The sequence below is a fragment of the Thalassophryne amazonica genome, chromosome 7 (assembly GCF_902500255.1).
Source record: "Thalassophryne amazonica chromosome 7, fThaAma1.1, whole genome shotgun sequence".
NCBI classification, from domain to species: domain Eukaryota; kingdom Metazoa; phylum Chordata; class Actinopteri; order Batrachoidiformes; family Batrachoididae; genus Thalassophryne; species Thalassophryne amazonica.
In genome coordinates, this window is record NC_047109.1 from 78,778,784 (window position 1) to 78,905,042 (window position 126,259).

Sequence of the window (126,259 nt, forward strand, 5' to 3'; positions counted from 1 at the left end):
GTCCAGCAGATTCCCCTCTGATCCCGTGTCTATCAGTGCTGGGGCGTGAAGGGTTAACTCCTCACAAAGGATTGTTACTGGGATTCGTGCCGATCTGCGGGGTCTTTCCGCGTGTGTGTTATGGCCCACCCTTAGCCCAGATTCTAAGGACGGGCGTTGTAGTTTGACCGTTCAGGGCAGTCCCTCTGCATGTGCTCACAAGAGCCGCAGACAAAACACTCCCCGCGGGCCAGTCTCCTTTGTCTGTCACTTAATTCAACTTTGGCCCTGCTTGTGTCCATAGCCTCCTCAGCAGGGGGAGCTGTAGCCCCACGGGGCCCTCTGGCAGTGAAGCGTGGGGACAACGTCTTATCGGAACCGGAAGGGGGAGGGACGGCTCGTACCCGGTCACGCCCCCCGGCCTGCTCCCGACGATGCTCAGTCAAACGGTTGTCTAGGCGTATAACCAAATCGACAAGCCCGTCAAAATCCCGCGGTTCCTCCTTCGCCAGTAGGTGCTCCTTGAGGACCGGTGACAGTCCATTTACGAAGGCGGCGCGGAGCGCAACGTTATTCCAGCTGGACCTCGCTGCCGCGATGCGGAAGTCGACTGCATACTCGGCTGCGCTACGGCGCCCCTGTCTTATCGACAGCAGCACGTTCGAAGCAGTCTCGCCTCTGTTAGGATGATCAAACACTTGTTTGAACTCCCGTACAAACCCAGCATAAGACGTTAGGAGCCGTGAGTTCTGCTCCCAAAGCGCCGTAGCCCATGCGCGTGCCTCTCCTCGAAGCAGATTGATAACATAAGCTACCCGGCTAGCATCTGATGCGTACATGACAGGGCGCTGTGAAAAGACGAGCGAACACTGCATGAGGAAGTCCGCGCACGTCTCGACACAGCCCCCGTACGGCTCCGGAGGGCTTATGTAAGCTTCAGGGGATGGTGGGGGGGTTTGTTGAACGACCAGTGGTACGTCTGATTCAGGCCCAGGACCAGCCAGAGGAGGAGCTGCAGCAGCGCCCTGATCGTGCGCTTCCACCCTGGCGGCGAGAGCCTCCACTCTCCGATTAAGGAGGACATTCTGCTCGGTCACTAAATCCAACCGAGCCGTGAAGGCGGTTAAGATCTGCTGCAGCTCACCCAACACGCCTCCTGCTGACGCCTGCGCTCCTGGCTCTGCCATTGGCCGTTCACGCTCGAGCTGACGCCCCTCGGAATCCATGACGATTGGCCGAGAAATCCTGTTGGGAAGGTGTCGTAGCACGGACCCACAACAGGGGGCGCAAATGAACGGACAATGAGTAAGCCAAAAGGTAACAATTTACTGTTGTGACAATACACAACTAAACGTACAGAAATTACAAAGTCAATGAACACCAGGTGACGTGTGGGCAGGCTCGAAGATAGAAGACCCCGACGAGAGAGAGACCGCGTCCCACACGGCCTCCACCACCAACGGTCTGAAGAACACCGGAGCCGCCAAGTCCCGAATCCCCAGGTGACCTCTGTCTTCGGCTGTCGACCCTGGTACTGCTGGCAGAAAGCAGAGAAAAGATGAATGAGTGTAAATCCTTACACTCAGCGGTCTATAGTCTGTACACAGTTAGGAGGAGAACCTCCACCTCCGAATCACACACTCGTGCAGCTCCTAGTGTGACCACTTATCTGTAGCGCGGTTGTCGTCGTCACGCTCCACGCCACTTCCCAGATAAGGGTGAACACCACAGGATACCGGCTGCAACAGAAGTTCAGAATCCTACACAACGTGTTAATCAGCAGAGAGATTACCTCACGGTAGTCGATTTCTCGGCGAGGAGGTGGAGTCACGATCCGGCTTTTAAGATGGTGATGATGATGATGAACGAGTGACAGCTGGTGCAGGGGATGAATGACAGCTGTCACTTCTTCAGGGTCCGGCGCCCTCTCGTGCTTGGAGCCCGCACTCCAAGCAGGGCGCCCTCTGGTGGTGGTGGGCCAGCAGTACCTCCTCTTCAGCGGCCCACATAACACTTTGTTTTGAATTTGAACTGTACAGTATCTTTCTTTAGGTATTTGTAAGAAATACATAAAATTGTTTATATTTCTGTATGTTTCCTAATGATTCCTTTAAAATTAATTTTAAAAACATTATACAGAGAAAGCAGAAAGTTCGACCACATTACACCCATTTTAGCATTCCTTCACTGGCTTCCTGTCCCAGTGAGATCAGATTTTAAGGTTCTGCTACTAACCTATAAAATTATTCATGGGCTGGCACCTCCCTACCTAGCTGACCTAATTAAACCTTACGTACCGGCCCGGGCTTTACGTTCTCAGTGTGCAAGACTACTTTGTGTCTACTTGTGTGGGCAGCCCGAAGAGGAGGTACTGCTGGCCCAACACCTGACGTCGGGCTTCAGGCACCAGAGGGCGCAGTTGCCACACAGGAGCACCAGGGGGCCGGAGCTGACAGCTGTCAGAAATCATCCCATCATCACCTCATCCATAAAAGCCTGGGAGAGACATCACACCTCTGCCGAGTTAGCAGCTTACCCGACAGGTAAACTACTCAGCCGTTTTGTGCCGTACGCACGTGTTTTTGCAGCAGAGCTTTCTGCAGTCGTAAACCTTTTTGTACACTTGCAGCTTGTAGCCGAGTTTGTGGAAGTTGTAGGAGTTGGCGTCTCCACTCCTCACCTCTGACTTGATAAGTGTTACATAAGGCACTGCACGTACTCTGAGTTCCTGTGTTTGGAGGTGGAAGTTTTTCCCTCAGGAAGGAACTGTACTCTTTTGCTGACTGTTTGCTGGGTGTACACACACCCACCGTAACCTGTTTGTTTTCTCTGCCAGCAGTACCGGATCTGACAGCTGGAAGCAGTGGCCACCTGGGGACTCAGGACTTGGCAGCTCCAGTGTATTGCAGGTCTCCATTGGCGGTGGAACCTTGTGGGTCCCGGCTCTTCTCTGGATAGGCGTCTCCTACCCTCGGGCCTGCCCACACGTCACCTTTTTGTGGAACTTGGATTGACAGACTAAAGCAGTATTTTTGACCTGTAGTGCACATTTGCAGTATTAAATTGTATTTATTGGCATCTCCATTGTCCGTTCATTTACGCCCCCTGGTGTGGGTCCGTGTCTTACACTTTCCCCAACATAAGGTGAATAAGAAGTCTGCGGGTCACAGAGCTTTCTCTTATCGTGCCCCTGTTCTGTGGAATGATCTCCCTGCGTCAATAAAACAGTCAGATTCTGTGGAGATTTTCAAGTCCAGACTTAAGACGCACTTATTTTCCCTTTCATATGGCTAGCATACTGGTACAGTTTTGTTTTACGCTTTTTACTCTTTTAATTAATTTATTAGTAATTGGAGCAGGCCGCGGCCTCAGCTTTACCTAAATTCTGGGTCTTTTAGTGAAGTTTAGGGCTAGTGGCCGGCGATCACCTTAGTATTTCTCTGTTTTTCTTGTTGTTTAATGCTGGCAAATTATACAGTATTTTTTGTCTTTCTGATGCCTGATTCTGTTTTTATCTCTAAGGTGCAGCTCCATCCAGAGATGGGAGTTGTGTTTGTGTTGGCGATCCTCCTGTCCTGTGCGACAATAGCATTTCTTGTATATTCGTCCGTGAATTGATCTGTGAATTGTTCTGTAATTTATGTTTGTAGCATGGCCCAAGCAGAGGGTCACCCCTTTGAGTCTGGTCTGCTTGAGGTTTCTTCCTCAGAGGGAGTTTTTCCTTACCACTGTTGCTCTGGGGGTTGGTAAGGTTAGACCTTACCTGTGTGAAGCGCTTTGAGGCAACTCTGTTGCGATTTGGCACTATATAAATGAAAATAAATTGAAATTGAGATTATACAAAAACCCACACATGCACAATAAGTGATCATAATTAACACTGTGGTGCAAATGTTTTACTGTAGGTTGGCCAGAGTTTTGATTAATAGTGGGGTTGTTAGATGTGACCCACAATTGGAGTCAGGGGGTGTAGATAATGACTGAATTAGGAACCTTTTATATTTGGCAAAAATCAAAATTGAGTTTGTCTTTTTTTTTTCTAATCAACGTAAGCAACAAGCCTCAACTGAACATCACATGTTCCGTTGGCTGCCTTTGATCACTCACCAACAAATTAATTGTAAAAATCTGATTAAATGCATCCCAGTTTTCTTGCAAACAGCCGAAATAAAATGTGCAGTTTTATAATCTACAAGAAATTATGTATTTTTAAAGATAAAAGGAAGTCACATGTTTTACTTATTTCAATTTATTTGAAACATATTAGCTATTTGATATGTTTTGGGGACACTAAAGCCTAAATGACTTTGTGCATTGGCAGACATGATCACAAAAACTTTCAGGCACAGCCTGCTCTATACAAAACAAAATAAATAAATAAAACACACTTCTCCATCTTGTGTTACTCTTGACAGTCTCTTCTCGACCCTGCCAAGGCTGAAGAGGAAATGTGCCAGCGTGCACGTGCTCAGCCTTGCTCTCTGCTACGCTGCACTCAATCAATGTGCCAACTGAGGGCTGGGAGTCAATGGCAGCGGCGTGAGGAGAGTGTGCCGCTGACACACTCGGCCACAGTGTTCCTCTGCTAATGACGAGAGAGACTGCAATCAAGACACAAGAGCAGAAACATTGACTTTATTAAGGCCCTGAAGAAGTTATCGCATACAAAACGTTACTGCACAAAAACAATGTAGAATGTATTTATTCTGATATTTCAACAATCAGATGTTTTGTATTTATACAACAGTTCCTCTAAATTTTAGAGATACGGCAGAGAGCAGGAGAGGTGATGGTCTACTGGTTAGGGGAGGTGATGGTCTAGTGGTTAAGGTGTTGGGCTTGAGTCCAGAAGATCATGGGTTCAAATCCCCGCCTGACTGGAAAATTACTAAGGGCCCTTGGGCAAGGCCTTTAATCCCCTATTGCTCCCGGTGTGTAGTGAGCGCCGTGTATGGCAGCACCCTGACATCGGGGTGAATGTGAGGCATAATTGTAAAGCGCTTTGAGCATCTGATGCAGATGGAAAAGTGCTATATAACTGCAGTCCAATTACCATTTAGAGCAGATTTCCTGGGATTGGAGAATGGCAGGGTCATCTGCTGATTTCACAGCTGTTCCTCCACGCATGACCCCGTCCCACCTGACGGAGGGGCAGGAAGAAGGGATGGCACAGAGCAGAGGAAAGAAGGATGCGTTTGGAGGGCTCATACTCCAGCATCCACTCCAACAGATCAAAGAACTGATGGTGTTCTGTTCCATGTGACAGCAGGTAATTCTGCAGAACGCAAACACGTCATGAGATAAACAGCAGTAAACATCTCTCTTCTAGTTCTAGTAAACCCCTATGTTTGCTCACCCTTAATGGTTTGCAGTTGGCTTTAACGTAGCGCCCGGCCTTGGAACACTCGTTCCAGTCCAAATGCCCATGACAGAAATATTTGTGCTTTCTGACAAGAAAAGTTTTTTTTTTTTTTTAAATATCAGATACAGAATGTTTGTCTGTGATGTGTCTGACACAGTGTAGACAGAGTTAGTTACCCGCTCCGGGGGATCATCTTCAGGGGAATTGGTCCTTGTATTTTCTCCATCATTGCAAGATGCTCCTTATTGTCATGAGTCTGAGAAAGCACAGAAAGAAAAGTGAAACCCACGCGGCCACGCCAAAACTCGCCACTTTATCTTGCTTTCAGCACACATAAAATTATAGTCACACATTTGACCTGATAGAGTGTGAAACCTTTGTAGTATTCAAACAGGATGCAGCCGATACTCCAGACGTCACAAGGCCGACTCCAACCCAACTCTGCAGGAGGATGAAGGTAGGTCAAAAATTAACAAAAACCCCTTTCACACCACAACTGCTGTAAATAGAAACTAACTGACCAAGAGTTACTCCAAAAAAAAGAAGCTCTACTGTGCTTACAACAAGTTCTTTGATCAGTGGGCTCTTACATGTTTTATAACATCAATCAAAGTGAAAAAAATTTGGCTTTTTGTTACAAAATATAAAGAAAAATCTCAAAGTAAAAACAAATCTCTACAACATGATATAAATCAAAGTAGCTCAAAAGCAGGATCAGGATCAGAGGAAATGGGATCACATTTCAAATATCAAAGCTAAAAAGCAGGACTCGGTACAGAATAAGCAGGATAAAAGAAGAAATCTCAAAGATCAGTGCTCAAAGACCAGATCTGGTTCAAATGAATCACAATCAATGTCAAACCCCAAAGATCAATTATCAAGGCGAGATCAGGTTCAAATGCATCAGGGTCAAAGAGCAAACCTCAAAGACTGATGTTCCAAAAAATCAGGATTAAACCTCAGGGATCAAAGTCAGGATCTGGTTAAAATGAATCAGGATCAAATATCAAACTTCAAAGATCATAGATCAAAGCCAGGACCTGCTCTTTAATTTGGATTCACGCCTAAATGTAATCAGCACTTCCTTAAGCCAAGGCAGACAACTCCATCAGATCTCTTTGACATTTTTTATGTTTTTCGATAGCCTTTTGTCAAACAACCAACATGAAAACATAACCTCTTGATGGATAAAATAAGAGGAAACAACTGCCTAATGTGGCAGCACCACTTTACAGGCGGTAATTAGTATATCTCTGTTGAAAACCATCAGTCACATTAAGTCCATGTCTTAAGAGGTATGCTGCTGACAACAGAAATCAATTATTCCTAATTAAAGTGCAAATTTAAGCACACAACCTTCAAAAAAATCTAATCAGTTAATCTGCACAATCAATTTTCCACTGTCAAACTAACATTGCAGCAAGAGCATATGTTCCCATTCAAAATAGTGTTCAGTTCTATCACAGTGTTAAAACAGAACTCAGAGACTCTTTCAATCAAGGCTCTATTTTTTAGCTGTTTTTGGGTTCATCTTTTTGTTCAGGACAAAAGTGATTTTAATAGGTCCAGTGTTGATATTACTGTCATGGGCTAAATACGCAGTGGAATCAAATCAAATCAATTTTATTTATATAGCACCAAATCACAACAAGCAGTTGCCCCAAGGCGCTTTATATTGTAAGGCAAAGCCATACAATAATTACAGAAAAACCCCAACGGTCAAAACGACCCCCTGTGAGCAAGCACTTGGCGACAGTGGGAAGGAAAAACTCCCTTTTAACAGGAAGAAACCTCCAGCAGAACCAGGCTCAGGGAGGGGCAGTTTTCTGCTGGGACTGGTTGGGGCTGAGGGAGAGAACCAGGAAAAAGACATGCTGTGGAGGGGAGCAGAGATCAATCACTAATGATTAAATGCAGAGTGGTGCATACAGAGCAAAAAGAGAAAGAAACACTCAGTGCATCATGGGAACCCCCCAGCAGTCTAAGTCTATAGCAGCATAACTAAGGGATGGTTCAGGGTCACCCAAGATGTGCCAAGATGTTGTTGGGAAAGTGTAGTGACACGGACCCACAACAGGGGGCGTAAATGAACGGACAATGGAAGGAGTCAAATTATAACACTTTACTGTTGTGAATGTCACAACCAAACACAGCAGATTCAGAATGTGCAACAGTCAATTAACAAAGGTGTCGTGTGGACAGGCTCGACGATAGGAGACGCCCGTCTGGAAACGAACCGGAACCACACGATTTCCACCGCCACCTGAACCCGAGGAATACTGGAGCCGCCAAGTCCCGGAGTGCCCAGGTGGCCACCTTCCCGGCGTGTCGGATCTGGTACTGCTGGCAGAAAGCAAAAGACAGTCAAAGGGTGGGTGTGTGAACACCCAGTAACAATGGTGGGAATGCCACCTCCACCTCTCACTAAACACGTTGCAGCGGTCTCAGATGAAAAGGAGCGCCGTCTTGCACAGCCTCCGCAAAAACGACCGGTTCTCCTGCAAACACAATAACAGATTTATAAATCACAAAAGGCTGAGAGTATTACCTCCAGATGAAGATGATATCTCGGCAGTTTGGTGGAGGTGTCTTCCTGCTTTTATACCAGATGTGATGATTAGTGACAGCTGTCACCACGGCTTGTTCCTGAGGCGGCAGCGCCCTCTCGTGCCTGAAGCCTGCACTTCAGGCAGGGCGCCTTCTGGTGGTGGGCCAGCAGTACCTCCTCTTCAGCGGCCCACACAACAGGACCCCCCCCCTCAACGGGCGCCTCCTGGCGTCCGACCAGGCTTGTCCGGGTGGCGACGATAGAAATCGGCCAGGAGGGCCGGGTCCAGGATGAAGCTCCTCTTCACCCAGGAGCGTTCTTTGGGTCCATACCCCTCCCAGTCCACCAAATACTGGAAACCCCGGCCCATTCGACGGACGTCCAAGAGCCGGCGAACTGTCCAAGCCGGCTCCCCGTCGATAAGACGGGCAGGAGGCAGCACTGGACTGGGTGCACAGAGGGGCGAGGTGTGATGCGGTTTTATCCTGGAGACATGAAAGACCGGATGGATCCGCAGTGAGGCCGGGAGTTGGAGCCTCACTGCGGTAGGACTGAGGACCTTGAGGATGGGGAAGGGTCCAATGAATCGGTCTTTCAACTTGGGGGACTCGACCTGGAGATGGAATGTCCTTGGTGGAGAAGCCACACCTCCTGCCCGGGCTGGTATGTGGGGCGGGGACCGTCGACGGTCTGCATGGGCTTTAGCCCTCGTCCGGGCCCCAACCAAGGCCGATACGGGGCGGTGCGCCACACCCGACGGCAATCTCCGCAGGTGGGCCTGGACCGAGGGCACACCGACCTCTCCCTCCACCAAAGGAAACAAAGGGGGTTGGTACCCCAGACACACCTCGAATGGGGAGAGGCCGGTGGCAGAGGACACCTGGCTGTTATGAGCGTACTCGATCCAGGCCAGATGTTCACTCCAAGCTGTCGGGTGTGCGGAGGTCGTGCACCTGAGGGCCTGCTCCAACTCCTGGTTGGCCCGTTCGACCTGTCCGTTAGTCTGAGGGTGATATCCAGACGAGAGACTTACAGTGGCCCCCAGTTCCCGGCAGAAACTTCTCCACACCTGCGAGGAGAACTGGGGACCGCGATCCGAAACGATGTCTGATGGTATCCCATGCAGCCGGACAACATGGTGGACGAGGAGATCCGCCGTCTCCTGGGCCGACGGGAGCTTCGGGAGGGCCACGAAGTGGGCCGCCTTGGAGAAACGGTCCACTATCCTGAGTATGGTGGTGTGTCCCCGGGACGGCGGGAGGCCCGTGACAAAATCCAGACCGATGTGGGACTAGGGGCGGTGAGGCACAGGAAGTGGCTGTAGAAGTCCCTGTGCCTTCTGGTGGTCAGCCTTGCCCCTGGCGCAGGTGGTGCAGGCCTGGATGTAAGCCCGGACATCAGTCTCCAGGGACGCCCACCAGAAGCGCTGCCGGACTACTGCCATGGTCCTACGCACCCCTGGGTGGCAGGAGAGCTTGGACCCATGACAGAAGTCCAGAACGGCAGCTCTGGCTTCTGGTGGGACGTATAGTCTGTTCTTCGGCCCTATTCCGGGATCCGGGATCCGTGCCAGGGCCTCCCGGACGGTCTTCTCCACGTCCCAGGTCAGAACAGCCACGATAGTGGACTCCGGGAGAATGGGTTCCGGTGGATCCGACAGCTCGGTCTTGACTTCCTGTTCATGCACCCGGGACAGGGCATCCGATCTGGTTTTTTGGTCCCGGGGCGGTAGGTGATCCGGAAGTCAAAACGGCCAAAAACAGTGACCAGCGGGCTTGCCTGGGGTTCAGCTCGCTTGGCGGTCCTGATATACTCCAGGTTCCGGTGGTCAGTGAAAACCGTGAAAGGCACTGACGCTCCCTCCAGCAGGTGTCTCCACTCCTCAAGAGCCTCTTTCACCGCAAGGAGCTCTCGATTGCCCACGTCATAGTTCCGCTCTGCTGGGGTCAACCTGCGGGAAAATAGGCACACGGGTGAAGAACCTTATCGGTTTCTCCGCTCTGGGATAGCACGGCTCCTATCCCTGAGTCAGAGGTGTCCACTTCAACCACAAACTGGCGACCAGGATCGGGCTGCACCAAGACCGGTGCAGTCGAGAACCGGCGTTTCAACTCCCTAAACGCGGCTTCGCACCGATCCGACCAGGTGAAGGGGACCTTTGGTGAGGTCAGGGCCGTCAGGGGGCTAAACTACCTGACTATACCCCTTATGAACCTCCTGTAGAAATTTGCGAAGCCGAGGAACTGTTGCAGCTTCCTACGACTTGTAGGTTGGGGCCAGTCTCTCACCGCTGCGACCTTGGCCGGATCCGGGCGACGGAGTTGGAGGAGATGATAAACCCCAGGAAGGACAAAGAAGTGCGGTGAAACTCACACTTCTCGCCCTTCACAAACAACCGGTTCTCCAACAACCGCTGCAGGACCTGACGTACATGGGTCTCAGGGTCCGGAGAAAAGATGAGTATATCATCCAGATATACGAAGACGAATCGGTGCAGGAAGTCCCGCAAGACGTCATTAACCAAAGTTTGGAACGTCGCGGAGGCGTTAGTGAGGCCGACCGGCATGACCAGGTACTCAAAATGACCTAACGGGGTGTTAAATGCCGTCTTCCATTCGTCTCCCTTCCGGATCCGAACTAGGTGGTATGCGTTCCTAAGATCCAACTTTGTGAAGATTTGGCTCCATGCAGGGGGTGAACACCGAATCCAACAAAGGCAACGGGTATCGGTTTGCGAACCGTGATCTCGTTCAGCCCCAGATAATCAATGCATGGACGAAGACCCACCATCTTTTTTTCCCACAAAAAAGAAACCTGCTCCCATCGGAGAGGTGGAGTTACGGATCAGCCGGCAGCTAAGGAGTCCCGGATGTAGGTCTCCATTGATTCGCGCTCAGGTCGGGAGAGGTTGTACAGCCTGCTGGACGGGAACTCCACGCCTGGCAACAAATCGATGGCACAATCATATGGACGGTGCGGGGGAAGAGTGAGTGCCCGATCCTTGCTAAAAACGTCAGCAAGATCGTGGTACTCAACTGGCACCGCCGACAGATTGGGGGGAACTTGGACCTGCTCCTTAGCCTGGGAACCGGGAGGAACCGAGGATCCCAAACACATCCGATGGTAGGTTTCGCTCCACTGTACCACCACCCCGGACGGCCAATCAATCCGGGGATTGTGTTTCATCATCCAGGGGAACCCCAGAATCACACGGGAGGTAGAAGGAGTCACAAAAAACTCAATCTCCTCCCTATGATTCCCTGATACTACCAGAGTTACTGGTGGTGTCTTGTGTGTGATTAAAGGGAGTAGGGTGCCATCTAGTGCTCGCACCTGCAATGGTGTACGTAGCGCCACCAGAGGGAGCCCTACCTCCCTGGCCCATCTGCTGTCTAACAGATTCCCTTCTGACCCTGTGTCTACCAGTGCTGGGGCCTTGAAGGGTTAATCCCCACTAAGGATTGTAACTGGGAGTCGTGCGGGCAATATGTGTGTGTCCCACGTGAATTTTTTGGCCCACCCTAAGCCCAGTCTCTAGGGGGCGGGCGTTGGGTGTTTAACCGTTCGGGGCAATCGCTCAATTGATGCTCCATTGAGCCACAACCAAACACGCCTGCGTGGAAACCTCCTCTGTCTATTAGGTGGTCTAATGTGGCCCTGCTCGTGTCCATAGCTTCGTCAGCAGGGGGAGCTGTCGCCCCACGGGATGTAGAGGCCAGGGAGCGTGGGAAGGGCGGACCTTTCTCGGACCCGGAAGGAAGAGGGACGGCGCGCGCCCGGCCACGTCCTTCGTCTCGTTCTCGACGGCGTTCCTCCAACCGATTGTCTAACCGTATAATGAGATCAATAAGCCCATCTAATTCCCGGGGTTCATCCTTGGCCACGTGCTCCTTTAGGACTGACGACAGTCCGTTTACAAAGGCGGCGCGGAGCGCAGCGTTATTCCAGCCGGACCTCGCAGCCGCGATGCGGAAGTCGACTGCATAAGCGGCTGCGCTCCGGCGTCCCTGTCTCATCGACAGCAGCACAGTGAAGCGGTCTCTCCCCTGTTAGGGTGATCAAACACAGTTCTGAACTCCCTCACAAACCCAGTGTATGTGTGAAGGAGCCTGTGAATTTTGCTCCCAAAGCGCCGTAGCCCAAGCGCGTGCCTCTCCCCCGAAGCAGAGTGATCACATAAGCTATTTTGATTGCGTCTGACGCGTACATGACGGGACGTTGTGCGAAGGACGAGCGAACACTGCATAAGAAAGTCCGCGCACGTCTCCACAAAACCTCCGTACAGCTCAGGAGGCTTATGTATGCTTCAGGGGATGTGTGGGAGGGGTTGTTGTTGAACCACCACTGGAACATTAATATCTAGCACAGGATTGACAGGAGGAGGAACGCAGCAGCGCCCCTGAGCGCTTGCCGCCACTTGCGCGAGAGAGCCTCCACCCTGCGGTTCAGGAGGATGTTTTGCTCGGCTATTTGATCCATTCGAGCCGTAAAGCGGTGAGAATATGCTGTAGCTCCCAATCACGCCTCCTGCAGATGCCTGCGCTCCCTGCTCTCCCATTGGTTGTTCAACAGCCTGGTGACGCCCCTCAGAGTCCATGACGCTGGCCGAGATATCCTGTTGGGAAAGTGTAGTGACACGGACCCACAACAGGGGGCGTAAATGAACGGACAATGGAAGGAGTCAAATTATAACACTTTACTGTTGTGAATGTCACAACCAAACACAGCAGATTCAGAATGTGCAACAGTCAATTAATAAAGGTGTCGTGTGGCAGGCTCGACGATAGGAGACGCCCGTCTGGAAACGAACCGGAACCACCACGATTTCCACCGCCACCTGAACCCGAGGAATACTGGAGCCGCCAAGTCCCGGAGTCCCCAGGTGGCCACCTTCCCGGCGTGTCTGATCTGGTACTGCTGGCAGAAAGCAAAAGACAGTCAAAGGGTGGGTGTGTGAACACCCAGTAACAATGGTGGGAATGCCACCTCCACCTCTCACTAAACACGTTGCAGCGGTCTCAGATGAAAAGGAGCGCCGTCTTGCACAGCCTCCGCAAAAACGACCGGTTCTCCTGCAAACACTCACAATAATAGATTTATAAATCACAAAGGCTGAGAGTATTACCTCCAGATGAAGATGATATCTCGGCAGTTTGGTGGAGGTGTCTTCCTGCTTTTATACCAGATGTGATGATTAGTGACAGCTGTCACGGATGATGAGTGACCAGCTGTCACCACGGCTTGTTCCTGAGGCGGGCAGCGCCCTCTCGTGCCTGAAGCCCGCACTTCAGGCAGGGCGCCTTCTGGTGGTGGGCCAGCAGTACCTCCTCTTTCAGCGGCCCACACAACAGATGTGGCATGCCGTCAGCTCCCCCACAACATTTGGTGTGTGTGTGGTGTGTTGTGTGTGTGTGTGTGTGTGTGTGTGTGTGTGTGTGTGTGTGTGTGTGTGTGGTGTGTGTGTGTGTGTGTGTGTGTGTGTGTGGCGCACTCCCCCCCAACAAGTGCATGCGTGTGGGTTTTTTTTTTAAAACCAGGGTTATTTAACCGCAGAGTTCTGTATTGCTTCCCCTTTATGTATTATTTTGTAAGAGTGTTCCATGATGCCTACACAAAATGGCTGATGCACATCCAAATGTCCTTGTAACTATCTGATTTTTAACGTAACTGCCTTTCAAAATAGCTGACGCACAAAATGTCCTTGTATTTGATAAAACTATCAGATCCTTATACAGTAGTTTAATTGATAAAACCATCTGATCTTTTTATATATGTTTAATTGATAAAACCAAAGGATTCGTGTCTATTTGGAAAAAGAATCAGCATGATGGATCACTGTTTTATTGCGTGACACTACATACATAAACACACACTATAAGATTTTTACATAACAACCATGAACGCACTGTGAACAGACACCACCCATTTTCACCACTGCAGCCAGTTCACATAGACACTGACTCAAGCCAGGTTAAGGACCGCCCATATGGGGGTGGCTTAGGCTGAAGTAATAAAAGTTAGAGAACAAAGGAAGTCTGGGTTCTTTGTTCCTGGTGTTTGTATGCGACCGGTTCAAGATCCCAACACTGAGATAACTCTGTATTGGTGTAACAACTATTTACAATCCAACATCTAATCTTAGAAGTCCGTTTCCTGTCCAATTCTTTTTGGAGGTCTAACCATGATAAAAGAACGTAACATTTTATATCAACCCAGTGATATTCACTAATTATACAGCTGTTTTTTAATTCATTTTCCTCCAAATCAGCAGCACGATGTGGTGCAGCTTGTCCCATGGAACACAATGCGAGCAGCTGCAGCAGCGTGAGCTGCTGTTCCTGTTCAACAGACACCATCGTGTGCACAAACCGTCGCGCCGGTGATCGTACATGGCTGCCCGTCAGTGTGATGTTTTATGGTGCACAAATTCGAAGTGTTTCGTGCTGTTTCACCGTATTTGTCCAAACATCATCCAAACTCACACTATGTGTGAAGGGGCCTTAAATATAATATATATATATATATATATATATATATATATATATATATATATATATATATATATATATATATATATATATATATATATATATATATATATATATATATACACGAGGTCTGTTAGAAAAGTATCTGACCTTTTTATTTTTTTCAAAAACCATATGGATTTGAATCACGTGTGATTGCATCAGCCAAGCTTGAACCTTCGTACGCATGCGTGAGTTTTTTCACGCCTGTCGGTTGCGTCATTCGCCTGTGAGCAGGCTTTGTGTGAGCAGTGGTCCACCCCTCTCGTTGTTTTTTTATTGCGAATAAATGTCTGGACGATTTGGAGCTTTGCTGCATCAATTTTTTTCCAGAAACTGTGAGAGACCTCCAGCTGGACACCGTTTGGAAAATTAATATGGCTTTCAGGGACAATTTTATGGGGATTACACAGATTAAGGAGTGATCCAGACAGTTTAAAGACCGCCCACAACTGCTGAGAGAGCGCACGGCTCCACCGTGACGCGCGGAACTCCGCTCCTCTTTCCATGACAAAAACTCCTGTAACAGTGGAATGTGCCGTTCATTTCTAAACTGGACGCTGTCTTGATCTGGTATGTCGTCTGACTAGCACAGGAATTGTGAAAAGACGTGGACATCAGCACTTTTTCGGCACATTGAGACAGACGTGCGTAGGAGTTCCGTGCGTCGCGGTGGAGCTGCATGGTTCAAAGCAACGCCGTGATAAAGCCTCACAGGACATGTTGGGGCATGTCCAGCTCATGCTCAATTTCTCAGATAATCACACGACTGAAAAGCAACCGACAGCCGTCTGAAATCCGCCTGAAAGCCGTCCTGTGAGACCAACACGGAGGTGGTTTTGTGCCGCATCATGAACGGCTTCGTGGCGCGTCCCTCCACTTTTCTTTCCATGAAAAAAACTCCTGTAACAGTGGAATGTGCTGAAAAAGTGCTGATGTCCACTCCTTCTGCCTTTTTGTGAAAGTCAGACGACGTCCCGGATCAACAAAGCCTTCACGTTGGAAATTATCTGGTTGTTTCAGCGGGGTTTGAGCTTGTTGATCGGCGCTCAGAGTACGGCGCGCTCTCAGCAGTTGTGGGCGGTCTTTAAACCGTCTGGATCACTCCTTAATCTGTGTAATCCCCTTAAAATCGTCCCTGAAAGCCATATTAATTTTCCGAATGGTGTCCACCTGGAGGTCTCTCACAGTTTCTGGAAAAAAATTGATGCAGCAAAACTCCAAATCGTTCAGACATTTATTCGCAACGAGAGGGGTGGACCACTGCTCATACAAAGCCTGCTCACAGGCGAATGACGCAATCGACAGGCGTGAAAAAACTCACGCATGCGCACGAAGGTTCAAGCTTGGCTGATGCAATCACACGTGATTCAAATCCATATGGTTTTTGAAAAAAATAAAAAGGTCAGATACTTTTCTAACAGACCTCATATATATATATATATATATATATATATATATATATATATATATATATATATATATATATATATATATATATATATATATATATATATATATATATATGTCATGAGAAGTGGATTGTCAATGATGGGCTCATTCCTGTTGTAATCAGAAGGACAAGCCCGTCATAGACAATGGAGTGCATTGACAGTTTGCAAATGCTCAGTTTGCATGACATGAAAGCATCAATGAAGAGCAACAAATCAACAGCAAAATGAATTATATATAAAAAAAAAAAAAAGAAACTCCCTTGATCTTGATGTAGTTGCTGAACTATAAAAAGCGTTCAGACAAGACAATGTCACTGAACCTGTCTTACCCAGGATGACCTCTGGAGCACGATAGTGACGTGTAGACACGAGGGCAGAGTGATGTTCGTGGTCAAAGGTGGCACTGCCAAAGTCAGCAAGGCGCACTGTGGTATCATTAACTCGCTTCTCATTGCACTTCTAAGGAAGGAGAAGCAGACGTTGAAAAGCCTTTTCAATGCATTATTTAATAACTGTATTCAATAGTAATAACAATAATATTAATATACTAGTACTATAAAATAAATAATAGCATCAGTTATAATATTGATGTTTTGAAAAACAGATACATTCATTCATTTTCTGTACATTTATTCTAATTAAGGGTCACTGGGGGACTGAAGCCTATCTATCAGTCACTGGGTCAAAGGCGGCGAACACCCTCGACAGGCCGCCACTCCATCACAGGGCCACGTGTAGACAAACATATTCACACACTCATCTATGGTCACTTAAGAGGGGAACCCACAGAAACACAGGGAGAACATGCAAACTCCAGAAAGAAGGGACCAGGTCAATAACAAACCTGGGACCTCTTTGCTGTGACGCAACAGTGCAAACCACTAAACCACTGTGTTGTTTTTGGGCAGCACGGTCATCATAAATTTTCTATACCCACTTACTCCATTTAAAGGTTCATAGGAGTATTGGAGTCTATCCCAGCAGACATAGAGCATAAGGCGGCGTACACCTTGGACAAGACACCACCCTGTTGCAGGACCGCATAATAGACAAACAAACACATACACGTACACCTACGGTCAGTTTAGAAACACCAATCCACATAACCTTTGGAAGTGGGATGAAGTCAGAGCAGCCGGAGAAAACCCACTCTAACATGGTGAGAACATGCAAATTTCACACAGAAAGGCCCAGATGGGAAGTGAACTCATGACATACTTGCTGTGAGGCAACAGTGCTAACCACTTATCCACCGTGCTGTCAAACACACATACTTTTATTCAATGTCAATAAATGTAGAATGATATAACCTCACTGAAAATCTGACAAAAAGTTGTTGAAATGCAAATAACTCTTGATTTTACAGATGGTTTTAGACAGAACAAATGTTTTAAACTACTACTTGAGTGTATGCGTGTGTGTGTGTGTTATTTTACATTTATAGACATTGACATTTCTTTGTACATCATTTGACGATGGCATTTAGAGCTCTTCGTGTGCACGTGGGTGTGTCTTTACTACACGTGTGTATGTTTGCAGACTTATAAATAATTTCACAAATATCATTATTCCTCTGTGAGCTTGGATGGACTGAGTCCAGCTCTGGATCTAGTTGTTTCTAACCTTGTCAGCGTTGTATACGAGGGAGTAGTCTGAGTTGACAAACAGGATGTTCTCAGGCTTCAGGTCGGTGTGAGTCAGCTTGTTGTCATGGAGAACTGCATTTGAGATGAAGGAAAAGAGGAGAGCAGTGAGCCAATGCCCTCCACTGGCTGGTTTTTGCATTTGTTCAACACATAGAAAAAAAATATAAAAATCAAGTTTAATCTGTTGCACAAAATTTCAGTGCGTATCTTGTTTAATATAAAATATTAACATCAAATAATACAACATACATGTTTTGGATGAATATGAACAAATTATGCAGTAATGTGAAACAAGAAAAAAAAATTAAAATTAAGATTTTCCTGTTTGAGGAGCCACCTTCCACTCACATGGAACCGAATCAGGGCTCTCAAATACAAGCTGGGGGCCACTTGAATAAAAAAAAAGTGAACATTTATTGTAATGCTACCTCCAACTGTATTACTTCTTCTTGATGATGTGACAAGTACTGCATAGCTGTCCCATTAAACTCTACAAACACCACTAACAATTATAGTAAGTGGGGTTTGGGAGCATGCACCACACTACAGAACTGATAAGGGTTATGACTGGCAACCACACAGACAGACAGCGGGTCCATTCCACCTAACCATCCACGTGCTGCCACCTGGTGATACGTTGGTGTCCATTTGTTATCCAGTCACATCTTTGTGCTGGATCATGCACCGGAAAAACTCCACATAGCCAAAGTGTTGGAGGTGACATTCTCTCATGATGCACAGGGAACTCTGTGTCTCCACTGTGACATGTTGCCATGTGGCACCCTTCCCTGAGCATGATCAAGCATGCAGGTGCCTCAGTGCTGATGACGTAACAACTGGGAAAGGTCAAATGGTTGCTAACGTTTCACCTGGCTGTGGGAGACAGATGGCTACTGGGACAGATGGGAATGGACCGGCTGTTTGCTTGGATTGTTATCAACCAGGACCCACGCTGGTTCCACAGTGTGGTGATTACGGGGGGCACCATCACATGTTACCACATCTGACCCAAGCAGCTAATAATTCGAAATTAGCGCATCACAAAACATTGCACCGACGGGCAGGCTTGCACGAAACCAGTGCGAGAGTTCGTGTACGCGCTGGTGTGTTCCAGGCAGCAACACAAAATGCCAGCTGCGGCACATTGTGCTGCTTATGTGGAGGAACTATAAAAAACCAGCCAGTACCTGTGGGACCACATCACGCGAGCAATACAAATATGATCTGTCTGTTTCTCTCTAAATGACCCATGGTCACAGATATACAGTCGTGAAATGACATGAATGAGAAGCAGTTCGCTCGTCTCATTCATGTCCACATCTGCAGGCGCGTCTCCAACTGGCTGCATGCATGTCTTGTGGACGACGTGCCGCAGGGCACCGTCATGTGGAACAGAGCTCACATGGGTGACGTGACAGTGAGATCACCTGCTATGTGTTCTGATCTGATGGTCCATTTCAACCTGGGAGCAGCCTTTCCATGTGAGCACTCGCTCACTGCAGCACGTCGCCACAGTGATATATGTTTTTATTTATGTCCACTTGATAACAGCAAACAGACACACGCACGTCACAGTGGGCAGTTGTTTGTCCATGTCTGTCCAAATGTAGCCATTCGCTCCCCTCGGGACGTGAACTCATGATCTCCGGCATGGGAGTCGGACTCTCTAACCAGAAGGCTAAAACTCAGGGCTCTGGCCTTGTGACCAGAGAATCCTTTTGAGCTGTTGGGAGTGAGGTTTACTAACTACATCTGCACCGCGACACCTGCTGGCCTCCGTTACACAAACACAGTACGTGGTGTCCTGCTGGAATGTCCAGATCCACAGATTTCCACAGCCGCTTCAGTGGGAGGACACACCTCCTGTCATCTCAGCACACACACCAAAGTCACACTCGTGTGGGACTTAGACAAATTTCTCTGCGAGTACAAAAGTGATTGTCTGCAGTCTGTTGTCATGCCAAGAGTCCAACTGTCCACACATTTTCTAAGTGCCATGCAAGCTGTGTTAGATGTTCATGCGTGTCACCTGGAATTTGGCCGGTACCTGCCGCGAGAGGGTGTGATGGGTTTGCACAGCGCACACTTTGTCTTTCAGGCACTTGTGTGTGTAAATAGTTGTAGCAACAGGTGTACGAGGTGTTGGAGGCAGGGACGACATTACATGGTTTGCACACAATTCCTGCATCATGCACACTAAGTGTGCACTTCATTCAAACTTCACACTATGTGTGAAGGGGCCCTTAAAACTGTTTGCTGTTCGGTCAGAGGAGAAGTGATGAATATTCTTCGTCTTCTTCTTGTATTTGACATTGATCCAGATGTATGAGAACGCACATGGATGTAGTTAGTGCGACGGACTCACAGCTGACGGCGTGGCAGATTTGATGGGCCATGTGTCGGACTTGGTTAATGGGATACGGCAGGAAGTTGTTTGCTTTCAGGAAGTCAAAGGTGCTGAGTGACAGCAGCTCAAATGAAATGCAAATGTGACCGCTGCAGTTGAACCAGTCCAGCATCTGCACACACAGACTGGTGACAGAGACATCCGGTAATTAGATCGGGACAAAACCAACTTGGTGACAAGAACTCTAAATAACAAACTTCTCACTGCTCGTTGTGCGGGTCTTTCTCACTGATCCTCTCCAGCACACTGATTTCCAGTCTGGCTGCTTCTCTGTACTTCTCCAAGTTCTTTATGATCTTCACGGCTATTTGAACCCCACCTCTGTCAGTTAAAATGTGCAGTGTTTAAAAATAATAAACATTACATGTTCCATATTAGGCCATCACTCATTAATTAATTACCTGCCGTGATCCAAACACTGGACCACTTTCCCAAAAGTTCCTTCACCTAAAGTGCTGACAATCTCATCTAGAAGACAAGCAGAAAAGAATTACTGGAGCTCTTATAACAACAAAGAGAAAGATTAAAAGTTTCACACGGGGGCAAAAACTGTTATCTATCCACCTGGGGGTGCAAATTTATTTATTTTTTTTGTAATTTAAGTTTTTATTGATTTAAACATTTACCAAAACAAATATGAACAAACAGAAACAAACATAAGTAGAAACAAAGGCTGGTGCACCCACCTCCCCCTCCCTTCCCATTCAGGGTAACCACACAATACAGGTTACAGAAAGACAAAAAACAAATATCTGCAATGAACTGGAGAGAGAGAGAGAGAAAAAAACTTCAAAAGCACGTATCACAAAGGTCTTATATACCACTTTTAAGAGTGTCCTAAAAGCTATTCCATTCAATGTCTCTGTCCCCTTTCAAGTTGCTGAGCATGGCCTCATAAGAGGCTGTGTCCGCCATTGATTTAACACAGTCTTTTATCTCAGGGCGCACAGTGGTCTTCCAGTGTCTTAAGACAATTCTAGATGCTGTCACAAGACCGACCATAACAACTGAAAGAACTCCTTTGGAAACATTTGGCATTTGAGATCTATCTCCCAATAAACACAATTCTGGGGTGTGAGGGACTTCTGATCCAGACCAGTCACTTAGAACTTTCAAGACTGTAGTCTGAAAAGGTGAAACCAACGAACATCCCCAAAGGCAGTGTAAGTATGTCCCTAGGTTAACTTTACATTTCCAACACAAATTGCCCAACATTAGTTTCATTCTGTGCAGTCTGGTAGGAGTATGATAATATCTATGCAACACCTTGTATTGTATAAATTTACTTCTGGCCTCCTTCACATATTTACCACTACCTGATAAGATGTCTAACCATTTTTCATTTGCGTATTCTATTTTTAAATCCTGCTACCAAACAAGTTTAATATTTGATGATTCACCACTTAAACTATAATTAGTATATAATATATAATTAATAAAACCGAGAGGCAGTGTGGCAATCACGTGGCATTTTAATATAACCTAAAATATCATTCTCAACAGTATGTTTAAGTTTAGAGGTCACACAGTGTCTCATTTGTAAATATTTCCAGAAGTTTGCTCTGCCTTCCAGTTTAAATGTACGAGTTAAATCCTCATAGGACTTAAATTGTCCATCTTTATACAAATCTTCAATAATGCATATACCACGTGAATGCCACTGCCTCCAAAACACAGGTGTTTTACCAATACATATAGCAGGGTTGTTCCAGAGAGACGCATACTTCTGAATAAGATGTGAAAGCTTTAACATTTTATGAGCCTTTGACCAAACCTCGCAAGAGTGAATAAGAACCGGGTTAGTTGTATCAATCTTTTGAGACAATTTGTGTTTTGGATCAAATGGTGAACAGATATCGATTTCAATGTTTAACCAATCTTGTTAATTCTCAGTCCCCTCCTAATATTTAACTAATTTAGTCATTTCAAATGACAAGCAGTAAAGTTTTAAATCTGGAAGTCCCAGCCCGCCTTTCTCTCTAGGAGCATATAATATATCTAGTTTTATTCTTGCTCTTTTACCTCCCCACAAGAACTGTGTAATCAATTTTTCATACCTTTAAAAAGTATCCAATGGGATTGTAATGGGTAACATCATAACCACATAATTAAACTGAGGGGCTGTAATCATTTTAATAATATTAATCTTGCTCCACAATGTCAGTTTCAATGTTCCCACTTTTCAAAATTTGTTTTAATTTTTGACAACACTGAGTTGAAATTTAGTAAGGGTAATTCCTCCAAATCTTGACATAATGTAATCCCCAAATATTTCATGCCTTTTGGTTTCCACTTAAATTTGAATTTTTCCACCATATGTGAATAACAAAGACCCACCAGGGGTGCTAATTTATTAAAGGATGCTACCAGTCCAAGAATTAAAAATTAATATGAAAACACTAAATTTGTATTTTTTAAGATGCTAACTTACACCCTAATAGTGTGTTTTGCATATAAGCAGCAGCAGCCTTAATGGCCATTATGACCAAAGAGGTCACAAGCAAGAAGACCTCCAGTCTTGGATCTACCCCTATATGTCAATACACTGAAAAAAGAAAATACTTAAACCAACTTAATTGAATTGTGTCAATTAAGTGTCTGATTTATCAATCAGACACTTGGGGCCTCATATACAAAGGCTGCATATGCACAAAAACGTAGTACGAGGTCTGTCCAAAAAGTAACGGACCTTTTTTTATTTTTTTCAAAAACTATGGATTTGAATCACATGTGATTGCATGAGCCAAGCTTGAACCTTTGTGCGTATGCGTGAGTTTTTCCACGCCTGTCGGTTGCGTCATTCGCCTGTGGGCAGGCTTTGAGTGAGCACTGGTCCACCCCTCCTGTCGGATTTCTTTTGTCTGAGAACTTGCTGAGAGACTGCCGCTTTGCTCCATGAAATTTTTTCAGAAACTGTTAGAGACAGGCAGTTTGAAACCATTCGATAGATTCAGTTGGATATCGGTGAAGATTCTGTCGGCGTCACGCGGATTATGGACTGTTAAAACCTTTTTAAAGACGGCCCACAGCAGTGGAGGGCGCGCGGCACACCAAGCGGCCATCGACAGGCTGGATCGACCAGATCATTTCTAAACTGAATGCTGTGTTGATCCGGGACATCATGTGACTACCACAGAAATGACAAGAGAGCTGGACATAGCACTTTGCGGCACATTCCACTGTTACAGGAGATTTTGTAATGAAAGACGTGCGGAGGATTTCGCGCGTCGGCACGAAGCAGCTCAAGACGCGCAGCAAAAAAACACCTCCGTCTTGGAAGTCTCACAGGACATGTTGTAGCATGTCCAGCTGTTCCACAATTTCTCAGATAATCACTCGACTGAAAGCCATCGAAAGCCGTCTGAATCTTCTGCATGGTTTCCAACACGGAGGTGTTTTTTTTTTGCTGCGCATCCTGAGCTGCTTCGTGCCGACGCGCGAAATCTTCCGCACGTCTTTCATTACAAAATCTCCTGTAATAGTGGAATGTGCCACAAAAGTGCTATGTCCAGCTCTGTTGCCATTTCTGTGGTAGTCACATGATGTCCTGGATCAACACAGCATTCAGTTTAGAAATGATCTGATCGATCCAGCCTGTTGAATGGCCGCTCGGCGCGCCGCACACCCTCCGCCGCTGTGGGCTGTCTTTAAAAAGGTTTTAACAGTCCATAATCCGCGTGACGCCGACAGAATCTTCACCGATATCCAACTGAATCTATCAAATGGTTTCCAACTGCCTGTCTGTAACAGTTTCTGAAAAAAATTTCATGGAGCAAAGCGGCAGTCTCTCAGCAAGTTCTCAGACAAAAGAAATCCGACGGGAGGGGTGGACCAGTGCTCACTCAAAGCCTGCCCACAGGCGAATGACGCAACCGACAGGCGTGGAAAAACTCACACATGCGCACGAAGGTTCAAGCTTGGCTGATGCAATCACACGTGATTCAAATCCATATAGTTTTTGAAAAAATAAAAAGGTACGATACTTTTTGGACAGACCTCGTATACATCCGTCTCCACGCAAACATTCAGATGTATCAAAAGTGAAATGACTGTGGAAATGTGCAGTACCTTGCGCCAAGTTTGTGGCTGGCATACGCACTTTTCTACAGCTATTGTTCCTCTGGTGACATGTAAAGGTGATTTTGAGAAACTGTTAATAGTGTGAAAACAAGAAGTCATCAGAGTGATATGCACACCAGAGACACACTTAGGAACAATTAACACACCCACGTGTTTGCAATTATATGGGTGGATATAAAAGCATGCACAAAGTGATGAAGAAAATGACATTAGCAATGGCTGTGTTAGCACTGTTAGAGGACCTTGCAAATGGTACAATCAAACATGAGCAAGTATTCAGGGAACGGGAGGATTTAGTCACAACTGACGATAATTGGGTCATAAACCGATTTCGTTTACCAAGGCCACTGTTACTGGAGTTGTGTGCAGAACTGGGGTGGCCCTAGAACACAATATAATGAGGAGCCAGGCGGTTGTCTGTGCCCCACAGGTGCTGACCATGCTTGGCCAATCAGGCAGGAATATGCCAGTCAACACTGAGCCAAGCCATGCCAGCTGTGTGGAATGCAATCATCTGAATGTCATCCTGGTACATCACATTCCAACATTAAAGCACAATTTGCAGTGAGAGCCGGTTTCCCTAACATAATCGGAGCTATTAACTGCGCACATATTGCTATAAAGGCGCCATCACATCATGATGAATTTGTTTTTGTTAATAGGAAACATTTTCATTCCAATGTTCAAATCATATGTGATAAGCAAATGCATTGCCTTGGGTTGGGAACAGGTTACGGGTTGGCATGGTGTGTGATGGGTGGCTGCTTGGTGAGTAAATAGTTCATTTGTGTAATTGTTCCGAATGAAAACCAGCGCGGGCACATTTGGGCATGTGCGAATTCAAATATGTTTTTGTTATTATTATTAATGTTTTTTCTTTCTTGATAGTGAAACTAGAGCCTTCTTAACAGCCCCCTAATTGTCTCTGTGTTCAGTATTTGTCAATAAACGTGTAAGTAAAGTTGTGAATGTCACACACTATCAGCCGCAGTGTACCTCATATTTATAACTTCACTCTGTGTGTGTGCTGCTCTGAGCACAGTGTTTATGACCTCACACACACACACACACACACACACACACACACACATGCTTCCACTAACTTTTTCCATTTCATGTTTATTCCATTTGACAGTGGACCAAATAAACTATCCCTGTATGTCTCCACTTTATTTACATCATCTGTAGCTCACACTCTGTGTAATTTCTTTTCTGTGTTCATGTTGACTGATCTGACGGAGAGGGAAATCCCAGCTCCCAGGATCTGTTTAAATTAATTTGCATATTTAAATGGGGGTGTGGAAAGGGAGGAGTTTGGTACATCTACATGTGCACTCAATTCCACATTCAGTGGGATGTACAAACGGAATGTGCTTGGATCCATGCATACGCACACTTTGAGACAGCTGGATATTTTTGTGCGTACAAGTTTCTGGGTTTTAACAAACACCATGTTTTAATAGGAAATTCATGCAAGTCTTTGTACATGAGACCACTGGATACTATGATTACTAACGAAGCTTCACAAATAACTTTATCAAACTGTCTGTCTTTATTTTCTTTTACATGTGAATTGTCAACCTTGCCAAAAATAGAAGGTTCACTGATCCTTATCTGATCAGAAATCAATATTTCTGAGCTGAATATGCAGCTTTTGTGAAGTTTCTTATGGAAATATTGCAGACCCACTGAGTGACTCCATTAATCCTATTTAAATTCAGTTACACCATCCTGTCCACTCCTTGTCAAGCTCCCCATGTTCTTGAATTGGATACTTGTCAACCTTCTGAAGACTACCATCATCCCGTCTCAGGTCATCATTTCCTGCCACACTTTTCCCTTCCAGTGAGGTTTCCATGTGCATGCTTTGATACAGTGCACTGTGAATAGCCAGTCCTTTCAGCAATGACCTTCTGTTGCTTCACCCTCCTTGTAGAAGGTGTCAGTGTCTTCTGGATAACTTTCAAGTCAGCAGTCTTCCCCATGGTTGTGGTTGTGCATACTGAACCAAAATGAGAGATTGACGGTATTTACGCTGCATAAAAGTGAGTTTCTCAAACGTGAAATTAAATATTCTAATATTTTGAAATAGTTTTTCTGTTTTTTAGCTGTAGACTGTAATTATTAAAAGTAACATTTTAAAGTAAAATTTAAAAACGCTTGAAACCTTTTACTTTACACAAAAGTAAATAGAAATATCTGACACAAAGTAAACATTTTGCTAATATCATCAGGGGATGTTCAAATTGGACAACTGAGTCACAAGATATCATGAAAATAAATTCCTAATAACAGCTACATTTTGAAAAATGGCTGGAACTTTTACCAAAGTGGCTGAAAGTAGTTTCTAATATTGTTGCCTGCCAGTGACGTCTGATGCTTGTGTGACACTCTGAATGATTTCTGCGGTTAATCTTCAAAATCATTTTTATAGGGTGTGTTGACATGTCTACATAAATGATGCTCACATCTGTCCTCCAGGATGTCTCCACTTTTGTAGATCAGGTGACCGTTCTCGGTGTCCCTCCTGCCGCTGCGTGGAGCTTCACCACTGCTCTGCTGGAATCAAACATGTGGAGCAACAGAAGACAACTCAGGACAGAGATGATCTGCCTCCGTCGCCTCCGACTCTGACTGAAGGATGAGCTGCTGCTCAGAACATTGGACCGCTGTGTCTTCTAGGACAAAGGTTACAGCTGGACTCAACCAAGCAGAGCACTTACGCATTAAAAATTACATGCACACTGAAGTGTTTCCCGAGTGAAGAGCATTAAGTGTGTCTTTCAGCTGTCTTATTAAAACCGTGATAGAGGAATACTGAATTCCATAATGTGAGCTTTTACATTAAGGTTAATCCTAAAATCCTGAACCTCGGCTAAATGAGGTTAATAAGAAAATGTCAAGTGAGTTCTGGCCTCCGTGAAGGAGCAGAGGCTCTATTTCCATCCATGTTCTAAGGCTGTTATTAATATCAGAAGCCAGCTGTGCTGAGACGACATCGCAGGACTGGGGGTCGCCAAAAACAGTCAGCACTGAGGTACAGCAACCACTAACTCACCTAAATACACGCTCCCCATACAGGAGGACCGCAAATAAAAATACTGAATTCTACATGAAAGTCGAGCTGAACGTCAGCCGCTTAAAGTGTAAATTATTTCAGCTTAAGGGTTAACGGTGGGAGACGCAAACAAAAGCATAGGAAGTGGAGATACTCACAGAGAAGCAGAGGCAGATGGAGTCCAGAAAAAACTTGCACAGAGAATACAGCTTTCCTTTTCCCATTATGCAAAATGGCAAAGCTACTGAGACTAAGGACAAACGCGAAACTTGAGGATGGGAACAGAAGAGGATGGAGGAAGGTAAGTGTAAGGTGAAAGAGAGGAGGAAGAGCAAGAGCGGCTTAAAACATGACAATTAGAACGGGAGGATACCCCCCAACCAAGGGGGAAAAAATAACCTGAAACCACCAGCGAATACGGGACGTGTCAACTAGGCTGTCTGACCGCCAGCGTCGGAGAGGGAAAAATACTCAACGACCAGATACCAAAGACTGGAAGGACACGGCTGAAGTAAAGGACAGAAACAGAAAGTGAGAGACACAAATGACACAGAAAGACAGTCAGGAGTGAGACGGGTTCTAATAATAAACTTTGATCTGGAGACGAGAACCAAGATGTGGCCATAACAGTGGGGGAGGAGGGTGGCAGAGATCCTGTTTCACTCCACTTTCTCGTGCTCCTCTTAAGCCCTGCAAAAAAAAGCTGTCCTGCTCCACAGACGTGCTGCAAATCCTCGTGAAAGCACAGAGCACACGTTCTTTCACACAAACAACTCATGGAATTTATTCATTTAATGCTTCACTGAACACAGACTGAGACATTTCTGACACTAACTTCAAATGAGGTCTTAAAATGTATGAAAATGCAACACTCGAAAACTGTTAAAATATTAAACGGAAATGTTACAACAGTGATGCAGCTTGCTGACAAAAACAAAGGGGTACAAACACGTGTTTAGAAATGTAATACCATAGAAACAGCAGGTAAATTCTTTTAAAAAATTATTTCAAACACATCAACTGAATTATTTGCTTTAGGCATCAGTTCTTTTGGATCAGTTATGGATCGTACATTAAAATGGGGCACAGAGGGCTTGGAACCAGGAACTTTTGCATTCTGGAGGTCACCATGCATTAGCATGTTAAGATACAAAAATAACAAATTTCATGAAATGACGACTTTATAAAATGTGAAATCTGGGAATTCATTCTGTGTAGAAATTGTCACAAAGTTGACAGAATCAATATCAGAAACACCAACGGGAAAAAAAACAAGTATTCTGTGTGTTGTGGAGGTCTGTTTACACATCACAAAGTCAGCTGTATCTCATCGATGCGAGGACCCGGTAAGATCATGATGTCCCCATAAGGCTCTTCTTGCTCCGCCTGCAACTTCCCGGCTGATAATAATGCTACACATAAAAACAAAGAGGTGTAAAACAAATCCCCATGTGTATGAACACGCAACGTGATTAAAATCAGTTGAACTTTAAAACAAATAATTGGATTCTATGTGAAAAAGTAGGCTTGCAATAAACTGGCATCCCGTCCAGGGTGTACCCCGCCTCTCACCCAGGGTGTACCCCGCCTCTCACCCTATACCATAACCCTTGATTGGAATAAGTGGGTATAGAGAATGAATGAATGGAAGAATAAAAAAATGTAACTTCTTACCCAAAAGCCTGTGAAAAATGTTGCTGACAGTTCTGCGGTTGGCCTCCGGTGGCAGAAGAGAGTGGAAGAGCACAGGTGGCTCTTCAGACTCTGGTAAATCTGCTATCATCCTAAATAAACACATATTGTTATTGTCCTGTGTCTCGACAAAGAACAATCCTCAAAAATAATCAACTGCTCTGCTCCGTAGCTGCTGTGGCATTCAGGAGTTACCCCCAAAACTCCACTGCTTCTCTCTGAGGTTCTTCCTCCAGCTCCTCTGGTATGTCCTTCAGTATGGACGCAGATCTGGATACGGCCGACCTGCCAACAAACACATATGTGTTACCTCAAACGTAGCAGATCCGTGCTCCGTGTTTTTGCTTGTCACCCACCTTTCTGTGTCTGGGGTGGACCTGATGGGGGAAATTTCTCGAGACACTTCTCTTTGGTCAGAGGCCTCGAGTGGCAGGGAGCCCATTTCTGGACCTACAAACACACACAGTCTTGAATTTGGTGTCCAATTCAAGATTATAAGACCAATAGACAAATCCATATCACATCTGCACTAAGTCACCATAAGTTAGAATAAAAACAACATTCAATTGTGATTCTGAGCTTTTATTAAAGAGGGATACCGACATGGGTCCTATTTTTAGTTGTTTTGGGATTCAACTTTCCACTCTGGGGGAAAAAAATATGACAATCAGTGCAGTGGTGAATTAAAATGCTAACACCACCACGGGCTAAACAGCTGTACAAAGTAAAGCTATAGGGCAAACTAAATGTCTCATAGGAAATCACTTCTTGTCACTACTGAAGAGGCAAAAGTCATTACAAGTGTAGCAAGGAGAGAATCCCCGTGTTTGTTCATTGTCTATACCCGCTTACTGGAATTAAGGGTCACGTGGGTGCTGGAGCCTATCCAGCAGTCATAGGGCGATACCAGATAGACAGGATGCCAGTCTGTTGCAGGGCCACATAGAGACAAACACATTCACACTCACACCCACAGCTACGCTCAATTTAAAGTTAGCAATCCACCTAATCTACATGTCTTTGGAAGTGGAAGGAACCCGGAGCACCTGGAGGGAACCCGCGTGAGCACGGGGAGAACATGCAAACAACATGCAAACTCCACACAGAAAGCACCAGGCAGGAAGTGATCCCAGGACCTTCTTGCTGTGAAGCAGCAGTGCTAACCATTAAGCCACTGTGCCACCCATTCCCATGTTTACCTCAGTACATGTAAAGGAACTTTTTTAAATGACTGCTTATACAAACTTACCCAAGAGTTCTTCAGGCTTATATTTATTATTTTGTAGATTTTTTTTTAAGTTTACAAACTTTGGCTTCTGCATCATACAGGAATGAATGGATGCTGTTCTAATACTGCTTGTACAAATACGCTGAGACGAAGCAAGTTGTGATCCACAGTTTGTGGTGACCAAAACCTAAACGACTCAGAACATTGAACACAAAGGTTTGAAAAATATCAGATTGTAAAACAAATTCACATTCTAACAAAGTTCTTCAAATTTCAGAAAATTTGGCCACATTCATGTTAATACATACTTCAGCTTGACCCCTGACCTTATCCACTTTAACACTCGTTGAAACAAAATGACTGTATTTTCCGAAGTATAAGTCACACTGGAGTATAAGTCACGGGACCTCCCAAATGAGTAAAAAAAATACACGACTTATACTCTGAAAATTTGAGTAACAGCTACCTGCTTTAAATCTATACCTCCAAAAATCTGTCACTGACTTGGGATCATCATTTCCTTTTCGTGTTATTTATATCCTGGACAAAAGCATGAGGAACTTCACACAATAATTACCTGGAATATCAAACAGCTCCGCCTCTGTCATCTCCCTTGCAACCTGTTTTCACACACAAACAGTCATTCCTTCACCTTGCAGCATTTGTCTCACCTTCTGTGTCTGCACACAAATGAATGAACTCCAGTCCAAACCTCCTTGAAGCTGAGCTCCGGCCTCTCATCCTCTCTCGGAGCTGTCTCAAGCTCTCGTTCCTTCTCGGAGTCAGTGGATTCGAGCCCTCTCTCTCCGACCTGCAGGTCGGAGCCAGAGAGAGGTGTGATGACAGCAGCTTGTCTCCATAGAAACAGAACATCCTGAGGCAAGGCTGCAGGGGAGGGGAAAAAAAGTTTTTATGATTTATTTTTTGAAAAGGTCACTAAAAGTCACATCCACCACAATACAATGTAGGAAAAAAGTCAAATGATGTGTATGACAATAAATCAAGACAACTTTTAAACATTATTACCAACTTAAATAAAATAACTGATTCTGTGCATTCGCGTTTTACATTTGCTGGTAATCTGCTGGATGGTTGTATACCAAAAACCAAATTTGGTTTGCAGTAAAATAGTAAAAAAAAAAAAAAAGTAACTGAACATATTTATGGATGATTCTTTTTTGTACCATTCACTATAGGCCCTAAAGATGGGTATAAGTGAAAACCCCATGTAGATCAACATTTTCTGAAATCTGGCAACACCAACGATAACACCTTTTAAGTCACTTAAATCAAAGTTCTATACTATTCTGGTGCTTGGGTTGACTTCAGCAGGTCCTTTTGATCATGGTATTGAGGTACTGAGGTTCTGAGGTATTGAGTTTCTGATACAGTACAATCAGCTGATTGGATTACTAAAATGAGCCATTGAATAGGTGTATCTAACAAAGTGGTTGTGAGTGTGTAATCCAACAAGGACCACAAATTTATTCTTGTTGTTTTCAAGATCTAACAAAACATCCATTTTCTGTCTCTTTGCTCAGAAGAAAAAAATTGAGCAGTATGTCTTGAACAATACTATGCAGCTCAGTTATGAATGATTAAACCGATGTTTTGAATGGATTTTTAGAGTGTATTGTATATTTTATACACGTGTCACTAACAGCCACAGGGTTTGTTGAGTAAATCAGAAACAGGGACAATCCTGTGAGACAGAGAAGGAAGAAGCAGGCGTCTGGTCTCAATCAGAGGGTTGCTGATCTGTTGCTGCAGTATGTCCTCCGAAATCTGTGTCTCTGGGTCAAAGAAGATCAGCTGTTTCTTTCTCTTCCTCCTCGTCTCCTCAGGAAGAGATGGGTCCTGTGTGTGGAAGGAGCAAAAAGAGCAAAAAATAGCTACACTTTTTCTCTGCGACTTCTCTTTTTGTTTTCCTAACCCAAAATTCAAAAAAATTGGGACAGTATAGAAAATGCTAATTTGAAAAACCCACAGTGATTGTTACATTTATTTTGACTTCTGTTTCATTGCAGATAGCACAAACCCAAGATATTTCATGTTTTGCATGGTCAACATCATTTAATTTGTTAATATAAATCCATTCCTGGATTTCAGGTTTACAAAACATTCCACAAATTACCACGGGGGCATTTTAGGGACTGTCAGACCATAACATCTGAATGTCACGTCACCCACGTGAGCTCTGTTCCACATGACGCGGTGTCTGTCCTGCGGCGTGCTGTCCACAGGACACGCGTGTAGGGCCAGACATGCACACGGGGCGGGCTGGACACACCAGGCCAGTAGATGTGGACATGATAAGAGTGCACTGCATCATTCATGTCATTACATGACTGTACGTCTGTGTCCATGGGTCATCTACAGAGGAACAGACGGTTCATACTTGTATTGTCCGCTCGATAAGAGGGATTAAATAAATTGCGGGGTTTTTTATGGTGTGTTTTTTTTATACGTTTATCTCCTTGTTGATTTCAGGCATTTTATGGACCTTTTATAGGACAGTGATGATAGTCCAGTGGTAAAGTTTCTGGCTGGCAATCAGAGCTATTGTAAATTGCAAGTTCGAATCCCACAGGTGGCATGTATTTTTTATTTTTTGCCACAGCAGCTGCGCAATGTCATTCCACACACTCCAGCTGCTCGCACTGTGTTCCCATTGTGATGGTTTCCTGCACGCTCTTGCACAAAACCGTCACAGCGGGATCGTTCATGCCTGCCCAACCACATATTCCTCCAGACGTCAGCTCCATGTTTTGTGGTTTACTCATACGAGCTGTTTCACCATGATTCACCCTGATTCATACTTATTTGTACTATCTGTGAAGGGGCCCTTATATGTGTTTGAAGGAAGGGTGGGACAAAATAAATGTAAGAATTAAATGTAAGAATCATTGTGTTGTTTTTGTTTGTTTGTTTGTATGTTTTATTGCATTTTCCATATTGTCCCAGCTTTTTCTGATTTGGGTTTGTAAAAGTATTTTAACAACCTCTAGCTCTCTTCTGGGAGCTTCATGTTCCTCTGCAGATGGAGGAGAGGGCAAGACAGGAGCAGAGACAGGTGTCAGCTGGTCAGCGGGGAGCTCAGCTGTCTTTGAGGGCATACCTGGTTCCTCCTGAGGCAGCAGTATGGCTTCTTCCCCGGACAGTGTGGGCTGTATCCTGGTGCAAAGAAGAAAAACACAGAGTGACCGTGTGGATCTCCGTGCAGCCGTGATCTCATGCCCACGTGTCTTTGGAGTATTTACTCAAGAGTGGATCCTGTTAGCTCTTTTGTCGTCTTTATTTCTGCATCTTCCTCTCTTTCTATCTCCCTCTCTTGCTCTTCTGCCATCACTATCTCCAGTTCTTCTGTTAGAAAAAATAAAATCTTTAAAACCCTTTTTTTGTCATTTGTCTTTGACTGAAAAAAACAAAACAAAAAACAAAACAAAATAATCTTTTCTGTGCCTATAACCTTCTGGAAAATGACCAGGTTCCGCCAACAGAACGTCAATGATATCTTGAGGTTGATCATCGAGCTCCATCCCTTCAAACTAACATCAGGAAGACAAAACAGGAGAAAGACAGGTGACTAAAAGGTGAGAAACATAAAGTGTGCGTTTGCACAGCTTTTGACAGCCGTACCTCAGCGGAGGGGATAGTAACAGGCTCTTTGTCTTGAAGTGTGATGGTTTCAGGAGAGGCGGTAATAGCTGAAGTTAAAAAGAAATAAAACAGTTGAGGCTCCTAAAAAGGCTTCAGAAGCCACAAAGAAGCAGAGGGAGACAAATTTAAGGCCATCACAACACAAAGTGCATCTAAAAGTGAGACAAAATGCCTGATCCCACAGCTGTTTGACATCTCCCAATAATACAGTTCACTAGATAATCTACATTTTTACTCTTTGCAGCCTGCTGTCCATATGTTTGAAGCCTCCAGTGTGCACAGCTGGTGGTGTCCACATGACCTCTTCCTAAGAATCAACTAACTGACCAGCCATATATTATGTAGCATACATAGAACATACAGCTGTGTTCAAAATAATAGCACTGTGTTTAAAAAAGTGAGTAAAACTCAAAATCCTTACAACACTCTAAGAAATGAAACATACGCTCTTAGGCATAAAATGTTGAATTTAATTGATAACGTTAAGGTAACTTTTTCCACTTAACATTGTCAATTAAGTGCAAAACAATATTGTAGTTGAAATTAATTAAAACAAATGAAACATTATTACTTAAATCCCAATATTGTTTTGCACTTAATTGACAAAGTTATGTGGAAGAAGTTACCTTAACTTTATCAAATAAATTCTACAGTACATTTTATTTCTTAGAGTGAATAGCTTTTATTTCCATACACACAAATGTATTGGGAACACTGCACATTCTATTCCAAATCAAAGCATGAGGAAAAATGTATCATATTTGTTATTACTTTACAGAAAGTTAAGAAAAAGGAATATTAGGTGTTGTGTGGGCTGCTGAAGAGGAGGTACTGCTGGCCCACCACCACCAGAGGGCACCCTGCCTGGAGTGCGGGCTCCAGGCACCAGAGGGCGCTGCCGCCTCACAGGAGCAGCCGGGGTGACAGCTGACACTCATCACCTGTGACAGCTGTCACCACTCATCTGATCTGCATCGGTATATCAGCAAGACGTCATCTCCACCTCTTTGCCGAGATATCGTTCTACCTGAAAGGTAATATCCTCAGCCTGACTGCTTGATAGAAAGCCTTTTTGTTGTGATTTTTGTGAGTGATAACAGACTTTTTCTCCAACGAGAGGTGGAGGTAGCTTCCCTGCCGTGCAGATTGCTGGGTGCAGACGCACCCACGTTTAATTGTGTGTTTGTTCCTCGCCAGCAGTACCAGGTCCGACACGCGGAGGCAGTGGCCACCTGGGAGTTCGGGACTTGGCGGCTCCAGTATTCCCGGGGTCTGCTGGCGGAGGAAATCGTGTGGTTCCGGTTCTGCTTTGGACAGGCGTCTCCTATCTTCGAGCCTGCCCACACGACACCTTGTAATTTGACCTTTGATCTATTGTGGAATCTGTTGTGTTTGTTGTGCACGTTCGCAACAGTAAAGTGTTGTTATTTGACCTATTCTATTGTCCGTTCATTTGCGCCCCCTGTTGTGGGTCCGTGTACTTACACTTTCCCAACAATTAGGCTGTTCATATTATTATTGTTATTATTATTATTGTTATTATATGTTGTTTTATGAATAATAAAATATATAACAGCTGAGTGAATCCTTGTCATTTGATTGGTGCTTTGTATGTCACGTGACATGGATTATTCATTCCATTTACTGTGCAAATTTGGTTCCATACGTTTTGTACCATTGCATGCTGGTAAAAGCTGGTGAAAGCTCAGCTTTGCCTTGTTGAATTGAACAGTCCATCTTTCACCTCATGAAATATCCGTACCATTGAACTCATAAAAATTCATTCTTTGTATATATTACATAAGTTAAATAAGTATAAGTATCTTTGTATATTATTAAATAACATTAAATAAGTTACATGGCATGCACAAACCGTGGACATATGCCAGCAATGCAGTCAGGAGGCTTCAGATGTATGGAGAGCAAACAATGTCCCATGGTATGCTCAGGATGTGCATTCATGCCAGCCACACTGTCAGAAGGCTTCAAATGTACAGATGACAATGTGGCATGGCATGCATAGAACATACATCATATGACATGCACAGAAAGGATGGAGACATAAGCAACACATTCAGGAGGCTTCCAATTTGCAGACAGAGAAGCCAGCCAAGCAGTCAGTGGGGCTTCAAACATATTAACAGAAAAATACATTACACGGACGAGGTTTCAAAAATACTGATGACGAAAGACTTTACACAAAATACACATAAGGCACATGGATGCTGCCCATGTATGCAGTTAGGAAGCTTCAAAGATAACAAAATTCCACTATCATAGTCTGAATATATTTTTATTTACACGCCCTGTTGCAAGGCAACAACTCATTTTAATTTCTGCAGGGGTGCTGCAGATCACACCTGTCAAGAAATCACTGCATTATTCTGTGGGAATTGCATGCCAAAAGTGATTTTATCAGTTAAATAGCATCAATAAGGTGTCATTAAGGGGAAAAAAAATGGGTGGCAATTTTACTTTTGCAATTTTGTGTTTTTATGCCAGAATATATGGTAACGTCTTCAACATCAGAAATGAAACTATGTTTCTTGCGATATACAATCATACCTGAAGACATATCTGCAGGAAACGCCTGATAAATGACAGATGGTTTTCCCATAGAAGTTTATACCTGTATGTGGAATTTTCTGTAAATAATTCAAAAACTTGAGATTTCAAAAACTTGAGATTTTATTTACTAAAACTGGAGGGCTTGAATCCAGTGTTCATGGCCGCTTCAGTCCCTCTCAGCTTCTGAGGCATGGTATTCATCAGAATGGTTTCAAATACATTTCTGGTTGGCATATGATTGATGTGGGTAAACTGTTAGTTCTAAATGTTATGTTAAATGTCCTATCTTTAGTCATTTAATTTCTCTTTGGAGGATTTTAGTCATGAAATGTAAACAATATATTGTAATCAGTCCATATCTTAGCTGATGAAGTTTGTTCATATCATCTTTTACCCCAAGACATGTATTGGTACATAAATTTGAAAACTTGGCACTTTGGGCTGGTATGGTAATATGTAAAGTGGGAAACATTTATCTTTTTCAGCTACATGTACATTAATCTTAGGGTGAGGAACAATCGGGGTGCTTGGTGGGATCAGGTTGGGTAAAAGGTGGGAATGGATAAAATTATTAGAACACAAATAAAAAATCAGGTATTTATCAAGTTTTGGGTTATTTGCTTTACATTTGACCATGTTCAGGTATTAATTGCATGGATATTTTCACAGCTTTGGACCCTGGAAGGTAAGGATGTTGCTAACCCAATGGTGCTGATGACTTAAATGCAGGTTTTTCTTGTTTCAGAAAAAGTCCACCTGACACTAAATGGGTTGAAGCCGAATCATTTTGTATTGTACCTTGGTGAGACAACAAGCCAGTGACAATGGACAAAACACAGACTTGTATCATTTGTGACAAGGGAGATCAGAAGGCACAGTCTGTAGTGAAGAACCCGTCATCAGATTAAGTTACCAACCTTAAGGATTTTGCTGTGCTTTGTTTCACAAAGTGTGCACCACTTGCTGAAAAACTTTCAAATATTACATCCTCTGAACTGGCACAAGTGCAGGACCACAAAGAATGTTAGAAAGTTACAGTCCATAAAGGTATACTGCAGAGAGCTGAGAAAGGGTTCAGTGAACCATTGTCAAGTGACTCACAAGTTTGTCCAGCAAAAAATGCTCATCCATCCAAGATGTTAACTGACAGAGGAAAGTTTTTCCACACAACTGACATAAAAGAAAGGCGCCATGCCATTGGACTGGAGAAGACAAAGGCTTTGATTGAGCTGCATAATTTTACTGGTACTGACTGTGGGGGAAAGTTCTTCAACATATAAAAAAAAAACAAAAAAAAAAAACATGGATCATCAAGTTTTTGCAGCTTCCTCAATGCAGTGAAGTCATCAGAACATTTCAGATGTTTGGATGTACAGATACTTTTAGTGAGGTATTTGCTTGTATTGAGGGTTTTGTTTGTCGGGCCTATGCCAAGAGAAGGCCATGTGTCACACTTTCTGAACTCCAATGGGAATGTTTCAAGGTTAAGAATTTGGAAGGGCAAAAACGTCTTCTAACACTAGGCACTCTCAAACCACAGATACAGCGTGTCAACTTCATGTCCAAGAGAGATAAAAGCTATGGAGAACGAAAGCCGAACAATTTGATCCCAGAGGGCCATGGATGGAAGATTAATGAGGATGGGAACTTTGTTCCAGTACAGTGTTTTGAAAACCCAGCTCCATGCGCTGTACTGGAGCTCGTAAAATGTGGACGTGAGGGTTCATGCAAAGAAAAGGTGAACTTTTCATGCCAGAAGAATAACCCACCATGTACAGCACTGTGCAAATGTCAAGACGGTGACAACTTTGGAAACTACTGTGTGTGCCATGACGATAATGTTTGAAAATTTACCTCACTTAATTGGCAATTTCAGTGTGAGAATTTATAAATATTTTGGTGAATAAAATTGAAATGATACAAGTTATCAACTTGATATTTGCTGACCCTCTCAAAGGTAGTGGGAGCTAAGGGTCTTGTGAAATTTCATCATTTTTCAGTGAATAATTTTCATGCCAGAAATCAATAATAAAACCAAAAAGATGGCATCCCTATTGGGGCAACCAAAACAAAAAAAAAAAAAAAAAAAAAAAAAATACTTGAAAGTAAAATTGCCATCCACACTTTTCTGAATATTTGTACACAATATATATTTATATTTGCAAACTTTTTTTTAATGCTTTCACTTTTGATACTCTGTGTGCTTCTTGCCCTGTGTGCTGCTATACAATGCAGTTGGAACCCCCTGTTTCCCTGAGGGAGTCTTCCCAAGGCATCAATAAAGTTCTACTGACCACATTACACCCATTTTGGCATCTCTTCACTGGCTTCCTGTCCCAGTAACATCCGATTTTAAGGTTCTGCTACTAGCCTATAAAACTGTTCACGGACTGGCACCTCCCTACCTACCTGACCTAATTAAAAACTATGTACCGGCCCGGATCTTTGTTCTCAGGGTGCAGGGCTACTTTGTGTCCCTAGGGTGAATAAAAAGTCTGAGGGTCACAGAGCTTTCTCTTATCATGCCCCTGTTATTTTCCCTTTCGTATGGCTAGCATACTGGGGAGCAGGGATGGTGGCCAAGTGGTTAATGCGCTTGGTTTCAGTTCAGAAGGCTCCGGGTTCAAACCCCACCCCTGCCACATTTCTCCATGTAATGTGGAGTTGCGTCAGGAAGGGCATCCAGCGTAAAACCTGTGCCAATTCAACATGCAGATCCACCTTGGATTTGCTCTGGCAACCCCAAGTGCAAACAAGGGAGCAACCGAAGGGACTTACTATGGCTAGCATACTGGCATAGTATGTTTCTATGCTTTTTACTCTTTTAATTCATTTTATTAGGAAACAGAGTGTGCACCGGCAACATTTCCTGTACGTTCATTTTGTGAATTGTTTTGTAATTTGTGTCTGTAGCATGGCCCAAGCAGAGGGTCACCTCTATGAGTCTGGTCTTCTTGAGGTTTCTTCCTCAGAGGGAGCTTTTCCTTACCACTGTTGCTTGGTAAGGTTAAACCTTACTTGTGTGAAGCGCCTTGTTGTGATTTGGTCCTATATAAATGAAAATAAATTGAAATTGAATTCTATCTAATCTAATCTAAAAGAACTCTTTAAAAAAAAAATCACTTCACAGATTTCCCACAGCACCCAACATTAGTCACATGGGAAACCTGACTAGCTGCTCTTCTACATCCTGAAGACGTATAAGACTGGCCCCCTTTTTAAACATATCAGGTTTAGAAAATTCCAAGCAGGAATAAATGAACTCAAACACCGACAATGCTGTGTTACGTTATGTTACCACTTTTTGGAGTAGCCACAGGACTGATCAGTTCTGGTTGTTCAGGAGACTCTTCCCTCAGATATGCCTGCTCCATATCCAAAAAACAACAGTTACAGCACCTTTTTCACATCACTGTAACAATTTCTGCACTTCTAAATTCCTGTATTGTCATTGCTCACGTGGTTATTTATTTCGATACCTGTATCAGTACAGTTGGACTGGGCATGGCTTCCTGCATGCGCATCACTCCGAATAACGGGTCCGGGGCCCCCTCTGTTTCTTCTGAGAGCAACAGATGGTCTGGGAAAAGAAGAGGTTGCCTGGGAGAAGAAATATCAAGGAACATATGTTGTTGTCTTCTCATATGTGACAAATCTATATATAGGTTATAGACAAATATAGACAAATCTGTGAATATTGAGAATGTGGGTTCACCTAACGTGTTCATCCATGTCAATTTTCTTCAAGGTTCTCTGCTTCATCAGCTGGCCCACGATGGACTGAAGATCCTCTGTAAGGTCACAGGGTCAGGGTCTTCAGCAGACAGACCTCTCTGAAGATTATATTTCCTCCAGTGTGTTTAAAATGTCTTACCCAGCAGAATAGCACACTGACGGTGGTATACCACAATAACGCCATACTGGAGCTGAGAGGAGAGGTACAGGGAGAACCGAGGCCGCGGCAGGTCCGGCCGAGGAGGAGGGACACGTTCCAGCACGTAGTTCATGATGTCATCACTGTGTAGTTTTTTATAGTTGGTATCATTAATTAACCAGAGCGCACATTAGAGTCAAAATGTGTACAAGTAAGTTATTACCAGGTGTTTTTAACGTTGACTTTTAGAAAGTCTCGCCGAGTAACTCTGATCCCTTTTGTAGCAACCAGCCTACAAAAGGAAGCACAGACAACATTAAACGTTCTTTATTCAACACAGATGAAAAATGTCAAACATTTCATCAAAGAATCTCAACAGGGCTGCAGATATCAATAATTGAGGAAGTGATGGTCTAGAGACAGGGTTCTCCCCAGACTATGGAATAACGGTGCCGCGCAGTTATAGTGTCATCTAGCACCGCTATACCTTGGGGTCTTCGCGTAATGTTTCAGCACGAGACTTGGTGGGAATCTGACAAACCCATTTTTGTGGGGTAATTTCACCTCAACAACTTAAAGCTCTTTATTTTATCCTGTTTACATCCAAACGAGGCAAACAATGACAAAACACAAACGTTACACAAAGTCCGATAATCAGAGGACGATCTCTGCTTTTTTTTTTTTTTTTTTTTGACTGCAGTCAGCAGTCCATCCAGGCAGGAGGGCACGCCGGCAGTGAGCCGCCAGGGAGGCTGTGGTCAGTGTACAGGATCGATCAGATCAGAGGCTGACGCTGCAGCACCTGTGACAGTGAACAGGGAGGCTTTGGTGAAGAAAGCGGCAGAATGCAAATCTAAGTTCTTCAGGTACAGAGGCATACTTTCATTCTTTAAGAGTTTGGTGCTGGATAGCAGCGTGCATTATTTCCATTCTTCTGTTTGAAAGGACACGTCGCACTGAAATCATAATGTTTCCGAGTGTTTCAGACAGCGTTTCTTTGAGGAAAACTAAAAGATTTTCATTTTTATCTTAGGACTTCAGGACACAAGGTTAAATAGGACCCTGAGTGGAAGCGATGTGTGCCGCTTCAGGTGATAGTTGCCAACATCACCGCTATAGTAAAAATTCCCAGGGAGAACCCTGAGAGAGGTGGGCATGTAATCAGAAGGCCCTCAGTTCAATTCCCTGTTTGCCAAGAAATTACAAAGGTTTCTTGACAAACATCCTTAATCCCAGAGTTCCTCATGGTGTGCAATGAAGAATCTTCCATGGCAGCACACTGACCTCAGTGTGTGTGTGTGTGTGTGTGTGTGTGTGTGTGTGTGTGTGTGTGTGTGTGTGTGTGTGTGTGTGTGTGTGTGTGTGTGTGTGTGTGTGTGTGAATGAGTGAATGTGAGGCATCATTATAAAGTGCTTTGTGGTTCTGCATCAGATGGGAAACCACTATAAAAATGTATTCCATCTACCATTACATTTGTTAGCATTTAATGTGTATTTTCTCAAGGTTTTATTTGTTGAGTGTTGCACAGTCGAACGTGGCATCTTCAGGATTACTTTGTGTTGCCTCAACAACAGATCAAATCCCAAAGACGTTGTGATTTATTGATTTTAATTATGTAATTTTTACTTTTTCAAAGCTCTGCTGCTTGACTTGATTTGACTTGACTTGCAAATCCTCATCAACCTATATTCAATTGAATACACCACAAAGACAAGACATTTAATGTTCAAACTGATAAACTTTATTGTTTTTGTGCAAATATTTGCTCATTTTGAAATGGATGCCTGCAACACGTTTCAAAAAAGCTGGGACAGTGGTATGTTTACCACTGTGTTACATCACTTTTCCTTCTAACAGCGTGGCTTCATAGTAAAAGAGTGCGGGTACTAGACTGGCCTGCCTGCCACGGAGACCCCGGACTGTTGAACAACTGAAGTCGTACATCAAGAAAGAATGGGAAAGAATTCCACCTACAAAGCTTCAGCAATTAGTGTCCTCAGTTCCCAAACGCTTATTGAGTGTTGTTAGAAGGAAAGGTGATGTAACACAGTGGTAAACATACCACTGTCCCAGCTTTTTTGAAACGTGTTGCAGGCATCCATTTCAAAATGAGCAAATATTTGCACAAAAACAATAAAATTTATCAATTTGAACATTAAATATGTTGTCTTTGTGGTGTATTAAATTGAATATAGGTTGAAGAGGATTAGTAAATCATTGTATTCTGTTTTCATTTACATTTTACACAACGTCCCAACTTCATTGGAATTGGGGTTGTAAATAAATAAATAAATAAATAAGCATGCCCTAATAAATAAAATATTTTTTTCAGAACCAAGATAAACTTATTACAATTATAAATGATTTATGTACATTCTGGCAAAAAAAAAGAAAAAAAAAAAAGAAAATCAAATTAAATATTACTTTAATATGCATTTCATATGAAAGGTACTGTATTCCCCCTCTAACCCCCTCCACAAACACCACAATTTTTTTTTTAACAAATCGAAGATTCTTTAAAATATTACACCATATAAATGATTCTGATTGTTGTGTGTGGGTGTGTGGTTTGGTGAAATAGCGCCTCCAGTGGCAATTCAACATCACTAAGTACAGATGTGTGCCAAAATTGATATGGGATTGTCTTTTAAAGTAATTTTAGAGTCGACCCGTTCAGCCTTGGGGCTCACAGATAACGTGAGAAAAAGAGAAAGTTATTTTCTCGGTATTTCTCTCTGCTCTTTGATATTTTGGACTTCAAAGACTCCTTGTTTGGATGTTTTTTGTGTGTGATGCACCTGCGAGGTGCGGTTTTTTTTTTTTACACTTTTCTTCTTAGTAAAATTGTCAATCTGTTAAGTTTTAATGTACAGAAACTATAACACTGCGTTTAGTCTCTTACTAAAATGACCTGAACCGTGTGATTTTTTTTTTTTTTTTTTTAATTTGGTCAATAAATGACATAAATCCTCCTAAAGCTTCGCTGAGTGAGAGGTTTTCATCGTCGATTTAGGACACCAAATGAGGATTTCACAGATATACTGCAAAAAGGGCATGGGTAGCTTTTAGAGATAATTGAAGGCCAAATAAATAACGAAATCAGATGTTGTTTTTTTGTTTGTTTGTTTTTTCCTCATGTGGCCTCATCGTACTTAAACAGCTGAATCAGGTTTTACTCACCAGATTGTAGAAAAACATCCAGAATGACGCTTTAAAACTGTTGGGTAGTAAAACATCTTTAGCAACTCTGATTAAATAAGTAAAAAAGTAAAATATGGCATATTCAGTGAAAGCCAGAGGAGAATTTTAGTTTTTTTTATGTTTATTGTTTGAAACTTGCTGATAGGCGCCTTCAGTGTATAAAACAAAACATAACCAACTCCTAACTGGTTCTCAAAATACACCATTAAAATAATGTTTTTCTGACAAGTTTGAGCATTATGCATGATTATTATATGATTAAGAAAATCAACCATGTGATCATCTGTTGCTTTTGCAAGACCTACATTAAAATTAAAATTAAATCTGACGCATTCTTTTGTCTACACACTGTCAATACTGACGTCACATACCCACAATTCCGTGCGCAATACACACACGCCATATTGAAAAAGGTGGCAACAAATGGCATTAATGTTAGAGGTGGGCGATACCAGGAATTTTGGTATTGATCCGATACAAAGTAAATACAGGCCCAGTATTGCCGATATCGATACTGATACCGATACTTTTTCATATTTAAGCTTCATAGATCCAAAGGATCCAAAAGACCTAGGATAGAATTTCACCAAACATTGTATGTGACAACAAAATACTTTATTATCACAATCAACATTTTTGTTTAAAAAATATCAGTCAACACAACTTAAAACAAAATCTCCTGAGGTTGAGGGCTTACAAACCACAATACAAGGGTGCGCTGCTCCGTGTTGTGTGACAGCGCAGAGCTGCTCTTACAGAGTAGACTTTGATTAATCTGTGTGCGCAGCAGTCAGTGCGTGCAAGAGAGAAAAAAAGCTTGAGTATCGATTTTTTTTACACAAGGATCGTTCAATATCAATACCAGTGTTGGTATCAATATTATCAATATTAGGATTGATCCGCCCACCTCTAATTAATGTAAATAAATGTGGAATGAATGCATGGATATATGAAAAAAATATTGATGAACATCGTATTCCTGTAAATTTTGCTTGTCTGTGTGATTTCTTTTTTAAAAGCAGGTGTTATGTCTGTTGAGCTCAGTTACAAGCACACTGATTTGCGTATACTAGTTAATGCCAGTTTGTTACAAAGTTAATAGTTAAATAGTTTAACCTTGCAGTTACAATGCTGCATATTTATGTGCAGGTAATTCCACAATGACAACACAGGAGCTGCAGCACCAGCCTGCTCCTTACAATTACAAGGGGTGATTGAAAACTTTTGAGCCTGACCCAGAAAAAGTAGGGCATGGTTCTCCATCTTTTGAATTCTGAGAAACCAGCATTTCTCTTGAGAATGTGAAATCAGTGAGTTTTTAACCCAAGGCCAAAATACGGGCATCGGATATTGCGAAAACTTTCCTTCCTTCCTTCTGTCCATCTGTCTGACTGAGCTCAGCATAAGTTCAGTCCTATTACTGCCAGAGTCTTCAAATTCACAGGGATCATTCTTGGGACACAGACCTTGGACAAGTTTAAAGATGGCGAACCTTGACCTATTTTAAGAGGTCAAAAGGTCACATTCTTTCTAGACACTCTTTTCATTGATTAGATGCTCATATGCCCAAGAGTATTTTAGCATTGCATTATATTTATATCTGTGCTGCCATTTGGGGAGGAAGAACAGCTGATGACATATGGGGGGGAGATGGAATGTCTGATTGGTCAGTCTAGGTCATGTGATTGTGAAGCAACAGACTTTTGCTCTTGTTTATATATATGTACACAATCTCTCAAATATCTGTGTGATGATTGTCAAATATGCATTTTATATTTGAAGTTGGGGAAAAGTAAATAAAAACTTCAGGTGCCATGGGGATTTGAACTCACAATGTTCAACTTTGAAGTCTGATGCCTTATCACTCATGAATGGTCAACATGTGGACATAATCTTCACTGAGCTTATAAATTACATTATGAAGTCAAAAAATGAAGCAAGTGTGGGCTACATTATTTATGTAATCCCTGGGATATTGTCATGAAGATAGTAATGCTAATGTTTGTGGTCTGGTGTCTGTTTTAGGCAAACATAATCTACGCTGACATTATACACGTAGCTGCAGCCTGACAGCAGATGAGGTTACAATGCAAGTCTACAGTGTAAGTTTGCACCCTCAAAAAAAAAAAAAAAAAAAAAAGGTGATGTGCCACCACTAAATGGACTGCATTTATATAGTGCTTTTAAGATGCTCAAAAATGTACAAATATGCCTCATATTCACCCCGATGCAAGGCTGCTGCCATACAAGGTACTCACTACACACCGGAAGCAACTAGGGGATTAGGGACCTTATCCACGGGCCCTTAAGTGATTTTCCAGTCAGGCTGGGATTTGAACTGAGGGTCATCTGGACTCAAGCCCAACGCTTTAACCACTAGACCATCACCAAGTAGCCCAGCTGTTCAGACAGCAGTATTAGATATAAGCAGATATTCTTTAGAAATTGACCAAAAAGCTCATTTCAAGCTACATGTAACTTCAAAACCACACACTCACTGTACAAAATCCTTCCTCAGTGTTGCCTGAACTTGTGATCATGTTTTAGTATGTAATCGGAAAACTTTATTTCTCTTTACTTAGTACATGTGTATGCAGACATTAAGCACACCTGCACCTAATCCATCATCTGTGAACCATCCAGGAGGTGACAGGTATGGTTATTAGGACAGCACATGAACATTTTTTTTTTGATAGATCAGTTCATCAGATTACATTAGTGTGTCCTCATTAAATGCTTTTATCTTGGTTACTTGTAGTACTGGAGATGGACTCATCTATCTATTCACTTACTGCATTTTACAGTGTTTATTTAGTTTTGCACTTTGAATAAATCTGTAATAACAAAAGTGCTTTGTATAAAATAATTTACACCTTGTTGCACAAAAAGAAAGCCATACACAATGAAGATTTCACTGAAGAAAATGAAAATTTATTATCACATAAAGCTGAGGAAACTTCATGGACAAAGTGAAAGTTAACATGATACATATCAATACAAAATAAATGCAACAAAAGTATCAGTAATAACACACATAACTAAAACAAAAAGAAGCATTGAGTGTTGAGATTCAGATCACAGCAGTCGTCCTCGGCACTCGGTGGAGCCGCAGCAGCACAGCAGCACTTTGCCCTCCACGCTGCCCACCTCGTAGTTATAGTCCCACGTCAGCTCTGTGCCGGCCCGGATACGCCTTCACATAAAACACAGCAAAGTCAGTACACATCCAAACCATCATAACTCAGCACACTGATCGTTATCAGTCTGTCAGTGCTTTTACTTTACAAATCATAAAATGGTTTAAAATGCTCTAAATGTTGTCCTAAAGGCAACAACAACCTCCCACGAGGCTCCTGTGTATTCTGATAATAGTCATGGACCACATATTGGCTTTAACTTAAAGAACTCACTTGCTGGCAAAGAACGCCACCCAGGGGAAGCGCAAGTCATGTGTGTCCACAAACACATTCTGGACAAAGAGGTTGGGACTACAGCTGTGCTGTAAATCAAAGAGAGGACAGAGGACGAAAGAAAATGTAAACACACAGCAATGTTAAAACTGTCTGAACCATAACTAAGGGCCCCTTCACACAAAACACGATTGAAGCAGACTAGCGCATGAAGGAGGAATTGCATGCCATTCATGAAAAATAGGAGCCGCCTCAAATGCCTCGTACAGCTGTCGCTGCAACCATTCACGCACACAAGCGGCGATGTGTGGACTGCATCATTTCATTACTCCTTGGTGTACGTCTAGGCGGAGGCTAAAAATCCGCTCTTTATAACAGGAATTAATATTAGAAACTGTGGTGTTTTATTAATTTTTGCTCCGCTGCTGTGTGCGCAACTTTCCATGTGCTCGCACTGTGTTCGTGCGCGCGAACACAAGCGTGCATGATACCATTGCCGCAGTATCGCGCACGCCTGTCTACCCGTATGTCCCTCCCGACAGTAGATGGAATGTTTTGCAGTTCCCCATTTTGTTTTTGGTTCACAGATTTTCTTCCGGCTTCTGCGTCTTTTGTGTTATATGTGAAGGGGTCCTAACAATTCAATACACTGTTGAGCATTTGATGGCAAATATTAAAAGCAACTTATAGTGGAAATGAGTTATCTCCCCCTCCACACACACACACACACACACACACACACACACACACACACACACACACACACACACACACACACACACACACACACACACACACACACACACACACACACACACACACACACACACACACACACCGGTGCTGCTAAACAAGGGACACAAGTGCACACGAGGAGCAAACTGTGCCTTAAGAACATTTTGCTCAAGGGCACGTAAAGCTGCATTCAGATGTTGGCTGTATTCGGCAGACAGTAATCCAGATGTTTTTCATTTGTTCATTAATGCAGCTTTCTGTATTGATATAACATTACGCAAAATGCTGTTGTGTATGTCAATTCAAATTATTGTCCATCCCACTGACACGACTAGAAAATTGCAGTATCTCATGTCAACATCTACAGTCTGCTGGCGCGATCAACAGTGACTCTGCTGTAACAACTGATACACCAGTTTCTCTACCATCAACATGCGGCCGCAACATTAGTGAAGTTTCCTGGCTGACTGAGGACCTGACCCAAGGATCCTTTGCACACATCTGTGTGTGCATGCAGAAGCCCTGCTGAATTCTGCCCTTGTGCTGAAGAAGTACCCAAAGAGCTTGTATGTCTTTGACAGTTGAGTTCCTGAGTGTAAAACCAGAGCACCCTCCTCACTGAGCGGCAAACAGTTTGGTTTTGGATCCTACGGAGATTGACCAATGCAAGAACCTTTCAATCAACTTTCAGCACTACTTACATTGAGGTAACGTCCAAGATTGCCTTCAAGCTTAGCGTCGATGATGTAGCATGATTCTTCGCCATCGAAGAACAGACGGGTGCTTTTGCCATTGTTCTCTCCCCCTCCTCCAGGCTGTCCCTGCTGCCCTTTTCCTCCCTGCCCTCCCCCGCCTCGAGGTGCACCTGTTTTTACCATCATGCTGTGGCTGGGTTTGAGGGCAATACCGCGCGTTGATTTCACTGCTGTCTGCTTTTTAGTCACCACTGAAGCACAAGAACATCAACAACAAAAACAGAATAAAAGATGACAAGACAATTTTACATTCTACCCCCTCTCTCCTCTTCTTCTTACCCTGAGCGGCTTTCTCCCTCTCCTTGTTGTCTTCAGAACCCGAGCTAATGGTCTGAACATCATCACTGTCAGAAAGTGTCATCACGTCCTGTTTCTTTAATGGATCAGTCTTCACCTGACTAGAAGAAAGAGAATTACTCCCAACAACTTTCTGTAATATAAATTCCTTGCTGTGTTATAGAATCATAGGTAGATGGGGTCTATTTAAGCAAATTTAAAAAAATAATCCCAACACACCTCTTGCTGTCAACAGCATCCTGGAAATAAAAACAGAAGAGAGAATATCAATCACAATCTCCTCTTCTAACATGATTTGGAAAGAAAAAAAAAATACTACAAATGCAAGGTTATATTCTTACAGGAGACTGCCACACACACACACACACACACACACACACACACACACACACACACACACACACCACACACACACACACACACACACACACACACACACACACACACACACACACACACACACACACACACACACACACACACACAGATATATATTACAAGCTTGTGTTATATTCCCCAGAGTCACAAGAAATATACCAGCCAAAAGGAACAGTGTTGTTTGATTTTCTCTGTGCCGTCACCTTCTTCATTCCCTGGCTGGTAAGCCAAGAAGCCACTTTGCTTTTCCCCGTCTCCTCTGGCATAGATGGAGGTTTTTCATCATCAGCTGCTCTGGCTGGCTGATTCAATCCATCTTTACTGTCTTGACTCCCTGAGGCAGGTAAGAGAACGGTGTTTCAAAAGACAAATCTGACTGTTTAATTGGCAGCTGAGGAAGCACCAGGGCTCAGAAATTAAAATTGTGAAATCCTAGGAAAACGTGCAGGGGCTCCTGGGGGCCTCGGGCCCTGTGGGATCCCAGAAACCAAATAAATTTATTTATCTAATGATACATTTTCAGCATCTCCTGAACAAAAAAATCTCAAAATTAGTGCATATTTAAATGACCCTGTATTCAACCTTTCATTAGAACTGTCAATGATTATGTTGAAATAACAGAATATGACATGGAAGTAGGACCTGGAATGATTTTCCATTTAATTGTAAACCAAATAATGCATTAACTCTGAACAATTAAACTACATAAAATTCATGAAGACTGAAAAGACTGTTATAGCATTTAAAAAACCACAGCTAAAGCTTGGAGAATATTTTGAAAATCATGGTAAAATATCAACAACGTACTGTATAGTAAAAAGGCCACATATTCTTGTGTAAATTCATGTAAATCCACTCAAAGCCACAGTCTTTTTCCAACGAAAAAAGTCTACATTAATAAAAATTCACATTCTTGTGTAAATTCATGTAAATCCATTCAATGCCACAGTCTTTTTTCAATGAAAGAAAGTCTAGATTGATGAAAAAAGTCACGTTTTCTAAAATCCTGTTTGAACAGCACGTTTATTTTCTAGAGAGAAAAATTCTTACCGTGTTTACAGTTCACTTTTCCCGTTTCTTTCAGGTGTGTTGATGAAGCCAGCGACAATTCCACAAATTCTTGTCCTTATCAGACTTTTTCAAACAGTGTTTCTCGCCATCTTCTCTCTGTCCGATGTCGGTCTGTGACACAGACATGCTGCACAATTATTCTTTTAAAAACTTTAGAGCTCTAAAGGTTTGTGATGTCCACATGCTACACTTAGCTTAAGCTTCGCGCAGGAGCCACACAGCGTTGCTGCAGCAACAAACCACTCCCGCTTTACGACAACTGTCAGCCAGGCTCTGAGAGGGATTTTTCTCTTTGAAACTCTGCGGATCCGTAACTGTATCTGTAATATACAGATCAGTGTCCGCAGACTACCGCGAACTTATAAAACTTGCACAATGTTGTAAAAAAAAGAACACTTTGCGACAGACATTTTAAAAACTCAGTGACAATCACGATTACAGAGTAAAACACTAACACCTCCCCACTCCCCCATGATGAAATCCGTGGAATTTCGTGTATCCGCTGAGTTTTCGCAGCCCTAGCACATTGAAACACACTGAAAACATTTTCACTACACAGTCAATGCAGGTCCCTAAAACTCATGTACTCATGTTTGGAACTTCAGGACTCTCAGCAAATGCTCAGCTATAGTAGATGTTCACAGATCACATGTGTTCAGATCATTAAATACATGAGACAACAACTTGAGTGAGATGTCACATGGGATCTTTTTCTAAAATATTTTCATTGTCAGTTAACGGAGGATATATTCTTCTTTGGAAGATAAAAGCAACCTTATTTTTCCTTTTTCTTACAAGAGCAACATAGTGGTGTGAAAGAACATCCAGTCAAACTTTAAGGTGGATTTTATACACTTGATTGGAAAAGTCAAGAGGGCAAACAGAGTTAAGAAAAAAGTATAAAACATAAGCTACCACATACAAACAGCAATGTTAGAGAGTTAATCATATCATTCATCATGCACTTTGACACTCCCTCACAGCTCTTAAATGTCTCAACACGGGTCCCATGCCTTATCAGAGAGAGAGTAATGACCCACCTTATGTCAAAAGTGATTGATGGCACTGTCAGCCAATCAGAATCGATGACGTCACTATGTCCCGCCCCTAAGCCCATCCCCTAGTCCCGCCTCCAAGCCCCGCCCCCTATGACATCACAGCCAATCAGAATCGATTACGTCACTATGTCCCGCCCCTAAGCCCCCAGTCCCGCCTCCAAGCCCCGCCCCCTATGACATCACAGCCAATCAGAATCGACTACGTCACTAATCCCCGCTCCCCGTTATGACGTCACAGCCAATCAGAATTGATGACGTCAGTATGTCCCGCCTCCAAGCCCCGCCCCTTATGACGTCACAGCCAATCAGAATCGATTACGTCACTATGTCCTGCCCCTAAGCCCCCGCCCCGACTCCTCCCCTAGTCCCGCCCCTGGCTCCTCCCCTAGCCCCACCCCCAAGCTCCTCCCCTAACCCCGCCCCAAGCACCGCCTCCAATATTTATTGAATTACAAAGCTCTACATATTTTATATCATTCACTTGTTTTGCCATATCTGAATTACTGCGTGGAAGTTTGAGGCAACATTTACAAATCCTCACTTCGACCATTACCTTTATGATACCCTGTCAGTAATTCAATAAATATTTTTGCTTTGTTGAGGGTACTAGAAATATTTTTAGATATTTTAGCTTGAACATGTTTTATGTGAGGGACAATATTTAAACGCGTGCATACGCGATAAAACTTTAAAGGTATGATCGGGAGGCCACTCTCAACACATCCGGTCCGTTTTCAGGCAAAAAAAACATTAAAAAATTTTAGGATCAAAGATTAACACGAGCCGTGACAATTTTTAAACGCGTCCAAACGCGGTAAAACTTTAAAGGTATGATCGGGAGAGCGTTCTCAACACACCAGAAGCATTTTTTCACAAAAAACGCACATAAAAAATTCAAGGTCAAAGGTCAACGCTTCTTTCTGCGCTTAATAACGACGTTTTAAATTATCCAAACGCGGTAAAACTTTAAAGGTATGATCGGAAGACCGCTCTCACACATCCAACCCATTTTCAGGTGAAAAAAAAAAACAAAAAAAATTTAGGATCAAAGATTAACACTTCTTTCTGTACTTAATAACAATGTTTTAAAGCATGCAAAAGCGATAAAATTTTAAAAGGTATGATCAGGAGGTTGTCCTAAGACAGGGGTTACATTTTCACGTGAAAAAACATAAAAAAAAAAAAATTAGGATCAAAGGTTAACACAAGCTGTCACAGCATTTAAAAGTGTGCGAAGGTCCTTGTAGCTGGATACAGGAGGTATTGCCCCTTATCTTTTCACAAAATCAGAAACCAGATCATCGTTTGCGATAGTATTTTCGGTGTATAAAGACAGCACATCTTGGTACGACACCCCGGTGGCGCTGATATATATTTAATACACGCAGTGACCTTTATTTTATTTGTAAATATTCACAAAAAGGAGACATGGAAATAGAAATGGGAAAAAATATGAGTATGTACATATGTATGTACGGATATATTTAAATCTCTTTGGTGTTAAAGATATGTAGATGTTTTGTTCATGTGGTTTCTGACATGTCTGGAATAAGACGGGCTGAAGCTGGGAAAACTAATTCTCCTGTGAGTAGCGTTTTATTCTTTTAGTGCAACTATTAAAAGGTCCACTATTTCTGTATTATCCGTCATGACTTTGCTATCCATCCACTTTTGTTCATAATATGGGACCACTACACGCGCGGGGCTGGGGATATTTGCGTCTTAAAAGTGTGTGCGTGTGTGTATTTGGGGTGTTTAGCGCAAAAGGTCGCACCTCTTTTGACAAACCGGGCCAGCGTCACAGATCCCGTTTGAAGCAATATTTTTATGAGGTCCTGCTGTGTCCCTCGGTCCGAGGTGTCAGGCTAAATCCGGAGGCTGGTCCAGTTTTCCTGTCCCGCCTCCTGCTGCAGTGTTTTTCCTTCATTCCAACCGCTGACCGCTGACCGGAGCAGACATTCATTCTCTCGGGATGAAGTTTTCTTTCACGGCAAGTGAATTAAGTAATCTTTTGATAGAAATGCTTCTGTTTTTTTTTTTTTTTTAAAAGATCCTCGGCGGTAAAAACATTTTTTAAATGATGTTTTTTTGTTAGATATAGAGCCCCACGGTGAGAAAAGTTTATTCTGATGGAGCAGAAGAATTCGGCCTGACAAATTAACCCCAGAGGATCATTTAGACGACACGACGCACCAGGGACAGACTCTCCTTTATGACGTAAGAAAATCAACTCATAACTTTTTAAAGTGTAAATATTTCATTAATAAGTATGGTCTGTGTTACAGTTTGTGGATATTCTGTTAGGAGTTTATTTAACGCTGTTTAATCAAGTTTTTTTTCCCCCAGACACAGCAGCAGAGATATAAAACCCTCTGAAATCTCATTTATATTAAAAATACAGGTTAATAACGCGGAGCTGGTGTGTTATAACCGACGGAGGTCTGTCGAACCGTCAACAGGGCGCCGCGGGGACGGACTCGTGTTACACGGTAAGAAGAAAAAAATCACATCATGACGTTTTTTTTTAAAGTGTAGGCTAAATATTTAATAAGTCGCATCTTTTCTTTCAGTTTGTGGCGAGACGTGACCGTCGCTCCTGCAAGATGCCCGGAGGTTCGAGGATATTTTGGACTGGTATTAATGAATGTTTTTGAGAGAGAATAATTGCGATGCATAAAAAGTTTTTCTGGTTTAACGAGAAGAAGAATTCAGGCCGACAAATTAAGCCCAGAGGGTTATTAGACGACACGGGGAGCCGGAGAGAGAGAGAGTCGCCTTCATGAGGTAAGAAAAAAAGAAAAACAATGATTTAGTAATATGACTAAAGTTTTTAAAGGTCCATAAAGTAAGAAAAAACATATTGGATATATAATGTCAGATGTTTCCCCACTCAGCCAAAAATTTATGCAAACAGTCAGCATCAGCTCGAAAAGTATAAGTTTTTGTGGAGCTTTTCACAACCAAATAAGCGTTTAAAGCGTAAAACCCTCCGCCAGTTAGATTTCTCAATAAATGACCACCGACTGTTTCTATCAAAGATACGGCGTGTGAATTGTAAAAATTACAGCTTCTGTGTGTTTTCAGTGGAACTTAAATCTTTATCCATGTTAAAACGACTTGAGATTTATAATTATACGCTCTGAACAAATGCAAAGATTCTACATGACACACTTTCCTCTTGTCACACTGACAGCAGTGTGTCGGCTCCCAGGCTGTTAATGTTTTTTGACAGAATTGGTCGGAAATGTGCAACTTTCAAGTGCCTGGTGCAGCCTTTTACAAATCATAAAACAGCGGAGTAACAACAGTGAGTTTTAACATTAGAACTCTTACCCTCCTAATGTTGGTCAACTCGTGTATTTCAGATTCATTTTAATAAATGTTCACCTTTCTGTAGCAGTTGTTAGCTAAACTAGTTTCTTCATAATTACAAGCGGTTTTTAAAAACACGTTGTACAAATTTTACTGCGGATTATTCGCTGTTTAGGGTATTTCTACATGCCTTACACTGTAAAATATAATAAGTTGACTTTACTAAAAATGAAAATAATCAAAAAATGCAAACTTGCTCCCTTACAAAGTAATTTATGTTGTCTTGAAGCAGATTTGATTACCTTAATTATTGCGAGTGTGCAGTACTCAAATACACTTAAAATCTAGATTACAGTAACTTGTTTATTTTGCTGTACTGAAAAAATTAAATCTAGATTACAGAAACTTGTTTATTTTGCTGTACTGAAAAAATTTAATTACAGTAATGTATTTACTGTGAGCATCCAGCAAGTGACGGCTTAATTCTCAAAATAGTTTTGTTCATTCATTATATTCAGGTCAACTTAATTTTCTTGAAGCTACAGCTTGAAAACTGAGTCTGGTTAACTTAATTCGTTTGTATGTTTGCATGCATTTACAGTGTACAGAGAGAGTGCGGCTCAAACCAAAGTCAAATTCCATGTATTCTGTGGATACTTGGCCATTAAAAGCTGTTCTGATTCAGATTCTGATAAACCAGAAAATGCTGATGAACCCTGTTTTATTTGAAACTTCAAAGTTGTTGCTTCAGTTCTCCGTCATTCAGTTATGTGTGATTTTCAGGGAACACTTGACATAAAATGCTGACGGCTGATTTTCATATTAAAACAATAGATGTCTCCCTTTTGGAAAGTCTCCCAAGAAATCTGATCAGAGAATCTTGATGTCTTCAGGGTGTATTAAAAACTAACCAGGAGAAAGCTGCTTTCAAGAACAGTTTCATTTATTTTTTGACCCACTTCAGATGTTTCTTGGTCAGAATGAGGTGGTAAAGCAGGAACTTGCAGCGATACAAGTGAGCAAAGAAAATGTTTAGATTTAGGACTTAACATCCAAGCTGCTGGCATGTGAACGTTACCGTGAAGTGTTGAGATAAGGATTTGATGTTTGAATCCCAAAATGTGTAAAATATAATAAGTTGACTTTACAAAAAAAAATATGCGAACTTGTTGCCTTAGAAAAGTGGCACTGAGCAGACTTGAGTTTATTATACGCAGCTGGAGACATAATAATCATCTATCAGCTAATTTACGGCGACAGCCTGATGGTTACCCTTTAATAAACATGGACGTATGCTTTTTTCTTCATGTAAGTGGACCAAATTTGTGTTTAATAACCATGAACATATGCTTTTTTCTTCAGGTAACTGGAACAAGTACTTTTTTTCTTAATGTTTTCCTTCACGTATGCTGTGTTTAATAAACATGAACAATTGCTTTTTTCTGTGTGTGTGTGACTTTAATGAATGTAATAAAGCACATATTCTAAACCTTATACAGCCTGTGTTCTTTCCTATAATATTGTTGAAAAGGGTAAATTGTTTTTCAAACAAGGTTTTTTGTGAAAAACACTTACTGGTACCTTTTGCTCTAAAAATACCATCTGGCCTGACACCCAGCCACCCTGCCAGGAGTGACGGAGAAGAAACTTTGTTTTTTTCCGCCTTCATCACCTTGGGGCGGCATCTCCGATCAGCGGGTGTCCCACAGCCCCCTGATCGACTAGGTAATATCTTAAAAGAAACACCATTTGGCGTGAGTGAGACCAAAGTTTGTTGATTTTTCGGGTTCATCACCTCGGGGCAGCATCTCCGATCAGCGGGTGTCCCGCGCACCATGATCAATCGGCTGATATCTTAAAAGAAACACCATTTGGCGTGAGTGAGAAGGAGGTTTGTTTTTTCAGCCTTCAAACAAGCGTGACAAACGCTTCTCTACTATGTTATAAAAGACCATCCGGCCTGACACACACACACACACACACACGCACGCACGCACACACAGACACAGCTAGCGTCTGCAACAGGTATTACAGCCGTGGGGTCATGTTTCCGCGAGCGGCTCTATGCGTGGGTATTTGACCGTCTTGCTGCAAAGACTTACACCCGAGAGAGACGGCTATTTGTTTCCCTTCTTTAATTTACGAATTAAAAAAACAGAAAAGGAAACGCGATAATGTAAGAATTAAGAAATATTAATGGCGTATTAAAATATTTGTGTTTAATCATTAAATTGAAGAAAACCTCCCATAATTATGCATAAGATACGGTATTTTTTATTCCTTCTTTAATTGAGGCATTAAAAAACCATAAAAGGAGGCGCTTTAATTTAAGGATTAAAAATATTAAAGAGGTATTAGATAATAGACACTGATTTATGTTTAATTATTTCAGAATTAGTTAATTCTTTAATACATTAAAAAGATCTAGGTATTTTTAATCATTCTTTAATTCATGAAATAAAATGACATTAAAATATTAGACCCGGGTGGGAGGGGAGGTAGGGCTTGGAGGCGGTGCTTGGGGCGGGGTTAGGGGAGGAGCTTGGGGGTGGGGCTAGGGGAGGAGCCAGGGGCGGGACTAGGGGAGGAGCCGGGGGCGGGGGCTTAGGGGCAGGACATAGTGCCGTAATCGATTCTGATTGGCTGTGACATCATAAGGGGCGGGACTAGGGGGAGGGGCTTAGGGGCGGGACATAGTGACGTCATCGATTCTGATTGGCTGTGATGTCATAACGGGGGGCAGGGCTTAGTGACATAGTCGATTCTGATTGGCGGTGATGTCATAGGGGGCGGGGCTTGGGGGCGGGACTAGGGGGAGGGGCTTAGGGGTGTGACATAGTGACGTCATCGATTCTGATTGGCTGTGATGTCATAGGGGCGGGGCTTGGAGGCGGGACTAGGGGAGGGGCTTAGGGGGGCAGGACATAGTGACGTCATCGATTCTGATTGGCTGACAGGGCCATCAATCACTTTTGACATAAGGTGGGTCATTACTCTCTCTCTTATTAAACTATCTACTCCTTACTGCAACCTTGAATCTCACCACTAAAAACTGGAGTAAAAATTAAGCAGGGGTTCCGATGAGAGGAGGCTGAGGCATGTCCAGATTTAGTTCACAAGGATGCCCCCTTGATTTTTACATTAGTTACACAATGTTGAAACATTGGGATACATCTTGTTCACTTCCACTTTTGAATAGTGCCGACTATGTAGATCAGGTGGGATGTTATTTTTCCCGATCTCCCACATTCTATTCCTCCACATTCAAAATCAGCTTACACCACAGTAAAAATAAATGAGTGACCATTTTAGGTGAAAAACTACGCTGGGTGTTTGAGCAGGCCTTGGACTGAAGCTGGTGGCACTGTTGTTAATATGACTGTAAAATGCTTTGGATAAAATTGTTGCAAACGCATAAGTACTGCTATTTCTCACTACTACCACCAACTGTTTCAGAGAATACTGCAATTAAGGATACACTCATTATAAATGGCTTCTACAGTGCTGAAACCTGCGCACAATTCAGTGAGCCCTTGGTGAAATTTTTTACACACTGAAGAAGCAAGCGGCTCACCTTCTTTGTTGCCTTTGAGCTGGCCACGTGTGGTGTAACTCCTCCACACAGAACTGGAGCTGTAGTAATTTTCCTTCACAAACGTGTCATCTGAACTGTCGCTTTCATCTTCACTTTTGGAATCCCTGTCATCGTCATCGTTGCTGTCTCCTGATGAGTCTGGGCTTCGTGCTGTGGAGGAGAAAAATAACTGAGCGATGGTATGAAGAATGACAAAGTAGAACACGACCAGGGTCTTGAAAACAACTACACTAACTAACTGAACGGGTTTAACAAGAACCTTCTTGATTGCACTCACTTTTGGGCCTGACATTACCCTTTTTGGGCAGCCGTGAAGCACTGCCCGATGCCAAGGAAGAAGGCTGGATATTCATCCTGGACACATCAACGCCACTGCCTTCACTGTCTGAACAGTGAGCCTCACTCTCATAGCCCTCCTTGAAGTTCTCCACGCTTTCTATATGGTCCAGGTTAGCAAAGTACTCGTCACCCATTTCTAGACCTTCCTTGTCTGCAAAGTCATCTGTCAAGATCTTGCCTGGTAAAGTGACAGAATAACAGTGAAAACCTCAATCACCTGACAGTCACATTTTCATAAACAAACCCATTATAAATGCATACATACCTCAAGAATGATCTTTTTCTTGTTTTCATCAAAAATGAAACATAGCTGATGACTAGTGTGTACTTTTATTATTAGAGTTTCTTTTGTATAGTGCATTGATTCCTGAAGAAGCCCAGCTATTATTATTAGTATTAATAACAACAACAAACTTGATTTTTCCACTAGAGTATAAGTCACAGGACATCCCACCTTAAAAAAAAAAACTGTGACTTATTCTCCAGAAAATATGGTATATTTTCTGAGTAACTGTGTTTTACCATGCTTTGTCATACATGGAACAAAATCTACACATATTTTACAATATTTTCTACACAATTTGCACATATTTTAGTGTTTAAAAATAAATGTGTTGAAATTAGTTTTTGTAAGTGAAGCATTTTAGTTTGTAGTTTAACCTTAAATGAAATCACCAGTGTGTTCAGTTTTTCAGCAAAAGCTTACAAATTATTAAGCTTTCAAATTACAAAGATTATTTATTGTGATGCATATTCATGAAGGGATGAGTTAGCATGACCAGCAAAAATGAGACGTTCAATTATTGAAAAAAATTAATAAAAATGTCAAGTGTTTATTCAGATCAACTCTAAAATTGTAAACGTTTCTAAGATACATTCTTAATTGTTTATCAAGTAATTTTGCTAACAAAGCAACAAACACATAGGTGAAACATTTCCAATTTTATTTTATTTTAGGGGGGGGGGGTTGCTATGTCTTTTTTGTAATACTTTCCTAACTAGACTCTTTTAGGGGTGTTTCCGGTCATTCCAGCAATGACTCACTTGAGAAAGAAAAATAAGTGTAAAATCAACTTTATGCATCACAAAATGTCAAATCATGTTCACTGTTCTATTTCAAGTACAACTCAGAAAATTAGAATATTACAAGCGCATTGCCCATGGGCAGCACAGTGGCTTTAGCAGTGTTGCCTCACAGCAAGAAGATCATGGGCTCAATTCCCACTTGTGGCCTTTCTGCGTGGAGTTTGCATGGGTTCCCTCCGGGTGCTCCAGCTTCCCCCCACATCCAAAGACATGCAGATTAGGTTAATTGGAAATTTTGTAACTGTCCAGATCTCTGTTGTAAAAGAGATCTTTATCTCAAATCAAAGGCATATAAATAACCTGATTAAATAAAACAAAATAAGATCCACGGGCTCTAGATTGGGTAGTGTTTATAAAATAGGTAGGTGACATTTTACAAGGGTGGTAATAAATTGTGCAAAGTTTGTATAATGAGTTGCAATGGTGTGTGATTCCAGAATGATTTTAAAACCTAAGACCTCAACAGTTTTTAGAGGAAGAACTCAACCCTTTAATTTCCTGTTAATTATGTAACTAGTAATTGTTAATTTACTGTCTTAATGTATTATCAGAATAATTATTTTATTTTTTTACTCCTATTTAGTTATTTGATTTTTAAAATGGACCACAATGGAAATAACTGTTTTCACTTTCTTGTGTCACCCATGTATTTTTAACGTATTTACAACTGTATTACGTACGTACAATGAACTTACTAAATAAAATCATACACGCTTTTAATACACTAAAAAATAAACACTTTTGTTTTTGCAGCCATTTTTCATGAGCTGAACTTAAAGATTTAGAACTTTTTTTTATATACACAAAATACCTATTTCTCTCAAATATTGTTCACAAATCTGTCAAAATCTGTTAGTGAGCACTTCTGAGATATTCCATCACACCTCATACAACCCCTGGCAAAAATTATGGAATCACCGGCCTCGGAGGATGTTCATTCAGCTGTTTAATTTTGTAGAAAAAAAGCAGATCACAGACATGACACAAAATTAAAGTCATTTCAAATGGCAACTTTCTGGCTTTAAGAAACACTATAAGAAATCAAGAAAAAAAGATTGTGGCAGTCAGTAACGGTTACTTTTTTAGACCAAGCAGAGGAAAAAAATATGGAATCACCCTGTAAATTTTCATCCCCAAAACTAACACCTACATCATATCAGATCTGCTCGTTAGTCTGCATCTAAAAAGGAGTGAACACACCTTGGAGGGCTGTTGCACCAAGTGGACTGACATGAATCATGGCTCCAACATGAGAGATGTCAATTGAAATAAAGGAGAGGATTATCAAACTCTTAAAAGAGAGTAAATCATCACGCAATGTTGCAAAAGATGTTGGTTGTTCACAGTCAGCTGTGTCTAAACTCTGGACCAAATACAAACAACATGGGAAGGTTGTTAAAGGCAAACATACTGGTAGACCAAGGAAGACATCAAAGCGTCAAGACAGAAAACTTAAAGCAATATGTCTCAAAAATCGAAAAATGTACAACAAAACAAATGAGGAACGAATGGGAGGAAACTGGAGTCAACGTCTGTGACCGAAATGTAAGAAACTGCCTAAAGGAAATGGGATTTACATACAGAAAAGCTAAACAAAAGGCATCATTAACACCTAAACAGAAAAAAACAAGGTTACAATGGGCTAAGTAAAAGCAATTGTGGACTGTGGATGACTGGATGAAAGTCATATTCAGTGATGAATCTCGAATCTGCATTTGGCAAGGTGATGATGCTGGAACTTTTGTTTGGTGCCTTTCCAATGAGATTTATAAAGATGACTGCCTGGAACATGTAAATTTCCACAGTCATTGATGATATGGGGCTGCATGTCAGGTAAAGGCACTGGGGAGATGGCTGTAATTACATCATCAATAAATGCACAAGTTTATGTTGATATTTTGGACAATTGAAAGGATGTTTGGGGATGATGAAATCATTTTTCAAGATGATAATGCATCTTGCCATAGAGCAAAACTGCAAAAACATTCCTTGCAAAAAGACACATAGGGTCAATGTCATGGCATAGGGTCAATGTCAATGAGCAGATCTGATTTGATGCAGGTGTTAATTTGGGAGATGAAAATTTACAGGGTGATTCCATAATTTTTTCCTCAGAATTGAGTGAGTCCATATTTTTTTCCTCTGCTTGGTCTAAAAAAGTAACCGTTACTGACTGCCACAATCTTTTTTCTTGATTTCTTAGTGTTTCTTAAAGCCAGAAAGTTGCCATTTGAAATGACTTTAGTTTTGTGTCATGTCTGTGATCTGCTTTTTTTCTACAAAATTAAACAACTGAATGAACATCCTCCGAGGCCGGTGATTCCATAATTTTTGCCAGGGGTTGTAGGTGTGGCATATCAAGATGCTGATTAGACAGCATGATTACTGCACAGGTGTGCCTTAGGCTGGCCACAATAAAACACCATTCTGAAATGGGCAGTTTTGCTTTATTGGGGGCGGAGATCTGGAGGGGTCAGGAAACCAGTCAGTATCTGGTGTGACCACCATTTGCCTTACGTAGTGCAACACATCTTCCCATAGAGTTGATCAGCAGCCAGAAGCCATCGAATGTGAACATTTTGCCCACTCACGTCGGTTACAATGACAAACTGCAGTCATGTCGAGACCCCGATGAGGAGGATGAGCATGCAGATGAGCTCCCTGAGATGGTTTCTGACTGCTTGTGCAGAAATTATTTGGTTCTGAAAACCGATTGTTGCAGCAGCTGTCTGGGTGACTGGGCTGGTGTGGTTACACATGGTCTGCAGTTGTGAGGCCGGTTGGATGTAATGACAAATTCTCTGAAACACCTTTGGAGAAAGCTTATGGTAGAGAAATGAACATTCAAACCACGGGCAACAGCTCTGGTGGACATTCCTGCAGTCAGCATGCCAATTACACACTCCCTCATAAAACTGAACATTTCAGAGTGGCTTTTTAGTGTGGCCAACCAAAGGCACATCTGTCCAATAATCACGCTGTCTAATCAGCATCCTGATATGCCACACCTGTGAGGTGGGATGGATTATCTTAGCAAAGGAAAAATGCTCACAGACTTAGATTTGTGAACAATATTTGACAGAAATAGGTCTTGTGTGTATATAGAAAATGTTTTACATCTTTTGAGTTTAGCTAATGAAAAATGGGAGCAAAAACAAATGTGTTGTGTTTATATTTTTGTTCATATACACACACACACTCTTCCCACTTTCTAAAATAATTGAAAAAATGAACTTTTTCCACGATATTCTAATTTTAATTATTTTTTGAGATGTGGTAGGGTGGTGGTTAGTGCACTTTGTTTCAGTGCTGAGACAGAGAGATATACACACACAGCTGGTAAAAAAGTAGTGAACAAGTCAATTTTTTGCAGTAAAAATATTTCTAAAGGCGCCTGTAATGAATTTTTCACCATAGGTCAGTAACAACTCAAGGACATGCACAGACACCAAAACAAAAAAAGTACAGAAATTAAGTTATGTTTAATAAAATGGAATGACACAGGGGAAAAAGTATTGAACACGCTCACTGAAATTTAACACTTTGTACAAAAGCTTTTATTGAGGCAGGTGGTGCAGCCAAGTGGTTAATATGCTTGGTTTCAGTGTGGAAGGTTCCCGGCTCAAACCCCACCCCGCCACATTTCTCCATGTAATGTGGAGTTGCATCAGGAAGGGCATCCGACGTAAAACCTCTGTCAAATCCACATGCAGATCCACCTTGTGAAAACAAGGGAGGAGCCAAAGGGACTTACTATTCTAATTTTTTGAGATGCACTTTGTACATATGAGTAAAATTAAAAATAAATAAATAAAATAAAGCTCTAGTTAGTCATTTTTCCTTCAAAAAAAAAAAAAAAAAAAAAATTTTAAGTATTTGTACAGGACTGAAGATTTAGTGTGAAGGAGTTGTTACAGGACTCTGTTCCAGTTATTAAAACAACAATAAAAAAATATGACTAATTCACTTATTCATTTAATTCTTTATAGAATAGTGGTTAATTTTTTTCCCATCCCATGTCTCTTCCCTTTTCTCACCAGCATAGATGCAGACAAAAGAGCCTTTAGCCACGTCATCCAGACAGCGGATGCCCCAGCCTTTGTTCTGGGTTTTGAATAGCTGCAGTCGCACCTGCAATCCATGCTGCACTAGACGGTTGGTGCACATCTGATGAGAGCATTTGCACTTCTTATTACACTCGTAGATCCTGAAGGTGCATGTGAGAGAAAGAGAGGAAGAGAGATGCTTTCTGGGACATCAACTTAATTACTGTAGCTGTTAAATTTAACATTAAAGTTTTATGATTTAAGGAGAGCTCAGAGTCACTTTGTTTTACTATGGAGAACAACATAAGTTAGAAATGCTTTGGTCTGTCTCTACAGATTTACATGCACAAATTTCTGACCCTGTGGGGAGGCACTCCTCTAGTCTTTTATGCAAAAATCCTGCATTTGAGTTGATCTGGCCCCCAGGTGTGCAGCCTGTAGCCTGAAGGGTGAGCTGATGGCAACTGCATTTGGACCTGCAATCAAACCAAAAACCATTATGACAATGTAAACTTGGGAGAAATGTGTAAAACTGTGGCACAAGTGAGAATATCCCTAACTTGTCTCGGCAGCCATCAGTGCAATCACACCCAACAAGGAATTCTGCGCTGGTGTTGATGTATACCCCATCTTCAGGAATACGCTCCTTACCTTGAAGAGATGTAACAGAAACTGAATGATGTCAACTGAAAATGGAGAAATGGATACTTCCACCTCTCCATAATACTGGGTTTTATGTTTGACAGAATGAATGGCCATCTATATAAACCATGATCTAATTCCTTCCAGTATTTGCTTGAATTAACTGTAAACGATAATAAATTGAATGAAGTAAATCAAACCAATATGGAAAATACAAAAGCGACTCAGAGTAACAAGGTAAGACTTTTTCTTGTTGTGTTGAAATGTTCTTTCAGTTCAGCTACTGTGATTGCCATAACTGTTTGGAGAAAGACACTGTCTAACTGCATCAGATTTTTGGAGAATGTTGGTGAAGAGTGGGATTGGGATGCCAGTGAACATTTCAGCATGTACTGTTTTTACTCTGCTGAGATGGGTAACCTGGGCTTCAGTGAGTAAAAGCCTTACCACATATTTGTTCCATCCACCCACTAAACCAACTGATTCAAATCAGTTCAACTCTTCAGGAAGGTAGATGAGCTTATCAGTGAAACCTGTTTTGATTAACAGGTAGAAACAACATACGGTAGGACTTTTACTCAGTGAAGCCGGGGTTACCCACCTCTGGTCCCTGTTGTTTGATGGTGTCAATATGTATGATTATTCTGGCAGATTGTAATGCTTTGTTTTGTGTGTGTGGCAAAATTCTTGTATCTTGTTTTACTTTTGCTAATTCTTTAAATTTTGTTTATTGCATTTTATGTATATATTGTTTATTAAATGAATTTTATTTTGTCTATTGGTAAATACCTGCAAGGTTTTTGTGCTATATGTATGTGACAAATTCCTTGCATCTTGTAACGCTTATGTTAACTGATTTAGATTTTAATAGATTACTGTTGCGAAGGTGGCCAGAGAGGGTGGTCACCAAAGTGAACTGGGTCAGCTAAGGTCAGCTGTTGCTCTTCTGAAGCACCTTGGGGTGACTCGTGTTGTGATAGTGGAGCAGTTTACTGGTAACTACAATTTCCATAACAATTGTGCATTTTGTGATAAAAGCATCAGATTTGGCACACATATTCTAAATGAACTAATGTTTATTTTGAAATATGGAACCATCCTGGATCTGACCTCTAATGAGCTACAGGGGTCAATAAAGAATTACACAGGGGTCAAAATTTTAAAACATTCCAATCATGTTGAAAACTACACATTATTTGTCTGACCATAATTCCAAAAGGTACAGTTTGGACTACCTATGACAATGTTCTGGAGTTATGAGGTAAAAACAGCAACAATGGTGACAAAGATGAATTTCAGTTTGTACAATTTCAATTTATACAGTGCCAAATCAAACAACAAGGTTGCCTCAAAAGCACTTCACACAAGTAAGGTCTAACCTTACCAATAGAGCAATAGTGGTAAGGAAAAACTCCCTCTGAGGAAGAAACCTCAAGCAGACCAGACTCAAGGGGGTGACGCTCTGTTTGGGCCATGCTACAGACACAAATTACAAAACAATTCACAGCACTGTGACATTGTGCTGTGTGATAAAACTGAACACTTCAGAGTGGGTCAAAACTTAAAGTTGCTCCAATTTTGGTAAAAAATTATGCAAATTATTGGTTGAGTTAATAGCATTTTTAAATGGAATAGTTTGCACCATCTGTCATGCTTAGTTATCATGTTATGGGGTAACATACTGTATGTCACATGTCACAGAATCCAATGGATGTTGAACTTGTTTGACCTTTATTTTGGAGACCAAGCATGCAACAGTCAAAAACTATTATATTTATCAATCCTTTTATTTCAACCAATAATTTACATCACTTTTTACCAAAACTGGAGCAACTTTAACTTTTGACCCCTGTACAAACTGAAACTGACCTTTGTCACCATTTTTGCTGTTTTTAACCCCATAACTCCTGAACATTCAGTCATAGATAGTCCAAACGATACCTTTTTGGAATCGCTATGATCAGACAAATAATGTGGTGTAGTTTTCAACATGACTTGAGCATTTTAAAATTTTGACCCATGTGTAATTCTTTATTGACCCCTGTAGCTCACTAGAGGTCAGCTCTAGGATGGTTCCATATCTGAAAATAAACAGATAATTTAGAATGTGTGTGCCAAATTTGATGTTTTTATCTAAGAATGCACAATTGTTTTGCTGTGCTGCCCCACTAAGACTTAGAGCTACATAAATAATTGAAATTAAATGTCTCAAGTTCTGTCTCTTTAATAGTTCTGCCATATTTGAAAACAGGAAACAACAACAACAAAAAATTCTTACAAAAATCAAATCTCTCTGAAAATCAAAATGCAGTCAGTATAACAGCAGTCAGACTGCATGTCTGAAAGGGGCTAAAAGAAAAATAAGCATTACAAAACAAACTAAAATCAAGACATCAAGTCAATGCTGTCCTTACTGTATGCAACTTTAGGAGGTGGTGTGGTATCAATCTCATTGACACAGGAAAGTGGGATGTCCTCCTTTCCACCAGTGATGTCTGGAATGAAATAGAATGGCCTTTGTGGCTGGAAGGGCCGGTCCACTAACACATAGGGATCTAGACAGAACATCTCCAAGTATATAAAGTCACAGCGCGTCTGGAAAAGGTACTGCTGGATCTCTTCCATGTTACGCAGGCAAAGCCCACATGGAGCCTTGTAGATCACATGGAAGGACATCTGAGTTGTAAAAATGTAGAAACAAAGGCTTTTAAAATTCATGTCACTGCAGAGATGTTAAGAAAATACATGAAAGTAAGGAATTCGTGTATCAACTTTTGCGCTGCCCTCTGCTTCCCATCACCCAGAGCAGTACTCTACTTTGCAGCTCTTCACATTTACCTTACGGTTGACTTTGCGACGTCCTGTCATGCGTCTGAAGTCATACAGTAATGGTGTGAGGAGAGGGTTCTTGCCTCTGTGCATGTCTATTTTTGCAGGGCGGACACGATTCAAACAGGCAGGCTGGCAAGTGTGAGCCAGGTAGAAGATCCGATCTGTAGGGGCACGATACGAAGGCTGACGCGGGACAGTGACCATAGGGTGGCTCAGGGTAGCTGAGGTAGTGGACAGATTCTGTAGCTGTTTCTGATAGGTTGGTACAAAAACAGAGCCAGTACTAGTTGGTACAGTAATTGTTCTTCCACTGCAAATGGACAAAGACAAGAGAGGGAAAGAAATACAATTTTAAATTACAGAGCGCCCAGGGACAGCATACTTCTAAAAAGGCTCAGTCTGTTCACCAGCAAGGGACCTACCGGTATGCCGTGTATCCAAAAAGTATTCGCAGCACTTCACTTTTTCCACATTTTGTTATCTTACAGCCTTATTTTAAAATGGAGAAAATCCATTTTTTCCCCTCAACATTCTACTCACAGCATCCCATAATGACAACATGAAAGTTTTTTTTATTTTTTGCAAATTTATAAAAAAAAAAACACAAGAAATCATATATACTTAAGTATTAACATTCTTTGCTCAATACTTTATTGACAGGATATTCACAGAGTTGTCCTGAAGCCACTCCTTTGATATCTTGGCTGTGTGTTTAGAGTCATTGTCCTGCTGAAAGATGAACCATCACCCTGGTCCGAGGTCAAGAGCGCTCTGGAGCAGGTTTTCATCCAGGATGTGTCTGTACATTGCTGCATTCATCTTTCCTTCAATCCTAACTAGTCTCCAAGTTCCTGCCGCTGAAAAACATCCCCACAGCATGATGCTTGCACCACCATATTTTACTATAGGGATGGTGCCTGGTTTTCTCCAAACATGACTCCTGGCATTCACACCACAGAGTTTAATCTTTGTCTCATCAGACCAGAGAATTTGTTTCTCATGGTCTGATAGTCCTTCAGGTGTCTTTTGGCAAACTCCAGGGAGACTGCCGTGTGCTTTTTATGAAGGAGTGGTTTCCTTCTGGCAACTCTACCATACAGGCCTGATTGGTGGATTGCTGCAGAAATAACTGTCCTTCTGGAAGGTTCTCCTCTCTTCACAGAGGAATCCTGGAGCTCTGACAGAGTGATCACTGGATTCTGGTCACCTACCTGACTAAGGCCCTTCTCTCCCGATCGCTCAGTTTAGATGGGCGGCCAGCTCTTGGAAGAGTCCTAGTGGATCCGAACTTCTTCCATTTACGGATGATGGAGGCCACTGTGCTCACTGGAACCTTCAAAGCAGCTGAAATGTTTCTGTACCCTTCCCCAGACTTGTGCCTCAAGACGATCCTGTCTCGAAGCTCTACAGACAATTCCTTTGACTTCATGCTTGGTTTGTACTCTGACATGCACTGTCAACTGTGGGACCTTATATGTAGACAGGTGTGTGCCTTTGCACATCATGTCCAATCAACTGAATTTAGCCCAGGTGGACTCAAATTAAGCTGCAGAAACATCTCAAAGATCATCAGTGGAAACAGGATGCACCTGAGCTCAATTTTGAGCTTTATGGCCAAGGCTGTGAATATTTATGCACATGTGATTTCTTAGTTTTTTGTTCTTATTAAATTTGCAAAAATCTTAACTTTTTTCACATTGTCATTATGGGGTATTGTGCGTTGAAAATAAATTAATTTAATCCATTTGGGAATAAAGCTGTAACATAACATATCAAATGTGGGTAAAGTGAAGTGCAGTGAATACTTTCCAGACGCACCTTACGTCTTTGTGACATCATTAGCTATGTTCTCCAAAAATATTGTATCCCGCAACGGTAAACAGATTTTAAAAACAGAAAACCTTTATGCAACTTAAGATCACCACCAAAAATGAATTAACACTACCCTGACCTAAAGGTCATACCGCCATATTATTTGTGCTTCTCCCCCACCCACCCCAGCATGCTTTGTCTCATGTGATGTCACAAGTAATATTATTTAGACCATGAAATAAGATGAACTCACCTCTGTATGATACTGGAACTGGAAGACAGTGACTGCATGACTTTGGAGGCATGTGTTCCTCCCACTCCAGGGATAAATGGAGAAGTACTCTTTTTTGCCATCTGATGTTTACTGCTTAAAGATCCAGCAGAGGGAAATGTGTGTCTATTTAGAAAGTCTCCATGCTATTTACTATCTTTAAATTTTAAATAGAATTTGATCAAGAAGACATTTTCACTTTCATCAAATTATCCTAATTTTAGATTTTACAAAAGACCTTATACCAGTATAAAACTGGTCAAGTAATTATAAAAAAGTCTTTTGTTGCTGCTGTTGTTGTCAAAAGGGCAGCAACTCAATGGACTTTCTAGCATGCTCAGACCGGACACGGCATTAAGTGTTGTGGTTGTGACTACAGTATTCTGTTACGAAGCGAAAATATTGAGCATTTTTATTTATAAAATTGAAAATATTAAATAAAATTACTCACTCAACTCTAGGTGGCTGCAGCTGTTGTTGAACCTGTTGCAGCTGCTGAGACTGTTCGGATTGTTGAGCTTGTGCCATCTGTAATGGTTGGCTGGGTAAAGCCTGTGGCGTTTTCATTGGCGAGGCTCCAACAAGTCCGTCACTGGTGTATTGAACCACTGGTCCCTTACTCCTTAGCGCTCCTGGTAGTGGACATGCAAACATTATATACAATTTAGATTATTTTAATTTTTTAACAAATGAGAGTTACAGGACCTATCAGGCCTGTTGCTTGAGCTTTCAGTTCAAAAACATAATGATAAATGACTAAACAATTACGGGGGGTGGGGGAAGGGCATTTCAAAAAGTGTAACTCAGTATTGACAAAAATGCGGGGGTTTCATTTTCAAAAAGCAAGTTCACCTTAAGTCAGAGTCAGTTACTATGGACGCATACTTTGTGAAATCCTTAGTTTCTCCCCTTTAGCTGAGGTCTGCAAGGGGATTCATATACAGTGTGTCCCCTTCTTGAAGAGCCAGTAGATACAGAAGTGCAAATATCTGTCACGAGAGGGTGATCAAACCCTGCTTGGATGTTTTGTTACTCCTTACTGAGCATCTGTTTGAGCACTTATCTTTCAAAACAATTTATCGGAACAATATTCTCAGTCCTCATGAAACAGACAAACTGTCAAAGGTGTCTTCAGTGTTGTGCTTTACTCATCTGTTTTGTATTTTTAAAATTTGAGAAAGGTCAGCGATCAACAGACTTCTACTGATCAAATTCTTTCTATTATTAATGGATGATTTAACTCAACTCCAAAGGTTCTTGAGGTTGGAACTTTTCTTGTATCCATCCACTGACTTGAGTTTTTCAATCACAGATGTGTAGTTGTTTTTGGTGCCCCTTTTGTCTTTTTAAGGCTTTGCCATTATAACAATTTAGCAAAAGTGGTACCATTCAAATACATGTCTACTTATCGTGCAAGGATTTGAAAATACTGAGACTAAAGCTATGAACACACCATTTGACTAATTATAATGTGTTATGTATCACTGTTCCTGCAATGAATTAGTTGTGCACTTTTATAGGGCATGATTGGCTTTTTATAGGCACTTCATGTGTTTGCGTGTGTGTACATTACCCATGTTAGGCCGTGTTCTCTGCTGACCAGCCAGTTTCTTCTCGTGAGTGTTAGCAGAGTTGATCTTCAGGTTGAACATGGGTTCCAAACGTGTGGAGCCTCTGTAAATCCACTCACTCCTCTTATCATCCTGAAAAACATCAAACAACATCAGGAGACCGGCCTCTGTTCACAGTCATAGTCAGCCAACTTTTATTTACACTACATCACCATTTTGATGAAGGTGAGGCAGATGGTGGGAAGGACCTTTTTTATTGTTGTTTGTTTTTTGAAGAAAATTACATTTTCTCTCTTCGAATGCACATACCAAAAAAAGGATCTTGACCAAGCTGCCATCAACCTCCTCTACTTTGCTCCTCCACCAGGTCCCCTCCCACTCCGTCTTGATGATCTGGCCAACTTTTAGGAGCACCATAGGTCTACTGGGATATGCAGTGATATACTCTTCAATGAAGTCTCGGCATGATGCATCCTCTATGTCCTCCCAAGTACGCTGCACTATTAAACAAGAATAATCTCATTTTTAAAAATCATATAGCTGCTAGCAAATTATTCAATGTTAAAGCATTTAGTGAACCAATTTTATTGATACTTCATGGGACTTATAGTGACCAACACAAGAAGAACCCAAAACTTACAAGGCCTACAAACAGGGTAGAGTTCAGGCAGCGTCACATATGAGGCATAACCGTCATCAAAAAAGATCAGAAACCTGAAAGAGTAGACAACCATTATTCATTCAGTCATTTTCCAACCCCCCCATTCCAATTAAAGGTCACTGGGGTGTTGTGACAGAACCATTATATCAACCACAAAATAAAGACAATCAACAGTCGAATCTTCACCCCCCCCCCAAACGTACCTCATCCGATTTTTGTTGGTTGGCATCTCTGCTACAATTCCTGCGTAGAGCCACACCAGGTTTCCATCCTTGTACTTTGCGACTACGCGCGCTCCAACATACAGACTTTCCAGGTTGGGGTTACTGTCAAAAGCCACATGATTTCCGGACAGTAGACTCTTTCCTTTGTCAAACTTGACTTTATACTTGCATATACCATTTCCTGCATGTTGGCAGAGTATTTGGATTATTGAAATTGCAAAATAGGAACCCAAGCATTCATTAAGAATGAAATGCACACAGTACTTATGAACAAGAAACACTGATCAAGCTACAGCAAAGTTGACAACTTGAATTTGTAATCATATATTGTTTATGTACCAGTAACACCAGATCAAATTGTGCAAACTTACTTGCCAATAAATTTGATTCCAATATTAGTTTGCATGCTGTAGTTTATATAACCTCTACCCAGAATTTAAACTGCATATCTCTGGTAAATGAAATGTCAAATGAGCCGACTATTCTAAATAATGAATTATGAAAATATTGATATACTGTACTTTATTTTTGGTGCCATATGACCTGAGAAATAAAGTCAGAAACATGGGGAAATTAGTTTCATTTCATCTGCCCCTACCAAATGCTCAGAAATGTTTGCCTGTCAGAAAAGGTGACCACTGACATCCTGTTAGGAACCGCCCCCTCAGATGTATTCATTGAAATGAATGGGAAAACCGGACTTTTTTTGCAATTCAAAATCTGTGTTTTTGTGAACTTTGACATTGAATATGTCAAATGGTGAACAAGCATGTTTTAAGAGGGTCTATCATAACCAGTTGAGGTGTTTATTCATTGTTATATTTAAGGGAGAATTGGAAGCATTTTTTACACACCCAGTGGAGAAATGCTGTAGGGCACAGCATATGAGAAAAGCACTTCAAAAACTACTTGGAGCCTGAGTCGCATAGAAAACAGAATTTTATCAGTTTGATTTTAATTGTAAACACAAAGACAGAGAACACGACTGCTGCTGCAATCTTAATGTGAGACGTGCCATGGACACAGGGCTCACCCCAAGCTATTTAAAGGCATTACCTGCTTACCGGTTCAATGACTGAATGGACAAAAGACAGATGGAGCAACACAAACGCGGTGATCAGATCTTTACTGACCATCATGTGTTCATATAATTTGGATATTTTGAAAGAAGATAATGACTTTGGAACCAGAGCAGGTGAGATTCTACATGGCTGCTGTGTGAACAGAGGAAAACTGTTGGATGCATCTTTGCAGGATTTATTCATTACTAACTGGCACTTTTTCAATCTTATTTAAACATATTTGATGTGGGTTAGGGATTTTTTTTTTTTTCCTGAATACAAAAAGCAACCTGGATTGGTGTGCTGTCACAGGTCAGAGCATGAAGCTAACTGCAGCGCAGTGCCTTTCAACTAGTTAAAAATTGTTCCCCAAGGTTAAGTAAGGATTATGCATAAAAATGGATAATCTGTTGTGCATTTATCTGACTCACTCTGGCTAAGTTTACTTTTATCAGCTGTAGTATTGCCCACACAAGTTAAAATTTGGAAGAAATTATTTAGAATCTGGTATACCATTTTTTAAAAGAAAGCATTGACTAGAGTGAGATATGCACTTTTGTATTTTAATCAAACAGACCTTTGCTGAGACATACACACACACAAGTAAAATAAGTATTGAACAAGTCACCATTCTTCTCAATTAATATATTTCTGAAGGTGCTATTGGTGAAGGAACAGACGTACTTCACATTGGTACGGCCACACTTCAGAGTATGCACGTGCTTCCTGGGACCCCTATCTTATTAAAGACAAAGCTAAGCTTGAGATGGTCCAGAGCCAAGCAGCCAGATTCGTTTGTAATGAATATAGGAGGGAATCAGGAATTGTTACCAACCTTTATTGCACTTTGGAGTGACAGCCACTGGAGGATAAGAGGAAAGTAAGGCGATTTGTTATGCTACACAGGATAATCAACAGACAAGCCCCTGCCAACGTACATTCTGCCTGCTACCTGTACTGGGAGGAGGAAGCAGGACTTCATCCAATTTACAGCATCAACTGACCAGTACCGGCAGAGCTTCTTTCCACAGACAACTGTTGCTTGGAACCAATTACCGGCCAATATTCGATCCTCCTGTGTGGAGAAACTAATCACATGCATTGCCCAGGTGTGATTCTGGCCCATTCTTCCACACAGTCTTCAAATCTGGAAGGTTCTGTGGACCTCTTCTTTGAACTTCTTTAGTTCTTCCCATAGATTTTCTATTGGATCCAAGTCAGGTGATTGGCTGGGCCATTCTAGCAGCTTTATTTTCATTCTCTGAAACCAAATGAGTTTCCTTGGCTGTGTGTTTTGGGAGCATTGTCTTGCTGAAATGTGCACCCTCATTTCATCATCATCCTGGTCGATGGCAGAATTTTTTTTTAAATTATCAAAAATGTCTATATTTTCCATTCATCTTTCCTTCAAATATATAGCATTTGCCAGTGCCACATGCTAAAAAACAGCCCCACACCATGTTCCCTCCTCCAAACACTGCGTAATATGGCATCCAAAGAGTTCAATTTTTGTCTCATCTGACCAGACTATGTTCTCCCTGTATTTCACAGGCTTGTCTAAACGTTGTGCAGCAACTCTGAAACGAGCTTCCACATGCCTTTTTTTCCCCCTCTTTCTCAGCAATGGAGTCTTGTGTGGTGAGCGTGCATACAGGCCATAGCAGGTGAGTGCATTACTGATTGTTTTGAAACAATTGTACCTGCTAATTCCAGATCTTTCTGAAGCTCTCCACAAGTGGTCCTTGACTCTTGGACAACTCTTCTAATTCTTTTCACTCCTCTGTCACAAATCTTGCGAGGAGCACCTGGTCGTGGCCGATTTATGGTGGAATGATGTTCTTTCCACTTCCGGATTATGGCCCCAACAGTGCTCATTGGAACATTCAAAAGTTTAGAAATCCTTCTGTAACCAATGCCATCAGTATGTTTTGCAACAATAAGGTTGCGAAGATCTTGAGAGAGCTCTTTTGTTTTACCCATCATGAGATGCTTCTTGTGTGACACCTTGGTCATGAGACACCTTTTTATAGGCCATCAGTTGAGACTGAACCAGCTGATGTAATCTGCAGTGACAAGGGGCATGATTGCTTTCTAATTACTGATAAATTTCAGATGGTGTCTTGGCTTTCCATGCTTTTTAACCCTCCGTTTCTTCAGGTGTTCAATAGTTTTTCCCTGTGTCATTTCACATGATTACACATAACTTAATTCATGGACAGCATTGGTTTGATTTCTTTGTATGTGTGGATTACTTTTGTTGTTACTGACATCTGGTGAAAATTTCATGTCAATAGCACCTTTAAAAATATATATTTACTGAGAAAAATGGTGATGTGTTCAATACTTACTTTACCCACTGTACACACACACACACACACTACTGTGCAAATGTTTTAGGCACATTTAATGAATCATAAAAGCATTAAAATGATAACCTGATAAATATTCATAAATAAATGAAATTTGTGACGAATTTCAAATTTAATGATACTAGATATGAAAACTGTTTTATTTCCGTGTGATTTTTCAGTCTATATGTCGCACCAGAGTATAAGTTGCAGGACCTCAAAAACTACTTTAAGAAAAACCAGACGAGACTCATCTAGTATGAGTAACTGTTTTACAATCTCTTTAATATTGCATGATCACTTGCAGCTGTTTGTGTGGTATTCTACTAGCTAGTAGACTTGCAAAGAAAATAATAAATTATTATTATTATGGATTTAAAATATATATATAGTTCACATATTCACTTTTGTTGGAAATATTTTTGTGTTGACATACCAATATAAAAAAGGGGGGGTTGTACTCTGGGATGCCTAAAACTTTTGCACGGTACTGTATGTAAACCTGAGATCAAAGATCACTGTTGTCAGTTTGGATATGGAAATCAGGTATCAGCAAAAACGGGTTATGCTCTGGATAATTATAATTGTGTATGAATAGTTGGAGCCCTTTCTTGTTTTACACAATTGCCAGATTCAATTTTTAAACCATGTGAGCTGCCTTCAACAAGAAAAACACTTTTTCAGTTTCCCACTTGCAGCACATAGGAAGACAACATTTTCAAGAAGTTAACTTTGTATGTTCAACTTCAACTTTTTACGATGTCCTAAGGAACATAAAATGTTGTGGTAACACACCGACAGGGTTGATGGCAACAAGGGTGCCTCTATGCCAGGTCTTTGTACGTTTTTTCCCCAGAATAGTCATCCCTACTCTGAGCTCCTCTTCTGTCAGGGCGGGGTTAGGTTGAGTCATAGATTGTGATGGAGCCTGGGACACGAACACCGATGGTGTTGGAGCCTGTATACCTAGAAGTTAGAAATACCACACACAGATAATGATGTTGGTAACACTACTACCAAATCAGCAGTGTGGAAGGACACACAACAGTTCAACTTGAGGTATGTGTACTCACCTGACTGGGTTCCGGATGGGGCTTTGGTGACTATTCGGACCAACTTTTGCACCTGCTGGGTGGTTTTCTCTAAAGCTGTGGATGCCTCCACAAACTGATGTAATAAATAAAACATAACATCTCTGTACATTTATTAAACATATTTATCCTTCATAGATACATCCTGTCAGGCCTGCAGATTTCCTTTAACTTGCATGTATAATTTAACAAAACTAAAATAATTTTTCCATTGGAATTAGTTTTTCCATAACTGCTTAAAGCAACATATCTAAGGGTCAATAAAAGTTTTCAATGCTCAAATTTGTCAATGCTCTTTTTTTTTTAAACAAACAGATTGCACCCTATGCTCCTATAGCTGGTCTTCTTGCTTAACCCTCAAGCGACGAAGCTATTTTAGCAACTAAAATGGCCAAGTGGGGCCACTTACTACCCAATTATATTGTATACTTTTATAATGTCTTTATTTCTTTTTATCATACCTATAGTGCTTTCTTTGTCTATGACAGATGTTCTGAACTGTTATGATATAATTATTGATTTTATATGTTAAAATCAAAGCTTATAATGTTACAAACAATACATATCTTTCTCAGATCACATATAACCCCACATAATTTTCAGTTCTATATTCATTCCTTGTGACCACCAGAGGGCAGTGCTTAGCACCTGGACTATCCCATGCAGGCATGCGCAGAGGTCGACATCTTATACCAATAAAGTCACGTAAGTGAAAGTGACCTGAGTGACATCAGCAACAATATACAAGACTGTGTCAGCCAGCATTCTGTTCTTTCTACATCTCTTGCATAGAGCAGAAGGTCGGAATATTTCGGCTCGCTGGTCTTGTCGGAGTCTTGCAACCGTCTTGGTTGGAGCTACGCATACACGTCCTCCAAAGGCTGCAAGACAACTACTTCCTTTTTTCCCAGCTAGGAATACCACTCACTGTGAGTAAATCGGCTTTCTACAAGTAAACGCTGGTGGCATAACTCGTTACTGTTGCCATTTGTGTTAGTCCACACTTCTGGCGTATTTTTAAAATTACACTGCATGTAACAGCAACTTTATACAGCAGCTATAGCCGGGACATACCGTGCTGACTTTGGCCACAGTAGTGCAAGTGTTCCCGGCTCCCTGCTACATCACCATTTGGGGTTCTAACATTGTGAAAACTGCCTATGAGTCTGAGGTACTGTGATTGCTTTCTGCTCCCTGCCACGAGCATCTTGTAATGCAGAGTGAAGTAGCTGGTGGATGGTGTATGCTTCCCGCTCTCTGTTTTACCGCGTTTCGCCACTGGGATTTAACTGCATAGTGTATCAGGTGTGTTTCCCTTACTACTACACATACACAATGATGTCAACCGCGTTGGTGCACGTGTGCAGTAGCTGCTTGGCTCCTCTGAGCCCAGAGGACAGCCATAATTCATGCCCATCATGTCTTGGGGCTAGACAATTGAGACAAGCACTCACAGAAGATGCATGTGTCAACTGTGTTTCCATACCACTGGCTGAGAGATCAGGCAGAATGGTTATGTTTGAAGAGGAGATGCCCTTTGCAACACTTGCCTCCAATTCACATAAGCGCCCACATGCTGAGGCCCTTACTACTACAGCAAAGAAGAGTTGCCATGACCCGGTGTTGTCTGCCAAGGTCGACACGCTAGCCATTGTTCCTAGAGCACTTACGTTCCCCACCGTTTGAGGCACTGGAAGGTGGTGACCTCAGGTGGTTTCTGTTAAGACTGCATTCCTCCTTCCAATTTCATCCACAAAGCATGCTGGCGAGCTCCATGCCTTGGCGCTGAGACCTGTGTGCGAAGGAATTCTAATGGATCAAGGGTTACACTATTGCCTAACCCTTCCTTTCTACCAAAGCGAGATTTGATTTTCATGTTAACCAGCTTGTTACCTTGGCTGTCTTTACCCCACAATCTAGTGCAGGGACTAATTCTAGTCTGTTGTGTCCTGTTCCTGCACTTAGGCTGTCGATTTAGTGTAACCACTGAATTGAAAGCAGAGTTCTGTGGAACTGATGCTCTGTTTGTCTCCTATGGGGGCACAGGAAGGGCTGTGTCTTGTCCAAACAAAGACTATCATACTGGATTGCTTAGGCTATATTGCAGGCTTATAGGACCGGTGACCGTCAACCTCTTCCATTGAGATGTAATTCAACCTGAAGCTGTCCTGTGAGAGGTTTCACTGAGCAACATCTACAACGGGGGCTTCCTCCTGTACTTCCGCCCACTTCTACAAAGTTAATGTGGCTGCTCCTCACCCTGTGATGCCAGCTATATTATCGGCCTCTTCAAACTTCCAACTGAGGTTCGGTAAGTGTAGATTCCTTGTGATGTTGTTGGTATGAGGTCATCCAGGTGCTATGCAATGCCCTCTGGCAGTCGGAAGGAATGAAATAGAACGAGAGTTACATATGTAACTACGGTTCTATGAATTCTGGATGACCACCAGAGTTGGTTGTCACTCAGAGACGAGTCGATAGATTTCGAAAGAACAGAATGCTGAGTGATAGTCTTATATACTGCTGCTGACGTCACCCAGGTCATGTTCACTAATGTAAAAGGAAAAAAAGCTATATTTTATACAAATATGAAATATGTTTTTTTCTAAAAATAAATATATTTTTATACAAAACAAAAATGTGTCTTTATACATAATAGGGAATGTACTTTTGTGGGAAATGTGTGCTTTTGTGAAGGATGTTTTCTATTGTTGAGTGTACTGGTGTTTTTCCACTGCATATTTATATTGTATTTATGTGAATGGTGCAGAGTTTGGCCTATGCACATTTACTGGCATATGCCCATGTATGGTGTTCCTGTGTTAATAGACAGCTGATGCCAATTAGCCACAGCTGGTGTGGGTGTTACCACATTTGATTATTCAGTCTATGAATATAGTGTTCCTGCCATGAACTTTGTACAGTTACCTGAAGAAGACCTTATGGTCGAAACGTTGCTTTTTTAGTCATTAAAAAAAAAACTTTGGGAGCTTTAAACCAGTGTGTAGATTTTTCCTCTTTTTTCTGTCATGTTCACTAATGTGACTTTGTTGGTATAAGATCTCGACCTCTGTGCACGTGCACTTGGTCTAAGCACCGCCTTCTGGCGGTCATTCATAGAGCCATACTTACATACGTAACTACAGTTCTTTGAGAAGTTAAAGGACAAGTGGGATGACAAATTCATGGTAGGACATATTTTTCTGATTTAAAATATGACAACGGCACATATAAATATTTGGCTGAGTCATAGATGACCCCATTCGGTTACTTGAAGGTTATTAAATTCTTTACAGTGTTTAAGAGACAAACAATGGTCTACTTTGTGTGGCTCTTACTGCAGAAATTGTGCATAGTGCCTTTAACATCCAGACATGCACTGTGACATGCACAAAAATACAGTCACCAGACCTCAGTAAAATTTAACACAAACAGGTTTTGGACAACAGTATTAAACACTGCTTTACACATCATCAAAACTAAAACGAGGAATATGTTTTCAAAAGAATGGTGTTCCATCCCTTCAGTATAGTTCCAGAGACTTGTAAAATCAATGGCTATGCACACTGAAGGTATTCTGGCAGCATGTGGTGGCCCAAGTCCTTACAAAGACACTTTACGTTGTATGGTCCTTTAATTTTCACCCATTTCATTATGTGACTGAACTGAGTATAAATAACCCATTCGTGGATAAAACAAAGAAGCTTTCCATTGTTCTCACCGCTCCATCTTTAACAGGTGTAACAGGCTTCTTTGGAGGAACCACTAAAACATTGTGAAGAATGGAAGTAATTAGTTGCCCGAATGGTTCCATTCTACAGTAAAAAAGGATGATACAAAAAAAAACAAAAAAAAAAACAAAAACCAACTTACAACAACCAACAGCAATGACATCATCGTCGTCATCATCATCTATCTCAATGACCTCAGATGGCAACAGTCCACCACTGCCCCCCTCATCCTCTGAACTGCTCTCCCGGTAGATGAGACCATTTTTTTGATAGGTTGCCTTGACTAGTTTCTCGCATTCCAGTATAGACCTGAGGAATAGTATGAATAGATAGAGAGAGAGAGGAAAAAAAAAAAAAAAATCTCTATAACAAAAGTATGCATGGCACATAAATTCCATAAAGCACTGCAAATTCCTGTTATTTGCTCTGCCCAAAGGAATTCAAGGACCTTTATCACAAACAAGAATCTAATCAAAAACAGTCAACGTCATTTCAACCAATTTCTGATAAAGCCCATTTGTATCATGTTGCTGCATTGGTTTTTCTTATTATTTACAGAATAATTATGTATACAGTGCATCCGGAAAGTATTCACAGCACTTCACTTCCACATGTACATTATGTTCCAGCCTTTTTCCAAAATGGAGTCAACTGATTTTTTTTTTACCCCAAAGTTCTCACCCCATAATGACAACATGGAAAAACTGCTTTTGAAATTTTTGCTTGGCGCACCTATTTTCGGGCAGTTTTGTCCATTCCTTTTTGCAGCACCTCTCACGCTCCATCAGGCTGGACGTGGTGCGTCAGTGCACAGCCATTTTCAGATCTCTCCAAAGATGTTCAAATGCATTTAGGTCTGGGCTCTGCTGGGCCACTCAAGGACATTCACAGAGTTGTCCTGAAGCCACACATTTGATATCTTGGTTGTGTGCTTAGGGTCACTGTCCTGCTGAAAGATGAACCATCACCGCCGTCTGAGTTCAAGAGCGCTCTGGAGCAGGTTTTCATCCAGGATGTCTCTGTACACTGCTACATTCATCTTTCCCTCAGTCCTAACTAGTCTCCCAATTTCTGTCATTGAAAAACATCCCCACAGCATGATGTTGCCACCACCATGCTGCAGTGTAGGGATGGTGCCTGGTTTTCTCCCAACATGCTGCCTGGCATTCACACCAAAGACTTCAATCTTTGCCTCATCAGACCAGAGAATTTTGTTTCTCTTAGTCTGAGAGTCCTCCAGGTGCCTTTTAGCAAATTCCAGGGAGGCTGCCGTGTGCTTTTTATGAAGGAGTGGCTTCCGTCTGGCAACTCTACCATACAGGCCTGATTGGTGGATTGCTGCAAAGATGGTTGTCCTTCTAGAAGGTTCTCCTCTCCCCACAGAGGAATGCTGGAGCTCTGACAGAGTGACCATTGGATTCTTAGTCACCTCCCTGACCAAGGCCCATCTCCCACGATCGCTCAGTTTAGATGGGAAGTCAACTCTAGAAAGAGACCTGGTTAATCTGATCTTCTTCCATTTATGGATGATGGAGGTCACTGTGCTCATTGGGACCTTCAAAGCAGCAGAAATGTTTCTGTACCCTTCTCCAGATTTGTGTCTCAAGACAATCCTGTCTCTGAGGTCTACAGACAATTCCTTTGACTTCATGTTTTGTTTGTGCTCTGACATGCACTGTCAAGTATTAACTGTGGAACCTTATATGTAGACAGGTGTGTGCCTTTCCAAATCATGTCCAATCAACTGAATTTACCCCTAGGTGGACTCCAATTAATCTGTAGAAATATCTCAAGGATGATCAGTGGAAACAGAATATACCCAAGCTCAATTTTGAGTTTCATAGTAAAGGCTGTGAATACTTATGTACACGTGATTTCTTAAGTTGTTTTTTTTTTTGTTAATATATTTGCAAAAAAAAAAAAAAATCATTATGGGGTACTGTGTGTAGACTTTTGAGGAAAAAAATGAATTTCACCCATAACAAAATGCTCCTTGGCCTAGTCAAGCTCCTGGGAACTGCTGTAATGAGGCCACCTGCATGCTGCACTGAAATTGTTAAATCTGTCCACTGTGTTATAACTGATCATCGATCATAATGCATGGAATTACATAACAGACACTGAACCTAATTATGAGTTACAGTTACTCACTGGCTGGCGTTATTGAAGAGCTTCTCTGTTACTGCCTCCTGCTTTTCTTTCTGTGCCACCAATTCCTTGAACTCTGTCAGCTGAGCCTTTCTCTTCTGTACAGCCTCACTCTGCTCCACTAGCTCATCAATCCACTTCTTCAGTTCATCCAAAGAAATGCCAAGTTCTTCCTGCAGACTTGGGTCCCAGCCCTCCACCTCCATTCTGATGAAGAAAAGTGAGTTAAAAAAACACGCATTACAACCCACATAAATATGAACTCGAAGATATTATGACATATCCAGACTGACAATGTTTCTGGCTCTTACAGATGACAAAAATATTTGTGCTCCCCACTTGATGAAATTTAACATTTTTTCTCCAAAACTTTCCCAAGTATTTTTTACAGAACAAGGAATTTTCAACACATCATTTCTAAACATCCCAATTTTATTTTGGATGCTTACCGGTATATTATTTTGCTTTCCACACAGAAACAAAATTATTTCACAAAACTACATATTCTTAGACACACTTTGCACTCGTGGCATAATTTGCCACACCGCCTTTCTTAACACACAGCAGCACACTTGAGTAGATCCTGAAATTAGCAGCTCTACCTACTGAATTGATTTAGAATTGAAAATCTATTTTGTAAATGAAAATCACTTTGAACCAAAAATCAATTTTGAATGGAATTGTGGCCCCTGAAGCAGAATCGAATTGTGAGATTACTGAAAGATTCACATACCTACAGCCTTTGATAGATGTTTTGCTGCAAAGTCTACTTTGGCATTCCCGTCCTTTTTGCACCTTGGCAAAAACCCACTGTATTCATGAAGGTGACGCTTGATTGTACTTTGACAGGGGGTACGCCACCTGTTCCAAAATATTTTTGACTTGATTAACTGTGATGAATGGGTTTTTCTTCATCAAAGAAATAATTCTGCCATCATTTACTTTAGATGCCTTTGTGGTCTTCTAAGTCTTTCAACACTGCTTAGCTCACATAGATCATACCAAATTGCTGATTTGGCCTCTCCTAAAAATTCTGCTGCCTGTCTGATAGATTTTTTTTTTCTCTCAACCTAATTATGGCCTCCTTCACTTACATCAATACTGTACCTGCTTGGGCCACATATTCAAGTTCCAATGAACAACCAATGAATGCAAATCCAGAACTTAGAACAAAAGTAATTTTCAAAATTACATGACTACACAGAGATCGTTTATTATTATTATTTTTTAAAGACCCAAGTGGCTTTTTGTGGGTTTTGTTTTCACAGGTATGATTGCTGATTTCTGTCTGGATTCTGGTAACACTGGTTTTAATGGCCTGACCACTGTAGTGACACCGGCTTTGTTACAAGTCACTCACACAAAGGATACAGTTTCATTGAAGAAGAATGAAAAGAAAAAAGGACGAAATAATCTTAAATATAATTTAGTGACAAATAACGGTCGTAACCAGTATCTCAGCTGAATACGTTAAGATAAATAAAAATTTGTACGGCTACACGAGTCAAAACTGAAGACTAGCACATGGACATTTTACAAAAGAAAAATGCTAAATGTTCGAGCACAGATGTAATCTCAACTCATGAAAACAATGAAATTGTATCAGTCAGAATGTAACGTTAAAAAGACACACTGGCGTCGAGCATAACGGTTAAATGTTATTTAGGACGATCAAAAAAAAAAAAAACAGCGGCTAGCTGTTCGCTTAGCATTAGCATACAACTGAATTATGCAGGCGGCTACAAATCAGACGACTCTTGTTTTCTGGGGCTCTTGGCAAAGATGCATGGGTGGTTTGAATACACTTACATGAAAGCACAAAATTAAAAGCTTACCCTTCGGTGTTTTCCATTTTTGTGCCCCCCTTCCACAACTATAACACTAGCAAGCTAATGCTACCGGCTAAGTACAAGGGAAGGAGCGCCTGTTTTATTCGACAGGATATTCTAAGTGAGCGGTGTCTTTACACTGTTGCTTTTGTGAAAGGAAATCCACCTACCAGGGCTGTCCAGGTGTATAGCTCCATGCACATGAAGCAGGCGCCAAAACTATGTCATGAAGAACGGTAAACATTGCAGTATAATGTTGCAATAAACGCATACCATCTGACTGCTAATATTTGTGGAAGATTTGTACTCGTGGTTTAAAACTGAATGTGCGTGTAGGCTGGTGGAGTGTAACCTATTATAATATTAGTTTGTTGAATAACAATCATGAAAATAAAGTTCATTGAATTGGTTTGTACATACTTTTTAGATGAGTGGTCACCAGTTAGTGTTTATTCAATAAGATATGCATCAAAAGCTTGTTAAACTGGTCACGTCTGGGAGCATAAACCACACCTTGGGCCCTGGATGGTAACCACTCTGGTAGACAACAGGGGTAAACCTGCTGCCTCTTGAAAGGAGCCATCTGTCAGTCTGCTGTGCCCAGGTGACATGTGGACACGTCCTTGGCCTTTTCCAGTTGCTGGGGATCTCAACAATGAGGCACTTCCACCTAAGATGTCATACAGAGAATTTTGTCACATGTCCAAAATGTGGGAGCTGATGTTCCCTCACCACTTGCATGGAACCTCTGAGGTCAGGTCAGTTTTGGGAGCAGGTCCTAGATAATGACCACGCAGGCACACAGCTGATCCATCCGCACTTCTCAAAAGTAGCCATCTATCTGCCAGGTGAAACGTGGGCATCCCCTTAACCTTCTCCACCCACTGAGGTCTTTAACACTGAGGACCCTACAGAAGTGTGTCACAGAGTGAAGATGTCATAGCTGGTGTTCCATCACTATGCAAATGATAGTGAGGCAGATATCAGTCCATCCCTATCACCTGAAAGCCGCCATCTATCTACTGCAGTCGAGTGATAAAATGGGTATCCCTTTGGCATCTTCTAGTTGCTGGTATCCTCAGTAGAGAGGCACCTGTGTGCTGGGTCACAATCAGGGAAGCAAGCCACGTGGCAATAATATTGCAGCTGGCTTTCCATCACAATACAAGTAATACACCTCACTTGAGTGTCGCTGAGTAAATGCTCGTTTGACACAAAGTCATTTCTGTGGTACCCAAGGATCCTCCAAAAGGGCCTAGTACCAAAGACATCCAATCATTATTTGAGGTCATGAGTTAGCCTCACAGTCTTACAGCCATGCAGTAAGACAGGAAACACCAGTATGCTAAAGACTTGATCCTCCTCCACAGGTATCGGTATCAAGACACTTTGGTCTGGGCACTAAATCGCTTCACAAGGTGTTCCCAGGTATCTCCCAACCTCAAGGTCCAAGGAACCAGCAACATGAATGTCACTGCCCAGATCAGTCAAGCTTCATACAAATTTGGCACATTCACTGCACACAGATGCACTTCTGATGGCTAAGTCCAGGAAGTCCTTGAAGGACTGGATTCAGGTCAGTCACAAACCCAAACAATATGATTCCTTACTCCTGAAGTGCTGCAATGATGGTATCCACTGATTACACAAAGATCACAGTATCATTGGGTGAGGTCAAGATCAGAAAACCTTTTCTCGCTGGCAAGGCACAACCTTACCAACACTCAGCCCATGCAAGCACTGAAATGAGGAGCAACCAATGGAAATTCCTGGCAAATGCAAGAATTTCTTAAGAATTCAGAAACTCTGCCCTCACTGAACCCGAGCGAAAAATCCTTTTTCTGAAAGAGGACCATGGTCTCAGATTTAAAAATTCTGTTCCTCATCCCAGTCTCTTCACACTCTGCCTCAAACCTGCTCAATGCACACCAGAGGTCACTGATGAAGCCAACAGAACCAAATAATTTGCAGAGACTTAATTCTGAGATCACTAAACTGGAGAATCCTCCAGTCCCTGCCTGCCCCAAAATCCTGTTTCTGGTTTAAAACCCACCCCTGCCCATTCTCTGAAATATGGAGCTGCACCAGGAAGAGCATTCAGTGTAAAACTTGTGCCAAAATCAGCATGCAGATCCACCTTGGATCTGCTGTGGAGATCCTGACTGAATAAAAACAAGGAAGCAAAGACTGACTTACTGTAAAAATAATGTGTGCATTTATAAAAATGTACATTTTTGACCACAGCTACTCAACTCGTTCATTTTCTGCTACTTAATCTGGGTCCGGGTCAGTTGCAGCAGATTAAGCAGGTCATCTGACTCTTTCCAGGGGTTCCGGGGCATTCCTAAGCCAGCCGGGAAATATAATTCCCAGGAGCTTCTTCCCAGTTGGACATGCCTGGAAGACCTCCCTAGAGAAATGATCAGGGTAATTATGGTATGACAACTATGGTACTACACAGCAAATCTGTGTGGAGTAGACAGCCCTGAAAAACTGAGGGACTGTGCAAGTAAGAGGCAAGTGAAGAAAGCCACTAAGTCATCCATGGTAACTATTATTTGTATATTTAAGTTTCTCATTTTTCTTTGCTCAACTTTCCTGTAAATGAGGCCTCCACCTCAATATATTCATTACATTATATCATTATAAATATGTACATTTAACTATTACAATTCAACTGCTTTTCAAGGAAAACTACATTCCACACACACAAAAAACCCCCACTAAAACAAACTGTGTATTTGTGACATTTTGTATTGCATACTTGCATTTGTTTTTACTGGATGCAGGTGGTAGATCATTTTCTCTAAACCTCAGTGTAGAGAGTACAAAAAGTCATAGAAAAAGCCCACATTCATCACTTTGTGAGCACTCATTTTTCTTTCATTCCATAAGATCTGCTGTGCCATCTGTTTCGGGGAGCCCCAAAGGCTTTCCTCTAAACAGCAGAGTGACTTTGGTCTCCATTACGCCTGTGATTGTTCCTCTTGGTATGTAGTAACAGAAACTGCACTGTACGGGTCCAGAACCATCTGAGCACAGCGCAGGATAGTCACCAACAGAAAGAAACACAGGAGGAGGAAGAAGAAGAGGGCAAAGCCAAGATCCACATCCACTTCCAACCTGGCAACTGGTGGGTCCATATTGACACAAGATCACGGAATCCTCAGTTTCCACAGAGGTACTCGCAAAAAATGAATAAAATTGAATTAATAAGAATAAAAAAAAATCCCCAAATGACTTTCTTTTTAAATGCTCCTTCCAAAGTTCACTGATGCCCACAGAAAACCCATAAAATAATCTATTTCTGCTGTGTTCTATCCCAGCATTGACACCTGGTGTCCTCCTCCTAAAAAGAGCAGATGAATTGGCCGACACTTGGAGCCTCCATTTGGCACCCGTGTCCTTCATCAATAGTTAATAAGGAGTTTGGTGACCATCAGGTGGTTTCTGAGATTAGGACACGAGGCATCTTTCCGGTTTCTTCAGGAGCCCTTTAAGAGAGGACACTGCACAGAAGTCAGTAATTTCTCAGTATAAGACAAAATGAACACAGCTTCATATAAGATTGAGTGTATACTTGTGAGCCAAGGTGCTCTGCACACACAAACAATAAAATTTTGTCTCAGTCTGTTTTGGTTATTTTGATGTGGTGAAGTGGTTTTTATTTACGCAATGGTCAACAAAGATTAAGTAAGGTTAAGAAAAGGAAAGAGGATATGATGCCTTAGTAACAATGCACTTGAGAGGGGTTGGAAACTGATCCTGACCCCAAAAACAAAACCCTGAAGATTGCTGGTATTCTGACCACACACACACACACACACACACACACACACACACACACACACACACACACACACACACACACACACACACACACACACACACACACACACACACACACACACACACACACACACACACACACACACACACACACACACACACACACACACACACACACACACACACACACACAGTGAGTCAATGAAAATAAGTGTCCTTTCAAGTATTTAAAAAAAAAATTTTGAGCAGAGGAAGAGTTTTTTAATTAAGGAAAACAAGATTTGCAAGTCACTCGAGTGAAACCCAAACAGGACAGCTGATAGAGTAAACCAGTCTGAGAGCGTTAGTCGTATTAATTCCATCTGTTTTCACCCTCATGCTATGAAAGACAGGAGGAAAGGACGAGGACGCAAACTGATCTCAGCAGATCTCTGCATCTGCACCGAAAGTGTTTGAAAAGAAAACACACACCGGCCAATCACAGCAAAGCTGGCTTTTGTTTCTTTACCCACAAACACAAAACGTGCAAGGAAGAGAATGCGTAGATGGATGTAACAAAAAAAACATCCATTTGTGAGATGTGTTTCAGTCTTTCACAACACAAGAATTAGCCAGTTTTTGACAACATAACCATTTAATACAAACATTTCTCTCATTTTATATTTCATATACAGTATATTTATAAATTGTTTTTAATGTGTTCACATCATTTTAAAAACCTGGATCCAGAGTAACCAGAAATTTACAATAAAAACCAGAAGAGTCACCAGTATACAATCCTGTAGACAAAAATGTGATATTTAATAAGGGTTTAGATATCATAATTTACATGTTAGCATGTGTGCAAGTATTGCACACAATAAAAAACTGTTTGTATAAGGTACTATTATTCCTCACAGTTACAATATTGGTAACTTTTAGAAACTACTTTGACATTCTTCCAAGATATGAAAAACTGATTGTAAAATGCAGTTTGTGGAATCATTCTGGCAAAGTCTCAGTCCAAGTCCAAATGTATAATCACAAACATCAGGACAAAACACTTAAAATATCCTTTTTAAAAGTCGGTTTGTTCCTTTTAATCCTGGATATTCTCCTCAAATTATTAAAAAAATGAATCAGTGAAGGTCAATGGGCACGTGAAGATTTATGAAATAATAAAACAATACTTGGAGAAATATGTCAATTACAAAACACACTGCTATCATATCTTTACATTTTAAAATAACATAAAAAGAGTAAAACATTTATGACAATAATAAAGAATGGCTTCAGAGTACACAACTCCTGCTTGATAATTATTGCTGTGTTGTGATTTTATTTCTTAACAAAAAATACAGATGCTTATACGGTGCATCCAGAAACTATTCACAGCGCTTCATTTTTTTCCCCACATTTTGTTATGTTACAGCCTTATTCCAAAGTGGATGAAATTCATTTTCCCCTCCAAATTCTACACACAATACCCCATTTTGTAAAATACAAAAAAACCCAAAACAAAACAAAAACAACAAAAAAATACCCAGAAGAAATCACACGTACTCAAGTATTCACAGCCTTTGCCATGAAGCTCAAAATTGGGTGCAGTTGCATCCTGTTTCCACTGATCATCCTTTAGATGTTTCTACAGCTTAACTGGAGTCCACCTGGGATGAGCACCGTTGATTGGACATAACCCAGGCACACACCTGTCTACATGTAAGGTCCCACAGTTGACAGTGCATGTCAGAGCACAAACCAAGCATGAAGTCAAAGGAATTGTCTGTAGACCTCTGAGACAGGATATTGTCTCGAGGCACAAATTTGGGGAAGGGTACAGAAACATTGAGCACATGACCACAGTGGCCTCCATCATGGGATCAGATCCACCAAGACTCTTACTAGAGCTGGCCATGCATCTAAACTGAGCGATCGGGTAGAAGGACCTTAGTCAAAAAGGGGAACAAGAACCCAATGGTCAATCTGTCAGAGCTCCAGCATTCCTCTGTTGAGAGAGGAGAATCTTCCAGAAGGACAACTATTTCTGCAGCAATCCACCAATCAGGCCTGTATGATAGAGATGGCAGATGGAAGCCACTCCTTAGAAGTTTCCATGTGCTTTCTATGGAAGCACATGACAGCCAACCTGGAGTTTGTCAAAAGACACCTGAAGGACTCTGACCACGAGAAACAAAATTCTCTGGTCTGATAAGACAACGATTGAACTCTTTGGCATGAAGGCTTCATGTTTGGAGGAAACCAGGTACCATGCGTACAGTGAAGCATGGTGGTGGCAGCACCATGCTGTGGGGATGTTTTTCAATACCAGGAACTGGGAGACGAGTCAGGATTGAGGGAAAGATGAATGCAGCAATGTACAGAGACATCCTGGATGAAAACCTGCTCCAGAGAACTCTTGACCTCAGACTGGAGCAACGGTTCATCTTTCAGCAGAACAATAACCCTAAGCACACAGCATCAAGTATTGAGCAAAGGGTGTGAATACTTATGTCCTTGTGAGTTATTATTTTTTTATTTTTAATAAATTTGCAATATATATATATATACGAGGTCTGTCCGTAAAGTATAGGTCCTTTTTGTTTTTTTCAAAAACTATATGGATTTCATTCATATGTTTTTACGTCAGACATGCTTGAACCCTCGTGTGCATGCGTGAGTTTTTCCACGCCTGTCGGTGACGTCATTCGCCTGTGAGCACTCCTTGTGGGAGGAGTCTTCCAGCCCCTCGTCGGAATTCCTTTGTCTGAGAAGTTGCTGAGAGACTGGCGCTTTGTTTGATCAAAATTTTTTCTAAACCTGTGAGACACATCGAAGTGGACATGGTTCGAAAAATTAAGCTGGTCTTCAGTGAAAATTTTAACAGCTGATGAGAGATTTTGAGGTGATTCTGTCGCTTTAAGGACTTTTCACGGTGCGAGACGTCGCGCAGCGCTCTCAGGCGGCGTCATCAGCCTGTTTCAAGCTTAAAACCTCCACATTTCAGGCTCTGTTGATCCAGGACGTCATGAGAGAACAGAGAAGTTTCAGAAGAAGTCGGTTTCAGCATTTTATCCGGATATTCCACTGTTAAAGGAGATTTTTTTTAATGAAAGACGTGCGGGCGGATTGCAGCGTCGGCTCGCAGCCGCCGCGACGCTCCGCCACAGGAAAAACACCTCTGTTGGAAGCCTTGAGGACAAGTTGGAACATCTCCAGCTGATAAACAATTTCTCATATACTCACTCCACTGAAAGCCATCAAAAGCCGCCTGGATTTTACAAATGGTTATCAACACGGAGGTGTTTTTCCTGTGCCGCCGCGCCAGCTGCGTCCCGACGCGCGGACCCGTCCGCACGTCTTTCATTAAAAAAATCTCCTTTAACAGTGGAATATCCGGATAAAATGCTGAAACCGACTTCTTCTGAAACTTCTCTGTTCTCCCACGATGTCCTGGATCAATAGAGCCTGAAATGTGGAGGTTTTAAGCTTGAAACAGGCTGATGACGGCGCCTGAGAGCGCTGAGCGACGTCTCGCACCGTGAAAAGTCCTTAAAGCGACAGAATCACCTCAAAATCTCTCATCAGCTGTTAAAATTTTCACTGAAAACCAGCTTAATTTTTCGAACCGTGTCCACTTCGATGTGTCTCACAGGTTTAGAAAAAATTTTGATCAAACAAAGCGCCAGTCTCTCAGCAACTTCTCAGACAAAGGAATTCCGACGAGGGGCTGGACGACTCCTCCCACAAGGAGTGCTCACAGGCGAATGACGTCACCGACAGGCGTGGAAAAACTCACGCATGCGCACGAGGGTGCAAGCATGTCTGACGTAAAAACATATGAATGAAATCCATATAGTTTTTGAAAAAAATAAAAAGGACCTATACTTTACGGACAGCCCTCGTGTGTATATATATATATATATATATATATATATATATATATATATATATACATACGAGGTCTATTAGAAAAGTATCCGACCTTATTTTTTTCAAAAACCATATGGATTTGAATCACGTGTGATTACATCAGACATGCATGAACCCTCGTGGGCATGCGAGTTTTTTCACGCCTGTCGGTTACGTCATTTGCCTGTGGGCAGTCTTTGAGTGAGGAGTGGCCCACCCTCTCGTCTATTTTTTCATTGTTTAGGAATGGCTCAGAGACTGCTGCTTTGTTTGATAAAAATTTTTTCAAAACTGTAAGGCACAACTGAGTGGACACCATTCGATAAATTCAGCTGGTTTTCGGTAAAAATTTTAACGGCTGATGAGAGATTTTGGTCTGGTAGTGTTGCCGTAAGGACGGCCCACGGTGCCTGACGGCGATCTGCGCTTCGAGGCGGCAGCGTCTCGCCGTTTTAAGTTTAAAACTTCCACATTTCAGGCTCTGTTGACCCAGTAAGTCGTCAGAGAACAGAGAAGTTTCAGAAGAAGTCGGCATGAGGAGTTTATTCGGACATTCCATTGTTAACGGACATTTTGTAATGAAAGAACGTGCGGGCAGAGTCGCATGTCGGGCCGGACCCGACCGCGTGGGGTCACGACAGGAAAAACACCTCCGTGTTGGAAACCTTAATGGGCAAGTTGGAACATGCCCAAGCTGTTAAACAATTTCTCAGTTACTCACTTGTTGAAAGGTTTTCAACATGGAGGTGTTTTTCCTGTCGCGGCGCACACGGATTCGCCGAGTCGTCACGGAAACGACTCAGCGAATTTGCGCGCACATCTTTCATTAAAAAATGTCCTTAAACAGTGGAATGTCCGCATAAAGTCCTCATGCCGGCCTCTTCTGAATCTTCTCTGTTCTCTCACGACGTCCTGGGTGAATTAAGCCTTAAATTCTGATGTTTTCAGGTCGAAACGGGCCGACGACGGCGCCTGGAAGCGCTGCACAACGTCCCGCTCCGTGGGAAGTCCTTACACCGACAGAAACACCCCATAATCTCTCATCAGCCGTTAAATTTTTCACCGAAAACCAGCTTAATTTCTCGAATAGTGTCCACTCGGATATTCCTCACAGGTCCAGAAAAATTTTTGATAAAGCAACGCGTGCCGTCTCGAGCAGCGTGTGAAACAAAGGAATTCAGCCAAGAGGGCGGGACCACATCTCACTCAAGGCCTGCCCACAGGGAAATGACGTCACCGACGCGTGAAAAAAACTCACGCATGCGCACGAGGGTTCAAGCATGATTGGTGTAATCGCACGTCATTCAAATCCATATAGTAAAAAAAAAATAAATAAATAAAAGTGTCAGTTTCTTATCTAATAGACCTCGTATATACAAGGTCTGTCAATAAAGTATAGGTCCTTTTTATTTTTTTCAAAAACTATATGGATTTTATTCATATGTTTTTACATCAGACATGCTTGAACCCTCGTGCGCATGCGTGAGTTTTTCCACGCCTGTCGGTGACGTCATTCGCCTGTGAGCACTCCTTGTGGGAGGAGTCGTCCAGCCCCTCGTCGGAATTCCTTTGTCTGAGAAGTTGCTGAGAGACTGGCGCTTTGTTTGATCAAAATTTTTTCTAAACCTGTGAGACACATCGAAGTGGACACGGTTCGAAAAATTAAGCTGGTTTTCGGTGAAAATTTAATGGCTGATGAGAGATTTTGAGGTGATACTGTCGCTTTAAGGACTTCCCACGGAGCGAGACGTCGTGCAACGGTCTCAGGCGCCATCGTCAGCCTGTTTCAAGCTGAAAACCTCCACATTTCAGGCTCTATTGATCCAGGACGTTGTGAGAGAACAGAGAAGTTTCAGAAGAAGTCGTTTCAGCATTTTATCCGGATATTCCACTGTTAAAGGAGATTTGTTTTAATGAAAGACGTGCGGGCGGATTGCAGCCGCGGCAACGCTCCACCACAGGAAAAACACCTCCGTTGGAAGCCTTAAGGACAAGTTGGAACATGTCCAGCTGTTAAACAATTTCTCATATACTCACTCCATTGAAAGCCATCAAAAGCTGCCTGGATTTTACAAATGGTTATCAACACAGAGGTGTTTTTCCTGTGCTGCCGCACCGCGCCGGCTGCGTCCCGATGCGCGGACCCGTCCGCACGTCTTTCATTAAAAAAAAAAATCTCCTTTAACAGTGGAATATCTGGATAAAATGCTGAAACCGACTTCTTCTGAAACTTCTCTGTTCTCTCACGACGTCCTGGATTAATAGAGCCTGAAATGTGGAGGTTTTCAGCTTGAAACAGGCTGACGATGGCGCCTGAGACCGTTGCACGACGTCTCGCTCCGTGGGAAGTCCTTAAAGCGACAGTATCACCTCAAAATCTCTCATCAGCCATTAAATTTTCACCGAAAACCAGCTTAATTTTTCGAACCGTGTCCACTTCGATGTGTCTCACAGGTTTAGAAAAAATTTTGAGCAAACAAAGCGCCAGTCTCTCAGCAACTTCTCAGACAAAGGAATTCCGACGAGGAGCTGGACGACTCCTCCCACAAGGAGTGCTCACAGGCGAATGACGTCACCGACAGGCGTGGAAAAACTCACGCATGCGCACGAGGGTTCAAGCATGTCGTAAAAACATATGAATGAAATCCATATAGTTTTTGAAAAAAATAAAAAGGACCTATACTTTATTGACAGCCCTCGCATATATACACACACACACACACACACACACACACACACACACACACACACACACACACACACACACACACACACACACACACACACACACACACACACACACACACACACACTATTTCTACCTCATTTTCTTATTTTATTGTATTGTTACAAGTATTATTATTATTGCTTATCTTGTACACGCTGTTTGATGCACATCTTCCTCCACACACTCATCTTGTGTTTTTTAAGAGCTGATGTAACATGTGAATTTCTCCACTGTGAGATCAATAAAGTCTTATCTTAAAAAAAACAACCTTTTTTACAAGTTGACATTATGGGGTGTTGTAAGTAGAATTTTGAAGCAAGGAAAAAAAAAAAACTCCATTTTGGAATAAGCCTAACATAAAATGTGGAAAAAGTGAAGCGCTGTGAATACCTTCTGGATGCACTCTACTTGGTACAGGGAAATGTGGGGCAGAAAAGAAGAAAATCAAGCAAGAGACTGCTATGACTGTTCAAGTTTATAATGATACTGCATGAATCCTTTTTAAATACAAATGTCCACATATGCACTGTACATATGTAGGCAAAGAAAAACAGCATGCCTACCTAAAAACCCCATCGACACAGAGTGCAGACACTAAAGCATTGTGTATCTGTAACATTAAAGTGAATAAACCAATGAAAAAATGATTTAAAAAAAAAACTCTACACTTTTCTTGGACAATTAACTGAATTCACAGATGATACCACGGTGTGCACAGCAATCTGTAAATCAGCAAGTGTGTCCACAACGTAGAAGTGCTGTGTGAAAGCGTTGCTGTCATGCAGATACATGCGGTGCGTTCAAAACCGAGCAAGGGCAACACAGGCAGTAGTGGTTTGCGTGCAATTACTGAGAATTTATCTCACCAGAGGTGTAGTTCCCTGGAATGTCCTGAGCTTAAATCAATGATTGGAGTGATAAAGTTTATATGTGATAGGAGAAAATAGCATAGTACACTTCATCGACGCCTGAGAACCCTGAACACGTGAACAATAAAAGGCCTTTGTGAGCGTGCGCGTGCCTACTTCTTTAGTTGTGCAGTCTGTTCATGGTGATGGGTGATTGTGCGTTTTTATACATTAACATAGAACATATCTAGAACAACTTACTGAGCTTTGGGCAGTGCTAGCTACATGATTCTCAAAATGGCTGTAATATTGTTATAATAACCTCTCTTGTGGTTAGTACCAAGTCTTTGAGTCTCCTCACATATATATGGCCAGAAGTATCTCCATCTTTAACTGGTGTATGATAGTGCAAATTAAGCCATGCAAAGCAAAGGGAAGACTGCTACTCACAGGAGCAAGAATGCCAAATGAAAATGGAGCAGAAGAGCTAAATATAAACAAAAAGGTTAAAACAAAAAAAGGTGGAGGGTGGCAGGATTGGCCGGGTCACTCATTAAATGAAGGGTACATTGGAATCTCAAAGTCTTCACCGCTGAAAGTGGCAGGCTGGTCAAGCAGAGACAACACCTCCTGAAGTACAGAGTGAAACAGAAAATTATATTACAGAAATAGAGAGGAAAAGTATTTTTTAAGGCCCCATGTCCATATAGCATTTTGGGGGGGGGGGGGGGGGGTGCCAGTGTCTTCTTTCAAATGCTCTAAATGAGAACGGAGCATATGGCAGTCACCTCCTTAAAAAAAAAACTGCACCCAGCATCTTTTTTCAGAGCTGTCCAGTTTTTCTGTGCACCCACTCAGAGCACTTTCAGGTGAAAATCATTCAACTTTTCAAAGAGGCGCAGTGACTGCAGCACCTGCTCAAGTAAACGAGGGGGGAGGATTATTTCTGCTGATTTGTCACTCAAAATCTATTGAACAGACAGAAAACAGTTATCTGTGATAGCAGATTGGACAGACTTTGCTCCAAGGTGAGTATGGTTTCTCACCGTACATTACAACCCAGTCGTTAGCTGTTCATTGTAGTCATTTGGACACAGGGCTTTAGGGCCAATAAGCTTGTGTTACTTACAGGAAACATATCCTGCTGGTTTGCCTGAGCGTGTGGATGGTGTTCTACATTATTCTGCGAGTGCTGCTGGCCCTGCCACTGAGGCCACACTGCCTCGGCTGCTCGGGACGGGAACTGAGCCCCAGACTCTGAACCATCTGACACAGAAAGCATAGAGGCTTCAAATATTGGCATACATTCATCATTGACAGGAATCTCATTGCAATAGTGAACAGAGTTCTTGTACTACCAACACAATCCCCCACGGATATATCCAGTTATATATATATCTTTGTAAATTTATCGAACTAAAGTATAGAATAGCTCCCAAATAACAATAGCTAACTATTTTACTAGGTTTCTTTAGACGTTAGTACTTATAAAATATGAGTTGATAAATACAATATACTTTATTATGATCACAACAAATAAATATGTCTACGAGGTCTGTCAATAAAGTAACGGACCTTTTTATTTTTTTTAAAACTATATGGATTTGATTCATATGTTTTTACGTCAGACAAGCTTGAACCCTCGTGCGCATGCGTGAGTTTTTGCATGCCTGTCGGTGACGTCATTCGCCTGTGAGCACCCCTTGTGGAAGGAGTGGTCCCGCCCCCTCGTCGGAATTTCATTGTCTGGAAATGGCGGAATGATTTGGACTTTTTTTTTCCATCAGAATTTTTTCAGAAGCGTGCACTTTTTCTGGTTATCACAAGAGCTGGACATCAGCCATTTTCCAGCAGATTTCACTTTTAACAAGAGATTTTGTCATGGAAAGCCGCGCGGAGGCTTCGTGCGTAACGACCGATTCGCTGTTTGACGAGACAACGGAACACCTCCGTTTCGGCGTGTCAGAGGACAAGTTAGGACAAGCCCAGCTCTCCACAATTTCTCTGATACTTACTGGACTGGTAAGCATTGAAAGCCGAGATAGGCATGTCCCAACTTGTCCCAAGTGATGACGTCATAGTACACGCAACCCAAGAACTGTCCACAGACGATAACATGAAAAGGCGAGAAGTGTACGACAACGAACAACAGCCAAAGCAGCCAGCTTGATGAGGACGCACTGGCGAATTTGGAGAACAGCGCGGTACCAGCCAACATGACAAAAGTTAAAGTGAGCCAACTTTTTATGTACACGTTTGCTGGGTGTCGTGCGTTTTGAAACGACATTAAATATTGTTAATGTGTTGTGTATCTCAATAAGTGATAATAATGCAAATAACATGCAGTTGTCGTGCGGTATGCGGCCCAAAATGTCATTTTGGGTGACTGGGCATGGACATCAGGCCTCAGAAAATGCATAATGCCCTCCAAAAGCATGCTATTGTATTAATGTGATGCTAACTGTCTAATGTTCGCATGAAAGCGTGATACCGTCACATAATTTGATACTAACATTTCTATGAGCTGAGTGCCTACATTATGAGTAATGGGATTTATAATGTCCTATTTAAAACATACTTAAGAGTTACAATTTTGCTTAGAGAAATCTTACTGCAAGTCTTCAGGTAAATGTACATGTTACCTAAAAAAAAGGACAATCTAACTCATTTGGTGCATAATGTCTAATAAGCCTTACTGTGGAGGAGAAAATGGCTACTGTAAAGGCCATGTCTGTTTTAAACACATAGGGGAATTTCAATTAAATTCAGTGGACTATCCTCTCACAATGCAGGCCATGTCAAAGTCATAGGTCTAAGGTCAAATCAGAGGTCACTCTAAAATACATTAATGATCAGGCCTCTGACATCAAACGAAGCCAAATTATAGCTGGAGGTGCGAAGCACTGCAATTGTCTGAATGTCAGATTTTGGGTTTACTGAAACCAAGACAGGATCAAAATTATACATACAAAGCAGAAAATACACAAATATGCACACAACCTACCATAACCATTAGTGTTGAGGTTGGGACGAGCATTAATGGGTGGGTAGTTTGTGCCACTACTAGGGGTGGGGGCAGCAGCTGTGGGCATCTGGCCAAAGGAGTTCGATGATCCACCTCCAAAACCTCCCACAGCAGCAAATGGTGGAGACATTGTCTTTGCTGCCTGAGGTGCCACCTGCTGGTAAGATGAAGACAATAACTCCATCTCCTGAGTGGTGGGTTGGAGGAAAATATCTTTCTTAAGTAGAGTACTTATGTAATAAAAAAAACCAAAACAAAACAACTGAAAAAGTTATACAAAATATGCATATATATACACACATATATACATATATATACACACACACACACACACACACACACAAGGTCTATTAGAAAAGAAACCTACAGTTTTATTTAAAAAAAAAACTATATGGATTTGAATCACGTGTGGTTACATCAGCCAAGCTTGAACCCTCGTGCGCATGCGTGGCTTTTTTCACGCCTGTTGGTGACATTTGCCTGTGACCACGCCTTGTGGAAGGAGTGGTCCAGCCCCCTCGTCGGATTTTCATTGTCTGAGAAGTTGCTGAGAGACTGGCGCTGTGCTTGATCAAAATTTTTTCAAAAACTGTGAGGCACATCCAAGTGGACACCATATGAGAAATTCAGCTGGTTTTCGGTGAAAATTTTAACGGCTGATGAGAGATTTTGGATTTCTATCGCTGTAAGGACTTCCCACGGAGCGGGACGTCGCGCAGCGCTCCGAGGCGACGTTGTCATCCTGTTTCAAGCTGAAAACCTCCAAATTTAAGCCTCTGTAGACCCAGGATGTCGTGAGAGAACAGAGAACTTTCAGAAGAGGTCGGAATCAGCAGTTTATCCGGACATTCCACTGTTAAAGGAGATTTTTTTTAAATGAAAGACGTGCGGACGGATTGGCGCGTTGGCTCGCAGCCGGCGCGGCACGCCCGCCACAGGAAAAACACCTCCGTGTTGATAACCATTTGTAAAACCCAGGCGGCTTTTGGTGGCTTTCAGCTGAGTGAGTATCTGAGAAATTGTTTAACAGCAGGGCATGTTCCAACTTGTCCTTAAGGCTTCCAACGGAGGTGTTTTTCCTGTGGCGGGCACGCCGCCAATCCGTCCGCAAAAAAATCTCCTTTAACAGTGGAATATCCGGATAAACTGCTGATTCCGACCTCTTCTGAAAGTTCTCTGTTCTCTCACGACATCCTGGGTCAACAGAGGCTTAAATTTGGAGGTTTTCAGCTTGAAACAGGATGACGACATTGCCTCGGAGCGCTGCGCGACGTCCCGCTCCGTGGGAAGTCCTCACAGCGATAGAAACAATCCAAAATCTCTCATCAGCTGTTAAAATTTTCACAGAAAACCAGCTGAATTTCTCAAATGGTGGCCACTCGGATGTGCCTCACAGTTTTTGAAAAAATTTTGATCAAGCACAGCGCCAGTCTCTCAGCAACTTCTCAGACAACGGAATTCCGACGAGGGGGCTGGACCACTCCTTCCATAAGGCGTGCTCACAGGCGAATGACGTCACCGACAGGCGTGAAAAAACTCTCGCATGTCCACGAGGGTTCAAGCTTGGCTGGTTTAAAAAAAAAAAAAAAAAGGTCGGATGCTAACCTGGTTACTGAAGGCGGGCCTAGCTGCAGCTCCGGGTCCAGCTGCAGCCCATCCTCCTGATGTTCCTCCATGAAGGGGGCTGCCAGTATTGGAAGAGTTAACCGACTGAGGGGCTCCATTCTGACGGGACATCTGAGCCAGCATCTGCCCAGCTGAGTGAGCCGGCTGTGCCATCTGTGGGGTCATACCACCTCCCCTGTAGAGGGGGTGGGGAAAAAGTCAGGTTACTCCATTGTGAACTACTGGAAGACAATAACTGCACACACACTAACTTCGTTTGGCTTCTCCAGTTGGCTCTGGAGCACAACAGCCTCTCCACTTCATACTGGGAGCCACATGTTGATTTGACAAATTTTGTGTGTGCCGATGCCTTTCCTGACTCAACTCCAGATGTACAGAGAGAATGGTGGCCTTGAACCTTCTTGTTGGAAGGCAAGCCTACCAAGTACTTTTGCTATAAATTACATAAATTAATTATACAACCTACAACCCATCACAAATATTTATTCTCGATTAACTGCACTTCCTGATGCCATTTGACCCAGTCATTATTCTGCCCACAGTAGTTTTGTAAACATCAGTGACAAGCCAGAACTATTTTTATTTGGCCAAATGAAAAATAATGCCAAATATGTATCAATTTGTTCATCAGTAATGATTTCAGCACATCTGCAGAGCTTTGGCCAACTCTTAAGTTTGTTCTAAAATGTGTAATAAAGAGCTCCATTATTATTTTTTTTTATTCTGTCACACAAGTGCAATTAAATTTTTTTAAGTAATTTGCTTTAATAACTAAAATAGAAATATATAAAATTAGGGATGTCCTGACCATTGCTTTTTTTTGTCCCTGATCCATGAGTCCTATAACGTGGAGAGAGAGAGGGAGAGAGAAAGAAAAAAAGTGTTCATTTTTCTTATAAATGTATCGCTGGTCTTTAGATGTTTTTAGTTTAACCACAGTGAGGACACTCACAGACTGGCTCAGAAAAGTGTAAAAATGCCACTGTCACACTGCGGGTGAGTTTGCTCGCTCTGAGACACAGAAAGATGATAGCAATGGTTTTTTGTTTCAACTCGGAGCTGCTGCACAGAACAGTGGACTCGCTGCAGCAAATGCTGATATGTCATAAATGCAGGGACAGGATCACTGGTGCACATAAGGGACATTGCAGCAAAAGCTCACAATCCCAGGACATAACACTACTCTCAACAACAGTAAACAGAAGCAGCTGATCATCGGTGAAGGTGCTGATCATAACTAATGGTCTAATAAGGACCCCCCCACCACCACTTTTTTGTAAAATTCTCATTGGATCTGCATTGATCTCAGATATGGCCTTTTGGCAGCCCAACTGATGGAAATCCATTTTAGTGAAGGAAAGCTTTAACCCTGTATGTAGTACTGTACCATCTGTAATAATGTCTAAAGTAAATCAAGTTCAAGATATGTTCAGCACTTTGGAGATGTTCATGGCTCCATCCCAACTTACTTAAAGAAAACAGGCTATAAGAGTGATGATTTCTGTTGACAATCAGTTTGTCCAACTGTTTGTTGGCTCTGTATGGGTGAAGGTCTAAGTATAAAGTAACTGTAAAGTACACAGGCGTAACTGATTAAATTGTGCCACTGTCTAAATACTTATGGCCCAGACTGTAACATTACAGGCTGGGAGCATGCAGTGGTTCTGTCCATTTGCCACATCTACTACACTACACAACCATCTTGGATCCTGGATTACACCCAATCCCAGCTTTAACACGAGACCATATATTTATGATGCTGAAATCACAATTATTCCCCAATATATTGGCAAGATGACGTTTTCATGACATTGTGCAGCCCTACTACCTACCTGTATGCATCACTGGAGTGGCCAGTAGTGTAGTTGTTGGCTGCTGGGTAGATCTGGGTGGAGGGACTTGATGTGGAAGGTAGACCTTTGTTCTGGCCTGGGCCTGAGAATAAGGAGGGGTAGAGCTCTGGCTTCTCAAGGCTCTTGCTGTGGTCTGGCCCTGCAGCACTTACTGGCTGTACTGGCCTCTGAGGAGCACCACAACTATCAGTTAGGAATTTTTATCCCGATTCCAATCATCAAGGTCTTAAGGTTTAGGAATTTCATATTGAAATAAGATTAATGGGTGGCACAGTGGCTTAAGTGGTTTGCACTGTTTCCTCTAAACTGACCATAGGTGAGAATGTGAATGTCTTTTTCTGTTTATAAGTGGAACAATAGACTGGCATCCTGTCCAGAATGAACACCGCCTCTCGCCCAATGACAGCTGGGATAGGCTCCAGCTCTCCTATGACTCTTAACTGGAATAAGCGGGTATAGAATATGAACACATTAATAAAAATCCTGAGCAGAAAAAGTAGTTAAGTCCCTTCGGCTGCTCCCTTGTTCGCACTCGGGGTCGCCACAGCAAATCCAAGGTGGATCTGCTTGTTGAATTGACACATGCCGGATGCCCTTCCTGACGCAACTCCACATTACATGGAGAAATGTGGCAGGGGTGGGATTTGAACCCAGAACCTTCTGGACTGAAACCAAGTGCATTAACCACTTGGCCACCAACCCTCCTGAGCAGATTAACATTAAAGGCCAACCAGCATGATAATAATTACCTTCCATTGTTAAATGAGTCATCATGCTAGCTACAAAAGAAATCAGTGGTTTTAAAATAAATCAGATTTTAAAGCAGAGCTTGCACTGATTTATTTGTTCTGAAAAAGTTAAATTCATATTCTCTCAATTTTTACTTCTATCATGAAAAATTGCAACTGATCACATAAACACTTTGTCAATCTTTATGCGCATCAAATAATATTAAATAATTATAATCATACAAATACATGCATCCAGAAAGTATTCACAGCTCCTTTTAATTTGTTGCTAATTTTTTCAAAATAAACTAAGAAATCACATGTACATCGGTAACCACACACTTTGCTCAATACTTTGTTGATGCACCTTTGGCAGCAATTACAGCCTCAAGTCCTCTTGAATATGATGCCACAAGCTTAGTGGACCTATCTTCGGGCAGTTTTGCCCATTTCTGTTTGCAGCACCTCTCAAGTCCCATCAGGTTGGATGGAGTTTGAGAGCTTCGATGCACAACCATTTTCCGATCTCTCCAGAGATGTTCAGTCGGATTTCGCTCTGGGCTCTGGCTGGGCCACTCAAGGACATTCACAGAGTTGTCCTGAAACCACTTCTTTGATATCTTAGTTGTGTGCTTATGGTCATTGTCCTGCCGAAAGATGAACCGTCACTCCAGTCTGAGGTAAAGAGCGCTCTGAAGCAGGTTTTCATCCAGAATGTCTTTGTACATTGCTACAATCATCCTTCCCTTAATCATGACTAGTTCCTGCTGCTGAAAAACATCCCCACAGCATGATGCTGCCACAACCATGCTTTACTGTAGGGATGGTGCCTGGTTTCCTCCAAACATGACGCCCAGTATTGACACCAAAGAGGTCAATCTTTGTGTCATCAGACCAGAGAATTTTGTTTCTCATGGTACAAGAGTCCTTCAGGTGTCTTTTGGCAAACTCCAGGAGGGCTGCTATGTGCCTTTTCCTAAGGAGAGACTTCTGTCGGCCATTCTACTATATAGGCCTGATTGGTGGATTGCTGCAGAGATGGTTGTCCTTCTGGAAGGTTCTTCTCTCTCCACAGAGGAATGCTGGAGCTCTGACAAAGTGACCATTGGGTTCTTGGTCACCTCCCTGACTAAGGCCCTTCTCCCACGATCACTCAGTTTAGACAGACTGCCAGCTTTAGAAAGAGTCCTTGTGGACTGGAACATCTTCCATTTACGGATGATGTAGGCCATTGTGCTCAATGGGACCTTCAAAGCAGCAGAAATGTTCTGTACCCTTCCCCAGATTTGTACCTCGAGACCATCCTCTCACGGAGGTCTACAGACAATTCCTTTGACTTTGTACTTGATTTGTGATCTGACATGCACTGTCAACTGTGGGACCTCATATGTAGACAGGTGTGTGACTTTCCAAATCATGTCCAATCTTTTTTCAAGTTTATTGGCGGTTTGCAAAGCAACATGGTGCATTACCGCCACCAACTGTTTGGGTGTGGAACATTAATGGATTTTGATGTATGCTATTAAAATTAACCCGGAAACATTCGCCACGTAAATAAAAACCCAGATTTCCGTGAATTTCTGGAAAACTTTGATCACTGCAAGTAAATTCCTTTGGCTGTTCCCTTGTTTTTCCACTCGGGGTCACCACAGCAGATCCAAGGTGGCTCTGCATATTGACTTGGCACAAGTTTTATGCCAGATGCCCTTCCTGATGCAATTCCACTATTACATCGAGAAATGTGGCAAGGGTGGGGTTTGAATCGAGTGAATTTTTCCCCAGGTGAACTCTAATTCATCTCAAGGATTATCAGTGGGAACAGGATGTACATGAGCTCAATTTTGAGCTTCATGGCAAAGGCTGTTACATAAATATGGAAAAAGTGAAGCACTGTGAGTACTTTCTGAACTGTGCACTGTAACGGATAGGTGCAGCTATAATGTATTATGTTCTTAAAGACAATCAAACCCCTGTCAAAAAGAGCCCCGTGATGACTCACCTGCATTGTGATTACAATTTGTTGATGTTCTTTAACTTTCTGACATTCACAGCAGATGGACAAACCTCTATTCACTGTCAGAAAATATTGGACTGCATGTTTCTCAACCAAAGACTTGAAAAAACACACAGCCAAAGCTAAAGATTATTTGTTTTGTTTAGTTTACAGTGTGTTATCATAAATGCTACGTTGTATCAGACACTATTCTATAAGAAGGTGATGAACTCCGTTCTGCAACAGGTTTAGCTGGGTTGCTGAGATTGTGACCAAATCACTTACTCAAACTCAACATACCTCTTACAAGTTTGCATGTTCTAACCTGTGAGAGAGTGACTGGTCCGGCTTCGTACAGAGCCTCTCTTGCTCCACCTCCTTCCAGCTCTGCCTGCTGCTGCTGCTGCAGCTGCCTAAAAATAAAGAGGTGGAAAGGAATAGTGTTCTGATTTGAAGTTAGCTATTCGAAATAGTCTGGCTCCCACAAAGGATGATGATAATAATAATAATAATAATAATAATAATAATAATAAAAAAACACAACAGCATTCACCTCACCACCAGTCACCAAGGCAACATAAGAGGAAAGCATGAAGGGAGAAGGGAAGAACAACATAATCGGCGGCAAAAGATTTCTAAGGCTGCTTTTACACTGTTTGGAACAAGTCACCCAAATCTGATGTTTTGCTCAAGTGGCACAGATCAGACATGTAACATGAACATGTAAAACAACAAGGGAAAAAAAAAAAAAAAAAAATCACATGGGATCAGATATCCTCCTATGTTTGAGGCCTATCCTTAGGCCTCAAACATATGTGAAAATAAATCAGATATGCCTAAGATACCTGCCAATACAACTGTGGTCCAAATACACAGATTTGAATTTCCTCATCATTCAATCATTCACCTCCTCCCCATTCATGCTTACAATTTCCTGCGAACAGATGGAGCAGAAATTGTTGTTTACCTCCCACCCCCACCCTCATTTCAGTTAGTGATTCAACAACGTAAAACCTGGGTCCCACTGAATAATGAGCCACGCAGCATGTTTTCTTTGCTATGAGAGGGTTTCTTCAACTATCGTGGGAGAATGGTGGCTCTGAGTGGCTCTTAGAGGCATTATCTTCAGTTAATGAGGCTCCTCTCTGAGTGTGGCACTAATTTCAAGATATTCAAAAGTTAGCAACAACAGCATGGGGCAGTTTGTGTATGAGTTACTGCGACGACTTAGAGGCATTTGCGTGGTGCTTACGAGTTTGCTAAATGTCCATTATCCATATGCCTGGCAACTACGCAGGACATAAGAGGCTATTTTTGGAGCGGCTGCCCTCTTGCGCACACACCTCCACCTGCTCTGTGCACTGGACGCTGTATATAAAATAATTATTTTGTAGCAGATTAATCATTTTCTGCCAAACCTTGGATGCTGAAAACACCTCTAATCACTTCTGGAATCAGACTGTTTCATATGGACGTTTTTATCCTCTCTTTCCTGCACCATATGGAATATATTTTGAACAGCTTAAGGTAACTGTTTTTAATGTTTTTGTAGTTTGATAAAACAGTTCCTAGCTGTTAAGGTATGTCTATGGTTGATTTAATATCTTGTTAATGGATCACAAGCTCCGCTGTGTGTGTGCACGGCGTGCTGACGCAGTGACTCATTACACTCCAAACGAGCATTTAGACAGAACGCCAGCTCACAAAAGAGTGATTTTTCAGTCAATATTGGACGAAGACAACGTTAAAATTTGGATGACTGCTTGAAAGTGGATGTGTGTTTAAAGCCGCGGAAGAAATAACTCCAGTGAAGCTGCTAAAAGCAGAGCAGAGCTGTGCAGCAACACAGAAGGAGAGCGCGCAAAAGACCGATTTTGAAGATATAACACAAAATTAAAAGTTGTATCACGGTGACTTGTAAGCTGCGGAAGGTATATATATATATATATATATATATATATATATATATATATATATATATATATATATATATATAAAGTGATCCACAGGTTTATGTAATTAAAGCGGCCACCTCATTCTGTATGCAGAATGGCACCACACACAAAAGAACGATTTTGCAGAAATAAATGGAACGCAAAGTTTAAAGTGGGATCACGGTGTGAAAATGACTGTGTTTAAAGCTAGGGAAAAAAAATAAAGCCAGCAAGCCACGGATGGAAAGGATGCCACTGAGAAGGAGCACAGAGGCGGCTGTCCAGGAATTGACAGTAGCGCGCGCAAAACAGCAATTGCAGAAATAAACGAACAAACAAAGTTAGAAGTGGGATCTACTGTGTGTGTGTGTGTTTAAAGCTGCAGAAGAAATAAAGCCAGCGAGCCGCGGAGCCAACGAGGAGCACAGAGGTGGCTGTCCAGGAGCCCTTGGTTTGGTTCTAGCTGGTCTGGTGCATTACAGGTGGACAGCAGCCTGGCGCACAGCGCACAACCGCGGGTCTGTACTGGAGCGTCTATTTTTGGACTGCACTAAAAATGTGACATCTTTAAATGCTGCTGTGAATCTGTGAATTGAAAACCCACACTTTAAAGGAACCAGGTGTGGGAGGGCTGGAGGTATGGACCAAACCCATGCCTAAATGTGCGCCAACATGGCGTTATCACTATGTGGCTTAGGGTGGTTGATGCAAGCCATTTGAGGCTCTAATGATAAGTCGGTTGTGGCTCACAAGAGGCTGCTACGTGGCAAATGCGGGGTACAGAGAGGCACCTTCATAGCGGATACGTGATAGATGAAAACGTGGGTCATTCTTCGAATAATTGTTGACACACCCATGCGTGGCTCATTATTCGGTTCGACCCAGGCTTAAGTGTGTAGTTCCACTGCCTTCTTATTTAAACTATGGTCTTCATGCATGTTTTTTTTTTTTTTTGGCTGCTGGCCCACGATGTAATGGAGCCCATTTCAGTGGTCACTGGACAAGAGGCAAGGTACACTCTGGACAGATTGCCAGTCCATCACAAGGGCAAACACAAACACCAATTGTCAATTTATACCTTCCAATCCACCAAACCTGCAAGACTTTGGAAGTGGGATGAAGCCGAAGCACCTGGTAGCGAACTTACACAAACATGGAAAGAACATGGGATAATGAGCTACTTGCTGTGAGGCAACAGTGCTAACTATTAAACCCCTATGCTGCCCTGAGCAAGCCAAAGAAGTCTCATTTACTGGGTTGACTGTCTTCTGCAAATTTAAGCAGCTATATATATTGAAAAGTCCCCCCCCCCCCCCCCCAATCTGTTGGAACATTTTGCTTGTATCCAACTTTGAAATCTCTGAACGTGCAAAACCATGCTTTCACATCTAAGGAGTTGCAGGTCTGAACCATCTAAACATACGTATTAGATATGGATCATTTAAAAACAAAAGGAAATGTAAACCCACGGTGTAACACCCCCAGACTCACCAAAAAAGAAAAAGAAAAAGCAAAATAGATAGACAGAAAATTGGATCTGGGCATCAAGACTTGCAGTGTAAATGCAACCTAAAATGCTACACCACCTGAACTGTTAAATGTTCCCCCTTTTAAACTACTTTCACATCATATTTAATAATAATAATAATAATAATAAGTACAATGGCACATGCTTCAAATTAAACAGCAGCATTGCTGGAAAAACAGATAGAAGCAATGAGAACAACCACCAAGAGTGAGGAAAAATACATATGTATATAATTGTTTCCTAAAACAGCAGCAGTCTCCCATGAAGAAGCAGCCCATTCTCCCATGCATGGGGAGGATATTCGGGTCAGGCCTGGTCTCACCTGGTGGTCACTTGCCCTGGGCTGAGAACCACAGCAGGACCTTTTGGGCTGTTTTGACCAAGGGATGGGGGCAGTGAACCCCCTGGAGAGGAGATGGGGGTGAGTGGGTCCTGAGTTGAGTTTCTACTGCCCCACAATCAAGACACGTGCAGAGGAGAGGTATACGGAGAGAGTGATCAGAGTGTAGTTTATTAAAGGGCTGGTGCAAGAGTGTAAGAGGAACTGGGGATTGAGCACTCACACAGAGTGATGTTTCATAACAAAACAAACCCTCAAACTTTAAGACATCAATGTTATTACTATGTAATACACTTAAGCAATTGTGTAAACCCCAGTGTAGGTCAAACTGCTGAAGAATGTGTGACTCACTTCACATTGACATTGGTACAGATGATATACTCGATCTCCCCTGAAAAAGGGTTTTGAAACGTGAAGGAACTAGTTCTCATCCACATCCACTCTCTTGATTTAGAGCGGAACCGGAACATCACTGACAGAACCTGGCCTTTCAGTTTCACCACCTGTAGACAGAAGGTCCAACACGCCAAATAAATTATATATGAATACTGTAATTCCAAAAATGTCAAGAATTTTCCATCAAATCACATTCCAGTGATGGATTTATCACCACCAATTAGGCAGTCTTATTTTGACATGGTACTTGTGACAGCCCATACAAAGGATGACACTGACTGCAGTTACCATGTGCCAGTGGTTCTCAAGTTGTTCTGTTTCGACCCCTTTTGGAAGCAGTTGACCTTTCAATGCCAACTGCCACCCCCCCCCAAAAAAGGTACCCACCCTACTCATACAATTTGTTTGGATCAGTCATATCTTATATTTCAAACTCAGATATAGCCCTCTCCCCAACAGAATTTGAATGTGAATTTGTTCAGGTCAGTGGTCCTGCAGAGTAGATGCTCGGAAAAATTTGAGAATACTTGTTATTTTCTGGAGCCGTGAACTTTGGACAAGCTCGGCTGTGCTTGCACTTCCAGCATGAAGCCTGGTTCAATGGACTCACAGCTGCAAGGCAATGGACATTTTGTCCTCAACTCCTTTAATTTTTGAGAGTTTCTCTTAGTTTTCTTTTTGGATCCAGATGTGCAAATGAGCGTGCAGCAAACAGAGCACAATACTGCTTTTAACAGAAAAACAAGTCACCATGACACGAAGTCATGCTTATGTAAACTTTCCAATTAATCTGCGGTTCACCTTGTGTAGAACCATGGGAGAGGATTATAGCACTAATCCTCTTTTATTTTTTTGTAAACAACTCACTTAAAAATTGATTTTTGAAATAAGGATAGTGCTTCCATGTTTAATATTCGGTAGTACAAACAAGATAAAAACTGAAGTAAACATCAGTTCTCAAAAAAGATGATCATATTCACCTGTTGGAAGCTGTCTCTCAATAAGCCCTGATCTTCTGGATGAGCCAGCTCTAAAATGTTCTTCCCCAGCAAATCCTAAAAATACACAGCATTGCACACAGACAAAACCGATATGACACCATTCATAAATCACAAATCCCATGTTAAACAAATTTTATTAGCGCATGACAGTAGGCACATGACCAGGTCCATCAGTTATCGATGACACTTCCATTCTCTGTCAAACTCACCTGTGGCTGGTAGCCCACAGCAGACATGCAGCGGTGGTCTACAAAGGTGAACATGCCTTGGCAGTTATGGCGTGAGATGAACTCCACTGGAACATTAATACTATTTGTATCCGTGTCACCAGGACAACAAGTGACCTGAAGAAACAGAAATACAATTCCTTACGGCTCCTTCACTCATAGTACGAATGTGGTCAAATTGCGCATGAACTGCACATGAAACAGGAATCGTATGCAATACGTGTAAAATCGGAGCTGCCTCCAATGCCTCATACACCTGTTGCTACAACTATTTGCGCACACCAGCGGCTAAAAGACAGTGTGCCCGTTGACAGCCCATTCGATCCCTCTCGCGGCAGGTGTTGGCCAACTTCCAGGTGACACGCACGCACATCTAACACTGCTCGTTTGGCACTTAGAAAATGTGTGGCCATTTGCGCTGTTAGCACGAAAACAGTCAGCAGACAATCACATTCGAGCTGGATGTGAAATCTGTCTGCCCCCACGAGTGTGGCATTGCAAAAAGCAACACGTGTGCGCATGTGTCACCTCCCCACCGCTTCCTCCAACACGTGGCGTGCCGGGGGGCACGCTTGCATAAAATGCTTATATGTATGTACAGATCTGATCACATGGGGCCGGACAGCCAGATCTGAGTACACACAGCACAGGGAGGTGCCTGTCAGCTGATCAACGCACACTAACAGCTGGATGACGGCTCAGTGCACACATTACAAACACAGAAACCACCGCCAGGACAGGTATATAAATAATTATGACAATAACTACATACACAATTACATAACAAATAAAAATGAATGACCACAAAACACAGAATGACACGTTGGTCTGGACACTGAATGGACAGGGGGCGTGTCTACCCACAGCCACTTCTGTTGTGATCTCTGCTCCTGGATGTCCCAGCTGGAGAACACTTACCGTGTTTTGAAGGACATGAACTTACAACATTCCTCTGTGAGGCGCATGTCTATGCCTGCTATCCTCACATGGAAATACATAAAACATCTTTTGCCTTTGCGTCGGGCTGCAGCAGCTGCACACAGTGCACCTCGTCCCTGTCCTTGTTGATTTCAGCCATTTTTCCGCACCATTTACAGGCCAGCAATGATAGCACAGTGGTAAAGTTTCTGGTTGGCAATCAGAGTTTTTCTAAATTTCAGGTTCGAATCCTGTGGATGGCATGTATTTTTCTTTTTTTGCAGCAGCTGCGCGATGTGGTTACACATTCTCCAGCTGCTCATACTGTGTTTCTGCTGCGAGCGTTCGTTCATGCCTGCCCATCGACTCAATGTTTTCGTGGTTTGTTGAGCTGTTCCGCCACGATTTGCCTGAGAAAAACAAAAAACAAACAAACAAAAAAAAACAAACAAAAAAAAAACACTGATGTTCTTACTCAAAGGTCACAAATATTAATATTTTACAACCAGCTACGGTAGATACAAGGGTTTCAAGATGCAATCACAATGTAAAACATCAAAATTTTGGATTCTGATAGATACAGGCGACAACCAATGAACCTCTTATTTTGGGCAATAGTGGCAGCTTATAAGAGCATTTTTAGTAGTTACCCATGCACACCTCCACGTATATATATATATATATATATATATATACGCTAGACGTGGGGATTAATCAATACAAACCGGTATCTAGATACAAACGTGCGCGATGCGAGTGCATCGATTCATTCAGTGTGCATCAACTCAATTGACCTGTATATTTGTGTTCGCCGCGGTATCGTGCACGCCTGTCCAACCGTGCGTCCCTCACGACAGCTGGTGGAATGTTTCACGGTTCCTCATTTCATTTTTAGTTCGCAGATTTTCTTCCGGTTTCTGCGTCTTTTCGTGTTATGTGTGAAGGGACCCTTATATTTGTTTTTAAACCAGATGATGTTTGGACATTGTTTTAGCTCCCCTTCCAGACCATTCCAAAGTTTAACTCCACTAGTTGGTATGGTAAATATTTTCATTGTGGCTGGAACATTGCAGGCCTAATTCAGTGTTCCCCTCAAACTATACCTCCCATCTCTGTCGTGAAACATCGTCAGTAAGTTCCTAGGTACTAAATTATTACTGATTTTATACGTTAACAGCACTGTTTGCAATTCAATAATGTCAGAGTTGTATTTTAAATGTTAAAAATAATAATTTAGTATGATCCTGAAACCCAACATTGTGAACAATTCAAATAGCTCTTTTTTTGCAGTACAAAGAGTGAATGTAGAGCGCTCTTTCAGTGTTACCCCAGACATATGAGCAGTGACTTGGATAAGGTAAAATCAGTGAACATTACAGACGATGAAGTGATTTGTTATCCAACATATGCTTTGCTTTTGCCATAACTGAAATACTTCTAGATAATTTAGTGTGAATGCACCTAATTTGCTGTTTCCAGCTAAATTTGTTTCATATACTCTATGTTTACATCTTGTATCTTTATCTGCACCTGGTAATTAAGTCTACTGTTGCTAAACACCATAAATTCAGTTTTGTTCAAATTTAGTGAGAACTTATTCACATCTTCTTCTTCTTCTTTGTCTTTCGGCTGTTCCCGTTAGGGGTCGCCACAGCAGATCAATCGTTTCCATCTCACCCTGTCCTCTGTATCTTCCTCTGTCACACCAACCACCTGCATGTCCTCCCTCAGCACATCCATAAACCTCCTCTTTGGCCTCCCTCTTCTCCTCCTGCCTGGTGGCTCCATCCTCAACATCCTTCTCCCTATATACCTTAGGTCCCTCCTCTGCACATGTCCAAACCATCTCAATCTCGCCTCTCTGACTTTGTCTCCAAACCATCCCACCTGAGCTGTCCCTCTGATATGTTCATTACTAATCTTGTCCATTCTTGTCACTCCCAAATCAACATCTTCGGCTCTGCCACCTCCAGCTTTGCCTCCTGTCTTTTTGTTAGTGCCACCGTCTCTAAGCCGTATAACATAGCTGGTCTCACTACTGTCTTGTAAACTTTCCCCTTCACTCTTGCTGATATTCTTCAGTCACAAATCACTCCTGCCACCTTTCTCCACCCACTCCACCCTGCCTGCACTCTCTTCTTCACCTCTCTACCACACTCTCCATTACTTTGAACAGTTGACCCCAAATATTTAAACTCATCTACTTTCACCACTTCTACTCCTTGTAACTGCCCTATTCCACTGGGCTCCCTCCCATTCACACACATGTACTCAGTCTTGCTTCTACTGACTTTCATTCCCCTTCTCTCCAAAGCATATCTCCACCTCTCCAGACTAGACTCAATTTGCTCTCTACTCTCACTACAGATCACAATGTCATCTGCAAACATCATAGTCCATGGGGACTCCTGTCTGATCTCATCCGTCAACCTGTCCATCACCACTGCAAACAAGAAAGGACTCAGAGCTGATCCTCGGTGTAATCCCACATCCACCTTGAATGAGTCTGTCATTCCGACTGCGCATCTCACCGCTGTCACACTCTTTCCCATAACTTCATGCTGTGGCTGATCAGCTTTATGTCTCTGTAGTTACTGCAGCTCTGCACATCACCCTTGTTCTTGAAAACAGAAACCAGCACACTCCATCTCCACTCCTCAGGCATCCTCTCACTTTCCAAGATTTTATTAAACAATCTGGTTAGAAACTCTACTGCCATCTCTCCTAGACATTTCCATGCCTCCACTGGAATGTCATCTGGACCAACTGCCTTTCCACTCTTCATCCTCTTCATAGCAGCCCTCACTTCTTCCTTACTAATCTCTTGTACTTCCTGATTTACTCTCACCACAGCATCCAGTCTTTTCTCTCGCTCATTTTCTTTATTCATCAGCTCTTCAAAACTATTCCCTCCACCTTCTCAGCACACACTCCTCACTTGTCAGCACATTGCCATGTGCATCTTTTACCACCCTAACCTGCTGCACATCCTTTCCAGCTCTGTCCCTTTGTCTGGCCAATTGGTACAAGTCCTTTTCTCCTTCCTATTCAACTTCTTGTACAGCTCGCAATATGCCTTTTCCTTCACTTTTGCCACTTCTCTTTTCGCCTTACACCGCATCTCCTTGTACTCCTGTCTACTTTCTTTATCTCTCTCCAACTATCCCAAAACTTTTTCACCAACCTCTTTCTCCTTATGCTTTCCTGGACCTCTTCATTCCACCACCAAGTCTCCTTGTCTTCCTTCCACTGTCCATATGTCATACCCAGTACTGTCCTAGCTGTTTCCCTTACCACATCTGCAGTACTTTTCCAGTTGTCCAAAATTGCTTCCCCTCCAACCAGTGCTTCTCTCACCTGCTCGCTAAATTTCACACAACAGTCTTCCTCCTTCAGCTTCCACCATCTGATCCTTTGTTGAGCTCTCACTGTCTTCTTCATCTTTACCTCTAAAATCATCCTACAAACAACCATCCTATGCTGTCTAACGACACTCTCTCCTGCCACCACCTTACAGTCTCTGATTTCTTTTAGCTTGCATTTCCTATAAAGAATGTAGTCCACCTGTGTGCACCTTCCTCCACTCTTATACGTTACCCTGTGCTCCTCCCTTTTCTTAAAGTAGGTATTCACCACAGTCATTGCCATCCTTTTTGCAAAATCAACTACCATCTGTCCTGCCCCATTCCTATCCTTGATACCATATCTACCCATTACTTCCTCATCATCTCTGTTCCCTTCACCAACATGCCCACTGAAGTCTGCTCCTATCACCACTCTTTCATGCTTGGGCACACTCTCCACCACCTCATCTAACACACTCCAGAAATCTTTCTCCTTCATCTCACAACCTACATGTGGGGCATATGCACTGATGATATTCATCATCACCCCTTCAATTTCCAACTTCACACTCATCACCCTGTCAGACACTCGCTTAACCTCCAACACACTTAACATACTCTTCCTTTAGAATGACCCAACACCATTTCTTTTCCTGTCCTCACCATGGTATAACAACTTATACCCACCGCTGATGCTCCTGCTCTTACTTCCCTTCCACTTGGTCTCTTGCACAGACAATATGTCTACCTTTCTCTTCTCTATCATATCAGCCAGCTCTCTCCCTTTACCAGTCATACTACCAACATTCGAAGTCCCCACTCTCATTTCCACCCTTGTAGTTTTCTTCTTCTCCCGCTGTTTGCGGAAACGTTCTCCTCCTCTTCTTTGTCGTCTTCACCCAGCAGTAGCCCAATTTCCACCGGCATCCTGTTGGGCAACAGCACCGGTGGCGGACGTTGTTAACCCGGGGCCGCGACCAATCTGGTATGGAAAATTGATTTTTAGTCTGCATAGTTGGGTTGGTTTGTTTTACGCCGGATGCCCTTCCTAATGCAACCCTCATTTATCCGGGCTTGGGACCGGCATTCAGAATGTACTTGCTGCACAACCCATGTGACTGAGTTGAGAACTTATTCACATCAAACCATGTTAAACCTTACTGCTATCATAGGGCCCTGCTAGCCACTAGGACCAATGCTGCTTGTCAGATAATAACCACATCACACACAGCCATGTTTCCACAACATAAGCAGGGAAACAAAACACAGGGTAGCCAAGCCAGAACCTACACAACTTATCAGAAATGCTGCATGTGTGTTCTCCAGGGACAAAGAGGATGCATTCAAACCTTGGACATGTTCAAAATGTCTGCTTTCATTCTACATTTATCAAATTCTAAGTGCGGCTTATACAATTCCAATGAATTTGGGACATTGTGTGAAATGTAAATAAAAACAGAATACAATGATTTGCAAATCCTCTTCAACTTATATTCGATTGAATACACCACAAAGACAAGATATTTAATTTTCAAACTGATAAATTTTTTTGTTTTTGTGCAAATATTAGCTCTTTTTGAAATGGATTCCTGCAACACATTTCAAAAAAGCTGGGACAGGGGTGACAAAAGACTGAGAAAGTTGATGAATGCTCAAAGAACACCTGTTTGGAACATTCCACAGGTAAGTGTCATGATTGGGTATAAAAGGAGCATCCCCAAAAGGCTCATCCGTTCACCACTTTGTGAACAACTGCGTGAAAAAAAAAATACTCCAACAGTTTAAGAACAATGTTTTTCAACATTCAATTGCAAGGAATTTAGGGATTCTATCATCTACAGTCCATAATATAATCAGAAAATTCAGAGAATCTGGAGAACTTTCTACATGTAAACGGCAAGGCCGAAAACCAACACTGAATGCCTGTGACCTTCAATCCCTCCAGCGGCACTGCATTAAAAACTGACATCATTGTGTAAAGGATCTTACGGGGTGGGCTCAGGAACACTTCAGAAAACCACTGTCAGTTAACACAGTTCATCGCTACACCTACAAGTGCAAGCTAAAACTCTACCATGCAAAATAAAAGCCATACACCAACAACATTCAGAAACATCACTGCCTTCTCTGGGCCCGAGGTCATTTGAAATGGACAGATGCAAAGTGGAAAAGTGTGCTGTGGTCTAATGAGTCCACATTTCAAATTGTTTTTTGAAATCATGGACGTCATGTCCTCCAGACAAAAGAGGAAAACGACCATCCAAATTGTTACCAGCACAAAGGGTGAACTAGTACCCATGGCATGGGCAACTTACACAATCTGTGATGGCACCATCAATGCTGAAAGGTACGTCGAGGTTTTGGAGCAACACATGTTGCCATCCAAGCAGCATCTTTTTCAGGGACCTCCCTACTTATTTCAGCAAGCCAATGCCAAGCCACATTCTGCACGTGTTACAACAGCGTGGCTTCGTACTAAAAGAGTGCAGGTACTAAACTGGCTTGCCTGCAGTCCAGACTTATCGCCCACTGAAAATGTGTGGCGCATTATGAAGCGCAAAATATGACAACGGAGACCCCGGACTGTTTAACAACTGAAGTCGTACATCAAATGAGAATGGGAAAGAATTCCATCTACAAAGCTTCAACAATTAATGTCCTCATGATGTGTTGGCTTAAAATACTTAAAGACACTGGACTCACTGGATTTAGCACTGCTATAATGGACTGATGCAGAAGGTGGCACCTACACAGGGTCACATACTTTTTTTAAGTTCATGGTTTTATATGACAAAATAAACAGAACATGGAAACAAATTCTGACGGAAATCTGTATATAAACTGAGGTTCTACAGCCCTGGATCGTTCTTCAGGGGACTAATAGTGGTAGTCGTTGATTTCTGTGGAATAAATTCATTTCTTTGTGCAGAGTAAAATAATGTAAGCATCCAAAACAAAACTAGGATGTTTAGAAATGTTGTAATGAAAATTTCTTGTTTTGTTAAAAAAGCACTTGGGAAAATTTAAACAAAATGAACTTGAAAATGGCATAATTTCTATGTCTTCACTGTGGTCATCCAAATTTTCAGGATGGAGTGCATTCTTCATGGTCTTCTGAGTGACGAAGCCCTAAGCCTGTGGATTGTGAGTATATACAGTGAGGAAAATAAGTATTTGAACACTGTGCGATTTTGCAAGTTCTCCCACTTAGAAATCATGGAGGGGTCTGAAATTTTCATGTTAGTTGCATGTCCACTGTGAGAGACGTAATCTAAAAAAAGAAATCTGTAAATCACAATGTATGATTTTTTTAATAATTTATTTGTATGTTACTGCTGCAAATAAGTATTTGAACACCTGTAAAAATCAATGTTAATATTTGGTACAGTAGCCTTTGTTTGCAGTTACAGAGGTCATGTTGTGTGGGCCGCTGAAGAGGAGGTACTGCTGGCCCACCACCAGAGGGCGTCCTGCCTGAAGTGCGGGCTTCAGGGACGTGAGGGCGCCGGAGCAACCGGGAGTGGCAGCTGTCACTCATCAACAACGCCAGCTGTCACTCATCACCATCATCCACACCTCCATAAGAGCGGGGCAGCATCTTCACCTCACTGCCGAGAAATCGTCTACCGACAAGTAAACGTCTCAGCCTTTTTGGTGTCATACAGTGGTAACGTCTTTACTTCTGTGCTGACTGACATAATTCTGAGTTTGCAGACTCTGTTTAGTGTGACTTCAGGATCTGTATGAGCTCCGTGTGCATTGTGATTGAGAGGTAGAGGTGCTTTCCACCTTTATGTTGAACTGTTTGCTGGGTGTTCACGCACCCACCATCACCTGTCTGTTCTTCCTGCCAGCAGCACCCGATCTGACAGCCGGAGGTAGTGGCCACCAGGGGACCCCAGCGCTTGGTGGCTCCAGGATTGCTTCAGGTCCGGTGGAGTGGAAGGCGTGTGGGATCCGGCTCTTTTCTGGATGGGCGTCTTCTATCCTCGAGCCTGCTCACACATCACCGTAACTTATTTGACTGTTGATCTCAACTGTGTTGTCTGTTGCTCTGTTGTGCACATTCACAACATTAAATTGTTATATTTGGCTTATTCCATTGTCCGTTCATTTGCGCCCCCTGTTGTGGGTCCGTGTTCCTACACTTTTCACAACAGGTCAAACGTTTCCTGTAGGTTTTCACCAGGTTTGCACACACTGCAGCCGGGATTTTGGTCCACTCCTCCATAGAGATCTTCTCTAGATCTTTCAGGTTTGGAGTTTCAGGTCCCTCCAAGATTTTCTATTGAGTTCAGGTCTGGAGACTGGCCAGGCCACTGCAGGACCTTGAAATGCTTCTTATGGAGCCCCTCCTTAGTTGCCCTGGCTGTGTGTTTGGGGTCATTGTCATGCTGGAAGACCCAGCCATGACCCATCTTCAATGCTCTTACTGAGGGAAGGAGGTTGTTTGCCAAAATCTCACAATACATGACCCCATCCATCCTCCTTCAATACGGTGCAGTCGTCCTGTCCCCTTTGCAGAAGAGCACCCCCAGAGTATGATGTTTCCATCCCCATGCTTCACAGTTGGGATGGTTTTCTTGGGGTTGTTCTCATCCTCTAAACATGGTAAGTGGAGTTGATTGCAAAAAGCTCCATTCTGGTCTCATCTGACCACATGACCTTCTCCCATGCCTCCTCTGGATCATCCAGATGGTCACTGGTGAACTTAAAACGGGCCTGGATGTGTACTGGCTTGACCAGGGGGACCTTGCTGCCCTGCAGGATTTTAAACCATGACAGCATCATGTGTTACTAATGTAATATTTGTGACTGTGGTCCCAGCTCTCTTCAGGTCATTGTCCAAGTCCTCCTGTGTAGTTTTGAGCTTTCTCAGAATCATCCTCACCCAACAAAGTGAGATCTTGCATGGAATCCCAGACAGAGGGAGATTGACAGTCATCTTGTGTTTCTTCCACTTTCTAATAAATAATCATAACAGTTGTTGTCTTCTACCAAGCTGCTTGCCTGTTGTCCTGTAGTCCATCCCAGCCTTGGGCAGGTCTACAGTTTTGTCCCTGGTGTCCTGAGACAGCTCTTTGGTCTTGGCTATGGTGGACAGGTTGGAGTGTGATTGATTGAGTGTGTGAACAGGTGTCTTTTATACAGGTAACAAGTTCAAACAGGTGCAATTAATACAGGTAAAGAGTGCAGAATAAGAGGGCTTCTTAAATAAAAATTAACAGGTCTGTGTGAGCCAGAATTCTTGCTGGTTGGTAGGGGTTCAAATACTTATTTGCAGCAGTAACATACAAATAAATTATTTAAAAAAATCATACATTGTGATTTCTGGATTTTGTTTTAGATTATGTCTCTCACAGTAGACATGCACCTAAGATGAAAATTTCAGACCTCTCCACGATTTCTAAGTGGAGAACTTGCAAAACCACAAGGTGTTCAAATACTTATTTTCCTCACTGTATTTCAAGCTGTTGTTGATATGATTTTGAAAACAGTACATGTCTACAGCTCCACCTGTAAAGGAAATTTTAGTCTTGGAATGCTTATATTTGAGGTCAGCAAAATTTCTGTGTTCTAAAGGTTACATTTCCACACTAATAAAATTTTGTTTATCGTATTTACGAGGTCTGTTAGAAAAGTATCCGACCTTATTATTTTTTTCAAAAACCATATGGATTTGAATCACGTGTGATTACATCAGACATGCTTGAACCCTCGTGGGCATGCAAGAGTTTTTTCACGCCTGTCGGTTACGTCATTCGCCTGTGGGCAGTCTTTGAGTGAGGAGTGGCCCACCCTCTCGTCGATTTTTTCATTGTTTAGGAATGGCTCAGAGACTGCTGTTTTGTTTGATCAACATTTTTTCAAAAACTGTAAGGCTCAACTGAGTGGACACCATTCGATAAATTCAGTTGGTTTTCGGTAAAAATTTTAATGGCTGATGAGAGATTTTGGTCTGTAAGTGTCGCTTTAAGGACGGCCCACGGCACCTGACGGCGATCTGCGCTCCGAGGCGGCGTCGTCTCGCTGTTTCAAGCTGAAAACGTCCACATTTCAGGCTCTGTTCACCCAGGTCGTCGTCAGAGAACAGAAGTTTCAGAAGAGGTCGGCATGAGGAGTTTATGCGGACACTCCACTGTTAAAGGAGATTTTGTAATGAAAGAACGTGCGGGCAGATTCGCATGTCGGGCCGGACCCGACCGCAGGGGGTCACGACAGGAAAAACATCTCCATTGGAAACCTTAACAGACAAGTTGGAACATGCCCAGCTGTTAAACAATTTCTCAGATACTCACCTGTTGAAAGCCATCAAAAGCTGCCTGAATTTTACAAATGGTTTTCAACACGGAGGTGTTTTTCTTGTCGCGGCGCAGACGGATTTGCGGCGTTGTCACGGAACCGACTCAGCGAATTTGCTCGCACGTTTTTTCATTACAAAATCTCCTTTAACAGTGGAATGTCCGCATAAACTCCTCATGCCGACTTCTTCTGAAACTTCTCTGTTCTCTGACGACGTCCTGGGTGAACAGAGCCTTAAATTAGGAAGTTTTCAGCTCGAAACAGCCAGACGGACGCCATCTCCGACCGCGCCGCGCCGATCCGCTTTGTGAGCTGTCCTTAAAGCGAAAGAAACTCCACAACCTCTCATCAGCCATTAAACTTTTCACCGAAAACCAGCAGAATTGCTCGAATAGTGTACACTCGGATATCCCTCACAGTTCCTGAAAAAATTTTGATAAAGCAACGCGCGCCGTCTCCAGCAGCGTCTCGGACAAAGGATTTCAGCCGAGACAGCTGGACCAGTGCTCACTCAAAGCCTGCCCACAGGCGAATGACGTCACCGACACGCATGAAAAAACTCACGCATGCGCACGCGGGTTCAAGCATGTCTGGTGTAATCGCACGTGATTCAAATCCATCTAGTATTTTTTTTTTTTTTTTTTTATAAAACTGCCGGTTAGTTTTCTAATACACCACGTACACCATTAAAGCCCACCGTCCCAATTAAAAGGGCCTCCTGATTTTTTTTCAGCATACTGCATGTCATGAAATTATGAATTCCTGAGAGAACAGAGTAAAATGAAAATGAAATAGCCCTACCTCATTGCCACAAAATGTCATCAACTTTGTTCTGGTTTCCATGTTGCTTATGCAGCTGCAGTGCCTTGTATTTCAGACCCTTCCCTGTCACGCGAATGCCTGCCATTCTCCTTTCCTGGAACCATCTCATCGGTTCCTTTTCAATGTCCTGATAATGCATCTTCTTCCCCCGCCACCAGGCAGCCATTGTGTTTTGGCCAGGGTTGCAAGCTTATCCTTGTGTCTACACCACTCCCGGATGAGTTTCTATCGATTTGGAAAATCTGAGGACCATGGTGCTTCCCGTTCTCTTCCACTTCTTTCATGACTTTTAGCTTGAATGCTGCAGAGTTGCAACGTTTACGTGGAGCCATTTTATGTAATTGTGCAGCAGCTACTGCATGCAGAAAAAAAAACATCCGTTTTGAGTCTGCACTGCTTCTCTTGCATGCAATACGTATGTTTGTACGTACCATGAGGCTGTATTGTGTACAGCATGCACGTGCATGAACATCAATAAATGCTCCCCCCTCCTTATGGAAAATTGCAGGCCCGCGAGGCGTTTGAGTAAATTCCATATATGAAGTGCACAGGTATCATGGTGAGTTGCATTTTTTTCAGGTTATGTAAACTTAAAGGCTTCTATCCCCAAGACCTCATCATACCTGTAATCTCCCAATGGCAACGAGACAGTAGCGACTCCCCTGAGTGTTGTCTGATTCATCTTCTGATAATGACACTCCTAAGACACATAAAACATCATAAAGCAAATGTGTTGATGTAACTAACAAAAGGTGGTACATTTTAATATTCATGAAAGTTACATTTCTGAATGTTTGACATAGGTGCCTACATTCACTATGAATAAGTACTGCTGGTTTTACCTGCAGGAGGCCAAGACTTTATGTATCCGGTACAGTGGACCACGACGTACTGTGGCTCCCCTTCCTTGGCTGCACCCAAACCAATCCTGTGACGACAGTAAATGTGTAAAGGCACCTTGATACCTGCACAAATTTGAGCCTCGCACTGCCGCACAATTCGTTGTGCCAATGCGTCCCGGTGGACGCCAAACTTTGTCCTGCTTGACTCCATGCTATATATAACAATCATTTTGCAGATGACACATTTGCTCTCAGAACTTGGCTGATGAAACCATTCTCTCATTGCTCCCAGAATCACTGAGAAAATATCGACAGAAAAACTGCACCTTTCAGAGTGGCCTTTTATTGTGGGCAGTCTAAGGCACACCTGTGCACTAATCATGGTGTCTAATCAGCATCTTGATATGGCACACCTGTGAGGTGGGATGGATTATCTCAGCAAAGGAGAAGTGCTCACTATCACAGATTTAGACTGGTTTGTGAACAATATTTGAGGGAAATGGTGATATTGTGTATGTGGAAAAAGTTTTAGATCTTTGAGTTCATCTCATACAAAATGGGAGCAAAACCAAAAGTGTTGCGTTTATATTTTTGTTGAGTGTATATATATATAGTAACGGATTGATAAAACAGCTGCATTTTCATTCTTTCTTATGAGTTAAGTAATGTAAAATTCTGTTTTTCATAATCATTCAGATGGCCTGCACACATTGACACGCAGTGTTGTCAAACTGGTTGCACAATGTTCATGACTAGTTCACAAAATTAATGCATACCAGAAGTTTCGAACATTTCAAAATTTTCTTTTCACACTGGCACACGGGTGTGCACAGTTTACAACAGTTTATGACGACTTTACTCACTGCACGCCATATTGCGTGCCAGTGTCAAGGTGTCTTAATAATCTCAAAATCCTATTCTAATGTCAACAAACAGTGTTCATACACATCCTCTTTCTCCTAGGCTAAACATTATATTATTTCTTCAAAAATTGCAACAGATATTTTATTACTTCAAGAATTATTTTCTTTCACCTGTTTCTATTTCTAAGGAGGTTCAATCTGTTCATAGACAATGGCTCCACTGAACACGAACCACATCTGCAAAGATAAACAGAACATATGAATAGTTTGTGCACTCAGATACACAATGTAGGCAATGAACTACAAAATTTCTAATACAATGAATTGCACCTCATTCTACAGATAAATGATCGACGGGCTCCCATAGTCATTCTGGCTGAAGACTGCTGGCTTTCCTTCTTTACTGTTCCTGTCTTCAAGTCCAGCATTCTCCCTTAAAGGAGGAGGAAAAATCGTATCTTTAGGCAATCACAGGACAACTGATATGAACAAAATATACGATTTCTGCATAGCCTTAAAAACATGTTCTGGGTCTTCTGACTGTGAGAATTTGCTGCTAACTCTAAATGTACACTTTTCAGAGGATCCTTGGGCAGAGGATGGCTGGAATGGCTGTCACAACCTCTTAAAATAGGTCAAGGTTGGCCATCTTTGAACTTGTCCAAGGTCTGTGTCCCAAGAATGTTCCCTGTCAATTTGAAGACTCTGGCAGTAATAGGACTGGACTTATGCAGAGCACAGACAGATGGACACAAAGTCTTCGCAATACCCAATGGCCATATTTAAAAAAAGAAAAGAGGCTGTGTGGCTTTAAAGGACCAGATATCCAAAGTGTGCATAACGATGTCCAAAGTACAGCCAAAGAGCAACAGAGGAGCCATAGAAAAGAAAAATCTGTAGGGCTTGATGTGCTACGTGTGTGCACAGCATGTAATCCATTCCCACCGTTTCATTTGCTTTGATTAATCTGTACATATAAGTAAAAAAAAAAAAAATCTCAGCACCTACAGCCATGGGATTCATTTCTCTGCATGCTCACGTCTCTCTGAGCACAAAAAAAAAAAAAAAATCTATTCTATGCTCAAATTTATTTTTGGTTATTACCCTGCAGTAGCAAAGCAGGATGTTGTTGGCACTGGCATGTGCATGTGTCATGCTTACAGCGACAAGTGGTTGCTATGCCACCAGCTAGGCGGGGTCAAAATAGAGGAGAAATCTATTTTATGCAAACCAGGTCACTGAGCTAAACCCACAAGCAAGGCCAAGTGTCCATGTCTATGAGAAAGACAATAAGCCCTAAAACTGCTAAAGCTTGGGGCACATTGTCCATATCGACCTCATACAAATGTGGGATTAAAGCTATGGAAGTAGTTCTTTGGTTCATACCTGTGTTGTTTGTCTCTGTCGTAGAGAGTTGTTCCCTGAGTTTTTCTGTGTCATCTGGATGGAGCTGGTCATACAGGGAAGAACCAAGCCATTCAGACTGTGGTTGGTTGAGAACAGGTGTCACGGAATCTGAAACGTAAACAATGCGACCCGTCTCACACGACACCACAAACAGGAAGCCGTCAGCTGCCTCCAGGATAAGGTGTTTCAGCTCCTACACAGATATAGCACAAAAGCAGTTTATAAAGTGAATTACGTACTTTTAACGTATCATGAGTATTACACCAGTTTACACCAATTATCCCATCTGCCATTAATTGTGCATATCTTTGACTCAGATTCCCCAAACTGACAGCCATGTGTCACCTGTAACACGTGTCATTACCATTATTTATATAAATCTGTAGAAGTGTAACAAATCCAGTATCTACATGGCTCTCCAACTTTGGAAGCACCTACTGATGTCATTAGCTATACATTGCAACTGCAGAGCTGGACAAGCTGCTGGGGACAGAGTCAGAACTTTCAGATTACCGAACCTTGCCTCAGTCAGTAACAACAATATACAAAGTTTATAGTTTGGACAACTCACAAATGAATTAATTAATTAATAAAAAAAATAAAAAAATAAAAAAAACCAGTACCCAAATATATAATTTAAAATCAATTCAGCACAGAAAAAAAAACAAAAAAAAACCCTGCAATCTTCAGGGATGCAAGTCAGTAACAGAGAAGTCTGAGGAAAAGTAAATCCTGAGGCAGTGGGTCCATGCCCCAGAAGCTGAAGAGTCTATACAAATTGATACATTTTATTTAACCATATGAACAGTATAAACAATTGACAAAACAAACTCCAAAAATGAACCAAAGGAAGGGGAAAACAAAACACACACACACACACACCACACACACACACACACACACACACACACACACCACACACACACACACACACACACACAACACACACACAACAATGGAGTAATTTAAAAGGGGGGAAAAAAAACAAACAAAAAAACAGTGGCTTCTGTGACCACATGAGTGGCAGGCAGGCAGACTTAAACTTTTTCCAGTTTCAAAAGAAACAAGAGATCATTCAACCAGGCCTTAATTGAAGGGGGCAAGAGCGACTTTGCTTTTGCCAGAGCTGAACAGTTTTCGGACACAACCAGAACATGTGGGTTACGTTACAGGGGTTTCTAGAATATCCCTGATCTAATATGCCTGGATAAGATTATCAAGTTTGACCTTACTACTACTGTGAATTCCATGTATGGTAGTACTTTGAATTGCATAACAAGCTGTGATTTTATTTTAATCTTTGCCAATGGGAAGAACGGGGTACATCAAGCAGACATTAAAGTGAAGTCCAGAACTAGTCACCACAGACTGTCAGGAAGCAGGTAACATGCCACAATAAAAAACTCAAAGCATCAATGACTAATCTATTTCCCCACACTATGCAGTTGAGGAAAATGCTGACATACTGTATATAAAATTCTAGACATGTGCAATAACTTTGGGGAAAAAATACCAATATCGGCCAATAAAAATTTCTGTCTCTACAGATGTGAAAATCTGCACGAATAACGATGTGATTCACAGGGGATACACATTATGGGAAATGTGGTTTATATGGGGATTTAACATGGTGGCCTGAGGAGAAATTTTATTGTTTCGTTTTATATATACACACACATATATACATACACACACACACACACATATATATATATATACATACACACACACACACACATATATATATATATATACATATACACACACACACACATATATATATATAATTACATATACTATACACCACACACACACACCTACCTATATATATAAGATAATACATGATACACACACACACATATATAATATATTACTACTACACACACACACACACATATATATATAGAATACTATATACACACACACATATATATATATAATACAGGATACACACACAACATATATATATTATATCATATACACAACCATATACATATACACACACACACACACACCTATATATATATAAATAGATAATATCACACAACATAATATAACATATACACACACACCACACCACCACACACAAACAAATATTATATTATATATATAGATATACCATACACATATATCATATATACATATACACACACACACACCACATATTATATATATATATATATAACCACACATATATACATATACACAACACCACACACACACATTATATATATATATATACACCACATATACATATACACCACACAC

General features: G+C 42.1%; 4 protein-coding genes across 7 annotated transcripts in view; all 4 read right to left on the minus strand.

Moving 5' to 3' along the window:
- Positions 1-5,043: 5,043 nt before the first annotated feature.
- clk2b (CDC-like kinase 2b) lies at positions 5,044-27,741 on the minus strand. Its single transcript, XM_034174687.1, has 11 exons — positions 27,220-27,741; positions 26,472-26,562; positions 20,325-20,391; positions 20,128-20,244; positions 19,882-20,048; positions 17,494-17,588; positions 16,200-16,329; positions 5,700-5,782; positions 5,518-5,597; positions 5,336-5,426; positions 5,044-5,254 (listed from the first exon to the last, which is right to left on the minus strand). The coding sequence occupies exons 1-11, from the start codon at positions 27,283-27,285 to the stop codon at positions 5,072-5,074; spliced, it is 1,170 nt and encodes a 389-aa protein (XP_034030578.1). The 5' UTR covers positions 27,286-27,741; the 3' UTR covers positions 5,044-5,071.
- A 481-nt stretch (positions 27,742-28,222) lies between these two features.
- On the minus strand, positions 28,223-43,397 carry LOC117514308 (meiotic recombination protein REC8 homolog). The gene is made up of 17 exons (XM_034174697.1): positions 43,265-43,397; positions 40,307-40,375; positions 40,084-40,226; positions 39,925-40,000; positions 39,689-39,809; positions 39,508-39,574; positions 33,621-33,688; positions 33,451-33,529; positions 33,242-33,344; positions 32,981-33,155; positions 31,643-31,838; positions 30,694-30,866; positions 30,559-30,601; positions 29,110-29,203; positions 28,949-29,038; positions 28,736-28,845; positions 28,223-28,473 (listed from the first exon to the last, which is right to left on the minus strand). The coding sequence occupies exons 1-17, from the start codon at positions 43,318-43,320 to the stop codon at positions 28,370-28,372; spliced, it is 1,767 nt and encodes a 588-aa protein (XP_034030588.1). The 5' UTR covers positions 43,321-43,397; the 3' UTR covers positions 28,223-28,369.
- Positions 43,398-46,194: 2,797 nt separating this feature from the next.
- setdb1b (SET domain bifurcated histone lysine methyltransferase 1b) lies at positions 46,195-86,728 on the minus strand. 4 transcript variants are annotated; one of them, XM_034174661.1, is made up of 25 exons: positions 86,357-86,728; positions 81,763-81,966; positions 79,754-79,920; positions 79,602-79,645; positions 75,863-75,956; positions 75,585-75,755; positions 71,360-71,561; positions 71,136-71,209; positions 70,805-70,995; positions 70,498-70,627; positions 69,376-69,556; positions 68,907-69,020; positions 66,848-67,151; positions 66,424-66,685; positions 63,928-64,018; positions 63,727-63,843; positions 63,359-63,528; positions 58,174-58,413; positions 57,876-58,046; positions 49,064-49,194; positions 48,702-48,721; positions 48,465-48,583; positions 48,132-48,376; positions 46,696-46,784; positions 46,195-46,478 (listed from the first exon to the last, which is right to left on the minus strand). In XM_034174661.1, exons 2-25 carry the CDS (start codon positions 81,963-81,965, stop codon positions 46,361-46,363), a joined length of 3,648 nt encoding a protein of 1,215 aa, XP_034030552.1. In that variant the 5' UTR covers position 81,966; positions 86,357-86,728; the 3' UTR covers positions 46,195-46,360. The 4 variants fall into 4 exon arrangements, with proteins under 4 accessions (XP_034030552.1, XP_034030549.1, XP_034030548.1 ...); XM_034174658.1 differs by lacking the exon at positions 86,357-86,728 and adding an exon at positions 83,595-83,740 and having other exon boundaries at positions 68,907-69,017; XM_034174657.1 differs by lacking the exon at positions 86,357-86,728 and adding an exon at positions 83,595-83,740.
- An 8,271-nt stretch (positions 86,729-94,999) lies between these two features.
- The window catches only part of LOC117513477 (aryl hydrocarbon receptor nuclear translocator-like), a 50,606-nt gene continuing 19,346 nt past the window's right edge, over positions 95,000-126,259 (minus strand). The window contains exons 6-20 of the mRNA XM_034173657.1: positions 123,971-124,184; positions 122,915-123,017; positions 122,756-122,821; positions 121,722-121,807; positions 121,503-121,579; positions 109,475-109,609; positions 109,245-109,319; positions 108,220-108,371; positions 107,851-107,976; positions 104,392-104,479; positions 101,325-101,512; positions 99,472-99,667; positions 97,846-98,023; positions 95,971-96,107; positions 95,000-95,471 (exon numbers count right to left, since the gene is read on the minus strand). Coding sequence (XP_034029548.1) covers positions 95,388-95,471; positions 95,971-96,107; positions 97,846-98,023; positions 99,472-99,667; positions 101,325-101,512; positions 104,392-104,479; positions 107,851-107,976; positions 108,220-108,371; positions 109,245-109,319; positions 109,475-109,609; positions 121,503-121,579; positions 121,722-121,807; positions 122,756-122,821; positions 122,915-123,017; positions 123,971-124,184 — 1,905 coding nt within the window. The 3' untranslated portion in view covers positions 95,000-95,387. The remainder of the gene's footprint in view (positions 95,472-95,970; positions 96,108-97,845; positions 98,024-99,471; positions 99,668-101,324; positions 101,513-104,391; positions 104,480-107,850; positions 107,977-108,219; positions 108,372-109,244; positions 109,320-109,474; positions 109,610-121,502; positions 121,580-121,721; positions 121,808-122,755; positions 122,822-122,914; positions 123,018-123,970; positions 124,185-126,259) is intronic.

Bases quoted from the DNA above. Each gene is read 5' to 3' on its own strand.
- LOC117514308 (XM_034174697.1), bottom strand. From the start codon at position 43,320: ATGTTTTACTACCCAACAGTTTTAAAGCGTCATTCTGGATGTTTTTCT. The intron at 33,689-39,507 runs GTAACATAACGT...TTTTAACTTCAG, and splicing joins TGTGGCTACTCCAAAAAGTG to CTATTACCGCCTCTCCTGAA. The intron at 31,839-32,980 runs GTTAAAATACTT...TTCCACACACAG, and splicing joins CCAGAAGAGAGCTAGAGGTT to GACCCATCTCTTCCTGAGGA.
- clk2b (XM_034174687.1), bottom strand. From the start codon at position 27,285: ATGGGAAAAGGAAAGCTGTATTCTCTGTGCAAGTTTTTTCTGGACTCC. The intron at 5,598-5,699 runs GTCAAATGTGTG...GTGCTTTCTCAG, and splicing joins AAGGTTTCACACTCTATCAG to ACTCATGACAATAAGGAGCA. The intron at 5,255-5,335 runs GTGAGCAAACAT...TGCGTTCTGCAG, and splicing joins CCAACTGCAAACCATTAAGG to AATTACCTGCTGTCACATGG.
- setdb1b (XM_034174657.1), bottom strand. The intron at 63,844-63,927 runs GTTAGGGATATT...GTTTGATTGCAG, and splicing joins ACTGATGGCTGCCGAGACAA to GTCCAAATGCAGTTGCCATC. The intron at 46,785-48,131 runs GTAAGTAGTGCT...TTTGATTTACAG, and splicing joins ATCTTGGACGTTACCTCAAT to CACAGCTGTAGTCCCAACCT.